The sequence below is a fragment of the Molossus molossus genome, unplaced genomic scaffold (genome assembly GCF_014108415.1).
Source record: "Molossus molossus isolate mMolMol1 unplaced genomic scaffold, mMolMol1.p scaffold_m16_p_7, whole genome shotgun sequence".
NCBI lineage: Eukaryota > Metazoa > Chordata > Mammalia > Chiroptera > Molossidae > Molossus > Molossus molossus.
In genome coordinates this window covers 70,749,714-70,893,892 of record NW_023425401.1, presented here as the reverse complement: position 1 = coordinate 70,893,892, position 144,179 = coordinate 70,749,714, and the positions used below count along the sequence as shown (strand labels likewise).

The window sequence follows — 144,179 nt, the reverse complement described above, 5'->3', positions numbered from 1 at the left end:
CTTCAAAGGAGAAATCGACAACAATACAATCATAGCAGGGGAATTCAAAACACAGTTGACAGCACTGGATAGATCCTCGAGGCAAAAAATTAGCAAGGAAACAAAGACTCTAAATGAAGCACTAGACCAAATGGATTTAATAGATATCTACAGAGAATTACACCCCAAAACTACAGAATACACATTCTTTTCAAGTGCACATGGGACATTCTCAAAGACAGACCACATGATAGGACATAAACTAAATCTCTACAAGTTCAAGATGATTGAAATCATATCAAGCATCTTCTCAGATCACAATGGCATGAAACTAGAAATCAATTGCAATAAGAACATGCAAAGACATTTCAACACATGGAGGCTAAATAGCATGTTATTAAACAATGAATGGGTCACCGAGGATATCAAGGAAGAAATCAAAAACTTCCAGGATACCAATGAAAATGAACACACAACAACAAAAAACATATGGGATGCAGCGAAAGCAGTTCTGAGAGGGAAGTTCATAGCACTACAGGCCTACCTCAAAAAACAAGAAAAATTTCTAACTGACAGTCTAACCTCACAACTTAAAGAATTAGAAAGCAAACAAAAAGGAAACCCCAGAACAAGTAGAAGGAAGGAAATAGTAAAGATCAGAGCAGAAATAAATGACATAGAGACCAAAAAAACAATTCAAAGGATCAATGAAACAAAGAGCTGGTTTTTTGAAAAAATAAACAAGATTGATGGACCCTTAGCTAGACTCACCAAGAAACAAACAGAGAGAACCCAAATACACAAAATCAGAAATGAAAGAGAAGTAACAACCAACACCACGGAAATACAAAAGATCGTTAACAACTACTATGAACAACTATATGGCAACAAATTCGACAATCTAAGTGAAATGGACAAATTTCTAGAAACACACAGACTCCCAAAACTGGACCTGGAAGAGATAGAAAACTTGAACAGACCAATAACAACTAAGGAAATTGAAGAGGTAATCAAGACTCTCCCAGCAAACAAAAGTCCAGGCCCAGATGGCTTCACGGGGGAGTTTTACCGAACATTCAAAAAAGAACTAACACCCATTCTCCTCAAACTATTTCAAAAAATTCAAGAAGAAGGAAGACTTCCAAACACGTTCTATGAGGCCAGCATAATTCTAATTCAAAAACCATAAAAAGACACTACGAAGAAAGAAAACTACAGGCCAATATCCCTGATGAACATAGACACCAAAATCCTGAACAAAACATTAGCAAATCGGATCCAGAAATACATCAAAATAATTATTCACCATGACCAAGTGGGATTCATTCCAGGGATGCAAGGCTGGTACAATATTCTCAAATCAATAAATGTGATACACCACATAAACAAAATGAAGAATAAAAACCACATGATCATATCAATAGATGCTGAAAAAGCCTTCGACAAAATCCAGCATCCATTTCTGATAAAAACGTTCAGCAGTGTGGGAATAGAGGGATCATATCTCGACATAATAAAGGCCATATATGAAAGACCTACAGCCAACATCATACTCAATGGACAGAAATTAAAACATTTCCATTAAGAACAGGAACAAGACAGGGATGTCCACTTTCGCCACTCTTTTTTAACATTGTACTGGAAGTCTTAGCCACAGCAATCAGACACGAAGAAAAAATAAAAGGGATCCAAATTGGAAAGGAGGAAGTGAAACTGTCATTATTTGCAGATGACATGATATTATACATGGAAAACCCTAATGACTCCATCAAAAATCTACTAGACTTAATAAACGAATTTGGCAAAGTAGCAGGATTCAAAATTAACGTCAAGAAATCGATGGCATTCTTGTACATCAATGATGAACTCACAGAAAGAGAAACCGAAAAAACAATCCCATTTACCATCGCGCCAAAAAAAATTACGATACCTAGGAATAAACTTAACCAAAGAAGTAAAGAACCTATTTGCAGAAAACTACAGGTCATTGAAAAAAGAAATAGAGGAAAATATAAAAAAGTGGAAGCACATACCCTGTTCATGAATTGGAAGAATTAACATCATTAAAATGTCCATACTACCCAAAGCAATCTATAGATTCAATGCAATCCCCATCAAAATACCAACGACATATTTCATAGAACTAGAACAAATACTTCAAAAGTTCATATGGAACCAAAAAAGACCCTGAATAGCCACAGTACTCTTGAAAAAGAAGAACAAAGTAGGTGGGATCACAATACCAGATATCAGGTTATACTACAAAGCGACTGTAACCAAAACAGCCTGGTACTGGCACAAGAACAGGCATATAGACCAGTGGAACAGAACTGAAAACCCAGAAATGGACCCAAGGGAATACGCTCAATTAATATTTGACAAAGGTGGCAAGAGCATACAGTGGAGTAAAGACAGCCTCTTTAATAAATGGTTTTGGGAAAATTGGACAGCTACATGCAAAAAAATGAAACTAGACCATCAACTTACACCATACACAAAAATAAACTCAAAATGGATAAAAGACTTAAATGTGACCCGTGAATCCATAAAAATTCTAGAAGAAAATGTAGGCAACAAAATTTCGGACATTATACGGAGCAGAATTTTCACTGATACATCACCTAAGGCAACAGAAACAAAGGAAAAAATTAACACATTGGACTACATCAAACTAAAAAGCTTCTGCACAGCAAAAGAAACAATCATCAAAATGGAAAGGCAACCCACTGTATGGGAGAACATCATTGCCAATGATGTATCAGATAAGGGGTTAATTTCCAATATATATATAGAGTGCTCATACAACTCAACAAAAGGAAGATAAAGAACCCAATTAAAAAATGGGCAGAGGACCTGTAATGATACTTCTCCAAACAGGACATACAAATGGCCAAGAGACATATGAAGAAATGTTCAACATCACTAATCATTAGAGAGATGCAAATTAAAACAACAATGAGGTATCACCTCACACCTGTCAAAATGGCCGCCATCAACAAATCATCAAACAACAAGTGTTGGCGAGGGTGTGGAGAAAAGGGGACTCTAATACACTGCTGGTGGGAATGCAGACTGGTGCAGCTGCTGTGGAAACAATATGGTGTTACCTCAAAAAATTAAACATTGAACTCCCATTTGACCCAGTGATCCCACTGCTGGGAATATACCCTAAGAAGCCTGAAACACCAATCAGGAAGAATATATGTACCCCCATGTTCATAGCAGCACTATTTACAATAGCTAAGATCTGGAAATAGCCCAAGTGTCCTTTAGTAGATGAATGGATAAAAAAGTTGTGGTACATATACACAATGGAGTACTATGCAGCGGTAAGAAAGAAAGATCTCTTATCCTTTGAGACGACATGGAGGGACCTGGAAAGTATTATCCTAAGAGAAAGAAGCCAAGCAGAAAAAGACAAATACCACATGATCTCACTTATATACTGAATATAATGAACATAACAGTCTGAGGAATACAGTAGACCCAGAAACATGGAAGTAGGGCACAGACTGACATCCCTCGGAAGAGAGTGTGGGGGTGGGGGATGGGAAGAGATAAACCACAGAATAATGCATGTGTGCATGATCAATGGACTTGGACAACTAACCAGGGACGGGGCGGGGCGGGGGTGGGGAGGGAGGTGCCAATGGGGTAAAAAAAGGTAAAATGTCTGTAACAAATAAATAAATAAAAAATTAAAGGAAAAAAAAAAAAAGAATCCAAATGAAACCCTTCACTTGGTGAACAAAATTACTGCAGTGATCATTCACCTCAATTCCTTATTAACCTCTAATGAACAATGATTTATACTATACTTTCTCTCAAGAAACTAATCACCAAAAATAATTTACAAAATATAATCTTAAATTTTATAAATGTAGTGAAATAAACAATTATTAGCCTTTTTGGCAAAGGAAAGCTTTTTTTAACTCAACTAACACTCATACTTTCTGAAAAGATCAATAATAGTGAAAGATTTGGCTCAGAAATCTACTTTTCCAGGCAACCTTCTCTCAATCATCTCTGCCTTGAGGTTTAATCAGGTGTTTTTTCTAAAACTAGATACCATTATATCTTGGGAAGCTTCTAGCTTAATGCTTACCATACTAATATTATCTGATTCCTTGTCAATCTTCATCAGACTGTAATGTCTCTGACCAAATTCTCATTTATCTTTGTGATTCAATAACTCTAACTGTGCTTGAACCATGTGTGTGCTCATAAGCACTGGTTTGATTATTGGATTAAATGAATGGACAAGGAGTTAGAAGAGAGCTCTCATTTTGGGACCTAGAATCGCAACATTTGCTAGTGGCTTATGGCATGGTTTCTTACTTCTGGCATAAATACCCAATAGACATATCCTTTCAAATTTATTTGTCTGAATATTAGGTTTATAACCTTGCTAATAACTGCTGGCATAATTTATTGGTAATGAAACCATTACCAATAAAATGAAATGATTACAATTGGTTCACAATACCTGTCTATGGATAAAAAAGACACAAAGAAATACAAAAAATTATATATAGACATCCATGTTTTTTTCAAATATACAAAGGTCAACAATAAAAACACTATAATGTTGTCAAAGTAACTTAAACTTCATAGAAGAAGTGTCTTACACTTTTATGGATAATTTATTAAGTTAAGTTATTAATAACCTGTGTTGAGTGAAAGAGGTTAAATGTCAGAAGATGTGTGTTTTATTCTCTCTCTCTCTCTCAAAAATCCAGTTTCTTTGACATTATTTTCTAAATATGTGCAAATACACACACACACACACAACTCATACATAGTGCACTAAAATAAGAAATTCAGTGCAAGTGGCTACCAATGTGTTTTGAAAATCTCTAACCATAGACACATGGGCCTTTAAAAACATATAAATGAAGAGGGCAAAATGGCTGCAGTCTAAGGAAGTTCAGTCCACTTGATCCAAGCACCAGACTGAACATGTGGCTAAACTTAAGAGCATTCAACCTGAAAAACCAGCTGAAAAAAATAGCTGATCTGAAATACTGCGAGTGAGGAGCACAGAGAGGGGACAGGAGAAGATCTGGAGTGGGTAAGCCAACAAGAACAGTTGTATAGTGTAGCTGGAAAGCCAGAGAGAAGGTGCAGCAGTATATCTCCTGCCCCCTAAGACTGTGGGAGTCTCAGTCCCATGCAGAGATCCCCAAGCCAGAGCAACAGAGAAGGGAAGGGCAACATAGGTATCATCAGACAGTGGAAATCAGTGGTGATTTTGTCCACCAGGGGGACTATCTCAGGCCAAAAAAAGTGAGTAGTTGGTTACAACATCAGCTGAGGTAGCTCACCCTCATCAGTGTCTATTGGAGGGGTCACCAGCAGAAATCCAGATTGGTGGAGGGTTATGAGTGGATTACTCAGCACTGAATCTGGGGAGCCTATTATCCTCTGAAAGAACTTTTTAGCAGAGAGCAGGATGGGGACCAGTCAGAGTGCCCTGGAGAAAAGGTGCAATCTTACCAAACTGAAGAAAGAGGAGGTGCCCATTCTCCGACCTGGGGAAAAACTTTGGGATAGAAATCTGCATCCATGCAGCTGTGTCTGTCAATACGGAGGATTCTGACATCTGGCCTGGTGGGAAACTGGGCAGAAGCTCTGCCCAGTGAAAGCCAGCCATGCTGAAAGATTAGAAAGCCAAATGGGGCTGGGTTTTTTGTTTGTTTGTTTGTTTTGTTGTTGTTGTTTTTATCCTTTCCTGCTTAGGGTGGTAACAAGGGAGTGTCAGTGACCCAGGCAGAGCTGAGCCATTGGAATGAGAGGAAAAACCTACCTAACCCTTCCACAAGCTACAGAAAACACTCCCAAAGCAAATCTGCTTAAATTATCCTGACTGAAACTAGATACCTCATAGAGCCAAGTTCTGTGGGGAAAAGAAAAAGAGCCCAAAACAAATACATTCAAAAAGTGAGTCCAGGAGAACCTATAGGGATGGAGTTGGCCAGGTCTGGATCAAAGGTGAGAATGTCAGTGAAAGAGTGTGAGTGGACATGAGTGTGGGATGAGCAACCACACAGGAGGCAGAAACTTGGGGCAGAGGGTTCTGGTACTATGGACAAGGGAACAGCCAGCTACCATTATGCACTGCTTGTCAGGCAACAGGGAGCATCTAGGGACCAGCAACCCAAGACTACTAGTGTACTTTGCACCATAGGACCAGTGGCCCGTGATGTTTCAGCAGGAGATGTCACAGTAGATGTCAAGGTCCCCCACAGCTGGAGCAGCAGCCAACTTGGGAGCAGAGACCCACCTCCAATAACAACAAGGAAAGGGAGCCCAGCACCATCCCCAGCAGCAGTAGCAGCCAGTTTGAGAGCCAAACACCAACCCCAACAGTAATAGCAGCAAGCTCAGGGGCTGAACATAATCCCTGACAGCAGGAGTGACTGGTTCAGGAATGGAGCCCCACTCCCAACAGCACCTGAGGCTCAGAAGCTGAGACATATCCCCAGCAGAAGCAGAGGCTCCGGAGTTGAGACCTACCCCCAGAAGTGGCTAATCAGGAGCAGAGCCAAAGCTCCAGCAAGACTCAGGGAACTGACACCTGCTTCTAACAACAGCAGCAGAGAATTGGGAGCTGAGACTCATCTCTTAGCAGCAACAGCAAAAGTGCAGACCAAGAGCAGAGACCTGCCTCTATCAGCATCAGCAGCATCAGCAGCAGCTGATCAGGAGCTGATTCCCAGCAGGCCACAGTGGTAACTGAGGACCCACAGACCACAACAGAGCACCAGTTGGACCCACACACACCAGCAGCACCACCATGACAGACCACCAGTTGTCAATCCTCAAGGACCCACAGCAGACAAGAGGCACCATGCACCAGAACAGTCTGGGAGGCATGGCATTCTTATCTCACACACACTGACCTGCCAACATCTCACAACACAACTCACCTGGCCTAGAACTATCAAACTGCTAAAATGGTGAGATAGAGAAACAACCCCCAAATGAAAGAGAAAAGGAAATCACCAGAAAAGGAACTGTATGAAATGGAAGCAATCAACTTGTCAGAAAAAGAATAAAGCAATGGTTTAAAGGGTGTTCAAACAACTTAGTGAGAACTATACGCAACTTAATGATAATTATAAAAAGCACAGTGGGAACTACACCAGAATAAATTTTTAAAAAAGAGGTAAAAGCCATGAATAAAAATCAAGTGGATATAAAGAATGACATAGCTGATATAAAAATATTCCTTGGAATCAATAGTAGATTAGAAAAAGCTGAAGACAGAATCAGAAAGTTAGAAGACAAGGTAGAAAAAAAAACAAAAAACACCCAAGTAGAGCAGCAATTGGGAAAAAATTAAAAAGCAGGAAAAGAGTTTAAGGGAGCTTTGGGACAATATGAAACATAACAACATTCATATCATAGGAACACCAGAAGGAGAAGAATTGGAGAAAGTATAGAGAAACTGTTTGAAGAAATAATGACAGAAAACTTCCCTAATCTGGTGAAAGAAAAAGTCACACAAGTCCAGGAGTCATAGAGAGTCCCAGGAAAGATGAACCCCAAAAGACCCACAGCTAGACACATCATAATTAAAATGGCAAATGTTAAAGACAAAGAAACAATAGTAAAGGAAGCAAGAGAGAGACAGAAAGTTACCTACAAGGGAGCTCCCATTAGACTGTCAGCTGATTTCTCAATAGAAAAACTGCAAACCACAAGAGAATGGCATGAAATACATAAAGTAAGAAAAAACAAAGGTCTGAATCCAAGACTATTTTATCCAGCAAAGCAATCATTCAAAATTGAAGAAGAAATAAAGAGATTCACAGACAGAAAAAGGCTAAAGGCGTTTACTACCACCAAATCAGCACTGCAAGAAATGCTAAAGGGACTGTTATAAGAAGAAGAAAAAATAGAGAGAGAGAAAGAGAACACAGGCATAAAATAAAAGTGGCAACAAGTAAGTACTTATCAACAATAACTTACAATGTAAATGGCTTAAATGCTCCAATCAAAACACACAGGGTATCTGACTGAATAAGAAAATATGACCCATATTTGTGCTGTCTACAAGACACCCACCTCACAAAAAAACTTCATATAGAATGAAAGTGAAGGGACAGAAAATTTTTTTCAGGCAAATGAAAATGGGAAAAAAAAAAAAAAAGCTGGTGTACCAATACTCATATCTAATAAGATAGATTTCAAAACGAGGGCCATAATAAGAGAAAAGAAGGTCACTACATAATATTACAAGGATTGATCCAACAAGAGGTTATAAACCTGGTAAACACATATGCAGCCAATATAGGAGCACCAAAATATATTAATAAACTGCTGGAGGACTTTAAGGGAGAGAATAAAAGTGATACAATCATAGTAGGGGACTTTAACACCCCACTGACACCACCAGACAGATTTTCTAGACAAAACATTGACAAAAAAACAGAGTCCCTAAATCATGCACTAGATCAGATAAATTTAATGGATTTTTACAGAACATTTCACCCCAAAGCTGCAGAATATACATTCTTCTCAAGTGCACATGGGACATACTCAAAGATAGACCACATTAGGACACAAACTAAGTCTCTACAAGGTCATGAGGATTGAAATCATATCAAGCATCTTCTCAGATCACAATGGCATGTGACTAGATATACATTACATGCCACTCAAAAATATTCAAACAAATGGAGGCTAAATAAAGAATGCATGGGTTACCAATGAGATCAAGGAAAAAAAGAAAAAAAAAAAACATCCTGGAAACTAATAAAAATGAGCACACAACAATATAAAATTTATGGGACACAGCAAAAGAAGACTTGAGAGGAAACTTCATAGCAATACAGGTTTACCTGAAAAAACAAGAAACATTTCTAATAAACTACCTAACCCTACAATGTAAAGATTTTTTTTTTTTTCTGTTAGTACTGGTATGATTTTATTTTTAACATTTAAATAATTAACTTATTTGGAATTTATTTGGATGTGCAGTGTGAGATATGGGTGCAACTTTTTTATTTATTTTGCTGGATAGTGACTCAGTTGTCCTAGTGCCATTTACTACATAGTCATTGTTTCACTACTTATTTGATGTGTCACTTTCATTGTATGCATAGTTTGTGTCTACCTGTACTTTCTGCGTTCGTCTCTTGTTTTGTCTGTCTGTCTGTCATGAGCTAGCACAGTGATGTTTATTTAGGGCTGACTACTGGGGCCACCTCCCTCTCTCAACTCTTTCTTTACAGGACTTTCTATCTAGTCTTGTTCGTTTGTTTTTTCTTGAAAGTATCATCCTAAGTGAAACAAGCCAAACAGAGAAAGACAAATTTCATATGATCTCACTTATTTGTGGAATATAATGAACATAACAGTTTGAGGAATGGGGTAGTCCCAGAGACGCGGAAGTGGGGTATAGACTGACAATCCCCTAAGGAGTGGGGAGGTGGGAGAGGGATGAACCACAGAACTTATACGCATGTATGCATGAACAGTGGACATGGACAACAATCTGGGGAAGGGGCAGGGAGGGGAGTAGGAGGAGGGAATCAGTGGGGGGGAAAAGGAGAATCATCTGTAACAAAAATTAATCAATAAAAAATAAATTAAAAAAAAAAAAAAAACAATGTAAAGATTTATAAAGAGAACAAAAAGAAAAACCAATAGTAGAAGGAAAGACACAATAAAGATGAGATTGGCCCGGGCCGTTTTGGCTCAGTGTTTGGAGCATCAGTGGACCAGACAGTCCTGGGTTCAGTTCCCGCTAGGGGCACGTACCAAAAATAAATGAATAAATAAAAATAAAGATGAGAGTGGAAATAAATAACAGAGACTACAAAAAAATAAATAAATAAATAAAACAATACAAAAGATCAATGAAACAAAGAGCTGGTTCTTTGAAAAGATAAAACAAGGTTGAGCAATCTTTAGCCAGACTTACCAGAAACAGAGAAGACACTAATAAATAAAATCAGAAAAGAACAAGGAGAAGTAACAACTGACACCACAGAAATACAAATGAGTGTAAGGAAATACTGTGAACAATTATGTGCCAACAAATTCTACAACCTAGGCAAAATGGACAAATTCTTAAAATCATGCAATCTTCCAAAACTCAACTGGAAAGAGTCAGTAAAGCAAAACAGACAAACAATTAAAGAAATAGAAGCAATAGTCAATAAACTCCCAGGAAACTAAAATACTGGTCTGGACAGCTTCACAGGGGACTTTTACCAAATATTCAAAGAAGAACTATTACTTATTCTCAAACTATTATAAAAATTTTCAAGAGGAAGGAAGACTTCTAAACTCTTTTTATGAGGCCACTATAATCTTAATCCCAAAACAAGATGAAGAAACTACAATTAAAGAAAATTATAGGACAATATTTCTGATGAACATACAGGCCAAAATCCTCAACAAAATCTTAACAAATCAAATCTAGCAATATATTTAAAAAATTACACATCACAACCAAGTAGAATTTAGCCCAGGGATAAAAGGCTGGTACAATAAGCATGAATCAATAAATGTGATACATCATATGAACAAAATGCAAGATAAAACTCATATAGTTATATCAATAGATGCTGAAAAAACATCTGACAAAATCCAGCACCCATTTCTGATAACAATGCTCAGCACAGTGCAAATAGAAGGCTCAAACATGAACATAATAAAGACCATATATGAAAAACCTACAGCCAACATCATACTCACTGGGAAAAAAACTAAAAGCATTTCCCTTAAAAACAGGAAAAATGCAGGGATGTACACTTTCATCACTCTTAATAAATATAGTACTGGAAGACTTACCCACAGCTATCAGACATGAAGAAAAAATAAAAGGCATCCAAACTAGAATGGTGAAACTGTCATTATTTGCAGATGACATGATATTGTACATAGAAAACCCTAAAGACTCCATCAAAAAACTACTATATTTAATGAATAAATTTGGCAAAGTAGCAGCATACAAAATTAACATCCAGAAATTATTGTCATTTTTATACACCATTAGTGAAAACACAGAAAGAGAAAATAAAAAAGCAATCCCACTAACCATTGGCAAAAAAGAAAATTAATATACCTAGGAATAAACTTAACCAAAGAAGGAAAGGACCTCTTTGCAGAAAACCATAGGACACTAAGAAAAGCAATAAAGGAAGATATAAAAAAGTGGACACATATGCATTGATCATGGATTGGAAGAATTATCATTATTAAAATGCTACCAAAGCAATCTATAGATTCAATGCAATCCCCATTAAAATACCAATGACATATTTCACAGAACCAGAACAAGTACTCCGAAAGTTTATATGGAAGCAAAAGAGACCCCAAATAGCCACAGCAATCTTGAAACAGAACAAAGTAGGAGGGATCACATTACCAGAGAGCAGGTTATACTACATAGCCATTGTAATCAAAACAGCCTGGTTCTGGCACCAGAACATGCATATAGATCAATAGGACAGAACAGAGAACCCAGAAACCAACCCAAGCTATTGTGCTCAACTGATATTTGACAAAGGTGGCAAGAGCATATAATGGAGTAAAGACAGTCTCTTTAATAAATGCTGTTAGGAAAATTAGACAACCACATGCAAACAAAAATAATGAAACTAGACCACCAACTTACACCATGCACAAGAATAAACTCAAAATAAATAAAAGACTTAAAAGCCCCTTGTGAAACCATAAAAATTCTAGAAGAAAATGTAGGCAGTAAAATCTCAGACATCACAGGTAGCAGACTTTTCACTAATACATCCCCGAGGGCAAGAGAAATAGAGAGAGAGAAAAAAAATGAATAGGATTACATAAAACTAAAAAGCTTCTGTACACAAACAGAAACAAGCATCTAAATTGAAAGAGAATGCACTGTATCGGAGAACATAATTGCCGATGATACATCAGATAAGGGCTTAATTTCCCAAATGTATAGAGTACTCATACAACTCAACAAAAGGAAGAAAAATGATCCAATTAAAAAATGTCAGAGGATCTAAGTAGACACCTCTCCAAACAGGACATATACATGGCCAAGAGACATATGAAAAAGTTCTCATTGTCACTAATCATCAGAGAGATGCAAATTGAAACATATACGAGGTATCACCTCATATCTGCCAGAATGGCTGCCATCAACAAATCATCAAATAACAAGAGCTGCCCTGGTCAGTTTGGTTCAGTGGTTAGAGATTCGACCTGCAGTCAGAGAGACCCAGGTTCAGTTCCCACTAATGGCATGTACTTCGGTTGCAGTTTGTCCCCGGCCCTGATTGTGTCATGCGGGTGGCAACCACTCTATGTGTCCCTTTCATGTAGATGTTTCTCTCTCTATGTCTCTTCTTCTCTCTCCCTACCACTCTATCTGAACAAAAAAAAAACAAAACAAAACAAAAAAAAAAAATGTCCCTGGGTGAGGATAAAAAAAAAAAAAAGTGTTGGCAAGGGTGTGGAGTAAAGGGGACTCTAGTACATTGCTGGTGGGAATGCAGACTGGTGCAGCCACTATGGAAAACAAAATGGAGTTTCCTCAGAAAATTAAAAATTGAACTGCCACTTGATCCAGTGATCCCACTTCTAGGAATATATCCTAAGAAGCCTGAAATACCAACCACAAAGTATATAAGCAACACTATGTTCATAGCAGCACTATTATACAATAGCTAAGATCTTGAAACAACCCTAGTGTCCATTTGTAGATAAGTGGATATAAAAGCCGTTGTACATATACACAATGGAATACTATGTAGCTTTAAAAAAGAAAGATCTCTTAACCTTTGAGATGACATGAAGAGACCTGAAAAGTATTATGCTTATTAAGAAATAAGCCAATTAGAGAAAGGCAAATATCACACAATCTCACATATTTGTAGAATATAATGAACGAAATAAGCTGATGAACAAAATAGTCCTATAGAGACAAAAAGGTAGGAAACAGACTGACAAAATCATAGGGAGTGAGTGAGGGAGGGCAACAAGAGATAAACCAGTAAACTTATGTGCATACATCCATAACCAATGGACACAGAAAACAATACTGTGAAGGTGGGTGGGGGAATGGGAGTGGGGAAGAGAGCATCGATGGGGAAGAAAAGGGGAGGCATCTATAACAAAAATAATTAGATAAATAAATAAATAAAATGACCTAAATTCAACTGTGGAGACCACATAACCCACACATTCAAGAAAAGTACACCATCTGCCCTGGCCGGTTTAGCTCAGCGGTTAGAGCGTCGACCTGCGGTCCTGAGAGACCCGGGTTCGGTTCCCGCTAAGGGCATGTACCTCGGTTGCAGTTTGTCTCCGGTTCTGGTCGGTCGTGCGGGTGGCAGCCACTCGATGTGTTCCTTTCACATCGATGTTTCTCTCTCTCTCTCTGTTCCTCTCTCTCCCTCCCACTCTACTACCTGAACAACAAAAAAAAAAAAAAAAGGGAAAATATCCTCGGGTGAGGATTAAAAAAAAAAGAAAAGAAAAGAAAAGTACACCATCAAAACCCACAAAAAGGCACCCATGAAGACCTGGAGGCAAAATAGCTTTACCTAATACACAGAAGCACACACACACAACATATGGAAAGAAATAAATTGTCCCCAAATAAAAAAAATAGGAGGTATCTATAGAAAAAAAGAGCTAAATGAAATGGAGTGAAGCAATTTATCAGATATAGAGTTTAAAATAATTGTTATAAAGGTGCTCAAACTAATTAGTGAAAACTACAATGAACTTAGTGGAAACTTTAGCAGCATAAAAACAGATATAGAAACAATGAATAAGAATCAATCAATAATGAAGAATTACATACCTAAAATAAAGAATACACTGAAAGAAATCAACAGTAGATTAGAAGAAGCTAAGAACTGAATCAGTTAATTAGAAAACAAGGTAGAAAAAAATAACTCAGAATAGTAAATAGAAAAAAATACTTAAATTCATGGAGAAAGTATAAGGGAACTATGGAAATATGAAACAGATCAATATCTGTATTATAGAGGTACCAGAAGCAAAAGAAAGCAAACAAGGGCTACAAAACCTGTTTGAAAAAAAGACAAAAAATAATGACAGAAAAGTTCCCTAACCTGATAAAAGAAAAAGTCACACAGATTTAGGAATCACAGTTAATTCCAATTAAATTGAACACAAAAAGAACCACAGCAAGACACATTATGATTACAATAGCAAACTTTAATGGCAAAAAAATAATTTTAAAGGCCACAAGTGAGAGACAGTCAGTTATGTACAAGAGAGCTCCCATTGGTCTGTCAACTAATTTTTCAACAGCAACACTACAGGCCAGAAGCAAATAACATGAAGCATTCAAAATAATTGAAAGCAAGAATCTGAAACTAAGACTACTCTATCTAGCAAAGCTACTGTTCAAATTGAAGATGAAATAAAAAGTTTCTCAGACCCTCCCCCCACAAAAAAAGGCTAAAGAAGTTTGTTACCACTGAACGAGCACTGCAAGAAATCCTACAAGGACTATTGTAAGAAGAAGAAAAAATAGAAAGAGAGAAATATAGGCATATAGGATAAAAATGGCAACAAATAAGTACCTATCAATAATAGCCTTAAATGTAAATGGAATAAATGCTGCAATAAAAAGACATAGGCTAGCTGAATATAGAGGAAAACATGACCTATATATATGCTTTGTACAGGAGATCTATCTCAACAAAAAGAGTTACATAGAATAAAAGTGAAGGAATGGAAGAAAATTTCTCCATGCAAATGAAGGGGGGGGGGGAGCTGGAGTAGTAGTACCTATATCTGACAAAATAAACTTTAAAATGAAGGCCATAACAAGAAACAGTAAAAGTCACTACCTAATACTAAGGGGATATATAAAACCTGAGGATATAATCCTGATAAATGTATACGTACCCAATATAGTAGTAAATAAAAAATAAATTAAAAAAAACTTTTGGAGGAGGAATTTAAGGGAGAGGGTGGCAAGCAATACAATCATAGTAGATGGCATTAACACCCCACTTATATCACTGGATAGATCTCCTGGACAAGAAAATCAACAAGGATACAACGCGGGGCCAGTGTGGCTCAGTGGTTGAGCATCAACCCATATGCCAAGAGGTTGCCGGTCAATTCCCAGTCAAGGCACATGCACAGGTTGTAGGCCCAATCCCCAATGAGGGGCATGCAGGAAGTGGCATGCAGGAGGTCTCTCATCGATCTCTCTAGCTCTCTCTCTCTTTCACTCCCTCTCTCTCTAAAACCAATAAAGAAAAAATAAATAAAAAATAAATAAAACAAGGAGACAGCAACCCTAAAATACACACTAGCTCAGATGGATTTAATTGACATTTACAGAACATTTCACCCAAAAGGTGGATAATATACATTCTACTCAAGTGCAAATGAGACATCTCAAAGAGAGACCACATGTAAGGACACAAAATAAGTCTCTAGTTAAAGAAGATTAAAATCCTATCACGCAACTTTTTTATCACAATGGCATGAAACTAAAAATCAACTACAATTAAAATACTCAAAAACATTCAAACAAGTGGAAGCTAAATACCATGTTATTAAAACAATTATTGGGTTACCTATAAGATCAAGAAAGAAATAAAAAAAACTTCCTGTAAACAAATGAAAATGAAGACACAACAACCCAAAACATTTGGGACATGACTAAAGCACTCCTGAGACAAAGGTTTATAGCATTACAGGCCTACATCAAGAAACAAAAAAAATCTCAAATAAAGTATCTAACCCTGCAAATAAAATAACAATAAAGGAAACAACAAAGGAAAAGGATGGAAATAATAAAAATCATAGTGGAAATAAATGACATCAAGACCAAACCAAACAAAACAAAAACAAAAGTTCAATGAAACCAAAAGCTGTTTTTTTGAAAAAGAAACAAGATTAATGAACATTTGGCCAGACTCATCAAGAAACAAAGAGAGAGAACGGGAACCCAAACAAATAAAATGAAAGAGGTGAAGTAACAACTGACATAACAGAAATAAAAAGGATCATAACAAAATACTATGAACAATTATATGCCAACAAATTGTATAACCTAGGTGAAATAGATAAATTCCTAGAAACACACAATCTTATAAAATTCAACCAGGAAAATTCAGAAAATCTGAATAGAACCATAACAACTAATGAAGTGGAAGCAGTACTCAATAAATTCCCAGCATACAACATCCTCATTCCAGATGGCTTCACAGGGGAGTTTTACAAAATATTCAAAGAAGAACTAACACCTATCCTCCTCAAACTATTATAAAAAATTCAAGAGGAAGAAAGACTTCCAAGTTCTTTTTTGAGGCCACATTATTCTAATTCCAAAAACAAATCAAGATCAAGATCAAGACATTACAAAGAAAGAAAATTATAGGCTAATACCCAGATAAACAGAGATGCTAAAATTCTCAACAAAATATTAGCAAGTTAAATGAAACACTGTATTAAATAGATCATGCACCATATAACTAAGTTGAATTTTTTTTCCTGGGATACAAGGCTGGTACAATACTCACAAATCAATAAATGTGGTACATCACATAAACAAATGGAAAGATAAAAATAGCATGATCACATCAATAGATGAAGAAAAAGCATTTGACAATATCCAGCACCCATGTTTGATTAAAACTCTCTATAAAGTGGGAATAGAGGGAACACGCCTCAAAATAATAAAGGCTGTCTATGAAAAACCTACAGCCAACATCATACTCAATGGACAAAAACTAAAAGCATTTCCACAAAAAATAGAAATAATACAGGGTTGAGCAATTTCACCACTCTTAATCAACATAGTACTGGAAGCCTTAGCTACAGCACTTAGACAAGAAGAAAAAATAAAAGTCATCCAAATTGGAAAGGAGAAAGTAAATTGTAATCATTCACAGATGACATAATATTTTACCTAGAAAAAATCTAAAGACTCCACCAAAAATCTACTAAATTTAATAAATCATTTTGGCAATGTAAAAGGATACAAAATTAACACCCATATAGTGAATGTACATTTATACACTAATAATGAAATATCAGAAAGAGAAACTAACAAAACAATCCCATTCACCATTGCAACAAAAACAAATTAATACACTTAAGAATAAACTTAACTTCCCAGCCAGTGTGGCTCAGAGGTTGAGCATCACCCTATGCAAGAAGAGGTCACCAGTTCAATTTCTGGTCAGGGCACATGCCCAAGTTGTGGGCCTGATCCCCAGTGAGAGGAATGCAGGAGGCAGCCAATCGATGTTCTTTTTCATTAGTGTTTCTATCTCTCTCCCTCGCCTTTCCTCTCTCTCTAACATCAATAAAGAAAAAAAAAAAAAAATTAATGTCCATACCACCCAAAACAACCTGTAGGTTCAATGCAAACCCTATTAAAATACCAATGATCTATTTTACAAATCTAGAACAAATATTCTAAAAATATATATGGAAGCAAAAAGACTCCAAATAATCACAGGAATCTTGAGAAAGAAAATCAGAGTTGCAGGGATCACAATACCGGATATCAGGTTATACTACAAAGCCATTGTAACCAAAACAGCCTGGTACTGGCATAAGAACAGGCATATAGATCAGTGTAACAGAACAGAGAACCCAGAAATCAACCCAAGTCATTATGCTCGATTAATATTTGACAAAAAAGACAAGAGCATACAATGGAAGAAAGTCTCTGCAATAAATGGTATTCAGAAAATTGGACAGGTACAAGCAAGAAAATATAATTAGACAATTTACACAATACAGAAAAATAAACTCAAAATGGAGTAAAAAAATATCTTAAATATAAGTCAAGAAACCATAAAACTCCTAGAGGAAAACAAAGCCAACAAAATATTAGACATCTCATGTAGCAGAATTTTCACTGTTACATCTCCTGAAGCAAGAGAAATAAAGGGAAAAAATAAACAAATGGGATTTCATCAAACTAAACAGCTTCTGCACACCAAAACAAACCAGCATCAAAATAAAAAGGAAACCCATTTATGGAAAAACATATTTGCAATGATACATTTAATAAGGGGTTAATTTTAAAAATATATAAAATATTCATACAACTCAATTTTATAATAAATTTATAATAATTTTATTAATAAATGGGCAGAGAACCTCAGTCGACACATCTCCAGAAAGGACATACAAATGGCCAGGAGACATGAAAAAATGCTCAAAGTCACTAATCATCAGAGATGCAAATTAAAATAACAATTTTATTTTATGTTACCACCTCACACCCACCAGAATGGTTGCCATCAATAAATCAACGAACAACAAATGCTGGTGAAGATATGAAGAAAAAGAAACCCTACTACACTGCTGGTGGTAATGCAGACTAGTACAGTCACTATGGAAAACAATATGGCATTTCCTCAAAAAATTAAAGATGGAAATGTCATTTGACCCAGGTATCCTACTTCTAGAAGTAAAATATAAGAATCTCAAAACACCAACCTGAAAGAATATATGCACCCCTATGTTCGTAGCAGCATTATTCACAATAGGTAAAATCTGGAAAGAGCCCAAGTTCCCATCAGTAAATCAACATTTAAAAAAAAAAAAAGCTGTAGTCACCCTGGCCAGTTTGGCTCAGCGGTTGGAGCGTTGGCCTGCGGCCATAGAGTCCCGGGTTCAGTTCCCGCTAGGGGCACATACCCAAAATAATAATAACAATAAAAAAAATAAAAAGCTGTGGTACATTTATATAATGAAATACTATAAAGCTGTATAAATGAAGGATCTATTACACTTTGAAAGAGCATGGATGAACCTGGAGGTGATTATGTTAAGTGAAATAAACTGATCAAGGAGTGTTAAATATCACATGATCTGACTTACTATAGATGAAATCTAATGAAGAAAATAAACTGATGAATAAAACAGAACCAGAGGGATGGAAACATGAAACAGACTGAAGAATCTCAAAGGCATGGAGGGTGGGAGGGGAGGGAGAATTAACCAAAGAATTTATATGAATATTTGCACTGCTCATAAATACAGACAATAGGGTGGTGAATGCTTGGGCTAGGAAAGAACTTGGTAGTGAGGGGCAATGGAGTTAAAAAATGGGGGACATCTGTAATACCCTCAACAAAACAGAAAAAAAGATTAAAACTAAATAAATAACTTAAATAAAATAAGAATAGAATACAAGCCTATCCCTTAAAACAGGACCACGATAGGGATGTCTGCTATAGCCACTGTTATTCAACACAGTATGGGAAGTCCTAGCCACGGTGATCAGACAAGAGATAAAAATAAAAGGCATCCAAATTGGAAAGGAGAAAATAAAACTGTCATTATCCGCAGATGACATGATCCTGTACATAAAAATCCCTAAACACTCCACCAAAAAAATATTAGATTTAGTAAATTAATTCAGCAATGTAGCATGATATGAAATTAACACAGAGAAATCATAGCATTTTTATACACCAATAATAAACTTTCAGAGAGAGAAACTAAAAAAAAAATTTTCATTTACCATTGCACAAAGAAAAATAGATACTTAGAAATAAACTTAGCCAAGACCTGTACTTGGAAAACTATAGGACACTGAGAAAGAGATTGAGGAAAATATAAACAAGTGCAAGAATATACCATGTTCATAGATTGGAAGAATTAACATCATTAAAATGTATACTCCCAAAGCAATCTATAGATTCAATGCAATCCCTATTAAAATACCAAAGGCATATTTCACAGATCTAGAACAAATACTCCAAAAGTTTGTATGGAACCAAAAAAAAAGACCTGAATAGTTGGTACTGGCACAGAACAGGCATTATATATATACACACACACACACACACACACACACACACACACACAGAACTGGAAATTGACCCAAGTATTTTACACAATTAATATTTGACTAAGGAGGAACAGCATGCAATGGAGGAAATACAGTCCTTCAGTAAATGGTGTTGGAAAAACAGCAGGTACATGCAGAAAAAAGAAGAAGGAGAAGGAGAAGAAGAAAGTAGACCATCAATTTATACCATACACAAGAATAAATTCAAAATGGACAAAAGCCTTAAATGTAAATCAAAGAACCATGAAAATCCTAGAGAAAAATGTAGGCAGCAAAATATCAGATATCTCACATAGCAGATTTTTCACTGATACATTACCGTGGGCAAGAGAAACAAAGGAAAAAAATAAACAACTGGGATACATCATACCTAAAAGTTTTTGCACAGCAAAAGAAACCAGCATCAAAATAAAAGGAAACCCTCTGTATGAGAGAACATATTTTCAATAATACATTTCATAAGGGGTTAATTTCCAAAATATATGTATTATTCATACAACTCAACAAAAAGAAGATAAACAATCCCACTGAAAAATGTGCAGAGGACTTGTATAGGTACTTCTCCAAAGAAGACACACAAATTGCCAAGAGACAAGTCACTAATCATCAGAAAGATACAATATACACTATAATGAGGTGTGACCTCACATATTCCCAAATGGCTACCACCAATTTTTCTACAAACAACAAGTGCTTGCAAGGATGTGGAGAAAAAGGATAATATGTGGCTGGTGGGAATGTACACTGATTAGCCACTACGGAAAACATTGTGAAGTTTTCTCAAAAATTTTAAAATGAGACTGCATTTTGACTCAGTGATCCCACTTCTAGAAATATATCCTATGAAGCTTGAAACACTAATCAGAAAAAGTATATACACCCCTATGTTCACAGCAGCCTTATTTACAATAGCCAAGATCTGGAAACAGCTCCCATGCCCATCAACAGATGAGTGGATAAGAAAGCTGTGGTGTACACAATGGAATACTATTCAGCTGTGAAAAAAAAGGATTTGTCACTCACTGAGACAGCATGAAAGGACCTGGAGATGATTATGCTAGGCAAAATAAGTCAATCAGAGAAAGACAAATATTACACTATCTCACTTATATATGTAATCTAATGAACAAAATAAATTAATGAATAAAATAGAACCAGAGGGATGGAAACATTGAACAGACTGACAAATTCAGAGGAAAGGGGGGTGGGGGAGCCGGAAGAGATTAACCAAAGAACTTATATGCATATATGCATTGCTTATCGACACAAGACTATAGGGTGGTGAAGGCCTGGGGTGTGGCAGAAACTGGGTGGATGGCAGCAATGGGGGAAAAAGGAGTAAAAATTCATAATACTCTCAACAATAAAGATAAAAAAAATATTTTAAAAAAGAGAAATATATGTATACACACACACACACACACACACACACACACGAGAAATATCTCGAGTAGTCCAGCAATTCATGGTAGTTACATTTAAAATGCATACTAGTGAAAAATTAAAATATTTCATTTTATTATTTTCACTATTGAGGAACTGATACACTCTTCACACTAAAATAAAAGTTCAAGTATAACTTGAGGCATTTCTTTTAAAAGTAGAAAGGTTCCGAAGCAGGCAACCAGTTAAAACTAAAAACTGGTTCAAAGGGGTTTTCGGCTATGGGGTATGCAGAAGAGGCAGGGAGACCTGCTGCACATTGCAGAGCCTCAGGTCAACTACCAAGCAGGTTCAAGGCATCCTCAGCTCAATTCCTACAAATGCTCCTCAATATTCAGAAATGTGCTCCCACATTTTGTTGTTCATGTACCTTTTGATTGTTTTTTAAATAAAAGATATGAATAAATAAATTATCAATATAAACAATAAATTGTGAATGGCAATGGAACAGCCCTGTTTTCCCCTGCTTTTACTGCTGCCTCCCTGTCTCAGGCCCACTCAGATGAGATACCTACTCTGACTGCTCACTCCCCAGCCTGGTTCCTTTGTCCCTGGGCTTCCACTTGTGATGGGTCACATCCATTTTCCTCACTATCTGCCCTTTCTCTTCTCCCTGCATGAAGTCTACAGGTTCTCCCCAGGTCTTAGAGCACAATGTATACCCTCAGCCTGCCACCAAGACCCAGCTTTCTTTCCTCTGCTTTCTTCTCTTAGACCCAAATTCTAGCCACACAAAAATCACTTGCTCTTCCAAGAACAGGACATTTGTTCCCTTTTCCATGGTTGTATTCAAGGATTGGTTTCACCTGCATAATCGTCAACTCTTCTTGTCAAAATCCTTCCACCAATTCTAAACCTCTTCACCTTTTCTCGAGATGTGATGGTTGCTGACAGCACCATGTAGCAGGCAGGAAAGAATAAATAATATTAGTAAGACTCAGACCAGAAGCATTTTGAGGAAATTCAGTTGGTCAGAACTTGGCAACTGTATCCCAGAGATTCTGGATTCTGGCTGGTGAGAAAGAAAGCTAGAAGTATGTGGAAGCCCAGGAGTCAGTGGATGATTCAGGGTAAGTTCTCTGGATGACTGTTGAAGGGTCTATACCGTCAAATGTGTGGTTAGGAGACTTGGTCATGGTGGATTAAGAGTGAAGACAGATGCTGAGCCTGCCTTTATCTCCCCACTCTTCATAACACCTCTTTTTAGACAGAATAAGGAAGGCAACAGACAAGCATCAATCCTGTCAGTGCAAACACACACACACACACACAGTAGTGTAGTGTGAGAGATAACTATGGTCTCCTTTTCAAATAGGATTTATTGATTACAATCCTGCCCAAGATAAAATGTATTTATTATCCCAAAACTAATGACAAATCTGATGAAGTCTGCATTTATTTCTCTGATAGTTTGGTAGTAGAGGGAAAGTACTGGAAACTAGGCCCTTCTTTTAAAACTGAGAACCCTCTCACAGACAAGACACAGCAGAAAGCTTTACTTTTTTTTTTTTTTTTATCCTCACGCAAGGATATTTTTTCCATTTTTTGTACAGATAGAGAGGGAGGGAGAGAGAGGAAGGGAAAGAGAGAGAGAGAGAAACATCGACGTGAAGGGACACATCAAGTGGCTGCCACCCGCACGACCAACCAGGGCCGGGGACAAACTGCAACCGAAGTACGTGCTCTTAGCGGGAACCGAACCCGGGTCTCTCCGGACCGCAGGCCAACACTCTAACCGCTGAGCCAAACCGGCCAGGGCTCAGCAGAAAGCTTTAAAACTGTTCTCCACATATCTGTGTCACTGTATTTCTGGTCAACTCCCTTCCCTTTGCCTGGACACATCACAGGGGATGCCCAATCTGTTAATGAGCTTAACAATCATGGTTACCAATACAGACTTTAGAATATAACAAATATAGGTGATTCTTCCACTTACTGCTCCTGTGACATTATGCAAATTCCTTAACTTCTCTAAGACTCATTTCCTTCATCTATAAAACAACAATAATCACCTTTCACAGACTTGTTGAGAGAATTAGCTTAGGTGATGTTTGTAAAGTTAGCTAGAACAGTGAACATAACAAGGGTTGCATAAATTATGCCTGCCATTATTATTTTACCTTAATAATACGGGATCACCTGGCTGGTTTGGTTCAATGGTTAGAGCATTGGCCCACGGACCAATAAGTCATGGGTTCAATTCTGGTCAAGGGCACGTACCTTGGTTGCGGCTCATCCTGGACCCTGGCCTGGTCTTGCAGGATGCAACCAGTCTATGTGAGCTGCAAAGATGTTTCTCTCTGTCTCTCTCTCTTGCCCTCCCTCCTTGCCACTCTAATGATAAATAGAAAGGTATCCTCAGGTGAAGAAGAAAAATAAATAAATAAATAAATAAACAAACAAACAAATAAATAAATAATATTGGATCTTTGTAGAGACCACTGACTCAGTATAAAGTGGCATCCCCAGGATCTCAAAGTGAGACTTATTCTGTTTCCTCTACTCCCTATAAGATCACCTGGCTTAATACCTATAGTGGCATAAATGGTGGCCCTCAAAAGGTATGTCCACATCCTAATCCATGAGAACTGTCAATGCTACCTTATTTGCAAAAAGGATGTGTACATATAAAATTAAGTCAAAGATCTTATAATAAGAAGATCATCCTGGATTATCCAGGTGGGCCCTAAATCCAATAAAAAGTGTCCTTAGACACACAGAAAAGAGATAAAGAGAGGAGGGCAATGTGATCATAGAGGCAGAGATTGGATTGATTCCAAAGAATGCCTGCAGCCACCAAAACTAGAAGAGGAAAGTAATTATTCCCAGAGCCTTTGGAGGGAGCCTAGCCCTGTAAGTGGTTCTCAACCTGTGGATTGGGACCTCTTTGGGGGTCCAATGACTCTTTCAGAGGGGTTGCCTAAGACATAGCATTAACTAAATTACAGTTATGAAGTAGCAACAGAAATAATTTTATGGTTGGGCGTCACCACAACATGAGGAACATTAAGAAGATTAGGAAACACTGTAAGACCTTGATTTTTTACTTCTGGTCTACAGAACTTTGAAAGAATAAATTTCTGATAAATCAATTTTAAAATATTATCTTGCATTTATTTTTAATTAATTATTTTTTAACTTTACTTTTATTATTGACACTATTACAGATGTCCCCATTATTCCTGCCTTTACCTGTCCCCACCAAGCCCCCACCCCCTTCCCTCTAGCCATCACCACACCCTTGCCTGTGTCTGTGGGTTATGCATATATACTGTTTGGCTAATGCTTTCACCTTCTTTCATCCAGTGTCCCCTCTGACTCCTATCTGTCTGTTCCATGTATCCATGCCTGTTTCTATTTTTTTTGTCAGTTTATTTTGTTCATTAGATTATACACAGAAGTGAAATCATATGGTATCTGTTTTTCTCTGACTGGCTTATTTCACTTACTATAAAAAAAAACTCATAGTCCATCTATGCTGTCACAAAAGGTAAGATTTCCTTCTTGTTATGGCTGCATAGTAAATAATTGTGTAAATGTGCCACAGCTTATTTGTCCACTCACCCCCTGATATGCCTATATATATGGACTGCTTCCAGATCTTGGCTATTGTAAATAATGCAGCTAAGAATTTCAGGCTGCATATATTCCTTCAAACTGGTGTTTAGGGATTGTTAAAGTTTATTCCCAGAAGTGAGATTTCTGGGTCAAAAGGCAGTTCCATTTTTAATTTTTCTAGGAAACTCTATACTGTTTTCCACAGTGCCTGAACTAGTCTGCATTCCCACCAATAATTCACCAAGGTTCCCATTTCTCCACATCCTTTCCAACACTTGTTGTTCATTGATTGGAGCTATTCTGGCAGGTGTGAGATGATATCTCATTGTGGTTTTAATCTACATCTCACTGATGACTAGAGATGTTGAGCATTTTTTCATATGTCTATTGGCAAACTGTTTGTCCTCACTAGAGAAGTGTCAAATATATGAGTCCTTTCTGTCAATCTCTCCTGTTATGTCCATCAAGATTTGCTTTACATATTTAGGTGCTCCTATGTTTGATGCACAAATGTTTAACAGTTATGCCCTCTTGAATTGCTCCTTTTATTATTATGTAGTGTCTTTCTTTGTCTCTTACTATAGCCTTTGTTTTAAAGTTTATTTTGTCAGATATAAATTTTGCTTTTTTCTATTTCTATTTAAATAAAATATCTTTTTCCACCCTTTTCTTTTAGTCTGTGTGTATCTTTTCTTCTGAGCTGGGTCTCTTGTAAACAGCACATATATGGGTCTTGTTTTCTTATCCATTCAGCCACCTTATGTCTTTTGATGGGAGCATTTAGGCCATTGACATTCAAATTGATTATTGATAGGTATGTATTGATTGTGTTGTTATTTTTTTTAACTCTATTCCTCTGTTGTTTCTCCTTCTCCTCTTTCTTATAGTAAGTCATTTAACATTTCTTATAATGCTGGCTTGGTGGTAACAAACTCCTTTAGCATTTTCTTGTCTGGGAAGTTCCTTATTTCTCTTTAAATTTTAAATGATAGCCTTGCTGGGTAAATCTTGGTCGTAGGTCCTTGTTTTTCATCACTTTGCATATTTGATGCCAATCCCTTGTGGCCTGAAATGTTTTTGTTGAGAAATCAGCTGACAATGTATGGGAGCACCCTTGTGGGTAATTAACTGCTTTTCTTTTGCTGCCTTTAAGACATTTTAATTATGATATGTCTTGGTGTAGGTCTCTTTGGGTTCATTTTGTTTGGGACACTGCACTTCCTGGAATTTCTGTCTTTTTTCCTTCACCAGGTTGGGAAAATTTCAATTCATTATTTCCCCAAATAGGTTCTCTATTGCTAGACTCCCTCTTCTCCTTCTGGTACGCCTATGATGTGGATGTTCCTGTGCCTCATGATGCACCAGAGGTCCCTTAAACTATCCTCACTGTTTTTAATGTTTTTTAAATTTTTTTTATTTTTGCTTCTGTGATTGGGTGTTTTGTTTTTGTTTTTGTTTTCTATCTTGTCTTCCAACTCACTGATTCAATTTTAAGCTTCATGCAAACTACATGTTATTCCTTCCATTGTATTCTTAGTATCAGAAGTGGTATTATTCATTTCCAACTGAATTTTTCATGGTATCTATGTCATTTTTCATGCTGTGATAGTTCTTACTAAATTACTTGAGCATCCTTATAACCACTACTTTGAACTCTGTATCTGACAAATTGCTTGCCTCCATTTCATTTTCCTGAAGAGTTCTCCTGTTCCTTTATTTAAGGCCTGTTTCTTTGTCTCTTCATTTTGGCTACCTCTTTGTGTTTGTTTCTATATATTAAATATATCTTCTATAACTCCCATTCTTTGTGAAGAGACCTTATGTAGTAGGTGTCCTGTGGGACTGAGTGGTGCAGTTTCCTTGATCTCCTGATCTGGGTGCTCTAGAAATGTCCCTTGTGTGGGTTATGTGGGCCATCCTGTTTTAATTGAGTCTACATTGCCATTGGACTGTTCATGCATGGGATCAATTCTCAGGTTGACTAACTCTGAGGATCAGTCTGAACCATGATGTGCAAACTGCTATGCAGGTATTGACTGAAAAATAAATAAAAAAAGAAAGACAATAAAAAGAGAAAGAAAAGCCCTGGCTGGTTTGGCTCAGCAGTTAGAGTATTGGCCTGCGGTTCAGAGAGACCCGGGTTTGGTTCTCGCTAAGGGCACATACCTCGGTTGCAGTTTCTCCCCAGCCCTGGTTGGGTCGTGCGAGTGGCAACCACTCGATGTGTCCCTTTCTCATTGATGAGTCTCTCTCTCTCTCTCTCTCTCTCTCTCTCTCTCTCTCTCTCTCCCTCCCTCCCTCCCTCCCTCCCTCCCTCCCTCCCACTCTATCTGAACAACAACAGCACAAAAAATTTTTTAAATGTCCTCGGGTGAAAAAAATAGAAGTTTGTCTTAGCAGGTTTCTCCCTTTGGATATGCTGTTTGTGAAGTGTATTGGATCCTGCTCTGATGCTGTCTGAAACTGGCCATTCAGTGTGTTGATTCTGGGCATCTAGAAAGGGACTCTGGAGTGTGCCAATGTAAGATGCTAGCATTATCTGGCCCTCTGCAGCCTGTTTGAGCTAAAAACAGGGGGACACACAGACAACAAACAAATAAGCAAATATATAGGGTAAAAGAAATGGCAGCATGAGAGAATCCCTTGGCCTCTCCCCTTGAAGTTTCAACAATCTGAACAGTTAGAGCTCAACATAGGATTCCCTGCTCAATGTACAGGCATGCCTGAGAGATCTGTACATTGAATCATCTAAAGGTGGGCAAGCAGGAACAAATAGAGAAGACTAAAGGGCTAAGACAAGCTACACAGCCTTGCAGCCAGGAGCTTACAGGAGGGTTCAGCTCAGAAAGGGGAATAAATTTGTTGTGGCTCCTTCCCCTTAGCGAGGATAAGCAGAGATTTGGTGGGCATTCTACAAAAGTGAGCAGTATGAGATGTTGCTGAGCCTAGCGACCTGGGCAAGGACATAGCACTAGGGTGCTGCCACAGTTGTTGGGCTGTTGGCATTTCACACAGAAAAACAAAGCCATGGAGCCCAGTTACTCCATAATCTCCTAGAACCTGCCTCCCTGTGGCTTTTGTGTTGGGGTGTAGAGCACATTATCTGCAAACCTGAGAACTTGTACTACAGAAACACTACTTTCCCTGAGTAAAGGGTGTACTCTGTGACTGATCACAGGTCATGGCACAGTGAGGACCCTACTGGGGGGCAAAAGAAGGTGGCAGAGTACCCTAAGTCCATGCAACCAAAATGCATCATGGTTACACTGACTTCATACAGAGATGTTACAATGGTCAGCAATGGAATTTTACAGAAACAGCTTAGCTGGTATGGTTCAGTTTATTAAATGTTGCACCATGGAATGAGAGGTCCTGGTTTAATTCATAGCCAGGGCACATACCTGGGTTGTGGGCTCAATCCCTGGTGGGGATGTGCAGGAGGCATCCAATTGATATAGCTCTCTCACATTGCTATTTCTGTCTCTCTTTACCTTTCTTTCTCTAAAAAAGAAAAATCGATATATATATATATATATATATATATATATATATATATATATTAAAAAATCTGTTTTGGCACTACCAACTGGAAAATAATAAAAACAACTTTTGTCTTAATCTGCTAGAGTGTGCTTTTTACACATAGATGCTTAAACAAAGAAAGTATCCATCAAATACCATGAATAACTAAGGTAGCAATACAATTCAGAAAGAAAATTTTAAAATTTCTTGCAAGTAAACTTAAACACATGGAAATATGTGATATAAATGATGGAGAATTCAAGATTACACTTCTAAAGATATTCAATGAGATGTGTGAAAATATAAACAGGCAATTTATTGAACTAAAAAAAATTAACAAATTAAATGAGTACATTACTAAAGAGATTAAAACATTAAGAAAAGAACCAAACAAAAATTCTAAAGATATCAATAAAAGAGATAAAAAATGAAATAGAGAGCATAGGAAATAGAATAACTCAGATGGATAAAATAATTAATGATATCAAAGATAGAAATCTAGAAATGATGCAGATAAAAGAAGAGAAAGATATGAGAATAAAAAGAAAAGCACTCTATGAGAACTATCTGACTCCAACAGAAAGAGCAATATAAGAATAATAGGAATACAAGAAGAAAGGAAGAGAAGAACAGAGAGCCTATTCAAACAAATAACTGATGAGAACTTCTCAAACCTGTGGAAGGAGCTAGATCCTTGAGTCCAGAAGCAAACAGAACACCTAAGTACCTTAATCCAAAGAGGTCTTCTCCAAGGCATATTGTATTAAAACCCAAAAATTATTGACAAAGAAAGAATTCTCAAGGCAGCCAGAAAAAAAGTGACTTATGAAGAAAAGCCAGTATCATTGGACTTATCAGCAGAAACTCTACAAACCAGATGAGAGTGGAAACAAATATCGAAACTACTGAAATAAATTACCAGCCAATAATAATATATCCAGGAAAATTATCCTTTATTTATTTTTTAATATTTATATGCGGATATGTTTTTATTAACTTTAGTGAAAAAGGAAGGAAGAAAGGGAAAGAGAAACATCCATTAAGAGAGAAACATTGACTGGTTGCCACCCATACATTCCCTGACTGGGGATTGAAACAACAATATAGGTACGTGCCCTGACCAGGAATCAAAACTGCTGCCGTTTGGTCTATAACATGATAGCCCAACCAATTAAGCCACCTAGCCAGTGCCAGCAAAGTGAACCTTGAATATGAAGGAAAAATAAAAACGTTTACAGGCATATACTAACTGAGGGAGTTTATCAGCAGAAGACCTCCATTGCAGGAAATACTCAAGGGGATTATTCTACCAGAAATAAAGAAGAAAAGGTCACAGTTAAGAGAGCAGCATAAGTAAATGTGGTACTCGCCTCCCCCCACAACCACATCAAAATTACAACTAAACTACAGAACCACCATCATTCAATATCACCTGAAATTGAGCTGACTGAAAGTCCTACAACTATGAAATTTTATAAATTGCCATATCAAGACTGGTAGACCCTGGCCGTTTTTGCTCAGTGGTTAGAGCGTCAACCTACAGTCTGGAGAGACCCGGGTTCGGTTCCCGCTAAGAGCATGTACCTTGGTTGCTGTTGTCCCTGGCCCTGGTTGGGTCGTGTGGGTGGCAGCCACTCTATGTGTCCTTTTCACGTAGATGTCTCTCTCTCTCTCTCTCTCCCTCCCTCCCACTCTATCTGAACAAAATATCAAAAAATATCCTCGGGTGAGGATTAAAAAAAAAAAGCTGGCAGGAAAAAAAAAACTGGCAGGAGGAGCAGAGGCTCAGATGGGCTGATCCCACACCCACAGTGGTGGATAAAAATCAGAAGAAATACCTTGGCTCTGAAGGTACTCCCTGAGGAGTGAGGGGTCCTGACTCACACCAGGCACCCCAGCTCAGTGTTCCAGTGCCAGGAAGACGTGTCCACATAACTTCTGGCTGTGAAAACTAGTGGTAATTGAGGCTGAGGGAAGCTGAAGCAGCTGGAGTCCCAGACAGTTCCTCTTAAAGGGCCGACACACAGACTTACTTGGACTCACTCTCTCCAGGCTCCAGCACGAGGGCAGGTAACTTGAAGGAACCAGAGACATATGGAGAATAACTGAGTTGTCTGGCATTGGGGTGAGACCAGGAGAGGCAGCTTTCTCCTGGATAAATGTACTGGCTAAGGTCAGGGTTCCTTTGGTGAGCTCTCCCCTGAATTGCTGGCAGACAGTTGCCATAGCTCAAACTCCATCAACCTGGCACACACTGTCTGCTCCACCCTGATAATTCCCTGAGGCCCTGCCCCACTCAACTTTCAAGTCCACCCAAGTTCCTTCATTGGCTTTACTCTAGGACTGGCCTGTTTTGAATCCTGGTTCAGATTTTCCTAAATTCTCTCAAATAAGCAGCACCTGGCTTCAGCAAGCCCCATACCACTCACTAAGTGGCCCCAGGCATAGCAGTAAAAGCAGCAAGCCTTCGTTCACAGTTTGGCTTTGCCTGGACACCCCTAAGACCAGGGCAAGAAACAGTCATCTGCACATTGCTTTGCTGCTTATGCCTGGTGGCCCAGGGTAGTACACAGGCAGTGGCTGACCTTGCCCCAGAGTCAGCACACCAAGTGGACTGCTTCAGACCACATCAAAGCACCACCACCCAACCACCTCCACAAGTGATACACTCAAGGAGTGGATTCAGTGGGTACCAGAGCCCTGCTAAAGTAAGTCTTGCTCTGTGTGGTGAGCCCCTGCATAGTGATACTCCAAGGTAGTCAGAAGTAAGCGGTCAGTGAGCACAGCTAGTCCTTGCAGCTGATCAGCTTGAGTGAATCCCTCCCATTCATGTGCCAAGAGCAATCAAGACTCAATTACAACAGAAGGGTATACAGTCCACATGAGGGGTGCTCAGCCAGGGTGATCAGGGAGGCTGTGTCACTGGACCCTACAGGACACCTACTACGAAGCCTAGGAGACATAGCAACTCTACCTAACACATAGAAACAAACACAGAGAGGCAGCCAAAATAAGAATGCTCAAGGAACTTACTTCATAAAAAAGGACCAGGCAAAAATGAAGAATGTACTAACTGAAATAAAGAATAATTTACAGGAAATCAATAGTAGAGTAGGTAAAGCCAAGAAGCAAACCATTGAAATTAAGGAAGCAAAAAAAAAACACCCAATCAGAACAGCAAAAAGAAAAAAAATCTAAAAAATGAGGAGCCTCTGAGACAACTTTAAGAATACTAACATTTGCATCATGAAGGTGCCAGAAGGACAAGGGAAAGTGCAAGAAATTAAAAACCTATTTGAAAAATTAATGACAGAAAACTCCTCTAATTTGGTGAAGGAAACAGATACACAAGTCTAGGAAGCACAGAGAGTCCCAAATAAGACGAAGCCAAAGAGACTCACAGCAAGATACATCATAATAAAAATGCAAAAGGTTAAAGACAAAGAGAGATCCTAAAAGCAGCTAGAGGAAAGCAGTTAGTTACCTACAAGGGAGCTCCCATAAGACTGTCAACCAATTTCTCAATAGAAACTTTTCAGGCCAGAGGGAGTAGCAAGAAATATTCAAAGTGATAAAAACCAAGGACCTATGACCAAGATTACTCTATCCTGCAAAGCTATCATTTAGAATTAATAGACATATAAAGAGTTTCTCAGATAAGTTAAACCTAAAGAAGTTCATCACCACCAAACCAGTATTATATGAAATGTTGAAGGGTGTTCTTGAAGAAGAGAAAGATAAAAAATATGAACAATAAATGGCAATAAATATGTATCAATGATTGAATCTACGAAAAAAATGAACACGCAAAACAGAAAGAGACTCATAGATACAGAGAACTTTTTGTTGGTGACTAGATGATGGGGGTTTGGGGATGGGGGAAAAGGTGAAGGTATTATAAAGTACAAATTTGTTATTAGACCGATGAACCTCAAAGAGAAGATGGGAGGGTGGGTGGAAAGAGATAAACCAAAGAATTTATATGGCTATATTTGCATAACCAATGGACAGGGACAATAGTGTGGGGGAGGCAGAATGGGGGATAGAGCAGGGAGGAGGGCTTCAATAAGAGAAAAAAAGGGGAGACATCTGTAATACATTCAACAATAATTATAAGTTTAAAAAAAACATGCGTGTTCTACAGGAGACATATCTAGGCTGCAAAGATAAAGATACATTCAAAGGGGCAGGGTGGAAAATGATTATGTAAGCAATTAGTATCCACAGAAAAGCAGATGTAGTCATACTTATATCTCACAAAATAGATCTCAAGGTAACAAAGATAACAAGGCACAAAAATGAACATTTTATAATGATAAAAAGGACATTACATCAAGTAAACATAACACTTCTCAATATATGCACCCAACCAGGAAGCACCAAAATATATAAAGCAACTAGTAACAGAGCTAAAAGGAAGAAACTGACAAAAACACAATCATAGTTAAAGACCTAAGTAATCCATTGTCAGCTTTAGACAGATCATCCAAACAGAAAATCAATAAAAAAAAAATTTAAAAAACAGAGTTAAATTACATGTTAGACCAAGTGGACATAATTAACATTTACAGTACCTTTCATCCAAGAACATCAGATTACACATTCTTCTCCAGTGCACATGGAACATTCTCAAAAGTATACCATATACTGGGTCCCAAAACTAGCCTCAACAAATTTAAGAAGACTGAAATCATAACAAGTATATTTTCTGACCACATGCTTTGAAATTAGAAATCAACTGCAAATAAGAAGTAAAGCAATCCACTAATATGTGATGATTAAATAACACATTACTAAAAATGACTGTGTTACAAAAGAAAAAATATCAAAAGGTAAACGGAGACAAATGAGATTGACAATACAACATATTAAAACTTTTGCTGAGTCAGTGTGGCTCAGTGATTGAGCGTCATCCCATGAACTGAGAGGTCCAGATTCCATTCCTGGTCAGGTCACATGCCTGGGTTACAGGCTTGATCTCCAGTAGGGGACATGCAGGAGGCAGCCGATTGGTGTTTCTCTCTCACATAGATGTATCTAACTCTTTCTCCCTTCCTCTCTCTAAAAAAAAAATCAATTAAAACATACATAAAAAAATATCAAAACTTCTGTAATGCAACAAAAGCAGTAATAACATGGAAGTATATATCACTACAGACTTATCTCAAGAAAGAAATCTCAAGTAAACAACCTAACATTATGTTTTTAAACAACTACAGAAAGAAGAACAAAGCAACCCAAAGTCAGCAGAATAAAGGAAATAATAAAAATTATAATAGAATTGAATAAAATAGAGAACAAAATACTATATAAAAAATAATAACGCAGTAAAAAGCTGGTTCTTTCAAAAGAGTAATAAATTTGACAAACCCCTGACTACACTCACTAAGGAGAAAAGAGAAAAGACTCATATAAATATAATTAGAAATGAAAGAGGTGAAGTTACCACAGGTGTCAGAGATATACAAAGGATACTAGAATAGAATGAAAAACTATATGCCAACAAATTCAATAACCTAGAAGAAATGGATAAGTTCCTAGAAATATATACCCTTCCTAGACTAAACCATGAAGAACTGAAAAATCTAAATAGACTGATCAACAGTGAGAAAATTGAAATAACTATCAAAAACCTATAAAAAAGCCCTGACCAGTTTGGCTCAGTGCTTGGAGTGTCAGCCTGTTGACCAGAGAGTCCCGGATTCAGTTCTCACTAGGGGCACATACCAAAAATAAAAATAAAATAAATAAATAAAAAACCTATTAAAAAAAAATAGAAGTCCAAGAACTGATAGCTTCACTAGTGAATTCTACCGAACATTCAAAGATTTGACACCTAACCTTTTCAAACTCTTCAGAAAAAAAGAACAAGAGGAAATACTTCCTAACACATTTTATGAGGGTAAAAAAACCTCGATACAAAAACCTGGCAAAGATTACATAAAAAAGAAAACTATAGACCAAGATCTCTGATGAATCCAGATGCAAAAATCTTAAACAAAATACCAGCAAGTCAAATACAAAAATACATTAAAAAAATAATACATCAAGATCAAGCGGAGTTCATTCCAGGTTGTATAAGGATGGTTAAACATGAAATCAATAAACAAAATAAACCACATTAACAAAAAAGAATAAAAATCATATAATCTTATCAATAGATGCAGAAAAAAATATATTTGATAATATACAACATATTTTTTAATTAAAACACTCAATAAAAAGGGTATAGAAGAAAAGTACATCAACATAAAAAAGGCCATATAGGACAAACCCTCAGCCAATATCATACTCAATGGTGAAAATGTAAAAGATATCCCTCAAAAATCAGGAACAAGACAGGGATGCCCACTCACACCACTCTTATTCAACATAGTTCTGGAAGTCCTAGCCAGAACAATCAGGCAAAAGAAAGAAAGAAATAGCATTCAAATTGTGAATGAAGAAATCAAAGTGTCACTCTTTGCAGATGACATGATTCTGTGCATAGAAAACCCTAAAGATTCCACACAAAAAAAAGTTTTAGAAACAATGAACTAATACAGTAAAGTTTCAGGATACAAAATCAATGTACAAAATCTACTGCTTTCCTATACATTAACAATGAAACTTCAGAAAAAGAAATTTAAAATGTTATTTTTCAATAGCACCAAAAGAATGAAACACTAGGAATAAACTTAACAAGGGAGGTGAAGAACCTATATATTGAAAACTGCAAAGCATTATTAAAAAAGATCGAAAAAGACACAATGAAATGGAAAGATATTCCATGTTCATGGATTGAAAGAATCAACATAGTTCAAATGGCCATATTGCCCAAAGCAATATACAAATTTAATTAAATCCCCATCAAAATTCCAATGTCATTTTTATTTTTTTATCCTCACCCGAGGATATTTTTCTATTTATCTTCAGATAGAGTGAGAGGGAGGAAGGGAGAGAGAGAAGGAGAGGGAGACATTGATGTGAAAGAGACACCTTGACTGGCTGCCTCCCTCACAACCCTGACCAGGGTTACCTAGAAGAAAACATAGGTACTAAACTAATGAACCTTGGTCACAGAGAATATTTTATGAATTTGACTCCGAAGACGAGGGAAATAAAAGCAAAAATAAATAAAAGGGACTAAATAAAACTAAAAAGACTGCACAGCAAAAGAAATGGAAAACAAAACAAAAAGCAAACCAACTAAATAGGAGATGATATTTGCAAACAACAGCTCCAACAATGGGTTAATATCCAAAATATCTAAAGAACTCATACAGCTCAACACCAAATAAACAAACAAGCTAATTAAAAATGGGCAGAGGACCTGAATAGACACTTCTCCCAAGAAGATATACAAATGGCCAACAAATACATGAATAGATGTTTAATTTCACTAGCAATTAGGGAAATGCAAATCAAAACTACAATGAAATATCATCTTCCAGCTGGTATAATGACTATTATCACCAAGACAGTTAATAACAACTGTTAGAGAGGTTGTAGAGAAAAAGTAACCCTCATTTACTGCTGGTGAAAATGTAAACTTGTACAACCACTATGAAAAAGAGTCTGGATGATCCTCAATAAATTAAGAATAGAGTTACCAAGGAAGAAGATGGCAGTGGGCAAGACTTGAGGGAGGGTGAGTGTGTGAGAGTGAGCCAGTGTGTGAGAAAGTATGACTGGACGTGAAGAGAGACAACCAAACACAAGCAGTGCAGAGATGTGGAGCAGAAGATTCCTGTGCTGTGGATGGGAGCAGCCGGCTACAGCAGTAAGTGACCCTGCAGGGCGCTTGTCCCTGTGCCTCTGGGAGGTCCCACCATTTTGGAAGATCTCGGGTCTTCCCTATGAGGAGGGAGTGGGAGCGGCTAAGGCCCAACAACCTGAGCTGACCAGCACACCTGGCACCAGTGGACCAGTGGACACTCTGTGTCAACACAGACCCATGCACAGTAGTGGAGATCCCAAGTGCTGGTCCCGGAAACCATGGACAACCAGGAGCCCAGCACCAGCCACCATAGTAGAAGCCTGATCAGAGTTCAGATATATCCCAGCAACAGAGTCTGGGGAGCAAATATCCATCCCCAGGTATCAGAAGCACAGACCAACACATGAGACCCATCCCCAAAATCCACAGCAAAAACTGAGCAGGAGTTGAGCCCAATGGGGCAGCAGCACTCCCAGCTGCCAGCAGTGGGCCCTTGGGCTCCACAGAGGCCTTCTCAGTCCAATAGCTCACAAGTGCAGTGGGAAGCCGAGCCCAAGAGAGACTGGTGTGATCCAGCTGCCCGCCCTCAGGAACTAAAGGTTGTAGGGGAACAAGAGAGGCCTGTGCCACCCAGCAGGGACTGTGCAATCCAGTTACCCCAGTGGGTCCTGGGGGATGTTGAAGCACCAGAGAGACCCCAGCAACACAGCACCCAAATAAATGTGCGACCAAGCAGGGACTGTGCCATCCAGTTACCCGTGAGACCTGCGGGGTGCTGAAGCACCAGAGAGGCCTGTGCCACCCAGCAGGGAATGCACAATCTAGTTACCCACAGGGTGTGTTGGGTGCTGAAGCACCAGAGAGGCCTGTGCAACCCAGCAGAAATGATGCCATCCAGTTTCCCAAGGGACCTGAGGGGTGCTGAAGGACCAGAGAGGACTGTGCAACCCATCAGGGACTGCGTGATCTAGTTATCCACAGGGACTCTGGGGTGCTGAAGCACAAGAGAGGCTGGCGTGACCCAGCAGGGACTGTGCCATCCAGGTCCTGTGGGACCTACAGGATGCTGAAGCACCAAAGACGCCTGTGAGACCCAGCAGCCCATAACATAGGCATAGAGCCGGGTCCTCAGAGAAACTGTGTGATCCAGTTATGCCCGGGAACTGCAGGGACTGGGGACACCAGAAAGGCCTGTGCGACCCAGCTGCACACAAGATAGGCTTAGAGGATGTGAAAAAAGAGGCTGAATGAATAGAAGACACTCAAATTATCTAACAGGAACAAACAGGAATTACAAATAAAATAAAGACAAATATTCAGAAAAAAAAAAAAAAGCAACAGAAAAGCAGCAGGACAGGACCATATAACCAGGAACACTGGTAGAATCTGCAGAGTCATGAGAGGGTAGCTGGCTTGGAGCCAACACTCAGCAGCAGTCTTACCTGTGAGCAGCACCCTTGGGGAATAAAGACCAAGCCCACTCCACAACCCAGAGAGCCAGTAAAGAGCACTAAAATAGCCACAGCCACTCACCTGGGGGCTACAGCAGATGGAGAGCAGACTGGGCTGTGGGGACACCCGGGATTCCAAGGGCACTCAGAGTGTTTGCTGAGTTGTAGCCTCAAAGGACGGTGACCAGTGTGCTACTTCCCAGAGCATTGGGGAAAAGAAGCAGCTGCTCACACCTCAGAGATTCCGTCTTTCCCAAGTGAGGAAAAGAAATAAAAATTGAGGCTCATTAACAACCAGCATCTATCCAATCCTCTGGAAATCCTCTTAGGCAGAACACCAGGGCTACATTCCAAGGCACTGAGTAAGTGAAACTACTAGCCACCAGGAAAATGCTAGAGGATAACTGAAACTTTCCTGGGCTTGCTCTACCCATGAAAGTAAGACTTGACAGTGATGTTTAACGTGGACCCACTGAGGTTCATCCAAACGCAGTAGAAACAACCACAAAGAGCAGAACAACAACACTCATGGGGAAAATTTGGCAGGCTCCAAAATCAACTGAGATAGCCAAAAAGGTGAAACAAAGAAAAAAGTCCCAAATGAAAGAACAAGAGAACTCTATTGAAGATAAGATCAATGAAATGCAGCTAAGCAAATTATCAGAGGTAGAGTTCAGAGCCATAACCTTGAGGAAGCTCAACAGCATGAGTAACGACATCAGCACCGTAAGTAAAGATACAGGAACACTGAAAACCAACTGGAAATGAAGAATGATATAGCTGAAATTAAGAACAAATTGGAAGGACTAGCAGCAGAGTAGAAGAACCTGAGGACCGGATCAGTGAATTAGAAGACAGGGTAGAAAAAAATCAACCAATCAGAAAACAAACAAACAAAAAAAATTATTAAAAAACAGGAAGACAGCCTAAGTGAACTGTGAGACAACTGGAAACGTAATGACATTTGCATCATAGTAGTCCGCGAAGACAAAGAAAATGGGCAAGTGTTGGAGAATATATTTGAAGAACTCATGACAGAAAAATTTCTTAATTTGGTGAAGGATAAAGGCATTCAAGTTCAAGAAGCCCAGAGAGCCCCAAGTAAGAAGAACCCAAACAGGTCCACACCAAGACACAAAGTAACTAAAATGCCAAAAATCAAAAACAAAGAGAGAATCCAAAAGGCAGCGAGAGATAAACAAAAAGTTACCTACAAAGAAAACCTCATAAGGTTCTCAGCTGACTTCTCAACAGAAACACTACAGGCCAGAGGGAGTGGCATGAAGTAATCAAGGTCATGAAAAACAAGAATCTGAATCCAAGACTACTCTATCCAGAAAGGCTATCATTCAAACTAGAAGGTCAAAAAAAGAGCTTTCCAGACCAAAAAAGGCTAAGGGAATATATTAACACCAAACTAGCATGGCAAGGTGTGCTAAAAGAACTTCTGTAATTAGTAGAAGAAATAGGAAGAAAAATAGAACCACACTAAGCAAAAATGGCAATAAATAAGTACATATCCATTATCACCTTAAATGTGAATGGTTTGAATGCTCTGATAGAAAGACACATGGTAGCTGACAGGATAAAAAAGAATTACTCATATATACTTTGTTTACAAGACATGCATCTCACAACAAATGACTCACATAGGTTGAAAGAGAAGGGATGAAAAAACATTTTTCAAGAAAATGAAAAGCAAAAAAAAGCTGGGGTAGCAATACTCATATCTGGTAAAGTAGATTTAAACATGAAGACCATAAGTACAGACAAAGAAGGTCACTACATAATATTGAAAGGATCTATCCAACAGGAAGATATAACCTTGGTAAACATAAATGCACCAAATATAGGAGCACCAGCATATATTAAAAATCTTCTGGAGGACTTCAAAGGAAAAATCGACAGCAATACAATCAGCAGGGGATCTCAACACCCTGCTGAAATCACTGGATAGATCTTTTAGATAAAAAATTAGCAAGGAAACACAGACTCTAAAAGAAGCACTACATCTAATGGATTTAATAAATATCTACAGAGAACTACACCCCAAAACTGCAGAATTCAAATTCTTCTAAAGTACACAGAGGACATTCTCAAAGAGAGCCCACATGTTAGGACACAAACTAAGTCTCTAAAAGTTCAAGAAAATTGATATAATATCAAGCACCTTCTCAGATCACAAGGACATGCAACAAGAAATCAACTGCAACAAGAACATGCAATGACATTTGAAAACATGGATGCCAAATAGCATGTTACTGAACAATGAATGGGTTACCATGAAGATCAATGAAAAAACTAAAAACTTCCTAGAAACCAATGAGAATGATCAAACAACAACAAAAAATCTATGGAATGCAGAGAAAAGCAGTTCTGAGAGGGAAGTTCATAGCACTACAGGTCTAACTCAAGAAGCAAAAAAAAATTTCTAATATAGTATCTAACCTCCCAACTTAAAAAAACTAGAAAGCAAATAAAAAGAAAACCCCAGAGCAAGTTGAAGGAAGGAAATAGTAAAGATAAAGCAGAAATAAAGGACATAGAGACCATAAAAATAAAATCAAAGGATCAATAAACAAAGAGCTGGTTCTTTGAAAAGATAAACAAGATTCATGGACCTTTAGCCAAACTCACCAAGATACCAAAAAGGGAGAACCCAAATACACAAAATCAGAAATGAAAGAGGAGAAATAAGAACTGATACAACAGAAATACAACAAATTGTTAACAAGTATTATGAAAAATTATACGGCAACAAATTTGATAATCTAAGTGAAATGGACCAATTTCTAGAAACACAGAATCTCTCAAAAGTGAACCGGAAAGAAATAGAAAACTTTAACAGACTAATAACAACTAAAGAAATTGAAGATGTAATCAAGACTCTCCCAGCAAACAAAAGCCCAGGCCTGCACAGGTGAATTTTATGGAACATTCAAAGAAGAACTAATTCTTCTCAAACTATTTCAAAAAATACAAAAATAAAGGTATCCTTCCAAACTGATTTTATGAGACCAGCATAATTCTAATTCCAAAACCAGAAAAAGACAGTACAAAAAAAGAAAACTACAGGCCAATATCCCTCATAAACATAGATGCCAAAATACTGAACAAAATACTAGCAAATCAAATCCAGCAACACATCTAAAAAATTATTCACCATGACCAAGTGGGATTTAACTCAGGGATGCAAGGATGGTAAAATATTGGCAAATCAATAAATGTGATACACCACATAAATAAAATGAAGAGGAAAAACCACATAATCATATCTATAGATGCTGAAAAAGCCTTCGACAAAATCCAGCATCCATTACTAAAAAAATGCTCAGCATGTGGAAATAGAGGGATCATATCTCGACACAATAAAGGCCATATATGAAAGACCTACAGCCAACATCATACTCAATGGGCAAAAACTAAAAGCATTTCCCTTAAGAACAGAAACAAGACAAGGATGCCCACTTTCACCACTCATATTTAACATAGTACTGGAAGTCTTAGCCACAGCAATCAGACAGGAAGAAAAAATAAAAGAGATACATATTGGAAAAAAGAAAGTAAAACTGTCATTATTTGCAGATGACATGATGCTATACATAGAAAATCCCAAAGACTGTATCAAAAATTTACTTGACTTAATAAATGAATTTGGCAAAGTAGCAGGACACAAAATTAACATCAAGAAATCGACAGAATTCTTATATACCAATGATGAACTCATAGAAAGAGAAACTAAGAAAACAATATCATTTACCATTGCAGCAAAAGAAAAAAAAAAAAAAAAGAGAGATACCTAGGAATAAACTTAACCAAAGAAATAAAGGACCTATTCGCAGAAAACTACAGGTCATTGAAAAAAGAAAGAAAGAAGAGAGGAAGATATAAAAAAGTGGAAGCATATACCTTGTTCATAGATGGGAAGAATTAACATCATTAAAATGTCCATACTACCCAAAGCAATTTATAGATTTAATGCAATCCCCATCAAAATAACAATGATATACTTCACAGAATTAGAACCAATATATCAGAAATTCATATGGAACCCAAAAAAAAACCCCAAATAGCCACAGTAATCTTGGAAAAAAAGAACAAGGTTGGAGGGATCACATTACCAGATTTCAGGTTATACTACAAAGCCACTCCAATCAAAACAGCCTGGTACTGGCACAAGAACAGTCATATAGATCAATGGAACAGAATAAAGAATCCAGAAATGAACCCAAGACAATATGCTCAATTAATATTTTATAAAGGGGCAATGAGCATACAGTGGAGTAAAGACAGCCTCTTTAATAAATTGTGTTGGGAAAATTGCACAGCTACATGCAAAAAAATAACACTAGATGATCAACTTACACCATACACAAGAAGAAATTCAAAATGGATAAAAGACTTAAATGTGACTCATGAATCCATAAAAATCCTAAAAGAAAATGTAAGCAACAAAATTTCAGACATCATATGCAGCAGAATTTTCACTGATACACCACCAAGAGAAACAAAAGAGAAAATGAACACATGGGACTACATCAAACTCAAAAGCTTCGGCACAGCAAAAGAAACAATCACCAAAATGGGAATGCAACCCACTATATGAGAGAGCATAATTCCAAATCATATATCAGATAAGGGGTTAATTTCCAAAATATATAGACTGCTCATACAATTCAACAAAAGGAAGACAAAGAACCCAATTAAAAAATGGGCAGAGGAACTAAATAGACATCTCTCCAAACAGGATATACAAATGGCTAAGAGACATATGAAGAAATGCTCAACATTACTAATCATCAGAAAGATGTGAATTAAAACAACAATGAGGTATCACCTCATACCTGTCAGAATGGCTGCCATCAACAAATCATCAAACAATAAGTGTTGGTGAGGATGTGGAGAAAAGGGGACTCTAGTATACTGCTGGTGGGAATGCAGACTGGTGCAACCACTATGGAAAACAATATGGTGTTACCTCAAAAAATTAAAAATTGAACTGTCATTTGACCCAGTGATCCCACTTCTAGGAATATACCCTAAGAAGTCTAAGACACTACTCAGAAAGAATATATGTACCCCCATGTGTGTAGCAGCACTATTTACAATAGCTAAGATCTTGAAACAGCCCAAATGTCCATCAGTAGACAAATGGATAACAAAGCAGTGGTATGCACTGGAGTACTATTTAGATGTAAAAAAGAAAGATCTCTTATCCTTTGAGTCGACATGGAGGGACTTGGAGAGTATTATCCTAAGCGAAACAAGCCAAGCAGAGAAAGACAAGTATCATATGATTTCACTTATTTGTGGAATATAATGAACATAACAGTCTAAGGAACTGGATAATCCCAGAGACATGGAAGTGGGGTACACATTGACAATCCCCAGAAAAGGGGGTGGAGGGGAGAAATAATCCACAGAACTTTTATGCATGTTTGCATGAACAATGACATGGACAACAAAGTTGGGGACAGGGCGGGGAGTGTGGGGATGGGGGTATCAGTAGGGAAGAAAGGAGAAACATCTGTAACAAAAATGAATAAATTAATTAATTAAATAAAAAATTAATAAATGAATAATTTATAAAAAGAAAAAAATGGGCAGAGGACCTGTAATGATACTTCTCCAAAGAGGGCATACAAATGGCCAAGAAACATTTGAAAAATGCTCAATGTCACTAATCATCAGAGAGATGCAAATTAAAATGACAACGAGGTACCACCTCACACCTGGCAGAATTAAAAATTAAACTGTCATTTGACCCAGTGATCCCACTGCTAGGAATATACCCTAAGAAGCCTGAAACACCAATCAGAAAGAATATATGTACGCCCATGTTTGTAGCAGCACTATTTACAATAACTAACATCTGGAAACAGCCCAAATGTCCATCAGTAAATGAATGGATAAAAAAAAAAACTGTGGTAAATATACCCAATGGAAAACTATGCAGCTATAAGAAAGAAAAATCTCTGATCCTTTGAGATGACATGGAGGGACCTGGAGAGTATTATGCTAAGCAAAATATTCCAACCAGAGAAAGACAAATATCACATGATCTCATTAATAGGTGGACTCTTATAAACAAAATAAACTGATAAATAAAATAAATCCAGATGCATGAAACATGGAAAAAACTGATTAATCTCAGAGGAAAGGGGAAGTAAGGCAGGAAGAGATTAACCAAAGATCTTATATGTATACATTCATTTCCCATGGACACAGACATTAGAATGGTGAAGAACTTGTGTGGAGCAGGAACTGGGTGTAGGGGGCAATGGGAGAAAAGGGGAGAGTCATCTGTAATACAACAATAAAAATTTTAAAAAGAATAGCAGAAAGTTATCACTATAAAAAAAACAACAAAAATTATTTGAAAATAGTAAACCAGAATTTTAAATTATATAAATATACGTGTATTTATACATCACATATATATATATATACACACACACACACACATATTTGTATATAGGTATATGTATGTATACATTTTACTTGATTGATACTAAAATAATAGAAAATGCCTGCAAAGTTCCTGTAAGAGATATCTCATCAAAAATTGTGCTAGCTTGCTATAAAAAAGTTGTTAGTGTAGATAGAAATTACCATTGACAATAAAACGCCCTGTGAAATTATGACTGAAAAACTTCATTGTGAATTGTTCTGCCCTTAGAGAGGTTTCAGGAAATACTGATCATCTCATCTTTTCAAGTAGACACCAGGTTTAAGTAAAATCCCCAAGCATGCCCCACCAAAGCCAAGAGTACTGATCTCATCAGTCATTTATAAAATGATGAACTATACAAGCAGAAAAACCAGTATGGGAATATATAAATGTTGTCTCCTTTAGAAAAGTCTCTGAAACCTTTGAAATTCTGAAATTTCTACTCTGTTGCTTCTTTCAGAAGGTCTAAAATGTTAGGCTTATCCTGAAGAAGAAAGTCACTCAGATATTGGTTAAGAGCATCACTTTGGAAAAGGTGATGGGGCATTCTTCATTCAGGTCTAACACTATTCATGGCAGGGTGGGAGAGCAGGGAGAAGACAGGTTCCATATCTATCTGTGTATTCTAAGGAAAGCCTCTCCAGTCCCCTTAATGAGAGGTTTCTTATTAAGGATATATAACTAGAATTTTAGAAATTTAAGATATCATCCAAATATAAAATGCATTCAGCCTTTAAATAGTTACTGAGTTCTGTTACTTAGCATTGTTCTTAGCATTCAGGATAATCAACTAACAAAGCAGATAGAAATTTCTGTCCTTGGTGGAGCTTGCCTCTTCCAACTTTCTACTTATCCCAATGATATGCATTTCATGGATGCATACATTGTGTATAATGCCATTCTAGAAGCAATAAAATACAGACCTTCTTGACTCTTAGGTTTTTTCTTTGGTCACTTATTCATTTAATGTTCAGAGAACTACCTGCAGTGGCAGATAACGGGACAACTGTCTTCAGGATACTAAGATAAATGTAGCACAGCCCTTAACATTGAGGAGCCAGGTCATCATCTAAGGTTGAAAGGCAAAACAGTAAGGACATACAATGATATCTATAATAAGGGAACTCAGTGGGAGTAGAATAATATCCTCCTATGAGGAAACTGAGTGCTGAGTGATGGTTTCTGTTAGGAGATTACATTTAAACTAGATCTTTAAAATTAATAAACTTATAGATGGGTAGGGGATTGAAAAGTAGAATACAAAATAAGGAAAACTATATAATTCTGAGCAAGCACACAGAGCATGTTTGGAAAAAATGAAAGAAAATAAAGAATTCATTTGGCTGTAGCAGAGGTCAATGGAGTATACTGGGGACATGTCTGGCCACAGCCACACAGGCCTGCCTGGCCAGCCTGGGGAGTTGGTTCTGTATTGTGTAGACCTTGGTGACTCCCAACAGTTTTGAACTCAGGAATGACATGCTCACATTCAAGATGACAAAGTCAATGTGCCCAAGAGGAGACAGAGACAAGAGGGCAGACAACTGTTTTTTCAAGTTCTGGCAATAACAACAACAAGAAGTAAGTAATTTAATTCAACAATAATTGAGTGACCAAATGCTACTTGCTGGGTGCTGAAAAGAAAGCAAAGACAAGTTCCAACTTTAAGTGTTAGAGAATGCTATCAGAAAAATAACAGATTCATTATCAAATAAATGTCCAAGGCCCACCATGAGAAGTAGGAAAAGAAAAAGAGTATTCTTAGAAGATCCAGAGACCTAAAAATACCATGCAAACTCTAATCCAGATTCTAAAGGGATTTAATTTCATAAAGAGTGTATCTATTATGTTCCAGGAACTGAACAAATAAACAGGTCCCTGCTTTAGTGTGTTTACACGCTAGAAGGGGAGACAGAAAAGATACATAAGCAAGAAAATACATAATAAATCAGGTGGTACTAAGAGGTGTGAAGAAAAAAGAAATCAGGTAGATGGAAGAGAGCACAGTGTAAATGGAGTATTAGGGAAAGCTTTTCCAAAGGTGTGATATTTCATTAGCCAAGGGGGCAAGCTTGTTGGTAGCTGGGAGATATTCCCCAGATCAAGAAAACAGCATATGAGATGACAGTGTGCCTGGCATGTTCTAATAAGAAGAAGGAGATTGAGGACTTAGAGTCAGTAAGCAGGGCAAGGAAAATAGTGAGGCAGGAGCTGGAGGCCCAGTTATTCAGAGCCTTATAGGCAAATGAGGAGTTTGGATTTCATTCTGACCAGGATGGAAACATTGAAGGAGTGTGGACAAAGACATAATAGGTATTGTGACTGTTGTATTTATACAGGATGCCAACACCTAAAATAATTCCTAGCGCATAGCAGATATTTAGTCAACATTTGTTTAATGAATAAATGATCTTTTGGGCTGTTGAATAGAGAATAAATTGCAGATGGGCAAGGAATGCAGGTAACTGGCTAGAAATCAAGTGTAAAATTATGGTGACTTTGTTGTGGTAGTGCTGCATGGAGTGGGTGATAGGAAGGGAGAACAATTTGCTGAAAGCTAGATTTGGGTGAGAGAGAAATCAGGGGACACAAAAGCATTTGGCCTGAGCAACTGGAATGACAGAGGTGGAGGATACTGGAAGAAAAGCCAGTTTGGAGAGTAAAAATTGGGGGATGGGTGCTTCCACATATGAACTTAAGATTATGTGGCATTCAAGGGAAGATGCTGGCAGTGGCATATTTAAGTCTGGTGTTCTGGGAATGAGTCAAGACAGGTGAAATTAACTTGGGATCATAAGCATGAAGGCAGTATTATATCAAAGGTGGAGATGTAGGTAAGAAGAGAAGGAATATGAAAGCTAAGCCCTGCAGAATTCCATTATCTAGAGGTTAAAATTCAGTAGAGATTAGTAAGTAGGGATAAAAATTCAGGGGCCATCAACAGAGTCTGAGGAAGATGATCCAGGGAGGTAGCAGGAACACCAGGAGAATCTGGTGTCCTAGAAACTAGAAGCTTGAAAAAGAGGGAGTGGTGTGCAATGTGAAATGCTGCTGAGGATAGAGATTGGCCCTGTGTTTGACAAGGCAGAGACCACTGGCGACCTTCATGAGAACAGTGGGGACAGGAACCTAAGTAGGGTGCTCTTAGAGAAGTAGAAGGAGAGATGAGGCAGGAGCACAAAAGGACCTTTAAAAATGAACTGATACTGTTCTGGTCTCAGGCTGCATGGTACACATTTTTCTTTTTCATATTTACATATATGTTTAACATATTGTTTGTCTACATCAAACATTACACGATAAAATAAGTCCACAGGCTGAGACAGAAAGTTGAGAAAGCCGACACAAACACCTTTTAAAATGTGTTTCATAAAAGGGAACAAAACATCAATGCTGTGGGGGGTGTAGGGTCAAGGGATATATAAAATATAATACATTACAGTGCATTTGTGTGCCAATATTTTCCCTCCTGTCGTCCCCTGTACACACAGCTACTATGCCTGATCGTGAATAGAGGCAACACTGAGGAGATGGAGGAGGAGAAAATGGCAGGCACAACTCTCTAAATTATTAAGGATTATTTTCATAAAAATAACGTGCTCATAAAAAGAGAGGCAAAAACTTGTTAATTAAGTAGTTTTAAGTTTTAATGGTAAAAGAAATTAGGATTAATTGTAAAAAAAGAGAAGTTTTTTGAATGATAAAAATCTATTGATGTATCCTGCAGTTTTACACCTGGTCAGTGTACTATAAGAAGAAAGATGATGAATGGGTGATGGGTTCTATTAGCTCTCAAGGTCTACTGTGCTTAAATCTAGTCTCCTCATAGATTTTTTTTAACCTTCTTAACCTGAATCTCTGAATTTCAATAATGTACAGGACTAAGACGTTTCTATTTTTCAAACTACTGTGACTTATACCCGGAAAGCAAAAGCAAGGAACATTTGTGCAAGTTAAATGGGTGTCAATTTAAGGGAAAAGTCATTAAATTACAATCCCTGGCCCAGGATGTGAATTTTGGTCTTTTCATTATTTTTCCTTTCACACACACAGTATTTCCCTGACATCTGTGCAATACAAATAGATCTAAAAAGTGTGAAAAGGAAAATATGTTCACTAAATATTTAAAAGGGACCCCAAATGAAGTTTACATGATAGCATCCCCGTCATGGGCAGAGATGTCTTCTTTTTCTATTTCTCCCCACCTCCTCCGCCCCCCTCCAAAATTAACTTTAAGTTCTATCCACTGAATTCTCTCCAAAATATTGCAATGCAGTAGATGTCTGATAATACCTGAGCAGCCTAGATGTACACTATATCTTTATTTTTTCAGTCCTCTGTGTGCATCAAGCTTTGGATCAATAAATCAGGAAAAGTGTGGTTTATTAATTAAAGTGAACAGCACACATCACTTGTTGTTATGGGAATCCAGATATTTTTTCCAGTGATCTGGGAGTCTAGTGGTCTTTGTGATATCTTGCCAATAAACAGTGACATCCTGCACCTACCACTTATTTCACTACAGTGACCATGTCACAGAACATAACAACGATTTACCAATATCCACACATAGTGGAAATAAAAAACTGCTTTACTACAGGAATTGGAACCTTGACTATCAAACTCTAAAGTTCTAAACAGTTCATATAGGAGTTGGGGATTGTGTGCTTATTGGAAAAGGAAATGCCAAAAACCTTTTCCTTCAAAACAATAAATCTTTTTTTACAAATAGGAAAAAAATGTATTATATTTGTTGAGAATAGCATTAACAGAAGACCCAAAGTGATTATTAGATAACCCAAGGGCTGCAACAGAAAGCCTTAAGTAGATCTACTATACTTTAGAGTCAAGTTAAATTATCACTAATATTTTTTGCCCTCTAATTAGCTTAATTGAATAAACTAACAAAAATAATCGCAGAATTATGGTGGCAGAAGTAACCTGGTTCAACTCCCTACTTTTAAAGGAGAAGTTAAACCTGAGATAAAAGACACTTGGAAAAAAGTCACACTGAATGTTTCACACTGTTTTCTCTAAAAGGCCATAGACATCAAACATGTCCAGGGCTGCATTACAGAAAGGCGTATGAGTACTGAACTTCCTATTTTTCTAATGGTCACCTGTCCTGTTTTCTAAAATGGAAAGAAAGAAGGTGGTGGAAGAGAAGCAGGGGTCACTCTGTCTATAAGTAACACCTGTTAGCACAGAAAAAAACTGTTGGAGTGAGGTATCCAGGAATGACAGCTGTTTCCGATGAAACTGCTTGGGTGCTTCAGAGCACTAGAAGGAGGAGGAGGGCAGAAGGGTGCTCAACCTTTCTGTTTAAGTACAGATTAGAAGATAGAGTGCTTGGGTAGAACAAGTTTCCTTCTAAGGCCACAGCAAGACAGAACAGAGCAGTTATCAGATCGATTTTGTTGGAATGAACATTACAAGTCATTCAAGTAAAAACCAAAGACCTAAACCTGCAGCATTTGAACTTGCTGCCTGCCTGCCTATTTTCTACTGTGGGTAGGGTGCAGCCTCTCTCAGAAGCAGTATAGTGGAAAGCCTGGATTTCCTCGGCATCTTAAATAACCTCCTTGGTTTGCTTAAACAAGATGATATTTTTATGACCTCAAATCCACTCAGTCAACATTCTTTTTTTTTTTTTTTTATCCTCACCAGAGGATATTTTTGCATTTATCTTCAGATAGATCAGGAAGGAAACAGAGGTGAAGAGAGAAAGAGAAACATCAATGTGACAGAGACACATCAACTGGTCGCCACCCACACAAACCCAATCGGAGCCTGGGACAAACTGCAACCGAGGTACCTGCCCTTAGCAAGAACCGAACACGGGACTCTCTGGTCCACAGGCCAAAGCTCTAACCACAACAGCTAGGGCTGTAGTTGATTTTTTTTTAATGACTTGTTTTAGTTGTTGGCTAATTTAATTTATGAGAAAAATGCAGATACTGGTATTTAAAAACTGTAGGTATAAAAATAAACCATCAATACTAGAATCATTACTGGTTTGCTTATATAGTTTGGCCTATAATCATTTGTTTTGATAAACTGGGTAACTTTTTTCACTCTTCTACCATTATCACACAATGCTGGAACTGGTGGGAACTACAGCTAGCTCAATTTACTCACTTTACAGATACAAAAGGGACTGAGGATGCTTGTCTTCCTATGATCAAATCTGCTCTTTTAGTATTTCCTATATTAATAGTCATATCTGATGCACGCTTCAGAGCAGGTAAAGCTTAAGGTGATGCTTTAAAACACCTATCTTTAAAAACCAGAGGTGTAAAGGGATCAAATGACATTATGCAAACAGATCACAGCAGCTGCAGTCCGTCTATAGTGATGCATTTACAGACTGTTCTGGCTCAGGATGTGATCACCCTACCAAGCCTAATGTACACAATCAAAACAAACTTAAGCAATTTTCCGTTGTGAAATAACTAACCCAGACAAAAACAGAACTGTCATTTCATAAAGCTGCCAACTGTACTAGACTAGGATTCCAGAATTAGTCAGAAGAAGCTTTATTAAATTAAACACTCTGAAGTCCTGTAGGTCTAAGAATTAAAAGTCCTACACGTTTCCAATGCCACATTCCAGAGGAGGTAGCAAACAGAAAGAAGGGGCACCAGGGAATTTTACCACTTCTGTTTCTCTACGAATCAGATACACACATCACACCAGGGTAGGCATGTGGACTCTAATCCCTTCTTAGAGAACAAAACACATTTTCAAAATGAATCCGTGTTCTAAAACAAATTACTGTAATAGCCAAAGCTGGAGTGAGTCTACTGATGAGAAATGCAGACATGGCTACCTGCTTTGTGCTGTCTTGGACAATGATACTGCTGGGGTCTTTAAAGGTTGGCCTTTTCCTGTAGGGCGTCTGCCCTCCTAAATCGCACTTACGTCGTAGGAAACGAAAAAAGATGCCTCCCTTAGTCTTTGAACTGTGCTTATCTTCTTATATCTATTCCGGCTGAAGACAGCCTTGTTATCTTTTCAAAGAGAAAAAATGAAAACAAGGGGAGAATTGCACCACCGCAGATCTCAAGAAAAGTAAGCACACACACAAAAATAATAGCTACAGCAGCAACGTCAAATATCTTCAGCAACTAGGTTAATCAACATATGCTATCTGGTTGTTGGCCCAATGCAGACTGGGGTAGGCTCTGCCTGGAACCACAGGAAGCCCTAAATCTCTGCAGCCTGAGTCACTGCCAGCTCCCGCTATGCGCTGCAATTCGGCAGGGAAGTTATGGTGTCCAGCCTCCGTATGCAAAACAGACAGACCACGCAACCACACTCCGCAAATGGGCCAAGTGGCCGGTACATCAAAGACGCAGAGCAATCACAAGGCACTGGATAAGGATGGGATAAAGGGGCCCCACTGTTTGAGTCCCCGGATTTTGCTGCATTGTCACAGAAAGGGATGTAAGGATAAAAGGACGCGCGCCTTCAGCCAAAAATGGACCGGATGCGTGTTCCCCAGAGATTTCTCTGAACCTGTGTGCAGGTCGCAATACCTTAGGTGCCATGACCGGCTGCTCCCACTAAAAGATAGCAGGGTCCGCTGAGCGGCGCAGCCCTCGGGAACTGGGAAGGGTTGGAGGAGCACCCACACCGCGCATCTCCGCACCTGCCACCACCCAAAGGAGCAAGGGCCGCATCTGCCATGTGCCCCCTGAGCAAGCATCCGCGAGCCCGTGTGGAGGCTATGGGCGCTCGCTCATTTAGCCTTGGGCATTGCCTGGGACACAATTAGCTAAAAAGGAGCCCAAGGCGAAACCCAGATCCAGAGTTTTGGTACACAAGGGTGGGTGTGGGCTGGGAAGGGGAATTACGTAGGTTTCTCCGCCCCCACACCGATACCTCTTCCTCACAAGGAGGGCAGCGGAGAAGGGGGAGACGCTGCGAAACCGCTTGGGATTTCTTTGTTTCTCTTTGTGCCTCACCACACTGGAGGGCCGGGTGTGTCTGTTGTACCCGAGCCCCAGGCTGACAACTGAACCTCCCAGGAGAAGCGAGAGGATGGGGAGGAGGTGGATCCCGGGTTCTGGGAAAGGAGAGGGCTGTCAGGGCCTCAAGAGCAGCGAGGAGGCCTCCCAGAGAAGGGCAGAGGAAGGGGCGGCAAAGCAGAGTTCCCGAAAGGCGACCGCTTACCTTGGCAGCCCCGGCCTGGGCACAGATCATGCTCCCGTCAGCGTGCAGATTACAGCCAGGGGGCACATGTGCCTTGCAGGGCTCGCCGGGCCTCGGAGACCTGCGGGAAGGATGGGGCACCTACTAGTTATCGCTGAGCTGCGGCTACCCAGGGCAAACGGCGGCTACCGCTACAGCGGAGGGGCGCACGCGGCTGGTTGAGTGTGTGCACGAGGGGAGTGGCGGCTGGGTCAGAGACGCACCGTATTAGGCTCCCACAGCGTCGCCTGATGCACTGTAATGCAGCACACTTCAACACTTCATCTCCCGCCCGCACACCCTCCCTCTCCGCCTGCTCTTCTGTGGGTACCAGATTCCCGAACCAACCACTAGCCGCGCTTGGTCTTTGGCGCAGCCACGCCCTACTGCCTCTGCGCGCGCCACCACCCCTCCCCCCTCCCGCCCCTGCCTTGTGTATGTATGTGTGTATATATTGTTACCACCGGCCTTATTCTTCCAACACTCAACATGAGTACTGGGCATATCCAGCATCAGCTTCGGCCCATAGGCTCTTTTGAGTACGTGTGTTGAGAAAATGTGTAGGACAGACAACCACCCCTCAGTTGGTACCCTATGACAGGTGTTATTGGCATCTGTTGTAGACACTTTACTCACCTAAATAATATACATTTATGAACATTCACAGACACATGTCCGCAAACACACAAACATTGCAATTACAAATACTAAGGATGAAACTCTCCCCAGAAAATCTATAGTTCAGCAAGTCTAGCTTTTAACCCAGGTTTTATACTAAACTGCAGTTAGTGTCAGAATGTTCTAACTGGAAGGAAGCAAAGACACATAGTAGTGTCAGGAGTGAATGCCTTATATTTAAGGACCAAGCTGTTGTAGCTGTGCTCATGGTGTCAAGTCTGACATAGTCTCTCTCAGCAGAACAAATTGTTGCCAGTGATACAAAATTATTATTTGAGGACACCTAATATCCTAAGCCTTAGGATAACTCAGAGGCCAAGGTGTCTACATTGGTCAGCTCAAGTTACCTAGAGAAACCAGGATTTCCTCTAATGAGGGGGAACCGATTTGAATTTGGAAGAGTGAGTATACCTAAAACAGAGGCTGAGTTTACATGAAAGAGCATAGAATTTTTCTACATAAAGTGATTCACTCATTCAACAATTTTTAATGTGCTAATTTCTGGGAATATACATTTGGTTTTTTTTGTTTGTTTGTTTGTTTTTTATTAATTTTTTCCCACATCTTTATTGTTGGATGTAAAATGTATTACAGATGTTCCACATTTTTCCCCCATTGACCCCCTCCTCCCCACTCCCGCCCCCTCCCACCTTTTCCCAAACTAATGTCCATGTCCATTGGTTATGCATATAAGTTCTTTGGTTTATTTCTTCCCACCCCCCACCCCCAACCCCTTTCCCTTTCAGGTTTGTCAGTCTAGCAATGAATTTGTGCTTCTTAATCCCTTCACCTTTTTCATCCATTCCCCCAACCCCCTTCCCAACTGGCAACCAACAAAATGTTCTCTGTATCTATGAGAATGTTCCTGTTCTTCCTGTTCATTTTGTTTGTAGATTCCATTGTTGATAGATATGTATTCATTGCCATTTTGTTTGTTCATACATTTTATCTTTTTCTTTAAAAAGACCCTTCATCATTTCATATAATAACGGTTTGGTAGTGATGAACTCCTTTAACTTTTTCTTGTCTGGGAAAGTTTTTATATGTCCCTCAATTCTAAATGACAGCTTTGCAGGATAGAGTAATTTTGGTTGTAGGTTCTTGGTTTTCATCACTCTGAATATTTCTTGCCACTCCCTTCTGGCCTGCAAAGTTTCTTTTGAGAAATCAGCTGACAGCCTAATGGGAACTCCCTTGTAGGTAACTAGCTGCCTTTCTCTCGCTGCTTTTAAGATTCTCTCTTTGTCTTGAACCTTTTGCATTTTGATGATGATGTGTCTTGGTGTGGGCCTCTTGGGGTTCATCTTATTTGGGACTCTCTGTGCTTCCTGGACTTGTATGTCTGTTTCCTTCACCAAGTTAGGAAAGTTTTCCGCCATTATTGTTTCAAACAGGTTTTCAATTTCTTGTTCTCTCTCTTCTCCTTCCGGCACCCCCAAGATGCGAATGTTGGCACGCTTGAAGTTCAACATGGCGGCGTAGGGAAACGCAGTATCGCGTTCTCCCACAACCACATCCAAGTTACAACAAAACTACAGAACAACCATCATCCAAAACCACCTGAAATCAAGCTGAATGGAAGTCCTACAACTACGGAATTAAAAAAAAAAAGCAGCTACATCCAGACCGGTAGGAGGGGCGGCGCGACGGGCTGGTCCCACACCCAAGTGTGGCGGATAAAAATCAGGAGGCTCCCACGGCTGGGAAGGTCCTTCCTGAGGACTGAGGGGTCCCTATCCCACACCAGGTGCCTCGCTCAGGTTTCCAGTGCCAGGAAGAGAAGTCCCCATAACTTCTGGCTGGAAAAAACAGCGGAAACTGAGGCTCAGGGAAGCTGACCTGGCTGGAGCCACAGGCAGCTCCCTAAAGGTCCCCGCAAGAACTTATCGGACTCTCTCCCTCTAAGCTTGGAGGGAAGGCAGCTCAAGGGGCACCAGAGAAATACAGGGAAGAACTGAGATGTTTGGCACTGGAGCGAGGGCTGGAGAGGGGGCTTCCTCGGGGACAAATGTGCGGTAAGAGGCCTTTGTTCCTCTGGTAAGCCCTTCCCTGGGGCTGCAGACAGAAGCCATATCTGGGACTCCAGCAACCTGGCTCACACTGGTAACCCCGCCCTGCTGACTCCCTGAGGCCCCGCCCTGCCCCACCCAACTTTCAAGCTCACCCAAGCTGTTGCTACTTGCTTAACCATAGGATTGGCCTGTCTTGGATCCTGCTTCAGGTTTTTCCTAAATTCTTTCAAACGAGCAGCATCTGGTCTCAGCGAGCCCCATACCTCTCATTAAGTAATACACTGAAACAAACACAGGGAGCAGCCAAAATGAGGAGACAAAGAAACAGGTCCCAAATGAAAGAGCAGAACAAAACCCCAAGAAAAGAACTAAGCGAAATGGAGATAAGCAACCTAACAGATGCTGAGTTCAAAATACTGCTTATAAGGATGCTCAATGAACTCAGTGAGGGCCTCAAGAGCATAAAAAAGGACCAGTCAGAAATGATCGCTGCACAGTTAGAAACGAAGGAGGCTTTAACTGAAATAAAGAATAATTTACATAGCTTCAATAATAGAGTACATAAATCCAAGGAGCAAACCATCGATTTGGAATATAAGGAAGCAAAAAACGCCCATTCAGAACAGCAAAAAGAAAAAAGAATCCAAAAAAATGAGGATAGTGTAAGGAGCCTCTGGGACAACTTCAAGCATGGGGATATACATTTGAAGAAGACAGAATCTATGACTTCATGGAGATCAGAGTTAAGAATACTAAAACCTCTAAACAAGTTAGCACTACATATTTGATGGATGAGGTGATAGATGAAAATTGAGAATCCATCATCTCACATTAAAAAGGCCACTAATTCAGATCCAGGTGAGGGAGTGAAGGTGGAGTCCAAGGGCAGACATTTTTTGGATTAATGGTGCTCAAGTTGAGTCTTAAAGGATCACTAGAAGTTAGCAGATAAAAGAAGTGAAGGAAGAGCATACAAGATTAATGTGGCAAAGTAAGAAGATAGGCAGAGAAGTATATTATGAATACCTCAGTCTCATTTGAGTAAATGACAAATGTGTGTGTAGCAGTGTCTTATTGTGGTTTTATTTTTTTAATTTTTTTTCTTTATTGATTTTAGAGAGAGAGGAAGGGAGAGGGGGAGAGCGCTAGAAATATTGATAAGAGAGAACATCGATTGGCCACCTCCTGCATGCCCCACACTGGGGATTTGGCCCACAACCTGGGCATGTGCCCTGACCAGAGACCTCTTGGTGCATGGGTTGATGCTTAACCACTGAGCCACACTAGCCAGGCTTATTGTGGTTTTAATTTGCATTTTCCTAATGACTAGTTAGGGTAAGCATCTTCTCATATATTTATTTTGTGTTTTTAATGGAGTATCTGGTGAAAGCTTTTGTTCATTTTTAAATGTATTGTTTCCTTTGCTACTGTTGAGTTTTGAGAGTTTTTTTTATGTTCCCAATACAAGTTCTTTGTCAGATGTGATTTCTAAATATTTCCTCTCTGTCTATGGCTTGTCACTTCATTTTCTTACTGGTTTCTTTCAGAGAGCAAAGTTTCTGAGGTTGATAGAGTTCAATTTTATCAACATTTTATTTTATGGATAACATGTTTAGTATTATATTTAAGAACTATTGATTAACTCAAGATTATAAAGAGTTTGGCTTTTTTTTAACAACTTGTATAGTTATCATCACTTAGATCTTTCATCCATTTGGAATTATTATAATTTTTTAGCTGTAAATTAGATTGTGGCATTTCTTTGTTTTTGCATATAAATGTTCAATCACTTTAGCTATATATTGAAAAGAGATTGGATTATCTTTGCAACTTTTAAGAAATAATTTGGTCATATAGGTATCTTTCTGGGTACTCTATTCTGGGCTGATGAAATGTTTGTCTATCCTTTTGCCAACACTATACTATCTTAATTATATATATGTATAGTAAATCTTAAAAATCAGGTAGAGTCCTTCATCTTTATTCTTCTATTTCAAAATTATTTTGTCTATTCTCACTTCTTTGCCTTTCCATATAATTTATTTTTTGTGTGATAGAAATAGTTTATTTAAATTACAAAAAAACATAATGACAATGTGTACTATTTCAAATATATTCATACATAATCAAATATAGCTGTAGTACATGTTTTCATTGATGTAGATTACCACAAATGCAAGGCAACATATGTAGATCTCTTGTCTTATTCTTTTGTCTATAATACTGTATTGTGTGGTCCAAGCTTTTGGTAGTCTGGCCAATGTGCAACATGCTCCCTTCAGATTAACCTTGTGGATGCTCTTGTTGTGTTGTCTGAACTGTAGTGCCCTGTATTTTGCTTCCGTCTGTAAATTCTGTTGCTTCTGGGGCATTTCCTTGTGGTGCAGAGGACCACAACACAGATGACAGCAATCTGAATGGTTCCAATCACAGCTGCAATTAAGATGTATTGAAATCATACAGGGCCGGGAACAACATACAGTACACTGTAGTCCTTTTTTCACAGTATTGTCCGGTATAACCAGCATCACACCTGCAAGATGGCTCCTGCATATTGATAGAATGTTCGCACTTCCCTTGTATGCAGAAACCATTGTAATGTATGTGGTGTTCTCTGGCACTTTATTCTAATTTGTTAGCATTCTCTGCATAATCTGTTCTTGCATAATGTCCATCTTCAGATTTAGTAGTTGTGGTTGTGTTATCTTTACATCAACCCAACGACATGACTTTAGTTTTCTGTTTCTGACATGATGCTTCTTAGATTTGACATGCATTATCATAAGATTGCCCATCAGAAGCACAGAGGGGATTAAAGTTGATTTGAGAATAGTCAATGTTGCACACGCACCAGACATCCTCGGCATCTTCATCACATTCTGCACCAAACTGGCAAACATCACAGATGGATATTTCCTTTTGACTGGTTTCTCTTGAGCCTTCATGGATCAGACTTGCTCCCTCTGAGCTCCAGCATTGGGGAGGCAGCTTGAAAGGCACCAGAGACATATGGGGAAGAACTGAATTGTTTGGCATCTCAAGCAAGAGGGGCAGCTTTCTCCTGGACAGACTTGCTGTAGGAGGGTGGTGTTCCTTTAGTAAGCCCTTCCCTGGGGCAGCAGACTGCCACCATATCTGGGACTCACCTTTCCATATAATTTAAATTCAGTTTATCAATATGTACAAAAAGTTTATGCTAGGGCTTTGATTGTAATTTTGCTGAGCTTGTAGATCAATTTCAGAATAACTGACATTTTAATAATCTTTCTATTTTTACAGTGTATCAATTCATAAATGTGTTATAAAAATTTTACTTTATGTTCAAATGTATCTGGGATTTACTCTAATCAGTTATGCACATGCAGCTTTGTGACACAAAAATTATTTTCATGAAGTAAGAAACTCAGAAATCCCTAGAAAGAGCAAACATGACATGCCATGCAGGACCACATGAAGAAGCACCTGGGTCAGTCAAGAGGCAGAAAGGGCAAAGGGAAAAGAACATGGACCAAAGCCTCTATTTTGTTCTCTACAGAAAGGAATGAGGGGAGCAGCACAGAGAAGTGAGAATAAATTTAGGATTAGATGATTTGAATAATTTCAGTGAGCTCTAGACCATACGGATGATGTAGAGTTGTTCTGTAATTAGCCCTTGGGTGACTAGAGGAGAAGAAATACTGGGTTGGTGTGTGAGAATTAGATAAAGCAAGTGATTGGGGATATAGCCTCAGGATTAATTGGTTTGTATATAAAAAGTGTGCTCAAAAGACAGTAGCTTGTTTGCTGTCTTTAGGAATTAGCTAGTCCTGAGTGGGACAATCTTTTTCTATACATCAAGTCCCTTAAGATGTCAAAACATTATCAAATACAGAAAATAAAAATAAAAAACATTATTAATATAAATAGTCACTGTCAGAATGGAGAAAAAGAAGGTTTATTTTTATAGATTTATTTATGTCTCTATCTTGTATCCTGTGATTTTTTTTATATATCTACTTAAGAAATTATCTTGTATCTTGTGACCTTGGTAAACTCATTTATTAGTTCTAGAAGCTTTTCTGTGGATTTCTTGGAATTTTCAATGTAGACATTTGTTGGATAACAGAGTTGTAGTGTTTCCTTTTCAACCTCTTCCTTTTGTTTTCTCTCTGCTGTATTGTCTTACTATATTTTTTATTTCTTATGTAAATTTTTATTTTCTTAATTAATTTATTAATTTATTTTTTGTTCAGCTTCAGTGTAAAGATTAATAATACTTAAATAGCCCTGGCCGGTTTGGCTCAGCGGTTAGAGCGTTGGCCTGCGATCCTGAGAGACCCGGGTTCGGTTACCGCTAAGGGCGCATACTTCTGTTGCAGTTTGTCCCCGGCCCTGGTTGGTTGTGTGGGTTGCAGCCACTCGATGTGTTCCTTTCACATCAATGTTTCTCTCTCTCTCTCTGTTCCTCTCTCTCCCTCCCACTCTACCCGAACAAAAAATGGAAAAATGTCCTCGGGTGAGGATAAAAAAAAAAGAAAAGAAAAAAGGAAAAAAATAATACTTAAATAGTATCTAAAGACTAGCAAATCACATCCAGAAATACATCAAAAAATTATTCACCAAGACCAAGTGGGATTTATCCCAGGGATGCAAGGCTGGTACAATATCCGCAAATCAATAAATGTGATACACCACATAAAGAAAATGAAGAATAAAAACCACATGATCATATCAATAGATGCTGAAAAAGCAATCAACAAAATCCAGCATCCACTTCTGATAAAAACGCTCAGCAATGTGGGAATAGAAGGATCATATCTAGACATAAAAAAGGCCATATATGAAAAACCTACAGCCAACATCATACTCAATGGGCAAAAACTAAAAGCATTTCCCTTAAGAACAGGAACAAGACAAGGATGCCCACGTTCACCACTCTTATTTAACATCGTACTGGAAGTCTCAGCCATAGCAATCAGACAGGAAGAAAAAATGAAAGGGATCCAAATTGGAAAGGAGGAAGTGAAATTGTCATTATTTGCAGATGACATGATACTGTACATAGAAAACCCCAAAGACTCCACCAAAAGTTTACTAGACTTAATAAATGAATTTGGCAAAGTAGCAGGATACAAAATTAACGTCAAGAAATCGATGGCATTCTTATACACCAATGATGAACTCACAGAAAGAGAAACTAAGAAAACAATCCCAGTTACCAGTGAGGTAAAAAAATTAAGATACTTAGGAATAAACTTAACCAAAGAAATAAAGGACCTATTCGCAGAAAGCTACAGGTTATTTAAAAAAGAAATAGAGGAAGATATAAAAAAGTGGAAGCACATACCTTGTTCATGGATTGGAAGAACTATCATCATTAAAATGCCCGTACTACCCAAAGCAATCTATAAATCCAATGCAATCCCCATCAAAATACCAATGACATACTTCACAGAACTAGAACAAACACTTCAAAAGTTCATATGGAACCAAAAAAACCCCCAAATAGCCACAGAAATCATGAAAAAGAAGAACAAAGTTGGAGGGATCACATTACCAGATTTCAGGTTATACTACAAAACCACTGTAATTCAAATAGCCTAGTACTGGCACAAGAACAGGCATATAGACAAGTGGAACAAAACAGGGAACCCAGAAATATATCCAAGACAATATGCTCAATTAATATTTGACAAAGGTGTCAAGAGCATACAGTGGAGTAAAGACGGCCTCTTTAATAAATGGTGTTGGGAAAATTGGACAGCTACATGCAAAAAAAAAAAAATGAAACTAGACCATAACTTACACCATACACAAGAAGAAACTCAAAATGGATAAAAGACTTAAATCTGACTCATGAATCCATAAAAATCCTAGAAGAAAATGTAGGCAACAAAATTTCAGACATTATACGCAGCAGAATTTTCACTGATACATCACCTAAGGCAACAGAAACAAAGGAGAAAATGAATGCATGGGACTACATCAAACTCAAAAGCTTCTGCACAGCAAAAGAAACAATCATCAAAATGGAAAGGCAACCCACTGTATCGGAGAGCATAATTGCCAATGACATATCAGATAAGGGGTTAATTTCCAACATATATAGAGTGCTCATAGAACTCAACAAAAGGAAGACAAAGAACCCAATTAAAAAATGGGCAGAGGAACTAAATAGAAACCTCTCCAAACAGGACATACAAATGGCTAAGAGACATATGAGGAATGCTCAACATCACTAATCATCAGAGAAATGCAAATTAAAACAATAATGAGGTATCACCTCACACTTGTCAGAAGGGCTGCCATCAACAAATCACCAAACAACAAGTGTTGGAAAGGGTGTAGAGAAAAGGGGACTCTAGTATACTGCTGGTGGGAATGCAGACTGGTGCAGCCACTATGGAGAACAGTATGGTGTTACCTCAAAAAATTAAAAATTCAATTTCCATCAGACCCAGTGATCCCACTTCTAGGAATACACCCTAAGAAGTCTGAAACACCAATCAGAAAGAATATATGTACCCCCATGTTTGTAGCAGTACTATTTACAATAGCTAAGATCTGGAAACAACCTAAATGCCCATCAGTAGACGAATAGATAAAAAGGCCCTGGTTCATATACACAATGGAGTACTATGCAGCTGTAAGAAATAAAGATCCCTTATCTTTTGAGAAGACATGGAAAGTGTCATCCTACGCAAAACAAGCCAAATAGAGATAGACAAGTATCATATGATCTCACTTATTTGTGGACTATAATGAACATAACAGTCTGAGGAATGGGGCGGTCCCAGAGATGTGGAAGTGGGGTACAGACTGACAATCCCCAGAAGAGGGGGTGGTGGGAGAGAGATAAACCACGGAACTTATATACATGTATGCATGAACAATGGACATGGACAGCAAAGCTGGGGAGAGGGCGAGGAGGGAGAGGGAGGGGTGAATCAGTGGGAGAAAAAGGAGAAACATCTGTAACAAAAATAAATTAATTAATTAATAAAAATAGTATATAAACTATGGTCAAGTTAAATATACAAGTACAATATGATATACGTGCTAAGATAATAGTGTACTGTCTGTGTGGCAGGAATGAGTATACTAATTATGACTGAGGAAGCTAGAGAGGCCTTCACTAATAGGGCTTTAAAAGAAGAATAAGAGTCTGTTGGATAACTAAAAGGGGAATACATCCTAAGAAGAAAGAATAACATATATGAAAAGGCAGAAAACTGAATGAGTAGAATATACTTTGGAAATAAAAAGTTCAACTTCACTGGAACAAAGAGAGAGGAGCATCAGGGATAATTGGAAACAAATATTTGGGACAGATTATGATCCAAATATGACTTGTTCCAGATTTTAGAAATAATTCTGTAACTAATAAAGAACCATAAAGATATTTAAAGCCAGGAAGTAAACATTGAGATTTGTCATTTAAATATATAGCAAAGCAAAATTTAGTGTGATTGAAAATTTACAATAGTTTTATATTATTAAGATAAATTGTTAACAGATATATCAGATTAGGAAAGCAGCTGGCTACTTTGACCTTACCCCCTTTTCATCAAAACATTTATTAAAAAGCATAAGACAAAGAAAATTGGCAGAGCATTATGAACTATGAATGTTTATCAACAATTTATCATACTCCAGAATAATTTGTTTTTCTAAACAAAGCCTAATTTAGGCTTTAAAACACAGCCAAACAGAAAAATAAAAAAAGGAAGAAAGAATGAAACAAATATTACTATGTTCTCTTTCTGCATATATGCAAAGCCTTCAATAGGAGAAGCAGTAGAGGATAGTAGTGAAGAGTATGAGCACAAGTCAATGACCTATGTTTAAACACATGGTTCTAAAATTTATTTGTTCTATGTTCTTAAAATTTTTTATTTTAACTCAATTTTCATTTTGGAACATTTATATATTAATATTATTTGCATTAAAGTTGTTGAGGTTTTTATTTGTGGAATATAATAAACATAACAGTCTGAGGAATGGGGTAGTCCCAGAGATGTAGAAGTGGTGTCCAGACTGAAAATCCCCAGAAGAGGTGCTAGTGGGGGAGAGATAAACCACAGAACTTATATGCATGAATGCATGAACAATGGATACGAACAACAAAGCTGGGAACAGGGCAGGGAGGGAATCTGTGGGGGGAAAAGGAGAAATATCTGTAACAAAAATTAATTAATAAAAAAAAAAGTTGTTGACTTCCGGTCAAGATGGCAGCGTAGGTAAACGCAGTATTGCGTCCTGCCACAACCACATCAAAGTTCCAACTAAACTACAGAACAACCATCATTCAAAACCGCCTGGAATCAAGCTGAATGTAAGTCCTACAACTACTGAATTGAAGCAGCAGCTACATCCAGACTGGTAGGAGGGGCGGCGGTGCGAGGGGCGGCGGCGGCGGCGCGACGGGCTGGTCCCACAACCAAGTGTGGTGAATAAAAATCAGGAGGCTCCTGCGGCTGGGAAGGTCCTTCCTGAGGACTGAGGGGTCCCTGTCCCACACCAGGTGCCCCACTCAGGGTTCCAGTGCCAGGAAGAGAAGTCCCCATAACTTCTGGCTGGAAAAACCAGCGGAAACTGAGGCTCAGGGAAGCTGACCTGGTTGGAGCCACAGGCAGCTCCCTAAAGGGTCTGCGCACGGACTTATCGGACTCTCTCCCTCTAAGCTCGGAGGGGAGGCAGCTCGAGGGACACCAGAGACATACAGGGTAGAACTGAGCTGTTTGGCTCTGGAGCGAGGGCTGGAGAGGGGGCTTCCTCGGGGACAAATGTGCTGTAAGAGGCCTTTGTTCCTTTGGTAAGCCCTTCCCTGGGGCTGCAGACAGAAGCCATATCTGGGACTCCAGCAACCTGGCTCACACTGGTAGCCCCGCCCTGCTGACTCCCTGAGGCCCCGCCCCACCCCACACAACTTTCAAGCCCACCCAAGCTGTTGCCACTTGCTTAACCATAGGATTGGCTGGTCTTGGACCCTGCTTCAGGTTTTTCCTAAATTCTTTCAAACGAACAGCATTGGGTCTCAGCGAGCCCCATACCTCTCATTAAGTAATACACAGAAACAAACACAGGGAGGCAGCCAAAATGAGAAGACAAAGAAACAGGTTCCAAATGAAAGAGCAGAACAAAACCCCAATAAAAGAACTAAGCCAAATGGAGATAATCAACCTAACAAATAACTGAGTTCAAAATACAGCTTATAAGGATGCTCAATGAACTTAGTGAGAACCTCAGTGAACTTAGAGAGGGCCTCAAGAGCATAATAAAGGACCAGTTAGAAATCATGGATACACAGTTAGAATTGAAGGAGGCATTAACTGAAATAAAGAATAATTTACACAGCTTCAATAATAGAGTATGTAAATCCAAGGAGCAAACCATAGATTTGGAATATAAGGAAGCAAAAAATGCCCAATCAGAAAAGAAAAAAGAATCCAAAAAAATGAGGATAGTGTAAGGAGCCTCTGGGTCAACTTCAAGTGTGCCAACATCTGCATTATGGGGGTGCCCGAAGGAGAAGAGAGAGAACAAGAAATCGAAAACCTGTTTGAAACAATAATGGCAGAAAACTTTCCTAACTTGGTGAAGGAAACAGACATACAAGTCCAGGAAGCACAGAGAGTCCCACACAAGATGAACCCCAAGAGGCCCACACCAAGACACATCATCATCAAAATGCAAAAGGTTCAAGACAAAGAGAGAATATTAAAAGCAGCAAGAGAAAGGCAGCTAGTTACCTACAAGGGAGTACCCATTAGGCTGTCAGCTGATTTCTCAAAAGAAACTTTGCAGGCCAGAAGGGAGTGGCAAGAAATATTCAGAGTGATGAAAACCAAGAACCTACAACCAAAATTACTCTATCCTGCAAAGCTGTCATTTAGAATTGATGGACATATAAAAACTTTCTCAGACAAGAAAAAGTTAAAGGAGTTCATCACTACCATACCGTTATTATATGAAATGATGAAGGGTCTTTTTGAAGAAAAAGATAAAATGTATGAACAAACAAAATTGCAATGAATACATATCTATCAACAATAGAATCTACAAATAAAATGAACAGGTAGAACAGAAACATTCTCATAGATATAGAGAATATTTTGTTGGTTGCCAGTTGGGAGGGGGGTTGGGGGAATGGGTGAAAAAGGTGAAGAGATTAAGAAGTACAAATTCATTGCTAGACTGACAAACCTCAAAGGGAAAGGGGTTGGGGGGGGGGGAAATAAACCAAATAACTTATATGCATAACCAATGGACACAGACAATAGTGTAGGAAAAGGGGGGAGTGGGGAGGAGGGGGTCAATGGGGGAAAAATGTGGAACATCTGTAATACATTTTACATCCAACAATAAAGATTTGGGGAAAAAAAGGTTGTTGAGGTTTAAGTGTGATAAATGTAAAGTTCATATAACTGTGTATAGTAGCATTTAATATTCTTTAGTTTATTCCATTCGTAAGGTTGTTTCTATAAATCTACCTGGAGATTCCAACATGTAATATGAGACTAAATATAAATGTGTTTGGATCCAAGTTAGATATTAAAAAAATTAAAGAGGTATTTCAGAGAAATGTTTAAAATCAACAGCTACTTGCAGAAAAATGAAACTAGACCATCAATTTACACCCTACACCAAAATAAACTCAAAATGGATAAAAGACTTAAATGTAACTCATAAATCCATAAAAATCCTAGAGGACACTGTGGGCAAAACAAAATCTCAGACATCATACGCAGCAGAATTTTTACTGACACATCACCTAAGGCAATAGAAACAAAGGAGAAAATGAACACATGGGACTACATCAAACTCAAAAGCTTCTGCACAGCGAAAGATACAATCATCAAAACGGAAAGGTTACCCACTGTATGGGAGAGCATAATTGCCAATAATATATCAGATAAGGGGTTAATTTCCAATACATATAGAGTGCTCATACAACTCCACAAAAGGAAGACAAAGAACCCAATTAAAAAATGGGCAGAGGAGCTGAATAGACACCTCTCCAAACAGGACATACAAATGGCTAAGAAACATATGAAGAAATGCTCATCATCACTAATCATCAGAGAGATGCAAATCAAAACAACAATGAGGTATCACCTCACACCTGTCAGAATGGCCGCCATCAACAAATCATCAAACAACAAGTGTTGGCGAGGGTGTGGAGAAAAGGGGACTCTAGTATACTGCTGTTGGGAATGCAGACTGGTGCAGCCACTATGGAAAACAATATGGTGTCACCTCAAAAAATTAAAAATTGATCTTCCATTTGACCCAGTGATCCCACTTCTAGGAATATACCCTAAGAAGCATAAAACACCAATAAGAAAGAATATATGTACCCCCATCTTTGTAGCAGCACTATTTACAATCACTAAGATCAGGAAACAACCCAAGTGCCCATCAGTAGACGAATGGATCAAAAAGCTGTGGTACATATACACAATGGAGTACTACACAGCGGTAAGAAAGAAAGATCTCTTATCCTTTGAGACTACATGGAGGGACCTGGAAAGTATCATCCTAAGTGAAACAAGCCAAACAGAGAAAGACAAATTTCATATGATCTCACTTATTTGTGGAATATAATGAACATAACAGTTTGAGGAATGGGGTAGTCCCAGAGACGCGGAAGCGGGGTACAGACTGACAATCCCCTAAGGAGTGGGGAGGTGGGGGAGGGATGAACCACAGAACTTATACGCATGTATGCATGAACACTGGACATTGACAACAATCTGGGGAAGGGGCAAGGAGGGGAGTGCGAGGGGGGAATCAGTGGGGGGAAAAAGGAGAATCATCTGTCACAAAAATTATTCAATAAAAAAAAATCAACTTATACAAAAGACAAGTGGGGCAAAGGACACTCAAAACGTTTGAAAGGTTTCTTAAAATTAACAAATACTGCAAAATTCATGACAAAATTTAAAATAGGTCTATGAATCAAGCAAGTATAAATTAAATTGAGAAACCATTTTCAATTTAAGTACCTCCAAAACACTACACATTAAATAAAATTTACTACTTAAGGTTCAGTGCATTTTGGCTGTTGAGAAGCAAATAATTCTAACTTATCTGAAGTGTAGGTTAAAGGAGCTTTAACCTTAAAACTGTATGTATTCCTTGGTAAAGGCAGGGGTGGTGCCTGGGGTGGAGAGACGAGACTTGAACCCAAAAGGATACAAAATAAAAATCAAATATATCATACAAGCAATAAGATCTCTAATCAAATGCAAAACATTTTAAATCTTTTTATTGAAATAGACCTATAAGAAAAAATAATGATAAAATAGCATTGTGTGATGATAAATTAGATTCATAAAGACAAGAAAAATGATGATTAAGTGGGAGATAATGATACATCATATTCTTTGTTCTATTTTATTAATTAAAAAGTTAGTTGATTAAAGCTTTTTGAAAATTATATTAAAATTTAAAACAAGGTTTCATCTATTTAAATGTAGAATTTAAAACAGAATTTTAATCATTAAAATAAAATTTCAGATCCAAGGTGGCAGTGGAGTAGGTAAATGTTACACTCACCTTCTCCCAGGACCAAAATAAAATTATAACTAAAATATAAATCATGCAACCTGAATAACCAGCTGAAGACTGGCTAAAGAGAAGTCTTATAACCAAGTATTTACAGAAGTAGTCACATCAAGAATAACAGGAAGGCGGCAATGTGAAAAAAGGCTGGCCCAGTTTCCACAGGCAGCAGCTGAGATTCTGGAGGGATATTTGAGCTACAAAAGATTCCTCTGAGAAGCATGGGGTTTCAACCCCAAAATGGGTTGAGCTCCAGCTCAGAACACCGGAGTCAGAAGAGATGCCCACATAACATCTGGCTATGAAAAGCAATAAGGATTCTGTCCACCAGGGAAAGACAAAATCAGCTAGAGACAAGGTGCCCTCTTATTTATTTATTTACTTATTTTTTTATTTCTTTATTTTATTTATGTATTTATTTACTTATGTATTTATTTCTTTTTATTACACATGTTTTACCTTTTTCGCTCTTTGACACTTTCCTCTCTATTCCCATTCTCCTCCTTCACAGTATTGTTGTCTATGTCCACTGACTATGCATATATGCATGCAAGTTCACAGGTTTATCTCTTCCCTCCTTCCTCCCCTTCATGTGAGGTTTGTCAGTCTGATCCCTACTTCCATGTCTCTGGGTCTATCTTGTTCATCAGTTTATTTTGTTTATTATATTCCACAAATAAGTGAGATCATGTGATATTTGTCTTTCTCTGGTTGACTTATTTCACTTAGCATAATATTCTCAGGTCCCTCCAAGTTGTCTCAAAGGATAAGAGATCTTATCACCTGCATAGTATGCCATTGTGTATATGTACCACTGTTTTTTTTATCTACTCACCTATTTATGGACACTTGGGTTGTTTCCAGATCTTAGCTATTGTAAATAGAGCTGCTATGAACATAAGGCTGCATATATTCTTTCTGATTGGTGTTTCAGGCTACTTAAGATATATTCCTAGAAGTGGGATCACTAGGTTAAATGGTAGTTTAATTTTTAATTTTTGAGGAAACACCATATTGTTTTTCATGGTGGCTGCACCAGTCTGCATTCCCACCAGCAGTGTACTAGAGTCCCCTTTTCTCCACACTCTTGCCAGCACTTGTTGTTTGATGATTTGTCAATGGCGGCCATTCTTTGTCTTCCTTTTCTTGAATTGTATAAGCACTCTATATATTTTGAAACTTAACCCCTTATCTGATGTACATTGGCAATTATGCTGTCCCATACAGTGGATTCCCTTTCCATTTTGATGGTTGATTCTTTTCTGTGCAAAAGCTTTTGAGTTTTATGTAGTCCATGCGTTCATTTTCTCCTTTGTTTCTTTTGCCTCAGGTGATGTATCAGTGAAAATTCTGCTGTGTATGACATCCGAAATTTTGATGCCTACATTTTCTTCTACAATTTTTATAGATTCACGGGTCACATTTAAGGCTTTTATCCATTTTGAGTTTATTTTTTGTGTATGGTGTAAATTGATTTTCTAGTTTCTTTTTTTTTTGCATGTAGCTGTCCAATTCTCCCAACACCATTTATTAAAGAAGCTGTCTTTACTCCACTGTATACTCTTGCCACCTTTGTCAAATATTAATTGAGCATATTCTCTTGAGTTCATTTCCAGGTTCTCTGTTCTGTTCCACTGGTCTATATGTCTGTTCTTGTGCCAGTACCAGGCTGTTTTGATTACAGTGGCTTTGTAGTATAACCTGATATCTGGTATTGTGATCCCACCTACTTTGTCCTTCTTTTTCAAAATTGCTGTGGCTATTCGGGGTCTTTTTTGGTTCCATATGAACTTTTGAAGTATTTTTTTTTGTTCTGTGAAATATGTCATTGGTATTTTGATGGGGATTGCATTGAATCTATAGATTGCTTTGGGTAGTATGGACATTTTAATGATGTTAATTCTTCCAATTCATGAAAAAGGTATGTGCTTACACTTTTTTATATCTTCCTCTATTTCTTTTTTCAATGTCCTGTTGTTTTCTGCAAATAGGTCTTTTACTTCTTTGGTTTAGCTTATTCCTAGGTATCTTAATTTCTTTGCCACAATGGCAAATGGGATTGTTTTTTCAGTATCTCTTTCTGTGAGTTCATTATTGGTGTATACAAATGCGGTCGATTTCTTGATGTTAATTTTGTGTCCTGCTACTTTGCCAAATGCATTTATTAAGTCTAGTAGGTTTTTGATGGAGTCTTTAGGGTTTTCTATGTATAATATCATGTCATCTGCAAATAATAACAGTTTCACTTCCTCCTTTCCAATTTGGATCCCTTTTATTTTTTCCCTCATGTCTCATTGCTGTGGCTAAGACTTCCAGTACTATGTTAAATAAGAGTGGCAAAAATGGGTATCCCTGTCTTGTTCCTGTTCTTAAGGGAAATGCTATTAGTTTTTGCCCATTGAGTACAATACAATGTTGTCTCTAGGTCTGGCATATCTGGCCTTTATTTTATTGAAATAAGATCCCTCTATTCCCACATTGCTGAGTGTTGTTTCAGAAATGGGTGCTGGATTTTGTTGAATGGTTTTTCAGCATCTATGGATATGATCATGTGGTTTTTATCTCTCATTTTGTTTATGGGGTGTATCAGATTTTTTGATGTGCGAATATTGTACCAGTCTTGCATCCCTGAGATGAATCTCACTTGGTCCTGGTGAATAATTTTATTGATGTATTGCTGGATATGATTTGCTAGTATTTTGATAAGGATTTTTGCATCTATCTTCATCAGGGATATTGGCCAGTAGTTCTTTTTTTGTAGTGTCCTCATCTGGTTTTGGAATTAGAATTATGCTGTCCTCATAAAACGAGTTTTGAAATCTTTCTTTCTTTGAATTTTTTGAAATAGCTAGAGGAGAATGGGTGTTAGTTCTTCTTTGAATGTTCCGTGAAATTTGCCATGAAGCTGTCTGAGCCTGAGTTTTTGTTTGCTGAGAGAGTCTTGATTACATCTTCAATTTTCTTCATTATTATTGGTCTGATCTCTTCCCAGTTTAGTTATGGGAGACTATGTGTTTCTAGAAATTTGTCTACTTCACTTAGATTCCCTAATTTGTTGCCATATAATTTTTCATAGTATTTGATAATGATCCTTTTTATTACTGTGGTGTCAGTTGTTACTTCTCTGTTTTTATTTCTGATTTTGTGTATTTGGGTTCTCTCTCTTTGTTTTTGGTGGGTCCAACACTCTTATTTATCTTTTTGAAAAACCAGCTCTATGTTTCATTGATCCTTTGAATTGTTTTTGTTGTTGTTGTTGTTTTTATCTCTGTGTTATTTATTTCTGCTCTAATTTTTACAATGTCCTTTCTTCTACTTGGTCTGGAGTTTTCTTTTTGTTTGCTTTCTAGTTCTTTAGGCTGTAAGGTTAGATAGTCGATTAGAAATTTTTCTTGTTTCTTGAGGTAAGCCTGTAGTGCTATGCACTTCTCTTTCAGAACTGCTATTGTTGCATCCCATATATTTTGTGTTGTTTTGTGTTTATTTTCATTGTTTTCTAGGAAGTTTTTAATTTCTTTCTTGATCTCCTTGGCAACCCATTAATTGTTTGATAACATGCTACTTAGCCTCCATGTTTTCAAATGGCTTTGCACATTCTTGTTACAATTGACTTCTAGTTTCATGCCATTGTGATCTGAGTAGTCGCTTGATATGATTTCAATCTTCTTGAACTTGTAGAAATTTTGTTTGTGTTCTAACATGTAGTCAATCTTTGAGAATGTCCCATGTGCACTTGAGAAAAATATTAATTCTGTTGTTTTGGGAGTATAATTCTCTGTGGCTGTTTATTAAATTAATTTGATCTAGTGCTTCATTTAGAATCTCTGTTTTCTTGTTAATTTTTTGTCTTGAGGATCCATCCAGTGATATCAGCAGGATGATGAAGTCCTCTGGTATGATTGTATTACTGATGATATCTTTTTTGAAGTGCTCCAGAAAAATTTTAATATATTTTGGTGCTCCTATATTGGGTGCCTATATGTTTACCAAGGGTATAACCACCTATTGGAGTGATCCTTTCAATATTATGCAGTGGCCTTCTGTCTCTAGTTATGGCCTTCATTTTGAAATCTAATTGATCAGATATGAGTATTGCTACCCCAGCCTTTTTTTTCTTTACATTTTCTTGGAAGATGTTTTGCCATTTTCTCACTTTCAACCTATTTGAGTCTTTTGTTGTGAGGTGGGTCTCTTATAAACAACATATATGTGAGTTATGCTTTCTTAGTCAATCAGCTACTTTGTGTCTTTTTATTGGAGCATTCAATCCATTTACATTAAAGGCAATTACTTATATGCACTTATATATTGCTATTTATATTTAGTGTGCTTATATTTTTCTGTCTATTTCTTCTACTAAATACAGCAGTCCTTTGAACATTTCTTGCAGTGCTGATTTGGTGCTAATATATTTTCTAAGCTTTTTTTTTTTTTTTTTTTTTTTTTTTTGTCTGTGAAGCTTTATTTGACCTTCTATTTTAAATGATTGCCATACTGGATAAAGTAGTCTTGGATTCGGATCCTTGTTTTTAATGACTTTATTTCATGCCATTCTCTTCTGGCCTATAGTGTTTCTGTTGAGAAGTCAGCTGAGAGCCTTATGGGGGTTCCTTTGTAGGTAACCTGTTGCTTATCTCTTGCTGCCTTTAGGATTTTCTCTTTGTCTTTAATGTTTGGCATTTTAATTATTATGAATCTTGGCGTGGACCTGTTTAAGTTCCCTGGGGCTCTCTGTGCTTCTTGAAGTTGAATGCCTTCTTCCTTTACCAAATTAGGAAAGTTTTCTGTCACAATTTTTTCAAATATATTCTCTAACCTTTGCTCATTTTCTTCTTCTTTGGGGACTCCTATGATGTGAATATTATTATGTTTCCAGTTGTCCCACAGTTCTCTTAAGCTGTGTTCTTGGTTTTGTTTTTTGTTTTTTTCATTTTCTGATTGGTTGATTTTTTTATACCTTGCCTTCTAATTCACTGATCCGGTCCTCAGCTTACTCTTTTCTGCTGTTTAGTCCTTTCAATGTGTTCTTTATTTCTGCTGTATCATTCTTCATTTCTTCTTGGTGATTTTTCTTTTCCAGTTGGTTGATTTTCAATATTTCTATATCTTTACTTGTGGTGCTGATGTCCTTACTCATGCTGTTGAGTTTCCTCATGATCATGGCTCTGAACTCTACCTCTGATAACTTGCCTAACTGCATTTTATTTATCTCATCTTCAGTAGAGATCTTTTGTTCTTTCATTTTGGATTTGTTTCTTTGTTTCACCATTTTGGCTAACTCATTGGGTTTTGGAGCCTCCCAAGTTTTTTCTGAGGGTGTTGATTTTCTGTTCTTTGTGGCTCCCTCTACTGGGTTTGGATGAGCATGGGTGGACCAACGTTAAACATCACTGTCAAGTATTACTTTCCTGGGTAGATTTGCAAGCCCAGGAAAGGTTCAGTGTTCCTCTAGCTTTTTGCCTGGAGGCTTTTACTCTCAGTTACTTGAAGAGCCTTGGGTTTTCAGTGGAATAAAAAACTCCCTCAGGTGTTCAGCGTAAGAGGATTTACCAAGGGTGTTGCAGATGCTGGTTGTTATTGAGTCTCAATTTGCATTTTTTGGCCCAGCTGTGTGGAGTTGGATCTCTGAGGGAGGGGCTGCTGCTTCTCCCTAGAGTTTGGCAAGGAGCAAGATGGCCACCATCCTGCATGGCTGCAACTCAGCTAAAACTCTGTGCACTCTCCAAATCCAGAGTGTTCCTACACAGTTCCAGTGCAGTCCACCCTTCCTCTCCTGGAGACCAAGGCGAATGGCTATAGCTAATTTAGTGCTGTATCAGGGTTCTCACACTGTGGAGCCAGCTTGGTATTTTAACCCAGAGGGTGCTGCTCACTGCTAAGACCACTGCTGTCTGTGAACTCCCAGACCCCCTCTCATGCTTCCACAGAGGTACCAGGCTTGATTCAATATTCCTGGTTTTATGGTCTTTTCAAGCTGCTTTTTTGTTGCTTTTTCCTGATGACTTGTCTTTATTTTAGTTGTAATTCCAGTTTGGTCCTGGGAGGTTGTCTGTGTAGCTTCTATTTACTCTGACACCATTTTGGAATCCAACATTACAATATTTGAAAAAAAGAATACTCTGGAAAAAGAAAAGAGAAGGTTGGATGAAGCAGAGGATCAAATCAACAAATTGAAAAACAAGATAGCAGAAAACACCAAATTAGAGCAGAAAATAGAAAACAACAATTCTTAAAGTGAGGGTAGTTTAAGGGACCTTTGGGACAACATAAAGCATTACAACATCTGCATCATGAAAGTACCAGAAGGAAAAGAGAGAGAGCAAAGAATAGTGACAAGAAAGTTCCCCAGAAGAAACTTTTGAAGAAAAAAAAAAAAGACACAGAAGTCCCAGAAGGACAGAGAGTCCCAAAAAAGATGAACCCAAAGAGGCCTACACCAAGACACATCATAAGTAAAACAGCAAAAGTTAAAAACAAACAGAAAACCTTAAAAGTCACAAGAGAAAGACAGTTAGTTACCTATAAGGGAACTCCTGTAAGACTATCAGCTGATTTCTCAAAAGAAACTTCTCAGACAAGTAGGGATTGGCATGAAATATTCAATGTGATGAAATGCAAAGACCTACAATAAAAACTAATTTACAAAGCAAGACTATTATTTAAAATTTTAAATATTTAAAATTAAAGTAGAAATAAAAAGTTTCCCAGACCAAAAATTAAAATAAAAATAAAAAATAAGCTATAGTTCACTAACAACAAATCAGTATTACAAAAAAAAAAGTTAAAAGGTCTTCTTGAGGAAGAAGAAAAATAAATAAATAAACAAACAGTGGAACAGAGTTATAAAAATAAAATGGCAATAAATACGTGCCTATCAATAATCACTTTAAATGGCAATAGCTTACATGATCTAATCAAAAAGCATGTGGTAGCTGAATCGATAAGATAACAAGTTCCATTATATATGCTATCTACAAGAGACTGACCTCAGAATGAAAGATTCACACATATGAAAATAAAGGAATGAAAAAGATATTTCATACAAATGGAAATTAAAAAATAGATGGGGTAGCAAAGCTTATATCTAACAAAATAGACTTTAAAACAAAGGCTATAGTATGAGACAAAGAAAGAAACTACATAATTATAAAAGGAGCAATGCAACAGGAGGATACAAACCTTGTAAATATTTAACATCCAAAAATAGAAAACCTAAATTTATAAAGCAAATCTTCATGAACATAAAGAAAAACTTGACAGAAATATAGTTACAGGAGGATATTTTGACACTCATTGACATCAATGAATAAATATTCCAGACAGAAAACCAACAAGGAAACAGAGGTTGTAAAATACACACTTGACTTTGGCCAGTGTTGTTCAGTGCTTAAAGAGTAGATCCATGTACTGAAGGGTCATGGGTTTTATTCAAGGTCAAGAGCAAGTACCTGGGTTACAGTTTTGATCCCCAGACCTGGTTGGCGGCCATGTAGAGGCAACCAATTGATGTGTCTCCCTCACATTGATATTTCCACTCTTTCTCTCTCTGTCCCCCTCCTTATCTTCCTTCTACTCTACTTTCTCTAAAAACTAATAAAAAAATATTCTCAGGTGAGGATTCACACACACACATACACACACACTAGATCAGGTAGATTGAATTTATATTATTAGAGCATTTCACCTCAAAGTAGAAGAATATACGTGACCTATATGGTATGATACTGGAAATTAATAACAATAAATAAATAAATAAACAAACAAACAATAAAACCCACAAACATATAGAGGCCAAATAACATTTCCTATAAAATAAATGGGTTAAAAATTAGATCAAAGAAGAAATAAAAACATATCTTAAAACAAATGAAAGTAAAAACACAACAACCCCAAGTCTATGGGACTCTGGAAAAGTAGTCCTAAGAGAAAAATTTTCAAATAAACAATCTAACTTTACAGATTAAGGAGCTATAAAAAGAATGACAATATTCAAAGTAGGTAGAAAAAAATATATTAAAGATCAGAGCTGAAATAAATGAAATAGAGTAAAAAAAAAAATACAAAACATCAGTTAAACCAAGACATGGAGCTATTAAAAAATAAACAAGATTGACAAACCTTTAATGAGACTCACCAAGAAGAAAAGAGAGGACACAAAAAATAAAGTAAAATCAGAAATAAAAGAGGAGAATTAACAACTGACACTGAAGAAATACAAGGGAGTGTAAGAAAATATTTTGAGCAACTATATGCCAACAAATTGGACAATCTGGATGAAATGGATAAATTCCTAGAAACATAAAATCTTCAAAAACTGAATCAGGAAGAATAAGACAATCTGAAGAGACTGGTTACAACTAATGCATTTCAAGCAATGATTAAAAAATAATAATAATAACTCCCAACAAACAAAAGTCCTTGATTGAATGGCTTCCCAGGTGAATTTTACCAAACATTCAAAGAAGATATAATACTTATCCTTTGAAAATTATGAAAAAAAGTTAAAAAGAAGGTTAGATTCCCAAGCTGATTATACAATCAGCATTATTCTAATTCCAAAAGCAGATAAAGACACTACAAAGAAAGAAAGTTAAAGGCCAGTATTTCTGATGACCATGCATACTGAAATGTACAACAAAATATTAGCAAACAAGATCCAGCAATACACTAAAAAAAAAAAAAAAAAAAAAAAAAAAGATACACTATGATCAAGTGCAATTTATTACAATTTATTCAAGGAAGCAAGGTTGTTACAATATCTGAAATCAATAAACGTGATGCACCAAATAAATAAAATGAAGGATAAAAATCACATGATCATATCAATAGATGCAAAAAAAATCATTTGATGAAATTTATCACTAATCTATGATGAAAACCCTCAGCAAAGTGGAATCAGAGGGGACATACCTCAAAGTAATAAAGGAATTTATGACAAAGCCACAAAAAGCATCATACTCAATGGGCAAAAACTAAACATGTTTTTCTTAAGATTGAAAACTAGACAGTAATGTCCACTTTCACTGCACTTATTTATCATAGTACTGGAAGTCTTAGCCACAGCTATCAAATGAGAAGAAGAAATAAAAGGTATCTAAACTGTCACATTTGCAGATGACATAATACTATATAGAGAAACCTGAAGACTTCACTGAAAGACTACTAGAACTAATCAATTATTTTAGTCAAGTAACAATATACAAAATAACTGGCCAAAATCAGTTGCATTTTTATACAGCAATATTGAATTGTCAGAAAAAGTAACAAACAATTCTATTTACATTTGTATCAAAAATAAAATAACTACAAATTATTTTAACCACTGATGTAAAAGATATGTACTCAGAAAATGATAAGACACTAAAGAAATAAAAAATAATAAAAAAAAACTGGAAGCATATACTGTGTTCAAGGCTAGAAAGAATTAACATCATTAAAATGGCCATACTACTCAAAACAATCTATAGATTTAATGCAATTCCTATTAAAATACCAATGACATATTTCACAGATCCAGAATAATTATTCCAAAATTATATATATATATATATATATATATATATATATATATGACCCTGAATAGTCCCAACAATCTTAAGAAAGAAGAATAAAGTTGAAAAAAAACATGCTACTTAATATCAACCTATACTACAGGCCATAGTAATTGAAACAGCATGGTACTGGCATAAAAACAGATGTATAGATCAATGGAAAAGGAAACTCTGGAAAGCCTTGAGCAAGAAGCTCCTCTCCTATAACAAAGGGGAGAGAGTGTGAGGCCTGGGATGTGCAAAGGAATCAAACAAATTTCTCATTTCCATCTCTCAGGGTCCGACTTTATTACTATTACAAACCTAAATTTGACATAGGTGACTTATCAAGGATGTGCATTCAGTCTCCATTGCAGCATTCTCTTACGATAAGATCCCCAGCCTGATTTTCAGCAGTGTCCTCCCTGCAGCAGAAATATTTAAGGACTGTAAGTGGTAGTTTGTTAAAGAATTCCAAAGCAGTAAACAAAATCCAGCCAGGATGTCATTTCTGTGCATCTACAAAAAAAATTATAACTTTGTTTTGTTTCAAATACCATGCTTCCAAAAAGGCATCCTTTTCCACTGACCAGATCTTCCCCAAAATGTTACCTAGAAAAGTGAGCTGGGACCTTCCTAAATTGTTATTCTTGATAGTTTAATGATTGGCTCAAACTCTAATTTTACACTCTAAGGAGCTCAAAACCTGCTCAAGAGTTTTTCAAATTTCTAATGTGTTTATATTTTCAAAGTCTTCTCTGCCCATGGCCAACTGGTTCCACGTTTTTTAGTATCACTGTTTTAACATAGATATAATGCTCTTCTTCACCTATCTAAAAAAGTAGTGGTGGGGGGAGGAAAAGCAAAAGCTACTTACAAAAGTATTTCTAGATGTTTGGTTGTTTGAGTTGTGGGCACAGGACGTGACATTCCAGAATTTACATTTTAACAAATTCTTATTACAATTATTTTTAAGTTTTTTAATTAAAAAATTTTAATGTTGACATAATTACAAGTGCCCCCTTTTTTTACACCTTTTCTCACCTCTACTCACCTACACCTTACCTTCCCTTGGCCTTTATCAAACTACTGTCTGTGTGCATGGCATATGCCTACATATTTTTTTTATTATTAATTAATTTTTGTTACAGATGTTTCTCCTTTTTCCCCCACTGATTCCCCTCACCCCTCCCTCCTGCCCTGTCCCCAGTTTCTTCTCCATGACCACTGTTCATGCATACATGCATATAAGTTCTGTGGTTTATCTCTCCCCTAACACCCCCTCTTCTGGGGATTGTCAGTCTGTACCCCACCTCCACATCCCTGGGACTACCCCATTCCTCAGACGGTTATGTGCATTATATTCCACATAAGTGAGATTATATGAAACTTGTCTTTCTCTGTTTGGCTTGTTTCACTTAGGATGATACTTTCCAGGTCTCTCCATGTAGTCTCAAAGGATAAGAGATCTTTGTTTCTTACAGCTGCCTAGTACTCCATTGTGTATATGCACCACAACTTTCTTATCCATTTGTCTACTGATGGACACCTGGGCTGTTTCCAGATCTTAGCTATTGTAAATAGTGCTGCTACAAATATGGGGGTACATATATTCTTTCTGATGGTGTTTCAGGCTTCTTAGGGTATATTCCCAGAACTGGAATCACTGGGTCAAATGGAAGTTCAATTTTTAATTTTTTAGGGTAACACCATATTGTTTTCCATAGTGGCTGCACCAGTCTGCATTCCCACAAGCAGTGTACTACAGTCCCCTTTTCTCCACACCCTCGCCAACACTTGTTGTTTGATGATTTGTTGATGGCGGCCATTCTGACAGGTATGAGGTGATACCTCATTGTTGTTTTAATTTGCATCTCTCTGATGATTAGTGATGATAAGCATTTCTTCATATGTCTCTTAGCCATTTGTATGTCCTGTTTGGAGCAGTGTCTATTTAGTTCTTCTGCCCATTTTTTAATTGGGTTCTCTGTCTTGCTTTTGTTGAGTTGTATGAGCACTCTATATATATTGGAAATTAACCCCTTATCTGATATATCATTGGCAATTATGCTCTCCCATACAGTGGGTAACCTTTCCGTTTTGATGATTGTATCTTTCACTGTGCAGAAGCTTTTGAGTCAGATGTAGTCCCATGTGTTCATTTTCTCCATTGCTTCTATTGCATCAGGTGATGTGTCAGTGAAAATTCTGCTGTGTATGATGTCTGAAATTTTGTTGCCTATAGTTTCTTCTAGAATATTTATGGATTCATGAGTCACATTTAAGTATTTTATCCATTTTGAGATTATTCACGTGTAGGGTGTAAGTTGATGGTGTAGTTTCACTTTTCTGAATGTAGCTGCCCAATTTTCCCAGCACCATTTATTAAAGAGGCTGCCCTTACTCCACTGTATGCTCTTGCTACCTTTGTCAAATATTAATGGAGCATATTGCCTTCGGTCCACTTCTGGGATCTCTGTTCTGTTCCGCTGGTCTATGTGCCTGTTCTTGTGCCAGTATCAGGTTCTTTTGTTTACAGTGGCTTTGTGGTATAACCTGAAATCTGGTACTGTGATCCCTCCAACATTGTTCTTCCTTTTCAAGATTGCTGTGGTTATTCGAGGTCTTTTTTGGTTCCATATGAACTTTTGAAGTACTTGTTCTAATTCTGTGAAGTATGCCATTGGTATTTTGATGGGGATTGCATTGAATCTATAGATTGCTTTGAGTAATATGGACATTTTAATGATGTTAATTCTCCCAATCTATAAGCAGGGTATGTGCTTCCACTTTTTTATATCTTCCTCTATTTCTTTTTTCAATGACCTGTAGTTTTCTGTGAATAGGTCCTTTATTTCTTGGGTTAAGTTTATTCCTAGGTATCTTAATTTTTTTGCTGCAATGGTAAATGGGATTGTTTTCTTAGTTTCTCTTTCTATGAGTACATCATTGGTGTATAGAAATGCCATCGATTTCTTGACATTAATGTTTTATCCTGCCTCTTTGCTAAATTCATTTATTGAGTCTAGTAAACTTTTGATGGAATCATTGGGGTTTTCTATGTATAGTATTATGTCATCTGCAAATAATGACAGTTTCACTTCCTCCTTTCCAATTTTGATTTCTTTTATTTTTTTCTTCCTGTCTGATTGCTGTGGCTAAGACTTCAAGTACTATGTTAAATAAGAGTGGCAAAAGTGGGCATCTTTGCCTTGTTCCTGTTCTTAAGGGAAATGCGTTTACTTTTTACCCATTGAGTATGATGTTGCCTGTAGGTCTTTCATATATGGCCTTTATTATATCTAGATATGATCCCTCTATTCCCTGGAAGACTTCCAAACTTGATTGCTGAACATTTTATCAGAAATGGATGCTGGATTTTATCAAAGGCTTTTTGGCATCTATTGATATGATCATCTGGTTTTTATTCTTCATTTTATTTATGTGGTGTATCACATTTATTGATTTGCCGATGCTGTACCAGCCTTGCATCCCTGGGATAAATCCCACTTGGTCATGGTGGATAATTTCTTTTGCCGTGTTGCTGGATCTGAATTGCTAGTATTTTGTTCAGGATTTTGGCATCTATGTTCATCAGGGATATTGGCCTGTAGTTTTCTTTCTTTCTAGTATCTTTCTCTGGTTTGGAATTAGAATTATGCTGGCTTCATAAAACGAGTTGGGAAGACTTCCTTCTTCTTCAATTTTTTGAAATAGTTTGAGGAGAATGGTTGTTACTTCTCCTTTGAATGTTCAGTAAAACTCCCCTGTAAAGCCATCCAGGCCTGGGCTTTTGTTTGCTGGGAGAGTCTTGATTACATCTTCAATTTCTTCTGTTGTTATTGGTCTGTTCAAATTTTCTATCTCTTCCTGGTCCAGTTTTGGGAGACTATGAGTTTCCAGATATTTGTCCATTTCACTTAAGTTGTCAAATTTGTTGCCATATAATTATTCCTAGTAGTTGTTAACAACCTTTTGTATTTCTGTGGTGTCAGTTGTTACCTCTCCTCTTTCATTTTTGATTTTGTGTATTTGGGTTCTCTCTCTTTGTTTCTTCGTGGGTCTAGCTAAGGGTCCATCAATCTTGTTTATCTTTTCAAAAAACCAGCTCTTTGTTTCATTGATCCTTTGAATTGCTTTTTATTTTTTATTTTTATTTTTTTGGTCTCTATGTCATTTATTTCTGCTCTGATCTTTACTATTTCCTTCCTTGTACTTGCTCTGGGGTTTTCTTTTTGTTTGATCTCTAATTCTTTAAGTTGTGAGGTTATATAGTCTATTAGAGATTTTTCTTGTTTTTTGAGGTAGGCCTGTAGTGCTATGAACTTCCCTCTCAGAACTGCTTTCGCTGCATCCCATAGATTTTGTGTTGTTGTGTCTTCATTTTCATTGGTTTTCAGGAAGTTTTTGATTTCTTCCTTGATCTCCTCCGTGACCCATTCATTGTTTAATCACATGCTATTTAGCTTCCATGTGTTCAAATGTCTTTGTATGTTCTTCTTGCAATTGATTTCTGATTTCATGCCATTGTGATCTGAGAAGATGCCTGATATTGTTTCAGTCTTCTTGAACTTGTAGAGACTTAGTTTGTGCCCTGACATGTGATCTGTCTTTGAGGTTGTCCCATGTGGACTTGAAAAGAATGTGAATTCTTTAGTTTTGGGGTGTAGTTCTCTGTAGATATCTATTAAATCCATTTGGTCTAGTGCTTTATTTAGAGTCTCTGTTTCCTTGCTATTTTTTTGTTTAGAGGGTCTATCCATTGATGTCCGCAGAGTGTTGAAGTTCCCTGCTATGATTATATTGCTATAGATTTCTCCTTTGAAGTCCTCCAGAAGATTTTTAATATATTTTGGTGCTCCTATATTGGGTGCATATATGTTTATCAAGGTTATATCTTCCTGTTGGATAGATCCTTTCAATATTATGTAGTGGCCTTCTTTGTCTCTAGTTATGGCCTTCATTTTAAAATCTATTTTATCAGATATGATCATTGCTACCCCATCTTTTTTTTTCTTTCCGTTTGCTTGGAACATTTTTTTCCATCCCTTGACTTTCCATCTATGTGAGTCTTTTGTTGTGAGGTGGGTCTCTTGTAAACAACATATAGATGAGTCATGCTTTTTTTATCCAATCAGCTACTCTGTGCCTTTTTATGGGAGCACCTACATTTAAAGTGTTTATTTATATGTACTTATTTATTGCCATTTTTGTTTAGTTTGGTTATATTTTTCTTCCTATTTCTTCTACTAATTACAGCAGTCCTTTTAATATTTCTTGTCATGCTGGTTTTGTGCTAATGTATTCCCTTAGCGTGTGTGTGTGTGTGTGTGTGTGTGTGTGTGTGTTTTGGTCTGGGAAGCTCTTTATTTGACCTATTTTGAATGATAGCCTTGCTGGGTAGAGTAGTCTTGGATTCAGATCCTTGTTTTTCATGACCTTGATTACTTCATGCCATTCCCTTCTGGCCTGTAGTGTTTCTTGAGACAAGTCAACTGAGAGCCTTATAGGATTTCCTTTGTAGGTAACCTATTATTTATCTCTTGCTGCTTTTAGGATTCTCTCTTTGTCTTGAATTTTTGGCAGTTTGATTACTATGTGTCTTGGTGTGGGCCTGATTGGGTTGTTCTTACTTGGGGCTCTCTGTGCTTCTTGAACTTGAATGCCTTTTTATTCACCAAATTAGGGAAGTTTTCTGTCACTATTTCTTTGAGTATATTCTCTAACCCTTACTCATTTTCTTCTTCTTCGGGGACTCCTATGAAGCGAATATTATTATGTTTCCAGTTGTCCCACATATCTCTTAAGCTGTCTTCCTGCTTTTTAATTGTTTTCTTCTTTTGGTTTTCTGATTGGTTGATTTTTTCTACCCTGTCTTCTAATACACTAATCCAGTCCTCAGCTTCCTCTACTCTGTTTTTAGACATTCCAATGTGTTTTTCATTTCTGATACGTTATTCTTGATTTCTTCTTGGTGGTTTTTAATTTCCAACTGGTTGATTTTCAACATTTCTATGTCTTTACTCATGGTGCTCATGTCCTTACCCTTGCTGTTGAGCTTCCTCAAGATCATGGCTCTGAATTCTAGTTCTGTTAACTTGCTTAACTTCACCTCATTTATCTTATTTTCCATAGAGGTCTCTTGTTTTTTCATTTAGCTTTTGTTTCTGTTTTTCACCATTTTGGCTATCACAGTGGGCTTTGGAGTCTGCCAAATTTTCCCTGTGGGTGTTGGTGTCTGCTGTTTGTGGCTCCCTTTCCTGGGTTTGGATGAGGCTGGGAGGATCCACTTTAAACACCACTGTCAAGTCTTAGCTGCCTACATATTCTTTAGCTAATCCCTTCACCTTCTTTATCCAGTCAACACCATACACCTCCCTTCGGGCACTGGCCAGTTTGTTGCATGTATCTATGCTTCCAGTCTCTCTCTCTCTTTTTTTTTTTTTTTGTCAGTTTATTTTGCTCATTAGATTCTATATATTGATTAGATTATATAGTTGTTGTTTTTTTTTCATTTCTGACTGGCCTATTTGGCTTATCTTAATATTCTCCAGGTGCATCTATGCTGTTGCAAATGGTAAAAGTCCTTTCTTTTTTATAGCCACATAGTATTCTATTGTGTAAATATACCATAGCTTTCTTTGTTGTTAATTCTCAACTGAACATATTTTTCACTAATTTTTGGATAGAGTGAAAGAGGGGGAGGGAGAGGGGAGAGAGAGAGAGAAAGAGAGAGAGAGGGTGAAATATCAATCACATTGCTTTGTTGCCCCCCACACAAACCCACTTCGGCCTAGAATTGAACCTGCAAACTAGGTATGTGCACTTGACCAGAAATCGAACCTGCAATCCTTCAGTCTGCAAGCTGATGCTTCAATTCCTGATCTGAATTGGCCAAGGCAATGTACCATAACTTTTTTATCCAATTATCTGTTGATGAGCATGGAGAATGTTTCCAGATTTTGGCTGTTGTAAATAATGCTGCATACATTCTTTCTGATTGGTATTTTGGGGTTGGTAGGATATATTCCCAGAAGTGGGATTACTGGATCAAAAGGCAGTTCCATTTTTATTATTTTGAGAAAGTTTTATACTGTTTTTCACAGTGGATGCTCCAGTTTGCATTCTCACCAACAGTGCAAAAGGATTCCTGGATTTTTTTGTTTTTGTTTTTTTGTTGTTGTTGTTACTCCTCATCCGAAGATATTTATCCATTATTTTTTTAGAGTGAAAGAAAGGTAGATGGAGAAATTGAGAGACACAGAAACATCAATAAGAGAGAAACATCAATTGGTTGCCTCCCACATGACACCAACCAGGGCCAGGGATCACACCTGAAATCCAAGTACATGCACTTGATCAGGAATTGAACCCAAGACCCTTTGGTCCTCAAGCCAATGCTCTAACTACTGAGCTAAATTGGACAAGTAAGGGTTCTCCTTTCTCCACATCATCACCAGCATTTGTTGTTTGTTTATTTTTTGATATTAGCCATTTTCACAAGTGTGAGGTGATAACTTATTGTAGTTTTTATTTGAATTTCTCAGATGATTAATGACAGTGAGAAATTTTTTATATGTCTATTGGCCATTTGTATGTCCTCTTTGAAGAAGTGCCATTTTTAATTGGATTGTTTGTCTTAATGTTGTTGAGTTTTATAACTCCTTTATATATTTTGGAAATTAACGTCTTATCAGATATATCCTTGGAGAATATGTTCTCCCATACAGTGGGTTCATTTTACATTTTTTTGGTGGTGTTTCTGCTATGCAGAAGATTTTTAGTTTGATGTAGTTCCATTTGTTTATCTATACCTGACTTTTCCTTGCCCTCAAAGATATATTGTCAAAAAATGCTGCAAGAGATGTCTGAGATTTTACTACCTCTAATTCAATCTAGGATTTTAATGGTCTTGCAATTTATATTTATGTCTTTTATCCATTTTGAGTTTTTTCTTATGGATGGTGTAATTTGGTGTTCTAGTTTTATTTTTTGTATGTAGCTGTCCAATTTTCCCAACACCATTTATTGAAGAGACTGTCTTTTCTCCATTGTATGTTCTTGCCTCCTTTGTCAACTATTATTTGTACATAATGTCTTTGGTTGATTTCTGGGTTCTCTCTTGTGTTCCATTAATCTATATGCCTGTTTTTGTGCCTGTACCAGGCTGTTATTATGGTTTTGTAGTACAATTTAATATCTGGTATTGTGTTTTCTCCCACTTTGTTCTTCTTTCTCAAGATTACTATGGCTATGTGGGGTCTTTTTTGGTTTCATATAAACTTTTGGATTATTTGTTGTAGATCTGTAAAAGATGCCATTAGTAGATCTGTAAAAGATGCCATTAGTAGCTTAGTAGGGATTGCATTGAGTCTGTAGATCACTTTGGGTAGTATGGGCATTTTTATGATGTTGATTCTTTCAATTCATGAACATGGTATACACTTTTTTATATATTTCTTTTTTTCAATGTCCTGAAGAATAATGACAGTTGTAATTCCTCATTTCCAATGTGAACGTCTTATATTTATTCATCTTCTCTAATCACTATGGCTGGAATGTCCAATACTATGTTGAATAAGAGAGATAAAAGCAGACATCCTTATCTTGTTCCTGTTCTTATGGGAAACACTTTTAGTTTTTGCTTATTGAGTACGATATTTTCTGTATGTTTTTTAGATATGGCTTTTATTATGTTGAGATATGACCCTTCTATTTCCACTTTGCTGAGGGTTTTTATCATAAACCCATGCTGGATTTTATCAAATGTTTTTCTGTAACTATTAATATGATTATGTCATTTTTATCCTTTATTTTGTTTATGTGATGTATCATATTTATTGATTTACAGATATGTTACCAACCTTGCATTTCCTAGAATAAATCCCACTTGATCATGGTGTATATTCTTTTAACATATTGCTGTTTCCAAAATGCTACTGTTTATTGAGGATTTTAGCATCTGTGTTCATCAGGTATTTTGGCCTATATATTTTTTTTTCTTTGTAGTGTCTCTTTCTGGTTTGGGTATTAGGATAATGTTAGCCTCAGAAAAAGAGCTTTGAAGTCTCCCATCCTCATCAACATTTTAGAATCATTTGAGGAGTATAGGTGTTAGTTTTTTGTGTTTTGTTTTGTTTTGTTGAATGTTTGGTATAATTTTCCTGTGAATTCATTAGATCTAGGATTGATTTTACTGGAAGTTGTTTTTTTTTTTTTTTTTTTTTTTTTAGTAATTCAATTTTATTGTCTGTTGCTGGTCTATTCAGGCATTCTGCTTCTTCATAATTTAGTTTTGGAAGACTGTATTTTTCCAGAAATTTGTCCACTTTACCCTGGTTGTCTATTTTATTGGCGTATAGTTGTTCATAATATTTTCTTACAATCTTTTACATATCAATTGTTATGTAAACAATAGATCTATTGTTACCTCTCCTCTCTCATTTTTTATTATTTTTATTTAGGTTCTCTCTCTTTCTTGATGACTCTGGTTAAAATGTTATCAATTTGGTTTATCCTTTTAAAAGATCAGCTTTTGGATTCATGGATCTTTTGTGTTTTTTGTTTGTTTGTTTGCTTTCTATGTCATTTATTTTTGTTCTGATATTTATTATTTCCTTTCTCCTACTTATTCTTGGATTTTCCTGTTGTTCTTTTCCCAATTCTTTTAGGTATATGATTAGATAGTTTACTAGAGATTTTTTTTTGCTTGTTGAGGTTGTCTTGTAATACTACAAACTTCTCTCTCAGGACTACTTTCAATGTATCCCATAGATTTGGGGTAAATGTATGTTCATTTCAATTGATTGAAGGTTAATTTTGTATTTCTGCCTTGATCTGTGGTAATCCTTTAATTGTTTAATAAAGTTCTATTCAGCTTACATTGTGTTTCAAAATATTTTATGTTTCTTTTGGTCATGGTTGATTTTATGTTTCATTGTGGTGAGAGAAGAAACTTTATATGATTTCAGTCTTTTTTATTGAGACTTCTTTTGTGTCCTCCATGTCATTTATCTTTGTAACTTTTCCATGTGTAATTAAGAAGAATGCATATTCTGCTTCTTTGAGATAAAATATTCAATTAAATCCATCTGGTCTAGTGTGTCATTTAAAGTCACTGTTAACCTTAGAAAAAAATTTTTCATGCAAATGGAAATTTTAAAAAGCTGAGGTAGCAATACTCTATATTTTAAGATAGACTTTATAGTGAAGGACATAATAAAAGACAAAGAAGGTCACTATATAATATTAAAAGGATCAATCAAACAAGAGGATAAACATATATGCAGCAAGTAAAGGAGCAACAAAATATGTTTTAAAACTTCTGCAGGACTTCAAGGGAGAGAATGACAGCAATACAATTATAGTGGGGGACTTTAGTAACCCAATGATACCACTGGATAGATCTTCTAAACAAAAAATAACAAGTAGACAGAGACCCTAAAGACACATTAAGGAAGCTGGATTTAATTGATATTTATAGAACATTACAACCCACATCTACAGGATGTGCACTCTTCTCAAGTGCACACAGGACAGTCTCAAAGATAAATCACATGATAGACCACAAACTAAATCTCTACAAGTTCAAGATTGAAATTATATCAAGCATCTTCTCTGATCACAATGGTATGAAACTAGAAATCAATTACAATAAAAAAATTCAAAAATATTTAAACACATAGAGGCTAAATAGCATGTTATTAAACAATGAAGAAGTTACCAATGAGATCAAGAAAAAAAATCAACAACTTTCTGGAAACTAATTAAAAAGAAACATAGAACAACACAAAATCTATGGGACATAGCAAAAGCAGTCCTGAGAAGAATACAGGCATACTTCAAGAAAAAAAATTTAGGAAGAGAAAAAATGGCGGCAGAGTGAATGGAAGTTACACAGATCATCTCCCAGGACGAAACTGGAATTACAACCAAAATAAAGACAAATCGTCAGGAAGGGGCAACTGAAAGGCAGCTTGGAGGACCACATAACCAGGGACATTGACTCAATCCTGGTAGGCTTGCGAGTACGCGAGAGGGGGCCAGGAGCCCACGATCCACTGCGGCCTGGGCTGGGACGTGATATGGCCTCGGCTGGGACCAGCAGACACGGCTCAGACCTGCGGACCCTGTTGGGACATGCTGGGGCCTGGGTCCAGCGGCCTCGGCTGAAAGTTGCACCGTCAGCTGGGTCCTGGGGCCTCTGCTGGATGCTACACCCTCGGCTGTGTCCTGTGGCCTCGGCTGAGACCACCAGCAGCCTCAGCTAGAACCTGCGACAACCTCAGCTGGGTCCTGCGACCTTGGCTGGCTGCAGCACCCTCAGCTGGGACCACCAGCCTTGACTGGAAACTATGCCCTCAGCTGGGTCCTGTGGCCTTGGGTGGGACCAGCAGCTGCCTCGGCTGGGTCCTGCAACCTCCGCTGGGTGCTACGTCCTTGACTGGGAGCTGCTGCAGCCTCTGCCGCCCTTAGCTGGGAGCAGCACCCTCAGGTTAAATTCCCAGGTGGATCCACAGCGCAGAGCCTGAACAGAGGCTAAATTGGCAGGAGCCACTCACCTTGGCCGCTAGCAGTGGGAGGGCAGACAGGACTGGAACTGAGTGGGGACACTTGGGATTTGGAGGGTGCTCAGAACTTTTGCGGAGTGCACCCAGGCCAGACTGTGGTCATCCCAGGGCCAAGGGGAGAGGCGGCGGCCCCTCCCTCAAAGATTCAACCACACCTGGTGGTCACTGAAATGCTAATTGAGGTCCATTAACAACCAGCATCTGCCCCACCCTCTGGAAATCCTTTTACACTGAGTGCATGAGGGAATTTTGCAGTCAACTCAGAAATGAAGGTTCTTTAGGTGACCACGATTAATAGCCTCCAGGCAAAAAAGCTAGAGGATAACTACCATTCCCTGGGCTAGCAACTCTAACAAGGAAAGTTAAGACTTGACAGTGGTGTTTAAAGTGGATCCTCCCTGCCTCATCCAAACCCAGGAGAAGGAGCCACAAACAGCAGAACACCAACACACACAGAGAAAATTTGGAAGACTCCAAAGCCCACTGTGATAGCCAAAATGTAAAATAGAGAAACAAAAGCCAAATGAAAGAACAAGAGACCTCTACCGAAGATGAGATAAATGTGGTGCAGTTAAGCAAGGTAACAGAAGTAGAATTTAGAGCCATGATCTTGAGGAAGCTCAACAGCATGTGCAAGGACAGGAGCACCATTAGTAAAGACATAGAAATGATGAAAATAAACAAGTTGGAAATTAAAAACCACCAAGAAGAAATCAAGAATGACATATCAGAAATACAAACACATTGGAAAGTCTAAATAACAGAGCAGAGGAAGCTGAGGACCGAATTAGTAAATTATAAGATAGGGTAGAAAAAATCAACCAAAAGCAGAAAACCAAAAGGAAAAAAAATTAAAAAACAGGAAAACAGCTAAAGAGAAATGTGGGACAACAGGAAACGCAATAACAGTAGCATCATAGGAGTCCCCAAAGAAGAAAATAAGCAAGGAATGGAGAATATATTCAAAGAAATAATGACATAAAACTTCCCTAATTTGTTGAAGGAAGAAAGCATTCAACTTCAAGAAGCACAGAAGGCCCCAAGTAAGAAGAACGCAAACAGCCCCACACCAAGACACATAGTAATAAAAGTGCCAAAAATTAAAGACAAAGAGAGAATCCTAAAAGCAGCAAGAGATAAGCAACAGGTTACATACAAAGGAAACACCATAAGGTTCTCACCTGACTTCTCACAAGAACCACTACAGCCCTGGCCGGTTTGGCTCAGCGGTTAGAGCATAGGCCTGCGGTCCGGAAAGACCCGAGTTTGGTTCCCGCTAAGGGCATGTACCTCGGCTGCAGTTTGTCCCTGGCCCTGGTTGGTTGTGCGGATGGCGACCACTCGATGTGTCCCTTTCTCATCGATGTTTCTTTCTCTCTCTGTTCCTCTCTCTCCCTCCCACTCTATCTGAACAAAGAATGGAAAAAAGTCCTCGGGTGAGGATGATAAAAAGAAAGAAAAGAAAAAAGAAACACTACAGACCAGAAGGGAATGGCATGAGCTAATCAAGGTCATGAAAAACAAGAATGTGAATCCAAGACTAATCTACCCAGCAAAGCTATCATTCAAAATAGAAGGTCAAATAAAGAGCTTCCCAGACAAAAAAAAAAAAAAAAAGGCTACGGGAATATATTAGCACCAAACCAACACTGCAAGAAATGTTAAAAGGACTGCTGTAAATAGCAGGAAAAATAGAAAGAAAAATATAACCACACTAAACAAAAATGGCAATAAATAAGTACCTATCAATAATCACCTTAAATGTAAATAAATTGAATGTTCCCATAAAAAGACACAGAGTAGCTGATTGGATAATAAAGCATGATTCGGGAGTAGAAAAATGGCGACGGAGTGAATGGAGCTACACACACTGTCTCCCAGAACCAAACTGGAATTACAACTATAACACAGACAAATCGACGGGAAAAACCAACAGAAAAGCAGCTTGCGAGGACCATACAACGAGGGACACTGAATCGATCCTGGTAGGCTTGCGAAGGCGCAAGACGGGGCTGGGAGCCCACGGTCAGCAGCTTGGCAGGGACCTTAGCTGGGAACAGCGCCCTCGGGTTACACTCCCAGGCAGCTCCACAGCGCAGAGCCGGGACAGAGGCTGAAACAGCCACAGCCACTCACCTTGGGCTCCGGCAGAGGGAGGGCGGACTGGACTGGAACTGTGTCAAAACACTCGGGGTTTGGAGGGCGCTCAAAGCATTGGCTGAGTGCAGCCACTCAGGACAGTGGCCGCATTGCTCCTTCCCAGCGCTCTGAGGAGAGGCAGCAGCCCCTCCCTCGGAGATTCAATCCCACCCTGTGGGCCATTGAAGTGCTAATTGAGGCTCACTAAGGACCAGCATCTGCCCCACCCTCCTGAAAGCCCCTTGGCTGAGCACCAGAGGGAGTTTTTCAATCAACTGACAACCCAAAACTCATCAAGTAACCTAGACTGCTAGCCTCCAGGCAAAAAGCTAGAGGATAACAGTACCTTTCCTGGGCTGGCAACTTTAACCAGGAAAGTAAGACTTGACAGTGGTGTTCAACGTGGGTGCTTCCTCGCTCATCTAAACACAGGAGAGAGAGCCACAAACAGCAGAACACCAAAACCCACAGGGAGAACTTGACAGGCTCCAAAGCCCACAGTGATAGCCAAAATGGTGAAACACAGAAACAGAAGCCAAATGAAAGAGCAAGAGACCTCCACCGAAGATGAGATCAATGTGGAGCAATTAGGCATGTTAACAGAGCTAAAATTCAGAGCCATGATCTTGAGGAAGATGAACAGCATGAGTAAGGACACAGAGACACTGAAAATAAGCCAATTGGAAATTAAAAACCAACAAGAAGAGATAAAAAAAATGACATATCAGAAATGAAAAACACATTGGAAGGTTTAAAAAGCAGAGTAGAGAAAGCTGAGGACCAGATCAGTGACTTAAAAGACAGGGTAGAAAAAAATCAACCAATCAGAAAAACAAAAGGAAAAAACTATTAAAAAACAGGAAGACAGCTTAAGAGAACTATGGGAAAACTGGAAACGGAATAATATTCGCATCATAGGAGTCCCCGAAGAAGAAGTAAATGAGCAAGGGATAGAGAATATATTCAAAAAAATAATGACATAAAACTTCCCTAATTTGTTGAAGGAAGAAAGCATTCAACTTCAAGAAGCACAGAAGGCCCCAAGTAAGAAGAACGCAAACAGCCCCACACCAAGACACATAGTAATAAAAGTGCCAAAAATTAAAGACAAAGAGAGAATCCTAAAAGCAGCAAGAGATAAGCAACAGGTTACATACAAAGGAAACACCGTAAGGCTCTCACCTGACTTCTCACAAGAACCACTACAGCCCTGGCCGGTTTGGCTCAGCGGTTAGAGCATAGGCCTGCGGTCCGGAAAGACCCGAGTTTGGTTCCCGCTAAGGGCATGTACCTCGGCTGCAGTTTGTCCCTGGCCCTGGTTGGTTGTGCGGATGGCGACCACTCGATGTGTCCCTTTCTCATCGATGTTTCTTTCTCTCTCTGTTTCTCTCTCTCTCCCACTCTATCTGAACAAAGAATGGAAAAAAGTCCTCGGGTGAGGATGATAAAAAAAAAAGAAAAGAAAAAAGAAACACTACAGACCAGAAGGGAATGGCATGAGCTAATCAAGGTCATGAAAAACAAAAATCTGAATCCAAGACTAAACTACCCAGCAAGGCTATCATTCAAAATAGAAGATCAAATAAAGAGCTTCACAGGACAAAAAAAAGGCTAAGGGAATACATTAGCACCAAACCAGCATGACAAGAAATGTTAAAAGGACTGCTGTAATTAGCAGTAGAAATGGGAAGAAAAATAGAATCACACTAAACAAAATTGGCAATAAATAAGTACATATCAATAATCACCTTAAATGTAAATGGATTGAATGCTCCCATAAAAAGACACAGAGTAGCTGATTAGATAAGAAAGCATGACTCATCTATATGTTGTTTACAAGAGACCGACCTCTCAACAAAAGACTCACATAGGTTGAAAATGAAGGGATGGAAAAAATTTTTCCAAGCAAATAGAAAGCAAAAAAAAGCTGGGGTAGCAATTCTCATATCTGATAAAATAGATTTCAAAATGAAGACCATAACTAGAGACAAAGAAGGCCACTATATAATATTGAATGTATCTATCGAACAGGAAGATATAACCATGATAAACATATATGCACCCAATATAGGAGCACCAAAATATATTTTAAATCTTCTGGAGGACTTCCAAGGAGAAATCGACAACAACACAATCATAGCAGGGGAATTCAACACCCCATTGACAGCACTGGATAGATCCTCTAGGCAAAAAATTAGCAAGGAAACAGAGACTCTAAAGGAAGCACTAGACCAAATGGATTTAATAGATATCTACAGAGAATTATACCCCAAAACTACAGAATACACATTCTTCTCAAGTGCACATGGGACATTCTCAAAGATAGACCACATGATAGGACACAAACTAAATCTCTACAAGTTCAAGAAGATTGAAATCATATCAAGCATCTTCTCAGATCACAATGGCATGAAACTAGAAATCAATTGCAACAAGAACATGCTAAGACATTTCAACACATGGAGGCTAAATAGCATGTTATTAAACAATGAACGGGTCACTGAGGAGATCAAGGAAGAAATTAAAAACTTCCTAAAAACCAATGAAAATGAAAGCAGCGAAAGCAGTTCTGAGAGGAAAGTTCATAGCACTACAGGCCTATCTCAAAAAACAAGAAAAATTTCTAATTGACGGTCTAACCTCACAACTTAAAGAATTAGAAAGCAAACAAAAACAAAACCCCAGAGCAATTAGAAAGAAGGAAATAGTAAAGATCAGAGCAGAAATAAATGACATAGAGACCAAAAAAACAATTCAAAGAATCAATGAAACAAAGAGCTGGTTATTCGAAAAGATAAACAAGATTGATGGACCCTGAGCTAGACTCACCAAGAAACAAAGAGGGAAAACCCAAATACACAAAATCAGAAATAAAAGTGGAGAAGTAACAACCAACACCACGGAAATACAAAAGATCATTAACAACTACTATGAACAACTACATGGCAACAAATTCGACAATCTAAGCGAAATGGACAAATTTCTAGAAACACACAGTCTCCCAAAACTACTCCAGGAAGAGATAGAAAACTTGAACAGACCAATAACAACTAAGGAAATTGAAGAGGTAATCAAAACTCTCCCAGCAAACAAAAGACCAGGCCCAGATAGCTTCACGGGGGAGTTTTACCGAACATTCAAAAAAAACTAACACCCATTCTCCTCAAACTATTTCAAAAAATTCAAGAAGAAGGAAGACTTCCAAACACGTTCTATGAAGCCAGCATAATTCTAATTCCAAAACCAGAAAAAGACACTACAAAGAAAGAAAACTACAGGCCAATATCCCTGATGAACATAGACGCCAAAATCCTGAACAAAATATTAGCAAATCGGATCCAGAAATACATCAAAAAAATTATTCTCCATGACCAACTGGGATTCATTCCAGGGATGCAAGGCTGGTACAATATTCGCAAATCAATAAACGTGATACACCACATAAACAAAATGAAGAATAAAACCCACATGATCATATCAATAGACGCTGAAAAAGCATTCGACATAATCCAGCATCCATTTCTGATAAAAACGCTCAGCAATGTAGGAATAGAGGGATCATATCTCGACATAATAAAGGCCATATATGAAAGACCTACAGCCAACATCATACTCAATGGACAGAAACTAAAAACATTTCCATTAAGAACAGGAACAAGACAGGGATGTCCACTTTCGCCACTCTTATTTAACATTGTACTGGAAGTCGTGGCCACAGCAATCAGACATTAAGAAAAAATAAAAGGGATCCAAATTGGAAAGGAGGAAGTGGAACTGTCATGATTTGCAGATGACATGATATTGTACATAGAAAACCCTAAAGACTCCATCAAAAATCCACTAGACTTAATAAATGAATTTGGCAAAGTAGTAGGATATAAAATTAACGTCAAGAAATCGATGGCATTCTTGTACACCAATGATGAACTCACAGAAAGAAAAACTAAAAAAACAATCCCATTTACCATCGCGCCAAAAAAATTACGATACCTAGGAATAAACTTAACCAAAGAAGTAAAGGACCTATTTGCAGAAAACTACAGGTCATTTAAAAAAGAAATAGAGGAAGATATAAAAAAGTGGAAGCACATATCCTGTTCATGGATTGGAAGAATTAACATCATTAAAATGTCCATACTACTCAAAGCAATCTATAGATTCAATGCAATCCCCATCAAAATACCAACAACATATTTCATAGAACTAGAACAAATTCTTCAAAAGTTTATATGGAACCAAAAAAGACCCCGAATAGCCACAGCAATCTTGAAAAAGAAGAACAAAGTAGGTGGGATCACAATACCAGATATCAGGTTATACTACAAAGTGACTGTAACCAAAAAAGCCTGCTACTGGCACAAGAACAGGCATATAGACCAGTGGAACAGAACTGAAAACCCAGAAATGGACCCAAGGCAATACACTCAATTAATATTTGACAAAGGTGGCAGGAGCATACAGTGAAGTAAAGACAGCCTCTTTAATAAATGGTGTTGGGAAAATTGGACAGCTAAATGCAAAAAAAATGAAACTAGACCATCAACTTACACCATCCACAAAAATAAACTCAAAATGGATAAAAGACTTAAATGTGACCCGTGAATCCATAAAAATTCTAGAAGAAAATGTAGGCAACAAAATTTCGGACATCATACAGAGCAGAATTTTCACTGATACATCACCTAAGGCAACAGAAATAAAGGAGAAAATGAACACATGGGACTACATCAAACTAAAAAGCTTCTGCACAGCAAAGGAAACAATCATCAAAATGGAAAGGCAACCCACTTTATGGGAGAACATCATTGCCAATGATATATTAGATAAGGGGTTAATTTCCAACATATATAGAGTGCTCATACAACTCCACAAAAGGAAGACAAAGAACCCAATTAAAAAATGGGCAGAGGAGCTGAATAGACACCTCTCCAAACAGGACATACAAATGGCCAAAAGACATATGAAGAAATGCTCCACATCACTAATCATCAGAGAGATGCAAATTAAAACAACAATGAGGTATCACCTCACACCTGTCAGAATGGCCGCCATCAACAAATCATCAAACAACAAATTTTGGCGAGGGTGTGGAGAAAAGGGGACTCTAATACACTGCTGGTGGGAATGCAGACTGGTGCAGCCGCTATGGAAAACAATATGGTGCTACCTCAAAAAATTAAACATTGAACTCCCATTTGACCCAGTGATCCCACTGCTGGGAATATACCCTAAGAAGCCTGAAACACCAATCAGGAAGAATATATGTACCCCCATGTTCATAGCAGCACTATTTACAATAGCTAAGATCTGGAAACAGCCCAAGTTTCCACCAGTAGATGAATGGATAAAAAAGCTGTGGTACATATACACAATGGAGTACTATGCAGCGGTAAGAAAGAAAGATCTCTTATCCTTTGAGACGACATGGAGGGACCTGGAAAGTATTATCCTCAGTGAAAGAAGCCAAGCAGAAAAAGACAAATACCACATGATCTCACTTATATACGGAATATAATGAACATACAGTCTGAGGAATACAGTAGACCCAGACACATGGAAGTAGGGCACAGACTGATTCCATCAGAAGAGGAGATGGGGGGGGTGGGAGGGTGGAAAGAGATAAACCACAGAACTTATATGCATGTATGCATGACCAATGGACATGGACAACTAAGCTGGGGACGGGGTGGAGGTGGGGTGGGGTGGGGGGTGCCAATGGGGTAAAAAGTTAAAACATCTGTAACAAAAAAATAAATAAAAATTTATAAAAGAAAAAAAAAAAAAAAAGCATGACTTATCTATGTGTTGTTTACAAGAGACCCACCTCACAACAAAAGACTCACACAGGTTGAATGTGAAGGCATAGAAAAAAATGTTCCAAGCAATCTAAAAGGAAGAAAAAGCTGGGGGACCAATACTCATATCTGATAAAATAGATTTCAAAATGAATGCCATAACTAGAGACAAAGAAGGCCACTAAATAATATTGAAAAAAAATTATCCTACAGGAAGATAAAACCTTGATAAACATATATGCACCCAATGTAGGAGCAACAAAATATATTTCAAATTTTCTGGAGGACTTCAAAGAAGAAATTGATAGCAATACAATCGTAGCAGGGGACTTCAAAACATCACTGGATAGATCCTCTAGACAAAAAATTAGCAAGGAAACAGAGATTCTAAAGGAAGCACTACACCAAATGGATTTAATAGATATCTACAGAGAATTACACCACAAATCTATAGAATTCACATTCTTCTCAAGTGCACATGGGACATTCTCAAAGATAGACCACATGTTAGGGCACATACTAAGTCTCTGCAAGTTCAAGAAGATTGAAATATCAGGCATCTTCTCAGATCACAATGACATGAAACTAGAAATCAATTGCAAGAAGAACATACAAAGATATTTGAACACATGGAAGCTAAATAGCATGTTATTAAACAATGAATGGGTTACCGAGGAGATCAAGAAAGAAATTAAAAACTTCCTTGAAACCAATGAAAAAAAAGACACAGCAACACAAAATCTATGGGATGCAGTGAAAGCAGTTCTGAGATGGAAGTTCATAGCACTACAGGCCTACCTCGAAAACAAGAAAAATGGCAATAGCATACAGTGGTGTAAAGACAGCCTCTTTAATAAATGGTGTTGAAAAAACTGGACAGCTACATGCAGGAAAATGAAATAGACTGCCAACTTACACCATACACAAGAATAAACTCAAAATGCATAAAAGACTTAAATGTGACTCATGAATCCATAAAAATTCTAGAAGAAACTGTAGGCAACAAAGTTTCAGATATCACACACAGCAGAATTTTCACTGATACATCCCCTAAGGCAATAGAAACAAAGGAGAAAATGAAGGGATAGAAAAAAATGTTCCAAGCAATCTAATAGGACTACATCAAGCTCAAAAGCTTCTGCACAGTGAAAGATACAATCATCAAACAGGAAAGGCTACCCACTGTATGGGAGAACATCATTGCCAATGATATATCAGTTAAGGGGTTAATTTCTTACATGTAGAGTGCTTATACAGCTCAACAAAAGCAAGACAGAGAACCCAATTAAAAAATGGGCAGAGGAACTAAATAGACACCTCTCTAAACAGGACATACAAATGGCTAAGAGACATATGAAAAAATGCTCAACATCACTAATCATCAGAGAGATGCAAATTAAAACAACAATGGGGTATCACCTCACACCTCTCAGAAGGGCCACCATCAACAAATCATCAAACAACAAGTGTTGGCAGGGGTGTGGAGAAAAGAGGACTCTAGTACACTCCTGGTGGAAATGCAGACTGGTGCAGCCACTATGGAAAACAATATGGTGTTACGTCAAAAAATTAAAAATTGTACTTCCATTTGACCCAGTGATCCCACTTCTAGAAATATATTCTAAGAAGCCTGAAACACCAATCAGAAAGAATATATGTACCACCATGTTTGTAGCAGTACTATTTATAATAGCTAAGATCTGGAAACAGCCCGAGTGTCCGTCAGTAGACAAATGGATAAAAATCTGTGGTACATATACACAATGGAGTACTAGGCAGCTGTAAGAAAGAAAGATCTCTTATCCTTTGAGACTACATGGAGGGACCTGGGAAGTATCATCCTAAGTGAAACAAGCCAAACAGAGAAAGACAAATATCATATGATCTCACTTATTTGTGGAATATAATGAACATAACAGTGTGAGGAATGGGGTAGTCCCAGAGACATGGAAGTAGGGTACAGACTGAATATCCTCAGAAGAGGGGGTGGGGGGGAGAGATAAACCACAGAACTTATATGCATGTATGCATGAACAATGGATATGGTCAACAAAACTACAGACAGGGCAGGGAGGGAGGGGGAGGGGGGAATCAGTGGGGGGGGAAGGAGAAACATCTGTAACATATATTAATTAATAAAAAAAAAATTTAAAAAGTTCAAACACACCAACTACCCATCCAACTAAAATATTTAGAAAAAGAAAGAAAGAAACTTCAGAATTCATAGAAGGAAAGAAATAATAAACACCAGAATGGAAATAAATTACATAGAGATTAAAAAAAAAAAAAAAAGCAAAAGGTCATCGAAACCAAGAGCTATTTTTTTGAAAAGATAAACAAGATTGGTCAACCATTTAGCCAGATTCACTGAGAAACAAAGAGAGAAGACCCAAATTAATAAAATCAGAAACTCAAAAGGTGAAGTAACAACTGACACCACAGAAATACAAAGGATTATAACAAAATATTATGAACAATAATATGCTTGCAAACTTGACAACCTAGGTGAAATGAATAAATTTTGAGAATCATACAGTCTACAAAAACTCAACTGGGATGAATCAAAAACCTGAACAAACCAATAACAATTATGGAAATAGAAGCAGTAATCAATAAACTCCCAGTGAACAAAAGCCCAGGTCTTGATGGCTTTACAGGAAATTTTTTCCAAACAGTCAAAGAAGAACTAACATGTATCCTCTTCAAAGTATTCTAAAATTTTCAAGAGGAAGAAAGATTTCCAAGTTCTTTTTATGATACCAGCATAATCTTAATCTCAAAATCATATAAGGACACCACAAAGAAAGAAAATTGCAGGGCAGTATTCCTGATGAATATAGACACCAATATCCTCAACAAAAATCTTAGCAAATCAAATCCAGCAATATATTAAAAAAATTATACACTATGACCAAGTTGAATTCATCCCAGAGATTGAAGTCTGGTACAATATTTTCAAATCAATAAATGTGATATACCATATAAAGAAAATAAAAGATGAAAATTATATGATCATATCAATAGGTGCTAAAAAAAAAAGAAAACTTTTGAAAAAATCCAGCACCTGTTTTTTGTTAAAAACACTCAGCAAAGTCAGAATAGAAGGATCATACCTCAACATAATAAAGGACATATAGAAGAAACCTACTGCGAACATTATATTCAATGGGCACAAACTAAAAGCATTTTCCTGAAGAACAGGAACAAGACAGGCATATTTACTTTTGCCAGTTTTATTCAACAAAGTACTGGAAGTTTTAGCCACAGAAACTGGAAAAAAATAAAAATAAAAAGCATTCAAACTGGGAATGAGGAAGTTAAACTGTCATTATTCACAGATGACAAGATAGTGTATATAGAAAGCCCTGAAGATAACCAAAAACATAATAGATTTAATAATAAGTAGCAGGATACAAAGTCAACATCCAGAAATAGTTGACATTTTTATACACCAATAATGAATACACAAAAAGAGAAACTAAAAAAGCAATCCCATTTACCATTGCAACAAAATGTTTAAGATACCTAGGAATAAATGTAACCAAGGAGGTGAAAGACCTGTTCTTAGAAAACTACAGTAACTTGAAAACATAAATACAGAAACATATAAAATCTGCACGTAGTCTGGCTAGTGTGGCTTGCTGATTGAGGATTGACCCATGCACCAAGAGGTTGCCAGTTCAATTCCTAATCAGGGCACATGCCCGATCCCCAGTGGGGGGCATGCAGGAGGTGGCCAATCAATGTTCTCTCTCATTATTGTTTTATCTCTCTCTCTCTCTCTCTCTCTCTCTCTCTCTCTCTCTCTCTCTCCTCTCCCTTCCTCTCTCTCTAAAATTAATAAAAAAATATTTTTATAAAAATCTTCAACTATATGCCTGCCTGTTGTGGCTCAGTAGATTGAACATCATCCCATAGACTGAGAGATGCAGGTTTGATTTCTGACCAGAGCACCTGCCCAAGTTGTTGGCTTGCTCTCCAGTAGGGGTCATTCAGGAAGCAGCTATCAATGTTCTTTCTCTCTCTCCCTATATATTTCTCTAAATAATCAATAAAGACATTTTTTTAAAAGTGGAAGCACATACTATGTTCATGGATTGAAAAAATCAACACCATAAACATGTCCATACTACCAATCTATAGATTCAATGCAATCCCTAATAAAATACCAAGGTATAGTTTACAGATGTAGAGAAAATACTCCAAAAATTTATATGGAACCAAAAAGACCCCAAATAGCCAAAGCAATCTGGAAAAAGAAGAACAAACTTGGATGGATCACAACTCTGGACCCTATAGTACAGGTTATACTACAAACTCATTGTAACCAAAAAAACCTGGTAGTGGCAGAAAAACAGGCATATAAATCAATAAAAGAGAACAGAGAACCCAGAAATTGACCCAAGACATTAGCTCAATTAATATTTGACAAAGGTGGCAAGAGCATACAATGGAGTAAAGACCGTCTCTTCAAGAAATGGTGCTAGCAAAATTGGACAGCTACATGCAAAAAAAAAAAGTGAAACTAGTCCACCAACTTACATCATGCACAATAATAAACTAAAAATGGATAAAAGACTTAAATGTGACTCATAAAATCATAAAAATTTTAGAAGAAAATGTAAGCAGCAAAATCTCAGACATCTCATATAGTAGAATTTTCTCCGCTATGTCGCTTAGGACAAAAGAAACAAAGAAAAAATTAATAAGCGAGACCACATCAAACTAAAAATCTTCTGCAGAGCAAAAGAAACCAGCATCAAAATAAAAAGGAAACTCACTGTATGGGAGAACACATTTACCAATGTTACATCAGATAAGGAGTTAATTTCCAAAATATATAAAGTACTCATACAACTCAACAAAAAGAAAAGGAAAAATCCAATTTAAAAAATGGGCAGAAGACCTAAATAGACATTTCTCCAAACAGGATATAGAAATGGCCAAGAAACTTGTGAAAAAAATGCCAAACATCACTAATCATCAGAGAAATACACCTATTAGTAGTATCACCTCACACCTGCCAGAACAGCTGTTATCAACAAATCATCAAACAACAAGTACTGATGATGATGTGGAGGAAAGGGGACTCTAGTACACTGCTGGTGGGAATGCAGACTGGTGCAGCCACTATGGAAAACAATACAATATTTCCTCAAAAAAATAAGAAATGAAGCTGCCATTTGACCCAGTGATCCCACTTCTCAGAATATTTCTTAAGAAGCCTAAAACACCAATCAGAAAGAATGTGCATACCCCTATATTTATAGCAGCACTATTTATAATAGCTGAGATCTGGAAACAGCCCAAGTGTTCATCAGTAGATGAATGAATAAAAAAGTTGTGGTACATTTGCACAATGGAATACTACTCAGCTGGAAGAAAGAAAGATCTTTTACCATTTGAGAGGACATGGAAAGACCTGGAGAATATTATGCTAAGCCAAATAAGCCAATTAGAGAATGGAAAATATCACATGATCTCACATATTTGTAGATTATAATGTACAAAATAAACTGTTGAACAAATTGGATCCAGAGACATAAAAGTAGAAAACTGACTGACAAACCTCAGAGGGAAGGGGGGTTGGGGACAGGAAGATATAAACTTATATTCATATATGCACAACCAATGGACAGAGAAAACAGTAAAGAAAAAGCAGGGGTTGAGGGTGAGATCAGGGTGGGTAGTGTCAAAGAGGGAAAAAAAAAAGAACATCTGTAATAAAAAAAATACTAATGAATCAAGTATTAAAAAATTAAGTTGCTGTTTTTTTCTTGATATTTTGTCTGGAAGATCTATTCATTGATGGCAGTGAGGTGTTGAAATTTCCTACTATGACTGTATTGCTATCAATCTCTCCATAAAAGACCAATTTGTTTTTTACATATTTAGGTGCTCTTATGTTGGATGCATATATGTTTTTAAGAGTTATATCCTTTTATAATAATGTAGTAACCTTCTTTGTCTCTTATTATGGCTTTTGTTTTGAAATCTCTTTGGTCAGATATAAGGATTCCTACCCATGCTTATTTTTTTTTTTTCCCATTTGCATGGAATATTTTTTCTATCCCTTCACTTTCAGCCCATGTATATCAATTTTTCTGAGGTTGGTCTCAAGTAGACAGTACATATATGGGTCATTTTTTGATTTTTTGATTGGAGCACTTAATACATTTACATTTAAGGTTATTATAGTTAGATATGAATTTATTGCCATTTGTTAATGCTGTGTTCCTCTCTATTTCTTCATCTTAAAGCAGTTTCTTTAGTATTTCTTGCAATGCTAGTTTGGTGGTAATGAACTCCTTTAGTCTTCTTTTGTCTACAATGCTCTTTATTTCACCTTCTTCTTTTTTTTTTTTAATCCTCATCTGAGGACATTTTTGCATTTATTGTCAAATATAGTGGGAGGGAGAGAGGGAGAAAGAGAGAGAGGAAAACACCAATGTGAGAGAAACACATCAACTGGTTGCCACGCACACGACCCCAAGCAGGGCCTGGGATGAACTGCAACTGAGGCACATGCCCTTAACAAGAACTCTCTGGTCCTCAGGCTGATGCTCTAAACACTGAGACTAACCAGCCAGGGCTCACCTTCAATTTTAAATGATAGCTTTGCTGAATAGAGCAGTCTTGATTGAAGGTTCTTACTTTTTATTACTTCGAATATTTTATCACAGTCCCTTCTGGCCGAAAGTGTTTCTGTTGAGAGATCAGCTGACAGCCTTCTGGGTCCTCCCTTATAGGTAACTGATTATTTCTCTCTTGCTGCTTTTAAGTTTCTCTCTTTGTATTTAATCTTGGCTACCTTAATTTTAATATGTCTTGTGTGTGTCTGTTTGTGTTTATCTTGTTTGGGACTCTTTTAGTTTCCTGGACTTGTAAGTTTGTTTCTTCACCAGGCTAGGGAAATTTTCTGTCATTTTGTCAAACAGGTTCTCTGTCTCTTGTTCATTCTCTTCTTCTGGTACTCCTGTGATGTGGATGTTGTTATGTTTCATATTATCCCAAAGTTCCCTTAAACTATCATCATGCTGTTTACTTATTTACTTTATTTTTTTGTTAATCCTTACCCAAGAATATTTTTCCATTGATTTTTAGATAGAGTGGGAGGGAGGAAGAAGGAAAGAGAGAAAGAGAGATAAAGAGGAAGAGAGAGAAACAGAAAAAGAGGGGGAGAGAGAGAGAGAGAGACATTGATTGATTGCCTCTGGCATGACCCCCACTAGGGCCAGGTATCAAATCTGCGACCCTTCAGTCTAAGGGCTGATGCTCTAACCACTGAGTGATACCGGCCAGAGCTCCTCCTCCTTTTTTTTTATCCTCACCCGAAGACATTTTTCCATTTTTTGTTCAGATAGAGTAGGAGGGAAAGAGAGGAAGAGAGAGAGAGAGAAACATTGACATAAAGAGACACATCGAGTGGCTGCCACCCATATGACCAACCAGGGCCAGGGACAAACTGCAACCAAGGTACGCGCCCTTAGCAGTAACTGATCCAAGGTCTCTCTGGACCACAGGCTGACGCTCTAACTGTTGAGCTAAACTGGCCAGGGCTCCTCCTCCTTTTTAATTAGTCTTTTTGCTCTTCTGATTGAATTTTTTTTTTCTGTTTTGTCTTCTAATTCATTGATTCAATCCCCTACCTTGTCCAGTCGACTGGCCATTCTTCCCATCATATTCTGTATTTTAGATATGGCATTCTTCATTTCTACCTAATTATTTTTTATGGTTTCCATATCCTTCTTTATGATGTTGTTGCTCTAAGTTCCTTGAGCATCCTTATAACCATTACTTTGAATTCTCTCTGATAAATTGCTTGCTTCTATTTCATTAAGTTCTTTTCTGAAGTTTCCTCCTGTTTTTCATTTGGGACCAGTTTCTTTGTCTCCCCATTTTGTCTGTCTCTTTGTTTGTTTCTGTGTTTTAGACAGGACTGCTATGGCTCCTACTCTCTGTGGTTGGCCTTCTGTTGTAGGTGTCCTGTAGCTCCCAGGGGTGCAGTCTCCTTGATCCCCGAAGCTGGGTGCTCTATGAATTTTTCTTATGTGGGTTGTTTGGACCCTGCTTTTGTATTTGGGTCTAGATTGCTGATGGCTTTTTTTTGTGGTTGAGATCCACCCTCAGGCTAGTTGACTATGAGGCCCAATCCCAACCATGGTGTGCAATTTGCTGTTCAGGTACAGTCTCAAGGTGTATTTATGGGCTTAGTGGCACAATCATTAACCCTTCAAGCCGGGTGTTTATAGACTTAAACCTTTGTCACCATGTATAAGATGCTGTGTAGGGGATGCCCACCTAAAGCAGGGTTGTTACCAGCAGGATCTGGGGCCTATTGGGATCCATCTTTGGGTATTCCATTTATTTGTCTAGTTGGGTTGAGCTCTGGTGTGGTTGTAATGGTTCTGTGTCCTTTTGGATTACTTTGGGTGGGTTTCAGATGCAGGTCAATTTCAGATGTATGTAACAACCTTGGACTGCCTGTGTATAGTTAGACCACTCTGTTCATTGTTTGTGTCTGCATCTCCTAGACATGTGTGTTCATAAGAGGGACCAATCTGTGTAAGTGGATCAACTTATTTTAGCGTAGGTGTGGGGATAGATCTGTGTTGGTCTGAGGCTCCCTGAGGTCTGTCTCCACCTATTAGGTTCTCTGTCTCCCCACTGAGGTTGCCTGGTCTTCCTTCAGTGCCTTCTGAAGAGACTAGGGTGAACTCATGTCAGCCTAGCTAGTGCTGTTGGGCCCCCTGCTTAGAAATTACAAAGTCAGATACTCAATGAGGAAAAATTAGTCTTTGATTCAAAGCCAAACTCCTCAGTTTCTACTAAAGACTTCAACTCTAGTTCCCCCTAAGGTGTCCTGCTGCAAGTTTATGTTGAGTACAGCCTACAGTCTTCTATGCAGGAGCAATTTCAGCTTCCCTCATCTCAGTGCGATTGATGAAGAATCTCAGATTAAGAATGTTTCTGGCCCAGCCTGCAAAGGGGGGCTAATCACTTCTTGGTCCCAGATAATAGCCTCTAGAGATCTCACTATTAGACTGTCCTGCTCTTAGCCACTCTCCTTTTCATAACAGAACTATGCCCAGTGGGGTTCTCTGGGACTTCACAGAACTGAGCCAAACAGTCTCCTATTGAAGGTAGTGTTCCCAGCCTTCAGGAGGAGAAGGTCTCTACCTCTCCTTCCTGGAACTGGCTGGCCAAACTCACAGGTAGCTCAGATCAGCCTTCCCACAATACAGTCACAAAGCCCATTGCTCATTTTTTTCTCTATCTCTCTGATAGAAGACCTTCTGGGGGATGCAGTGCCAAAATACCAGCTCTGGACAGAACCGGTATCCTCAAGTTACAGGTCCAGGCAGGAGGGGTTACAAAATCAGCTCTGCACAGGACTAAGATCTCTCTATGTGGCTGGTCTCAGCAAAGAGTGGGCCAAGTTTCTCAGCTCTGCTTGTGCTCTCAACTCTCCACAATGTGGGCCAAAAATCCCTGTTCTGCTCCTCCTTGCTGTGCTGCTAACCCCTCAAGATGGAGCAGTCCACGAGGCTCCACAGGTGAGGGAGGAGTTTTAAACCTGCACCTGAGGTGGGAGAATTCTTTCCTTTTCCAAAAAAAAACCAAACAATTTAGTCACTCACTGGGGCTCTGCACAATGCTTCTCATAAAAGTAGAGGGTCTCTCCGGGTTTGGTTCCCACTAAGGGCATGTACCTTGGTTGCAGTTTGTCCCCGGCCCTGGTTGGTCGTGTGGGTGGCAGCCACTAGATGTGTCCCTTCATGTCGATGTTTCTCTCTCTCTCTCTCTTCCTCTCTCTCCCTCCCGCTCTATCTGAACAAAAAATGGAAAAATGTCCTCGGGTGAGGATAAAATAAAATAATAATAAAAAAAAAAAAGTAGAGGGTCTCTCAAAGTTACTGCTGGGCGCAGCCCACTGGCTCCTCTTTTGGACCTGACCACAGCACAGCCTATCCAGTAGTCAGGCAGGCAGGCAGGCTGGGGCTGCTGACAACAGGAGTGATCTTTCACTGTTTCCCTCTGCCAGATGCTATGAAAGCTCTTTTCCCAGTCTTTGCTAGTCCAGGTTTGGGATCCCTGCATGTAGTGACACCAAACACTCCCAAGGGCAGGGAACTTTGCAGTTGATATTGTTGGGCCTTTCAGCCAAACACCTGCTTCAGAAGGGCACCCTGTTTCCACAACTCTCCTCTTATTAGTCTCTACTTTATTTCTTAGATATATGTCCAATTGAGCTGGGCCCTGAGCTGGGCCCCTTGACTAAGGTGACTAAGTGACTCCATTTTTTTATTGGCAATGGACCTTCTTCGGTTTTTTTTCAATAATAGGTTGATTACCCCTGGAAGTAAAGGAACTTTGCCTAAGGTTATGGTTTACCTACATAACAAGATGTATCTTGCAATTTCTGAGTATCAGGAACTGAAAATCATGAGCCCAATGCCTAATGCTTATCTTGGCTTTTGTAACAACCTCTATTGCACCCACTATTGTACCGGTTCCCTGAGGGGGAGCCAAAAAGAGAATGTGGCTTCTGTCTTGAAAAATGGACAAGCAAAAACAATCAGGGTTGTTGATTTGGGGAGACTATGCCCACCCGCAGCCCGCTGGTAAATAAAGTGCTACTTTACAATTCAGCTGTTCATCTTTGATTACATCGCTGACATGTTACAACACAATCAGCTACACTTCTCTTGTTTTTTTCAAGTTTATTGCACAGTATTTTAACTGTAAATTCAGTCTCTGGCTGAAAGCAAGGGCATGAGCCTACAGTTACTCTGCAGCCATCTTTTGGTCTCTATTGTTAAAATTATTTTTGGTCATCTGCCACTAGAGCTTTGCCCCTTCTCATTGACTCTTCTTTTATTTTTTTTGTTCCTCACTTTCTCACACCCAGATTGCCTTGGAAACCAAAATAGTTATTCTCCTCACTTTTATGGATAGTAATTCAGCTCTTTCCTAACTTCTCTCAAATTTCCTATACAAATCTTTTAGCCCAGCAGAAAAGGGCTGCTTTTTTACTCAAGTCTTCTTTGTTACCAACTATACAGATTATAAATAATAAAACTTATTTTTCTCTTTTATTTGTATAATTCTATAACTTATTGTTATAAACCATTAGTTCCAGAGGTGTAACCCCTAAGTGCACACTGCCAAGCTTTTGCAAATGTATATGAATACTCCTAAATTTAAGTTTTATCCCAGCACAAAAACTCCACTCAAGTTTTCCATACTTTATCATCTTCTATAGTCTTGCCAACCAGTTTCTTATTTTTCTCATTATTCCCAGTAAGGGTGGCTTACATGTATTTAGATATATTTTGATCTCTTTGTCTCAGTTTTCCTCCTTTAAAAGTAGGAATAATAATGATGTATTCTTCATATGTTTATTTATTGCCAGAAAGTATAAAGTAAAGTAGCTTAAGGTTACTGAATGTCAATACCTGTTGGTTCGGGGCTATTTTGAAAACCCTACTGAAAGATTGAAATAACATTCACTACAGACTACTTCCTCTTATTCAATATTTTTCTTCTATATGATTTTACTTTATACTCAACTTAATACTTCTCTAGCTACAGACTATTAAAGTAGATGGAATTCCATGTTTTCTACACACACACACACACACAATGTGTAAAAAGAGAAGACTATGTAGACTGAAACGGAGATTTGGGAGAAGATCCATGTGACATCTTTTCTCACCATGCCTCAATACCATCTATATTTTACAGCTTTCTCTGAATATAAGGCCTGTCTGTGACAATGTTGATTTTATGTATTCTAAATAGCACATTCTGTCTCTCAAGAAATGTTGAGAGAATATACTGCCAACGCCATTACTGGGGAGTCACACTTCTTTTTTTCTTTGGCTCTCAGAAGTGACTTACACTCAACAACAGTCAAATTAATAAAACAAGCAATGTGTCACAAATAGTACTCTTATAATTAGAAATGTGAACATTAATTTTTTTCCTAAAAAGCATTATTTTCTAAAAACTGGGAAAAATATCTTGACAAGCCTTCTTGGTCCACTACATTTCCTCATTTAACCAAAATTTTATAGTTTGAGCATAAATACATAATATAAATAATGAGGTGAACTACGCAAATGCTTCTGTCACCCATATGATAGAATGATTCATAATATTTAAAGGAATTACAAATCAATGAGAAAATGAGTAATCCATTAAAGAAAAAAGAACAATCTAGTTTAAAAATACCTGTGGTACATGTGCACAATGGAATACTACAAAGCTATAAGAAAGAATGTTCTCTTATCCTTTGAGATGGCATGGAAGGACCTGGAGAGTATTATGCTAAGCGAAACAAGCCAAGCAGAGAAAGACAAATTATCACATGATTTCACTTATTTGTGGAATATATTGAACTAAACAAACTGCTGAACAAAATTAACCCAGAGACATAGAGGTGGGTGGGGTACAGACTGACAAGCTTCAGAAGAGGGTGGTTTGTGGGGGAAGAAATAAACCACAGAACTTACATGCATGTATGCATGACCATTGAACATAGACAACAAAATTGGGGATAGGGTGAGGGGGTAAGGGGAGGAGGTTGTCAATGGGGGAAAAATAAGAAACAACTGTAACAAAAACTAATTAATAAATAAAATATTTTTTAAAATACATTTTAATCTTAGCTATTTGGTAAGTATATAGATTTATCTTATTAAAGTTTTAATTTTCACTTATCTTATGACTAATGAAGTTGAAAACATTTTTATAGGTTTTTTAGCCATTTGATATCATCTTTTGTGAAGTATGTTTAATTTTATTGCCCACTTTTCTGTTGAATTCATGTATTTTTTATTGATTTTTAGCAGTTTTTTATCCATCTGGAAAACAAACCCTTTATATTTACATTTTTGTCAGGGTGAGTTCCTTCTGAAGGTTCTGAGAGAGTAGTATCTATTCCATGCCTCTCTCCTAACTTCTGGTGGCTTCAGGTGTCCTTTGCCATTCCTCTACTTACAGTCACAGTTCAATATTGAATCCCTTGTGTCACTGTTTCTTCACATAATTGTCTCCTCTGTGTCTCTGTTTCTTTTTTTACTATCTCCCATAATGACTCTGTCACGGGACTCATGGCCCACCCTAATCAAAGATCATCCCATCCTGAGGGCCTCAATTTACAGGTTCCAAGTGGCATAAATTTGGAGAAACACTGTTTAACCCACTATACTCTTTTAACTGTATTTTTCCCTCATGTTTGGTAATTTTTACATTTTTTTCAAAGAACTCATTTTCTTCTCACCTGTACCCCCACATCATGAAAATATTCATTTTTCTATTTTATATTCTATAGAGGCTACACATTTAGATATACTATCTATCCATGAAGAGTGGATAATTGTGCATGGTATAAGCAAAAGGTAAAATTTTACTTTATTCTAAGTAGATGTCTAACTGATTGAAGAGCATTTTATACAGACTTTGTTTTTCCTACTGCTCTTCAGGTGTTTCATGTTATAAATTAATTACCTATAGATGTGCTGATTTGTTTCTGGATGCCTATGTAAAATTTGTTACTGGTTTATCCTTAGATCATTTCCACACTACCTTAATTAATGTAAGTCCTGATATACAATAATAAAAGCTTTTCATTTTAAATATTGTCATGACTATATATAGTGGTTTCATTTTCATGTAAATTTCAGAATTCTCTTAATATGCCCTTCTCAAAGGGGTTGAATTTTTACAGGGATTACATTGATGCTTGCATTGACTTTAAGGTACATAAAAATATTATCATATTAAATGTACATATTTCTTTTGTAAGTCTTTATTTCCCTAATTGTATTTTAGATTCTGTGGACTTTTACATATCTTGATATGTTAATTCTTATGCATCAGATGTTTTTTTATATTATTTTATTATTATTTTCTATTTTATCAATTAATTTTTGTTATAATGTTTCTTCTTTTTCCCCCATTGACACCCTCCTCCCAGTATCACTGACTCCTTCCCCCTTGCATTGTTGTCTATGTTATTTGATTACACATACATGCATATAAATTCTTCAGTTTATCTCTTCCATGCCACCCAGCCTGTCCCTCTTCTGAGATTTGTCAGTCTATACCCTACTTTGATGTCTCTGGGTCTATTTTGTTCATTATATTCCACAAATAAGTGAGATCATGTGATATTTGTTTTTCTCTGATTGGATATTTTGCTTAGCATAATACTCTCCAGGTCATCCATATCATCTCAAAGGATAAGAGATCTTTCTTATATCTGCATAGTATTCCATTGTGTATATGTACCACAGCTTTTTTATATACTCATCTATTGATGAATACTTGGGCTGTTCCCAGATCTTAACATGTATAAATAGTGCTGCTATGCACATAGGGGTACATACATTCTTTCCGATTGATGTTTCAGGTTTCTTAGAATATATTCCTAGAAGTGGGCTCACTGGGTCAAATGGCAGTTCATTTTTTAATTTTTTGATGAAACACCATATTGTTTTCGATAGTGGCTGCACCAGTCTGCATTTCTACCAGCGGTGTACTCTACACCATGGCCAGCACTTGCTGTTTGATGATTTGTTGATGGCGACCACTCTGGAAGGTGTGAGTTGATACCTCATAGTCATTCTAATTTGCACCTCAGTGATATTAGTTACTGAGCATTTTTTTGTATGTGTCTTGGCCATTTGTATGTCCTGTTTGCAGAGGTGTCTATTTAGGTTCTTAGCCCATATTTTAATTGGATTATTTGGACTCCCTTTCTTGGGTTGTATGAGTATTCCACATATTTTGGAAATTAACCCATCATCTGATTTATCATTGGCAATTATGGGGGATGGTGCTAGGCTTCAGGCTCTCTAAGGCTTCTGCGACCGGCACCTTGGGAGCTCTACTACTGTGCACATGTTTGTATTGACACAGAGTGTCCACTGGTCCAATGGTGCCAGGTGCGCTGGTGGGTGCAGGTTGCTGGGCCCTAGCCGCTCCGACTGCCTCCTCCTAGGGAAGACCCGGGATCTTCCAAAATAGTGGGATCTCCCCAAGGCACAGGGAGAAGTGCCCTGAAGGGCCGCTTACTGAGGTAGATGGCTGCTCCTGTCCACAGCACTGGTACCTTCTGCTCCACGGCTCTGCACTGCTGGGTTTTGGTCATCCACCTTTACATCCACTCACCCTCTCTCACACACTCCCTCACTCTCTCACACACTCACCCTCCCTCCAGTCCTACCTGCTGCCATCTATCTCTTCCTATTTGTTCTACTAGTTACAGCAGTCCTTTTAACCTTTTTTGCAGTTCTAGTTTGGTGCTAATATATTCCCTTGGCCCTTTTTTTGTCTGGGAAGTTTTTTATTTCACCTTCTAGTTTCAATGATAGCTTTGCTGGATAGAGTCATCTTGGATTCAGATTTTTGCTTTCCATTACCTTAATTACATCGTGTCATTCCCTTTTGGTTGTAGTGTTTCTGTTGTGAAGTCAGTGATATCCTTATAGGTGTTCCTTTGTAAGCAACCTGTTGCTTATCTCTTGCTACCTATAGGATTCTTTCTTTGTCTTTAATTTTTGACATTTTAAGTATTATGTGTCTTGTTGTCGGCTTGTTTGGGTTCTTATTACTTGAGGTTCTCTGTGCTTCTTATACTTGTATGCCCTTTTTCTTTACCAAGTTAGAAAAGTTTTCTGTCACTATTTCTTCAAATATATTCTCTAACATTTGCTCATTTTATTCTTCTTCTGGAGCTCCTATAATGCTGATGTTGTTATGTTTTATATAGTCCCACAGTTTATTAAGTTGTCTCCCTAGGTTTTAATTTTTTTCTTTTTTTGTTTCTCTGATTTGGTGATTTTTTCTACTCTGCTTTCTAATTCACTGATTTGATTATCAGCCTCCTCTATTCTGGTGGTTATACCTTCTAATGCATTCTTCATTTCTGCTATGTCATTCTTCATTTCCAATTTGTTGGTTTTTAGTGCTTCTATATCTTTATTAATGCTGTTGAGCTTCCTCATGATTATTACTCTGAACTCACCCTCTGCTATTTTGCTCTATTTTCTTTCATTTATTTATCTTCTGTTGAATTATCTTGTATTTTATTTGGAATTTGTTTCCTTTGTTTGTTTGTTTCTTTTTTTTTGTACATGGCCCTAGCAAGAACCAAATCTGGGACTCTCTGGTCCGCAGGCCAGTGCTCCAACACTGCTGAGCCAAACTGGCCAGAGCTCTTTGTTTAACTATTTTGGCTGTCTCGGTGGATTTAGAGCCTGCCAAATTTTCCCTGTGGTTTTTGGTATTTTATTGGGTGTGGCTCACTTTACTGGGTTTGGATGAGTGTGGGAGGACCTATGTCAAACACCAATGTCAAATTTTACTTTCTTGGGTATATTTGCAAGTCTAGGAAAGGTTCAGTTATCTTCTAGCTTTTTGCCTGGAGGCTGTTAGTCTCAGTTACTCGAGCTTTTGGTTGTAGCCCCCAACTGAATGAATAAATCCCTCAGATGTTCAGGTAAGAGGATTTTAAGCAAGTAGAGCAAATGCTTTCTGGCCATTCGTTAGCCTCAATGTGCATTTCTCTGGCCTGGTTGGGTGGTGTTAAATTCCTGAGGGAGCAGTTGTTGCTTCTACCTAGTGCTCCTGGGCTTTTTTAGTAAGATGGCTACTTTCCTATATGGGAGTGATTCATCACAAAACTCCCAGTGCCCTCCAAATCCTGAGTCTCTTCACACAGTTCCAGTCCAGTCTGCCCTTCCTTTGCCAGAGCCCTAGGTAAGTGGCTGTAACTAATTTAGTCCTCTGTCCCTGCCCTCTCTGCTGTCAAACAAGTTTGAGATTTTAATCCTGAGGGAGCTGCTCACAGCTAAGACAAATGCTGTTCATGTGTTCTCAATCCACCCCCTTGTGCCCCTGCTCAATTTAGTGGTCCTTTTTCTGTCCCTGGTTATATGGGTCTTCTCCAGCTGCTTTCCTGTTGTTTCTTCCTGACAATTTGTTTTTATTTTAGTTGTAATTCCAGTTTGGTCTTGGGAGATGGTCTGTGTAGCTTCCATTCATTCTTCCTCCATTTTGGAATCTCTCCAAAAGACACATCCTTGACATTGAAGTGCATATTGTCTTCACAAAAAGCTTCACTCAAAGCTGCATGGTGCATTTTAGTAGAATTTTTACTTTAGTTGTAACATTGACTGGAGCAAACACCAGTCTCCACTCAGCCCACAGGACAGTACCAACACTACGAATTTGTGGATATTCTGGAGGGAAGAGGCAGAGGCTTGTCCTAATATTTATTTGTATTGATTTTAGAGAGAGAGAGGAAGAAAGAGGGTGAGAGATAAATAGAAACATCAATTAGAGAGAACATTGATTAGTTGCCTCCTACATGGCCTCCACCGAGAATCAGACTCACTTCCTGAGTATGTGCCCTGACTGGGAATCAAACTGGCAACCTCTTCATGCATGGGTCGACACTCAACTGCTGAGCCACACTGGCCAGGCTCATTGGTATTTTTATACACCAATAAAAAACACATAGAAAGAGAATCTTAAAAATTAATCTCATTTACCATTGCAACAACAAAAAATTATAGCTAGAATAGGGAAGATGGTGGCAGGCAGGACTGGAGGCAGGGTGAGTCTGTGAGAGAGTGAGTGAGTGTGTGAGAGAGAGTGAGTGGATGTAAAGTGAATGATCAAAGCCCAGCAGTGCAAAGCCGTGGAGAAGAAGGTACCTGTGGTGTGGACAGAGCAGCCGTCTACCTCAATAAGGAGCCCTGTGCCTTGGGAAGGTCCCACCATTTTGGAAGATCCTGGGTCTTCCCTATGAAGAGGCAGTGGGAGTGGCTAGGGCCCAGCAACCTGCGCCCACCAGCGCATCTGGCACCATCAGACCAGTGGACACTCTGTGTCAATACAAACATGTGCACAGTAGTAGAGCTCCCAAGGTGCCAGTCACAGAAGCCTCAGACAGCCTGAAGCCCAGTACCATCCCCCATAGTAGCAGCTCTATCAGAGTTGAGATATGCCCCAGCAACAGAGGCTGGCGAGCAGACATCCATCCCCAGGCAACAGAAGCACAGACCAGCAGCTGAGACTCATCCCCAAAATCTACAACAAAAGTTGATCAGGACTTGAGCCCCATGGAGCATCAGCATTCCCCAGCTGCCAGCAGCAGGACCTGGGGCTCCACAGAGGTGATCCAGTAGCTCACAAGTGCAGTGGGAAGCTGGAGCCCAAGAGAGACTGGTGCATACCAGCTGCCTGCCCACTGGACCTGAAGGGTGCAGGGGCACCTGAGAGGCTTGTGTGACCCAGCAGGGACTGTGATATCCAATTACCCACAGGACCTGCAAGGTGCTAAAGCACCAGAGTAGCATGTGCAAACCAACAGGGACTGCATGATCTAATTAGTAATGAGGCCTGTGGGGTGCTGAGGCACCAGAGAGGCCTGTGTGAACAGTGCCATCCAGTTACAGGAAAGAACTGTGGGGTGCTGAAGCACCAGAGAGGCCTATGTGATCCAGCAGAAACTGTGCCATCCAATTACCCCCAGGACATGTGGGGTGTTGAAGCACCAGAGAGGCTTGTGCAACCCAGCAGCCCATAACAGAGGTATAGAACCGGGTCCACAAAGGGACTATGGGATCTAGTTACCCATGGGACCTGCAGGGTACTTGGGCACCAGGAAGACCTGTGTGACCCAGCTGCACACAAGATCAACATAGAGGATGTCAAAAACAGAGGTGGAGTGAATAGGATCTATGAAGATCAACTCCCGAGACCAAACGGGAATTACAACTAAAATAAAGACAAATCCTCAGAAAAAAACAACAGAAAAGCAGCAGGACAGGACCATATAACCAGGGACACTGGTAGGATCTGCAGAAGTGCCAGAGGGATGTGGGCTGGGAGCCCATGGACAGCAGCAGTCTTAGCTGAGAGCAATGCCCTTGGGGAATAAAGACCAAGCCCACTCCACAGTAAAGAGAACCAAAACACAGTGGTAAAATAGCCACAGCCACTCACCTGGAGGCTACAGCAAAGGAAGGGCAGACAGGGCTGGAACTCTGTGGGAACACCTGGAATTTGGAGGGCACTCAGAGTTTTTGCTGAGTTGCAGCCACAAAGGCCAGTGGCCAGTGTGCTCCTTCCCCAAGCTGTAGGAAAATGTAGCAACCACCCCCGTCGGAGATTCAGTCTTTCCCAGGTGAGGCAAAGAAATGCAAATTTAGGCTTATTAATAACCAGCATTTATCCCACACTCTGGAAATCCTCTTATGCAGAACACCAAGGCTACATTCCAAGGAACTGAGTAACTAAGACTATGATACAACAGAAAAGAGCTAGAGGATAAATAAACCTTTCCTGGGCTTGCAAATCTACCCAGGATATTAAGACTTAACAGTGGTGTTTACAGGGGCCCACCCAAACTTATCCAAACCCAGCACAGGGAGCCCACAGAGAGTAGAACATCAACACCCACAGGAAAAATTTGGCAGGCTCCAAAACCCGCTGAGATAGCCAAAATGGTGAAACAAAGAAACAAATCTCAAATGAAAGAACAAGAGAACTATATCAAGGATGAGATCAATGAAATGCAGCTAAACAAATTATCAGAGGTAGAGTTCAGAGCCATGATCTTCAGGAAGCTCAACAGTATGAGTAAGGACATCAGCACCAAAAGTAAAGATATAGAAACATTAAAAAACAACCAAGTGGAAATGTGGAATGACATAACAGAAATTAAGAACACATTGGAAGGAATAAACAGAAGAGTAGAAGAAGCTGAGGACTATATCAGTGAATTAGAAGAAAGGGTAGAAAAAATTATCAATCAGAAAACATAAAGAAAACAACAATTATAAAACTGGAAAACTGGAAGACAGCTTAAGAGAACTGTGAGACAACGGGGAATGTAATAACATTTGCATCATAGTAGTCCCCGAAGACAAAGAAAATGGACAAGTGTTAGAGAATATATTTGAAGAAATAGTGATAGAAAACTTTCCTAACTTGGAGAAGAAATAAGGTATTCAAGTTCAAAAAACAGAGAGAGCCCCAAGTAAGAAGAACCAAAACAGGCCCACATCAAGACACAGAGTAAATAAAATGCCAAAAATTTAAGACAAAGAGAGAATTCTAAATGCAGCAAGAGATAAGCAACAGGTAACCTACGAAGGAGACCCCATAAGGCTTTCAGTTGACTTCCCAACAGAAACACTACAGGACAGAAGGGAATGGCATGAGGTAATCAAGGTCATGGAAAACAAGGATCTGAATCCAAGACTACTCTATCCAGCAAGAATAGCATTCAAATAGGTCAAATAAAAAGCTTTCCACACAAAAAGAGGCTAAGGGAATACATTAGCACATATCACCACTGCAAGAAATGTTAAAAGGACTGCAATTATTAGTAGAAGAAATAGAAAAAAAAAATAGATCCACACGAAAACAAAATGGCAATAAATAAGTACATATCAATTATCATCTTAAATATGCATGGTTTGAATGCTTTCATAAAGCTGACTGAATAAGAAAGCATGAATCACGTATATGTTGTTTACAAGAAACCCACCTCACAACAAAAGATTCACATAGGTTGAAAGTGAAGAAATGAAAAAAAAATATTTCAAGCAAACAAAAAGCAAAATAAAAGATGGGGTAGCAATATTCATATCGGATAAAGTAGATTTCAAAATGAAGGCCATAACTAGAAACAAAAAAGGCCACCATCTAATATTGAAAGGATCTATCCAACAGGAAGATGTAACCTTGGTAAACATATATACACCAATTTAGGAGCACCAACATATTTTTTAAAATTTTGGAGGACTTCAAAGAAGAAATCAACAGTAATACAATCATAGCAGGAGTCTTCAATACCTAGCTGACATCACTGGATAGATATTCTAGACAAAAAATTAACAAGGAAACAGAGACTCTAATTAAAGCATTAGATCAAATGGGTTTAATAGCTATCTACAGAGAATTACACTCCAAAACTACAGAATTCACATTTTTCTCAAGTACACATGGAACATTCTCAAAGATAGACAACATGTTAAGGCACAAACTAAGTCTCTATAATTTCAAGAAGATTCAAATCATATCAAGCATCTTCTCATATCAAAATGGCATGAAACTAGAAATCAATTGCAACAAGAACATGCAAAGACATTTAAAAACATGAAGGCTACATAGCATGTTATTGAACAATGAATGTGTTCCATGGAGATCAAGGAAGAAATTAAAAACCTTCTGGACACCAATGAAAATGAACACACAACAACACAAAACCTATGGGATGCAGCAAAAGCAGTTCTGATAGGAAAGTTCATAGCACTACAGGCCTACCTCAAGAAGCAAGAAAAATTTCTAACAGTCTATCTAACCTCTCAACTTAAAGAACTAGAAAGCAAACAAAGACAAACATCAGAGCAAGTAAAAGAAAGAAAATAGTAAAGATCAGAGCAGAAATAAATGACATGGACACCAAAAAACAATTTAAACTATCAATAAAAGAAAGAGCTGGTTTTTCGAAAAGATAAACAAGACTGATGGACCCTTAGCTAGACTCACCAAAAAACAAAGAGAGAGAAACCAAATACACAAAATGAAAAATGAAAGAGAAGAAGGAAAACTGATACCATAGAAATACAAAGGATTATTAACAAATATTATAAACAATTACACAGCAACAAATTTGACAATATAAGTGAAATGGACCAATTTCTAGAAACGCATCGTTTCCCAAAACTGAACCGGGAAGTAGTAAACATGAACAGACCAATAATACCAAAGAAAATTGAAGATGTAATCAAGACTCTTCTAGTAAACAAAAGCCCAGGTAGAGATGGCTTCATGTGACAGTTTTATCGAGCATTCAAAGAAGAACTAGCACCATTCTCCTTAAACTATTCTAAAAAATTCAAAAAGAAGAAAGACTTCCAATCTCATTTTATGAGGACAGCATACATCTAATTCCAAAACCAAAAAAAAAAAAAGCACTAGAAAGAAGGAAAGCTACAGGCCAATATTTCTGATGAACATAGATGTCAAAATCTTTAACAAAATACTAGCAAATTGGATCCAGCAATCATCAAAAAATTTATTTACCATGACCAAGTGGGATTTATCCCAGGGATGCAAGGCTGCTATAATATTTGCAAATTAATTAATGTGATATACCACGTAAAAAAAAAAAAAGATAAAATTTATATGATCATATCAATAGATGCGGACAAAGCATTTGACAAAATTTAGCACCCATATCTGATAAAAACACTCAGCAATGTAGGAGTACAGTGACCATATCTCGACATACAAATGACAATATATGAAAAACCTACAGCCAACATCATACTCAATGAACAAATACTAAAAGCATTTTCCTTAAGAACAGGAACAAGACACGGATGCCCACATTCACCACTCTTATTTAACATAGTACAGTGATACCTCGGTTCTCGAACATAATTCGTTCCAGGAGGACGGTCGAGAACCGAATTGTTCGAGAACCGAAGCAATAAAACCCAATAGGAAAGCGTGACTCCACAAAGCGTGACTCTCTCTCTGCACTCACACTGATGACGCGAGCAAGGCGCGCTGGGCTGAATGAACGCCATTCGGCTCAACTCGGCTCATCTCGGAAGTTCGAGTTCCAAATATTTGTTCGGATTCCGAGACAAAAGTTTCTCGAATCTCCTGGTCGAATACCGATTTGGTCGAAAACCGAGGCGTTCGAGAACCGAGGTATCACTGTACTGAAAGATTTACCCACAGCAATCAGATATGAAGAAAAAATAAAAGGGATCCACATTAAAAAGAAGAAAGTAAAACTGTGATTATTCACAGACAACATAATATTATATATAGAAAACCCTAAAGATTAAATAAAAAATCTACTAGAATTAATAAATAAATTTGGCAAAGGAGCAGGATACAAAATTAATGTCAAGAAATTGATGGCATTCTTATACACCAATGAAGAACTCACAGAAAGAGAAACTAAAAGCACAATCTCATTTACCATCGCAGCAAGAAAATTAAGATACCTAGGAATAAACTTAACCAAAGAAGTAAAGGATCTATTTGCAGAAAACTACAGGACATTGAAAAAAGAAATAAAGGAAGATATAAAAAAGGGAAAGTACATACCCTTTTCATGGATTGGAAGAATCAATATCATTAAAATATTCATACTACTCAAAGCAATCTATAGATGCAATGCAATCTCCATAAAAATACCAATGACATACTTCACAGAGCTAGGACAAAAACTTCAAAAGCTCATATGAAACCAAAAAAGATCCCAAATAGCCACAAACATCTTGAAAAAGAAGGACAAAGTAGGTGGGATCACAATACCAGATATCAGGTTATACTACAAAGCTACTGTAATCAAAACAGCCTGGTACTGTCACATGAACAGGCACATAGATCAATGAAATAAAACAGAAAACTCAGAAATTGACCCAAAACATTATGCTCGATTAATATTTGACAAAGATGACAAGAGCATACAATGGAGTAAAGACAGTCTCTTTAATAAATGGTGTTGAGATAATTGGACAGCTACATGCAAGAAAAAATAAATAAAAAACTAGACCATCAACTTACACCATACACAAGAATAAAGTCAAATAGATATGAGTTAAATGTTACCCTTTAATCCATAAAATCCCAGAAAAAAATGTAGGCCAAAATATTTCAGACATCATACGCAGCAGAATTTTCACTGATACATCACCTAAGTCAACAGAAACAAAGAAAAAAATGGACACATGGGACTACATAAAAGTCAAAAGCTTATGCACAGCAAAAGAAACAACCACCAAAATGGAAAGGCAACCTACTGTATGGGAGAGCATACTGTAATTGCCAATGATATATCAGATAAGGGGTTTATTTCCAAAATATATAGAGTTCTCATAAAACTTAACCAAAGGAAGACCAAAAACCCAAATAAAAAATGGGCAGAGGAGCTAAATAAACACCTCTCTAAACAGGACATACAAATGGCCATGAGACATATGAAGAAATGGTCATCATCACTAATCATCAGAGAGATGCAAATTAAAACAACAAAGAGGTATTACCTCACAACTGTCAGAATGGCCACCATAAACAAAGCATCAAACAACAATTGTTGGTGAGGTTGTGGAGAAAAGAGTATTATAGGACACTGTTGGTGGGATTGAAGACTGGTGTAGCCACTATGGAAAACACTATGTTGTTTCCTCAAAAATGTAAAAATTGAATTGCCATTTGACCCAGTGATTCCACTTCTAGTAATATACCTTAAGAAGCCTGAATCACAAATCAGAAAGAATATATGTACTCTCATGTTTGCAGCAGCACTATTTACAATCGCTAAGATCTGGAAACAGCCCAAATTTCCATCAGTAGATGAATGGATACCAAAGCTGTGGTACATATACACAATGGAATACTATGCAGCTATGAGAAAGATCTCTTGTCCTTTGAGATGACATGGGTCCTGAAGATTATTATACTAAGCAAAACAAGTCAAGCAGAGAAAGATAAATATCACATGATCTCGCTTATTTGTGGAATATAATGAACTAAACAAACTGATGAACAAAATTGACCCGGAGACTGACGAACCTCAGAGGAGGGAGATAAACCACAGAATTTATATGCATGTATGCATGACCAATGAACATAGACAACAAAGCTGCGTATGCAGCAGGGCAATAGGAGGAGGGTGTCAATGCGGGAGAAAGAAGAAATATCTGTAACAAAAACAAATTAATAAAAAGAAAAGATTGTTTCTGTCTTTAATATTTGCCATTTTAATTATGGTGTGTCTAACTGTGTGTCTTTTTGCATTCATCTTTCTTGAGTCTCTCTGTGCTTCCTGTACTTCTGTGACTTTTTTCTTCACCAAATTAGGAAAATTTTCTGTCATTTCCTCAAACAGATTCTCTATTTCTTTCTCCAATTTTTTCTTCTGGTACCCCTATGATGCAAATGTTGTTACATTTAATATTGTCCCAAAACTTCCTTAAACTCTCCTACTTTCAATGATTTTTTTTTCCCAATTGCTGCTTTGTTTGTTTGTTTGTTTGTTTGTTCGTTTCTTTGTTTTACCTTGTCTTCTAACTCGCTGATTCAGTCTTCAGCTTCTTCTATTCTACTGTTGAGGCCTTCTGTGGTATTTTATATCAGCTATGTCATTATTTTCTCTTGATTTTTATTCATAGCTTCTACCTCTTTTTTTTTTTGCTGATGTAGTTCCCACTGAGCTCTTTATAATTCTCATTAAGTTGCTTGTAGTCCTCACTAAATAGTTTGAGCACCCTTATAATCATTGCTTTGAATTCTTTATTTTACAAATTGCTTTCTTCCATTTTCTGTAATTCCTTTTCTGGTGATTCCTCCTTTTCTTTTATTTGGGTGGTGTTTCTTTGTCTCACCATTTTAGTGGTCTGGTAGTTCCAGGCCTCGTGAGAGATGTTGTGATGTGTAGGCAGGTCAGTGTTTCTCAAATAAGTCTGTTGTGCCTCCCAGACTCTTTTGGTGTGTGGCACCTCTTGCCTGTTGTGAGTCCTCGAGGATTGACAACTGGCATCTGGTATTGGTCTGTCATCATAGTCATTGCTGATGTGCCTGGGTGCACTTCTGGGGTGTGTGGGTTCTTCTGATGTGCTTCTAGGGTGCATGGGTACAGCTGGTCTACTTCTGGCATAAGCTGCTGCCTGGTGAGACTCAGATCCCAATCAATCGCTGCTGATATTGCTGGGGGCATGTGTCAGCTCCCTATTTGCACTGCTACTGCTGCTGCTATTGCCAGGGGTTGCTCACAGCTCCCAATCCTCTGTTGCTGTTGGGGGCTGAGAACAATCAGCTCCTGGACTGTCCTGCTGCTGGGGGTAAAGAGCCACTTCAAATGTTGCAGTTTTCAGGGACAGATGTTGGCTGCCTCAACCTTGCTACTGCTTGGCCTGGGGCACTGCATTTGACAGCCTTTGCTGATCCGGCTGGGGATGGGTCTCAGCTACCAATCTGTGCTGCTGCTGCCTGGGGATGGATATTTGCTCCCCAGCTTCTGCTGCTGGGAGTGTGTCTTGGCTCTTGAGCCTCAGCTGCTATTGGGATTGGGACTCTACTCCCACCTAGTCACTGCTGCTCTGGGGGAAGGTGCTGGGCTCCCAAGCAGGTTTTACTGCTGCTGGGGGTAATACTAGGCTCTGATCAAGCTGCTGCTATAGGAGATGGTGCTTGGCTTCTGCTGGTTGCTACTTTCCTGAGTAGGTGCTTTGACAGGATTGCTACTGTGTACTGGTCTGCATTGACATAGCGGGGTCCACTGGTCTGATTGTGCAAGGTTCACTTGTAGACTCCAGTCACTGGGCCCCAGCCACTCCCCACTGCCTCCTCCCAGAGAAGCCTAGCGGATCTTCCAAAATGGCAGAACCTTTAGGCCCTGCAGGAAGCTGTGCAGGGAGTAGTGCCCTGATAAGCTGCTTACCACTGTAGCCAGCTGCTCCCTGTCTATAGCAGAGTCACCCTTTGCCCCATTTTTCTGCACTTCTAAAAGTTGTTCATCCACATTCATATTCACTCACACTCTCTCGCACACTTGCTCACACTTTCACACACTCACACCCTCACTCCAGTCCTGCCTGCCACCATCTTTTGGGTAGGTTCAGTATTTGTGGTTTTTAATCTCACCATTTTTTACACCCAACCCCTCAATCCCTCTCCCTTCTTGCAATCATTATTCTATTCTCTATACCTATGAATCTGTTTCTATTTCATTTGTTCATTTATGTTCATCTTTAGATTTTACATGTAAGTAAAATTGTATGGTATTTGTCTTTCTCTGACTGACTTATTTCACCTAACATAATACATTCTAGGTTGTCCATTCTGTCACAAATGGCAATACTTTTTTTTTTATAGATTAATATTCTATTGTATATATGTATGACAACTATCTTTAAAAGTGATTTTATAGAAGGAGAAAGAGAGAAAGAGAGAGAGAGAGAGAGAGAGAGAGAGAGAGAGAGAGAGAGAGAGATAGCAATGTTCAGGTGAGATAAATACATCTATTTGCTGCCTTCAATATACTCTTTGATTGGAGACTGAACCCAAAACCTTCTGGTGCATAGGACGACACACCAGCTGAGGCACTTGGGTTGCTTCCTTTGATATTTTGCAATAAATAAAGAGGTGCATATATTCCTTCAAATTAGTGTTTTGGCTTCCTTTGGATATATACATAAAAGTGGAATCACTGGGTCATAAGGCAGTTCCATTTGTAAATTTTTGAGAAAACGCCATACTGTTTTCCACTGTAGCTGCACTAATCTGCATTCCCACTAAGAGTGCTGAAGATTTCCTTTACCCTACATCCTGACCAGTACTTGTTTGTTGATTTATTTATGATGGCCATTCTGACAAGTGTGAAGAAAAATCTCATTGTGTATTTAATTTTTATTTCTCTGATGATTAGTGATATTGACCATCTTTTCATAAATCTATTGATCATCTGTATGTTCTCTTTGTCCTCTGCTCATTTTTAATTGGATTTGGAGGTCTTTTGGTGTTAAATTTTATGGATAATTTATAAATTTTGGATATTAATCCCTTAGTGGATAAATCATTGGAAAATGAACATCTTCTCCATTAAATAGGTGGTCTTTTTATTTTGTTTATGATTTTCTTTGCTATGCAAAAGTTTCTTAGTTTGATATATTTCCATTTGTTTATATTTTTTCTTTCCCTTGTTCAAGTAGATATATCAGAAAAAATATTGCTAAGAGAAATGTCAGAGATTTTACTGCCTATGTTTTCTTCTAAGAGTTTTATAGTTTCAAGTGTTACATGTAAATCTTTAATACATTATGAGTTTATTCTTGTATATGGTGTAAGAAGGTGGTCTAGTTTTATTTTTTGCATGCATCTGTTTATTATTTTTAGTACCATTTTTTAAGTAGACTGTCTTTACCCTATTGTATGTTCTTGTATCCTATGACATAGATTAATTGACCATATAAAAATGAGTTTATTGTGGGCTCTCTATTTTGTTTCAATGATCTATGTGTCTATTTTATGTCAGAATAATATTGTTTTGGTTACTATAGCCCTGTAGTATTGTCTGATAACAGGAAGCATGATGCCTTCAACTTTGTTCTTTTTTCTCAAGATTGCTGTGGCTGTTTTTTGTTTTGTTTTATTATTTGTTTTTGTAGTTCCATACACATTTTTTGATTATTTGTTCTAGTGCAAAAAAACACCTTTGGTATTTTGATAAGAATTTTACTGAATCTTTTAATTGCCTTGGATAGCACAGACATTTTAGTGGTGTTAATTCTTTCTACCCATAAGCACAGAACATGCTTCCACTTATTTTTATCTTCTTCAGTGTCTTATAATTTTCCAAGCACAAGTCTTTTAGCTTCTTGATTAAATTTATTTATAATATTTTATTTTTAATGCAACTTTAAATGAAATTATTTTTAGCTGTTGTTTTTGATAGTTTATAATTAGTGTATAAAATTGCTACCTGTTCTGAATATTAACATTGTTTTTTAATAATTTACTAAATTTATTTATTAGTTCTAGTATTTTGTTTTTTGGTGAAATACTTAGGGTTTTTCCTATATAGTATCATGCTTTTGCAAATAATGTCCATTTTCCTTCTTTTTTTCAATTTGGATGCCTTATATATTTTTTTATTTAATTAATTAATTTATTTTTGTTAAACATGTTTCTCCATCTTCTCCCACTGATTATCGCCCTCCCCGCCCTCTACCCAGCTTGGTTGTCTATGTCCGTTGTTAATGCATACATGCATATAAGTTCTGTGATGTATCTCTCCCCCCCGCACTGCCTCTTCTGGGGATAGACAGTCAGTACCCCACTTCCATGTCTCTGAAACTACCCCATTACTCAGCCTGTTATGTTCATTATATTCTACAAATAAGTGAGATCATGTGATACTTGTCTTTCTCTGATGGACCTGGTTTGCTTAGGATGACACTTTCCAGGTCGCTCCATGTTGTCTCAAAGGATAAGAGATCTTTCTTTCTTACAGCTGCATGATACTTCATTGTGTATACGTACCACAACTTTTTTATCCATTTGTCTACTGATGGGCATTTGGGCTGTTTCCAGATGTTATCTATTGTAAATAGTGCTGCTAAAAATATGGTGGAACATATATTCTTTCTGATTGGTGTTTCAGGCTTCTTAAGGTATATTCCTAGAAGTGGGATCGCTGGGTCAAATGGAAGTTTAATTTTTAATTTTTTGAGGTAACACCATATTGTTTTCCAGAGTAGCTAAACCAGTCTGCATTCACACCAGCAGTGTACTAGAGTCTCCTTTTCTCCACACCCTCACCAACACTGGTTGTTTCATGACTTGTTAATGGCAGCCCTTCAGACAGGTGTGAGGTGACACCTCATTGTTTTCTAATTTGAATCTCTCTGATGATTAGTGATGTTGAGCATTTCTTCATATGTCTCTTAGCCATTTGTATGTCCTGTTTGGAGAGGTGTCTATTTTGTTCCTCTGCCCATTTTGTTATTGGGTTCTTTGTCTTCCTTTGGTTGAGTTGTATCAGCACTCTATATATGTTGGATATTAACCCCTTATCTGATATATCGTTGGCAATGATGCTCTCAAATACAGTGGGTAGCCTTTCCATTTTCACAATGGTATCTTGCTGTGCGAAGCTTTTGAGTTTGATGTAGTAGTCCCATGTGTACATTTTCTCCTTTGTTTAGGTTGCCTTCGGTGATGTGTCAGTGAAATTTTGCTGTGTATGATGTCTGAAATTTTGTTGCCTACAGGTTCTTCTAAAATTTTTATGGATTCTTGAGTCACATTTAAGTCTTTAATCCATTTTGAATTTATTCTTGTATATGGTGTAAGTTGATGGTCTAGTTTCATTTTTTTTGCATGCAGCTGTGCTATTTTCCCAACATCATTTATTAAAGAGGCTGTCTTTACTCCACTGTATACTCTTGCCACCTTTGTCAAATATTAATTGAGCATATTGCCTTGGGTCCATTTATGGGTTCTCTGTTCTGTTCCACTGGTCTATATGCCTGTTCCTGTGCCAGGACCAGGTTGTTTTGATTACAGTGGCTATGTAGTATAACCTGAAATCTGGTAATGTGATCCCTCCTACTCTGTTCTTCTTTTTCAAGATTGCGGTGGCTATTTGAGGTCTTTTTAGGTTCCATGTGAACTTTTGAAGCATTTGTTCTAGTTCTGTGAAGTATGTCGTTGGTATTTTTATGGGAATTGCACTACATCTATAGATTGCTTTAGGTAGTATGGACATTTTAATGATGATAATGTTTCCAATCCATGAACAAGGAATATCCTTTCATTTTTTTATATCTTCCTCTATTTCTTTTTTCAATGACTTGTTATTTTCTGCAAATAGGTCTTTTATTTCTTTGGTTAAGTTTATTCCTAGGTATCTTAATTTTTTTTGCCGCAATGGTAAATGGGATTGTTTTCTTAGTTTCTCTTTCTGTGAGTTCATCATTGGTGTATAGGAATGCTATTAATTTCTTGACGTTAATTTTGTATCCTGCTACTTTGTCAAAATCATTTATTAAGTCTAATAAATTTTTGATAGAGTCTTTGGGATTTTCTACATATAGTATCATGTCATCTGCAAATAATGACAGTTTCACTTTCTCCTTTGTCATTTGGATCCCTTTTATTTTTTTCTTCCTATCTTTTTGCTGTGGTTAAGACTTCCAATCCTATGTTAAATAAGAGTGGTGAAAGTGGGCATCCCTTTCTTGTTCCTATTCTTAAGGGAAATGCTTTTATTTTTGCCCATTGAGTATGATGTTGGCTGTAGGTCTTTCATATATGGCTTTTATTATGTCTAGATATTCTCTCTCTATTCCCACACTGCTGCTCATTTTTATCAGAAATGGATACTGGATTTTGTCAAAGTTTTTTTTGGCATCTATTGATATGATCATGTGGTTTTTATTCTTCATTTTATTTACATGGTGTATCACATTTATTGATTTGCCAATATTGTACCAGCCTTGCATCCCTGGGATGAATCCCACTTGGTCATGGTCATAATTTTTTTGATGTGTCGCTGGATCCGATTTTCTATTATTTTGTTCAGGATTTTGGTATGTTCATCAGGGATATTGGATTGTAGTTGTTTTTTTTTTTTTCATTGTAATGTCTTTTTCTGGTTTTGGAATTAGAATTATGCTGGCCTCTTAAAACGAGTTTGGAAATCTTCCTTCATCTTGAATTTTTGAAATCGTTTGAGGAGAATGGGTGTTAGTTTTTTTGTTGTTGTTGTTGTTTTAATGTTAGGTAAAACTCCCCTGTGAAGCCATCCGAGCCTGGGCTTTTGTTTGCTGAAAGAGTCTTGATTACATTTTCAATTTCCTTAGGTGTTATTGGTCCTTAAAAGTTTTCTATCTCTTACCGGTCCAGTTTTGGGAGACTATGTGTTTCAAGAAATTTGTCCATTTTGCTTAGATTGTCAAATTTGTTTCCATATAATTTTTCACTGTAGTTGTTAATGATCTTTTGTATTTCTGTGGTATCAGTTGTTACTTCTCCTTCACTTTTGATTTTGTGTATTTGTGTTCTCTCTCTTTGTTTCTTGGTGAGTCTAGCTAAGGGTCCATCAATCTTGTTTATCTTTTCGAAAAACCAGCTCTTTGTTTCATTGATCCTTTGAATTGTTTTTTTTTTGTTTGTTTGTTTTTTTGGGTTTTTTTTGTTGTTGTTGTTGTTCACTGTCATTTATTTCTGCTCTGATCTTTACTATTTCCTTCCTTCTACTTGCTCTGGGGATTTCTTTTTGTTTGCTTTCTAGTTCTTTACGTTGTGAGGTTAGGTAGTCTATTAGAGATTTTTCTTGCTTCTTGACATAGGCGTATAGTGCTACGAACTTCCCTCTCAGGACTGATTTTGCTGTATCCCATAGGTTTTGTGTTGTTGTGTGTTCATTTTTATTGGATTCCAGGAAGTTTTTAATTTTTTCCTTGATCTCCCTGGTAACCCATTTGTTGTTTAATAACATGCTATTTAACTTCCTTGTGTCCAAATGTCTTTGCATGTTCTTCTTGGAATTGATTTCTAGTTTAATTCCATTGTGATCTGAGAAAATGCTTGATGTGATTTCAATCTTCTTGAACTTGTAGAGACTTAGTTTGTGTCCTAACATGTGGTCTATCTTTGAGAATGTCCCATTTGCACTTGAGAAATGTGAATTCTGTAGTTTTGTGGTGTGATTCTCTGTAGATATCTATGAAATCCATTTGGTCTAGTGCTTTATTTAGAGTCTCTGTTTCCTTGCTAATTTTTTGTCTAGAGGATCTATCCAGTTATGTCAGTGGGGTGTTTAAGTCCCCTGCTATGATTGTATTGCTATTGATTTCTCTTTTGAAGTCTGCCTGAAGATTTTTAATATATTTTGGTGTTCCTATATTGGGTGCATATAATTTTATCAAGGTTATATCTTCCTGTTGGATAGATCCTTTCAATATTATGTAGTGGCCTTCTTTGTCTCTAGTTATGGCCTTCATTTTAAAATCTAATTTATCAGATATGAGTATTGCTACCCCAGCTTTTTTTTTCTTTCCGTTTGCTTGGAAGATTTTTTTCCATCCCTTCATTTTCAAACTATGTGAGTCTTTTGTTGTGAGGTGGGTCTCTTGTAAACAACATATAGGTGAGTCATGCTTTCTTATCCAATCAGCTACTCTGTCTTTTTATGGGAGCATTCAATCCATTTACATTTAAGGTGATTATTGGTATGTGTTTATTTATTGCCATTTTTGTTTAGTGTGGTTATATTTTTTTTCCTATTATTCCTGCTAATTACAGCAGTTGTTTTAACATTTCTTGCAGTGCCGTTTTGGTGCTAATATATTCCCTTAGCCTTTTTTTGTCTGGGAAGCTCTTTATTTGACCTTCTTTTTTTTTTTTTTTTTTTGAATCCTCTCCCAAGGACATTTTTCCATTTTTGTTCATATAGATGTGAGGGGGAGGGGGAGCATTGATGTGAAAGGGACACATCGAGTGGCTGCCACCTGCACAACCAGCCAGGGCCGGGGACAAACTGCAACCGAGGTATGTACCCTTAGCAGGAACTGAACCCGGGTCTCTCTGGACCGCAGGCCAACGCTCCAACCGCTGAAGCAAACCAGCCAGGGCTGACCTTCTATTTTAAATGTTAGCCTTCCTGGGTAGAGTAGTCTTTCATTGAGATCCTTGTTTTTCATGACCTTGATTATGTCATGCCATTCCCTTCTGGCCTGTAGTGTTTCTTTTGAGAAGTCAGCTGAGAGCCTTATGGGGTTTCCTTTTTAGGTAACCTGTTGCTTATTTCTTGCTGCTTTCAGGATTCTCTCTTTTTCTTTAAATTTTGGCATTTTGATTACTATGTGTCTTGGTGTGGGCCTGTTTGGGTTCTTCTTACTTGGGGCTCTCTGTGCTTCTTGAACTTAAATGCCTTCTTTCTTCACCGAATAAGAAAAGTTTTCTTCAAATGTATTATCTATCCCTTGCTCATTTTCTTCTTCTTTGGGGACTCGTATGATGCGAATGTTACTATGTTTTCAGGTGTTCCACAGTTCTCCTAAGCTGTCTTCCTATTTTTTAATTGTTTTTTCCTTTTGGTTTTCTGAGTAGTTTATTTTTTTTTACCCTATCTTCTAATTCACTGATCTAGTCCTCACCTTCCTCTACGCTGCTATTTAGACCTTCCAATGTGTTTTTATTTCTAATATGTCTTTCTTCAATTTTTCTTGGTGGTTTTTATTTCCAACTGGTTGGTTTTCAACATTTCTTTGTTTTTACTTATGGTGCTCATGTCCTTACACATCCTGTTGAGCATCCTCAAGATTATGGTTCTGAATTCTAGTTCTGTTAACTTCCTTAACTGCACCTCATTTATCTCATCTTCGGTAGAGGTCTTTTGTTCTTTCATTTGGCTTTTGTTTTTGTGTTTCACCATTTTGGTTATCACAGTGGGCTCTGGAGCCTGCCACATTTTCCTTTGGTTGTTAGTATTCTGCTGTTTTTGGCTCACTGACCTTTCTGATAGTCTCATTGTATCTCACCTGTTTATTTCAACAGCTTCCTAGTTATTGTTCCTGATTTGAGCATGTCTTTCACATAACTGCTAGTTATTTATTTGAAACATAAGTGAGAATAAGCAAGGCTTCTTCTTAAAACATCTTTGTCTTCCTCTGTAACACATAAACTCATTGTTTACAGTTCAGCAGGATGCCCCTTCAGGAATCTCCCTGAATCCCACATCTGTTAGTCATTCCTTCTGTATATTTCTGTATTATTCAAGGCATACGGCTATTATAGCCAGAATGTGTCCTGAGTAAAAATATTGAAATAAAAGTGATAAGGAGAATTATCGTAAATATTCAGAAGAGTGTGAAATGTCTAAAATTTATTTAATGTAGGAAACAGGTAAAATAAATAAAAAAAGGTTTAATTATAAAAATAAAATAATAAAATTTAATTCTAAAATTAAAAGATCACTGGCTGAGCCCAGCTGGTGTGGCTCAGTGGTTGAGAATTTACCCCATGCACCAAGAGGTCACTCGTTTGATTCCCAGTCAGGCCACATACCCAGATTGTGGGCCAAATCCCCAGTGGGGTGCATACAGGAAGTGGCCAATCAATGTTCTCTCTTATCGATGTTTTATCTCTCTCTCCCTCTTCCTTCCTCTCTCTCTAAAATTGATAAAGAAAAAAAATTGTTTAAAATATTACTAGCTGAGAAGAGGAAAGACTTCTGAAAAATAAAAAATAAAAAACAGGATGAAAATGATGGTTTGAAGCAATAGAGAAAGTAATGAACACTGCAAAAATAAAAAGACAGTATTTGAGGATAAACTGAATATTTGGGTGCTACAAAAATAAAGAGAGAAGATTATGGGATAGATACAGTTTTTCTACCAATTATGTATAATATATGACTAGTAGTAATTTCTTTAAAAACTATAAAGTTGAAAAAGATGTATTAGTTAAATATATATATACAAAAAATATTTTCTGAGCTGGATAAAAAGCTACATATGTATATTTAAAATTATTTTCTTATAATACAAAGCTAGTAAAAATAAATCTGCATTTATACAAATCTTGTCAAAAATGCCTCAATTGCAAAGAAAAAATCATATTTATATAATAGGCTGGTCATAAACTTATTTACAACTGTGAATGCAAAAACAGACTAAAACAATGATTAAGGCAAATTAGGGAAAAGTCTGTGTTCTACAATCATATAGTATTTCATCTTTGGATGAAAAAAAGTCACCTGCTAACCTGAAAAGCTTAGGAAAGGCCTGCATAACAGTCTTATAAACTCAAAGATCTAAAGTAACTAAAAAGTGAAAGTCAGCAGTTTGAGGTGCACACGCATGCAAATAACAATCTCAGATGGCAAATATAGATAAATTGGGTTTATTTAAGGAAAATGGGGTGGGGGGTGTGGATATCCAAAGGGAAGAGCTACAATGCACTGAGCCAAAGGTATTGAGTTGATGATGGCAACATCTGAGAGTTGGAGTTTTATCCTTATATGCATCCACTGGCAGGAAGCTTTTGTCAATCAGTGGGTTCTAGTGTCTTGGTTGTTGGGTTTAGGCAGGGGGTTGGGTCTAAAGGAATGTAGATGTGTTATTGGGTGTTTCTTTGGTTTCTGGCGTCTGGTTGCATTTCTTGTCTGGCCAGTTCTCCTGTGGTGGGAAGTTTGGTCTTTGTTCTGGGTTGGGGAGGCTTGCAAAATGGCCATTAGGAATTATACTGTCTGTATAAGTCCTAACATTTTCCTCCTCTTTCTGTTTATTAGTAATTACTCTTATGAAATTGGTGTGGAGGTCTCTTTCTTTTGTAGCTGCTTCCTGCTGGTTTATGGGTATAGAGCTGTTCCTAATATATGTTAGTATGTTGAGAAATAAGGGTATAGATTAGTTCTACAGGCCATGGTCAGGGCTATATTTTTGTTCCTAATCATTTGTATATAGTTTTGGAGAAAGAAAAGGAGGGCACAAATGGGCTTCCAAAGTGAGATCAATGTTGTGTAAACAATTAATCAAGTATTTAATAAGAAGTATGCCTATGAAAACAAGAAAAAAAACAAAGGTTAATAATCACAATAAATTTTAAACCAGTTTCTGAGTCTGTAAAATGGTCCGTCTAAAAGGTTTAAAGTTTCTTTTTCTGGAATGAAAGCAAGTAGTGACAGTTGGACAGCATCTGATGCTTAGGTAAGTTCTGTATGGTTGACATTGTATTATTAGTTTTTAATTATTCCAACACAAAGGTTGGGGGAAAAAATTAAACATTCGATTGGAGGGTTGAAGACAATTTAAAAAATTTAGGAACAAAACTTTAAACTTTGAAGACAATCAACCATGCTAGAGTCCAATATTCACAATTGGTTATTCTGATTTTCATTGAAACACAATTTCACTTTCTAAAATCACCCTCATTTTTGTTAAAGAGACTGCATTAGGTCCAGTATTAATTTGGCCTGATTATTTGCATAAACATAACAAGAATAATCAATTGGTAGGCTTTCTCAAATTTGGCTGGACTGTCAGTTAATTATAAGGAATCTTTAGATTGAGCTCTTAGGAGCAGTCAGCAGTCAGCCCCTCAGGACAGAGAAGCCAAAGTCACAATTGCCATCAAGCTGTGCCTGAAATACCTGCAGATTTGGGTCATGTCCTCAAGTCCTTGAGGTTCCCAATGTGTTCAGGTTTCTTTTCTGTCATCTTTCAAGAAAGCAACTTTCATTCCTTACCTGAAAAGATTGCCATGAACCACTGTTCAAGCAAGGTACCAAGCCATTCCTGCAAGTGGCTCCTGATTGGCTTTAATCACTCTTGAGTCAATCCCAATTTCTTAAGGCTTTTAGGTAACAACCAGAGTTCAGGCATGTCTCTTTTGATCATGACATTCCAGTCAAAGACTCAGTTAACAAAACCATAATTGAAACCTGTTCTGTTTTAAAGAGAATATATTATTGTAGTATGCAAATAAATATATTACCATGAAGATAATACTCATTGAGAGTTGCCAAGTTTTGGAGGGCTTAAGTAGGGAGAAAAATATAAATGCTTCAATATTGCTGAGGATATAAATTGAAAATACAAATTTATTCAATTGTTTTTGGGAAATAAAAACAAGCTTCCTTACACCTGGAAAGCAAAAAGATTTTCCCATAAATCTAGTTGTTTCTTAAAGTTTTATATTTCAAAAAGTTAACCTGCTTAGAAATCTAATGTAGAGTAAGTCAAAGTCCTTTTTATGAACCTTTCCAAAGATGTAACATATTTGTAAATATATTAGAATAAAACAATGACTGCCTATACATGATGAAATTTAAAATGACATGATAATAGAATTGATTATAATACAACTGATAAAGAACTTTGCATTTCTGTAAGATATAACACTCCAAGATAACTTCTTGGCAAATAATAGTTATTATGAAATGCCATAAAAGAACAATATAAAGATCACATTTTAGATTCAATATACAATTTCAATATATAAAGAACAAATAATATATGTAAGATTTTAAATGCTGTACATTGCTTTCTGGATCTGTGTGCATTGAGCATTAAAATAATTCATAAATGTCCTAATGTGTGGATCACAAACACCTGGAGTACCATTGCTGGTTGCCCCCACAGAGAACCATCACTTTTGGCTTTTCAAGTGTCACTGACTGGACATCTGCTACCTGTGAGAGTTTCCTGTTTAAACTTAGCTTTGAATCTTTGTGTCTTCCCAGAGCAGACTGAAATATCCATTTTAATAAAATACAAATGGTGCATATTATTACTCATTTTTATTTGGCAAAGCTTTCCATGTCATTTCAAGTGTACTAAACAGGCCTGATTAGTTTTAAAATTTTATAAGGAGAATAAATTCTTGAGGTATTCCAGGGCCCATAGGAAAAACTCAAAGTTATTTCTTGGTTAAAAGAGTCTGTTAATATTTAAACTTTGGGAAGGTTGTCAAACATTTTACCAAAAATCATGGCATAAACTCTTTGTAAATCTAGATAAAACAAATACATATGTTATGGTAATAACCCTAAAAGACATCAAACTTAAACTGGATTTAGTATCAAATATTTTGTCTAGACCACAGGATCCTGTACAACCTATATAAGTATTTAATCTCTTTAGGCCAATAATATATCATTATTTACTAATGCCATCAGAAACAGAGAACACACCACATATAAGGCCCAGAGAAATGTGTATCGCATTAAGACCATATTCATAATCTGAATTACTAATTTTTATACAAATGCAAGATTTTTCTCATTTGCTTTTGATGACTTTTAAGAAGGCTGGAAAAGGAATAGACAGTTCTAATTACCGAACAGGAATACCTATTAAGACGTTCACTGGAAATGTCAAGAGCTATGAATGAGCAGTGGAAATTAAGGAATTCGGCAATAGGAAAGAGTCTGGGTATGGCTGCTTCAGCTCCTTAGAAATGACAGAGAAAAGATTAGGCCGTGCTACTTTGGCTCACTGAAAAGTCAGAAACCCTAGTGGAATAAGATGTGACATGACAAGAGTAGGGTTGCAAAACTGATGTAATAAATGCTCCAGATGTGAGTAACTTGTGGACATGTTTACCCCATGTCTTGAAGATGGCCTGAGTAATGACCAGGACATTAGCCAGGTGCCCTGTGAATGGATTTACACCACTCAGACAAGGGATTCAACTCCATGCTGGTCAGGCAAGCAGAAAAGAAGGGGTCCCTTTTAATTTCAGAGGTGATCTGGTAGGTCCTGACTCATAGGACCCTGTCACCCAGGTGTTGTCTGGGGATGGTCATGTGGGTGGGTGACTTTATGTCCAGAGGGCAGGTTTATCTTCCATCTCAGCATTGCTTGAGGAAGGACTTCAAAACTGGCAGGTAAATTTTCCACATAGTTATGAGGGCAAGATAAAGTATAATAAAAGCAATTATAGGTCCACCAGAGAAAAATTAGATAAAGGTAGGGGACTGAAGCTTGATTTGAGCTTTTCTAGAGACTTCAAACTGTTACAACCTTCTATGGTTTGAACAAACTTTTTATTCAGGAATAATCATCACTAGAACAATTCAATTTCAATCCTTGTCCTGTAAAAAATATGTTATTTATATACATTATGCCTTTATTATCAAAATTATATAATTTCTTTCTAACTTAATTTGAACTTTTAGAAACTTCAATTCTCAATGATAACCAAGTAAACAACCAGCACACATTTAAACACATTCTCACTTTCAAAAAACACACCTTCAACCAAATACAAGACATTGCCTCAATAGCTTCAAATCCACTTTACAGACTTTCTGCAATAAACAGCCAAAAGCAGACAAACTTAAGACTTGTCTAGTGACCAATATTTCAGTATTTCATGTTATTTCAAAACCTCTACATATTTAATAACTTTTATCAAAATTCACTAATTTAGAAAAGAATGGTTGAAATAAATGAAATTGATCTGCTCCTCTTTGATAAGAATCACCTTTCAGAAATTTGCATTTAAAAAAATAGGAATTTGCATTTCAAAGGACCTGGGACTTTGGTTTCATAAAGCCAATTATCTCTAGGCCTCTTAAGATGAATAGGGGCAGTTTTAAAAAGGTAAAATGTTTTGGTGGGCTTTAAACTGTTTCTGGAGCTGCACCTCTGGCCTTTTGAAAACTTCATTTGTAAAACAAGGACAGTTATTTTCAATACTTCAGGAACTAGGTTGCCAGCCAAATATTAGCACAAACTGGCAATTCTGTTATCTATTTTTAAAATGTTCCTTTCTATTTGGGTACATTTTGCTAGTTTACAAGCAAAATATAGCTTAGGATTGTCTAAAAGTCATAAAGGTTTGGATATATGGGACCTCCATCCATTTCCCTTGGGAATGATAAAACAGGTCTAGTTGCAAGATAGCATTAAAATTAACAGTGCCATTAACTGGCCAAACTTTTCAATTGCCCACTTTATATTGGGGCAAGGCAGTTACAAAAAATTATCCTTTTTCTTGAGGGACTCAAGGTCAAATTTCTCACAGTTGGTGAATATATTCCCCAAAAAGCGGACTCTCAAAGCACTGTGGACATATTCCCCATGTATGGAAAGACACATAATTAGCAAACAGAGTTAGAGACATCTCTGCTAGTCTCTGGGCTGTTTGAGGCAATGCTGAATGGGGTAGGTACCCTGTTAAGCCATCCCTGAGGCTTTCATGAAAGTTAATAATGAAGAAAAGATGGTTATTATACATTTAATCAGTCTCAAGATTAGTTTCCTCTTTGGAGGTAGAAGAATGGGATGGTGCTGAGTAACCAGGAAGTGCAGGCTTATTGAGGGAAATACCTGCCCAGCTGCCTCCAAGTAGAGCGCAGCAGCTGGTTTGTACAGACTAAGGGTTTTTAAAATTAGGGCTGGGGTGGGTGGTTGCCCCACCAAGAAGTCGCAGTCATCCTTGATTGGTCAGGGCTGGGGTCTTTCCGAGAGTTGTTCTTCTCAATGAGTGGCTATTTAGGTTTGGGTGAGGGTTTCAGGATACTGTTCCACCTGGCCATAGCAATAAGCTTTGGTTTCCTGAAATAAGGGGCTTGGGGGAAGGTTAAACAATAAGAGGCTGGGGGTAGTAATACGGAAGTTAAAGTTAACATTTCCCTACTCTTAGTTAATATAAGTTGGAAGGTTAAAAAAAGATTGTGTTGATTGAAATTTTGGGTTGACCCCTAGGGAGGGCCTCTCAGGCAAGAGTGTTCTTCTGTAGATACTTCCTGCTGTCCTCCCTATGGGTTGCTCCTCCTGGGGGGTCACCCTGGGGTAGAGGGGTGTAAGTTTGGAGTAGTAGTTGGTGGTTTGGTAATCCATGTTTGCAAACATTTTAGGAAACAGGAAAAAAGCAAGTGCAGGAGGCAGATAATTATCAATGGGCTGATGAACAGGGCAATTATGTTAAAAAGGGGATTAGACCACCATTGGCTTAGAGGTGAAGGTTCCTCACATCTGTGGTTATGGAGCCTTTCCTGTAATTTTCGGAGAGAGTTAATATTTTTCTCTATTATACCTGATTTGTTGATATAGTAGCAGCATCTTTAGAGATGTGTTTGAGATTAATTGAGATGGGGGAATGGTGTGTCACTACAGAAGACTGACTAGTGTCTCAAACTTGGGGGTTAACAATAGAGGGGGGTATGGGAAAGGAAGTGGAGGGATCAAAGGAATCGGGGGTGTGGCTGTCCAGCAAGCAGAATATTTTAATACTTTGAGATAGGGTTGTAGGTATCTTTGGAGGGAAAAGTTGGAGGGTAGTATGGAATTTGCTTAAGATGTCCCATCCCAGAAGGGGGTCAGACATTGAGGCATAACTAGAAATGTATGTGTAAATGAGGTTCCATCTAAGATACAATTTATAGGAGGGGTAATAAGGGGGCAGGAGCACCAACCTGAGACTCCCCACTACAAAGGTTTCAGAAGAGCTGAGAGGATCATTAAATTCTGGGAGGGTGGAGAAGGTGGCCCCAGTGTCTATGAGAAAGAAGATTTCCTTACCTGCTATGCAAAGGTTTACCTTGGGTTCACTGTTCGTGATGTGTACTGAGGCCAGTGTCCCAGGGCTTCCTCAGTCCTCTGCCACCAGTCCCACAAAGTCTGATACTGACCGGAATGGGGCATTGTTGGAAAAGGTTGACCCAAATGCCTTTGGCACTTGGGGCATTCAATTCCCCAGTGGCTCTCGCAGTGACAGTGTGGACAAGGCCTCAGTGTGCGGTGAGGGTTTGAGCACTGTGTCGCCCAGTGGCCCATTTGTTTGCATTTGAAGCAGGGACCAAGAGAACTTGACTGAGGAGGTTGTCTCCTAGAGCCTTGACCCTTTGGACCAATGTTCCCTTGAAGGGCTCTTGCCAGCATAAGGTAGTTCTCCTGTTGTCTTTTCTGTTGCTCTTCCCTCTCTGTTTCCTCCCAGTTGTTAAAAACCTTAAAGGTAATATGTAAGAGTTCTCTCTGAGGTGTCTTTCGGGTCCGTCCTCAAGTTTTTGAGTTTGCGTCTAATGTCAGGGTCAGATTAGGAAATGAAATGGGAGTGGAGGAGGGTGGTCCCCATTAGGGTGGTGGGGTCCATACAAGTGTATCTACAGAAGGCCTGGGAGAGTCATTCTAGGAATTCTCCTGGATTTTCTTGGGGCCTCTGAATGATTTCTTTGGTTTTGTCATAATTGATGGCCTTATTGGCAAGTTTTTCTAAGGCCTGAAGAAGGTAGTCTATAAAATGGTCATGTTCCCTATAATTAGCATGGCCAATCTAATAATTCCAATTCAGGTCATTGGGGGGAACTGCCCCCCCACCCCCAGTGAAAGGTTATTGTCCTGGGCATGTGCCTCATCTGCTACTTGCTGAGCAGTTGTCCATACCTAATCCTTATTGTGTGCAGAGAGGGAGGAAATAAGAATGATAGAAAGATCATGCCAGGTAAGATTATACGATTGAGTGAGGTATCAGAACTCCTTGATGTAGGTGTAGAGATCAGAGGAGAAGGAGCCAAGACGGCATTCAATTTGGAATAAGTCAGAGAGGGTGAAGGGGATGACTATGTGGACTATCCCCTCAGTTCCCGCAACCTCACAGAGTGTATAGAGGCCCAGACGGGGAGGCTTATGTGGATGGAGAAAAGGTAGGGATGTGGGGTAAAGCTCGCCTGGTGGAAGAGAAAAAGTATTCAGATAAGGCAGAGGTGGAGTGGTTGGTGTGGAGAGAGACAAGGGTGTATCTGGGGAAGGAGGAGGAGGAGGAGGAGGAGGAGGAGGAGGAGGAGTGTGGGCCAAGTGGTCTTGAGGGTAAAAAGAATTAGTCGAAGGCAGCGGGCTTGGGGATCAGGCTAGAAGGATTTGGTATGTGGAGCAGGTGGAGCAAAGGGAAGGGTGTGAGTGGAGACAGAAGAAAGCTGAAGCCTTGCCTATCTGGTGGCAGAAATTATCTAAGTCTCAGAATATTGAAGTCAAAAGTGCCATTTTCTGGCCATTGGGAGTTGTTGTCAAGTTTATATTAGGGCCAAACCAAATTGGAGAGGAATATGAGTTTGCGGACCCTCAAATCAGAGAGACCAAGGTTGTTTAGATTTTTCAGTAGACAGCCAATGGAGATTGAGTGAGGCATTTTGATTGAGACAACCTATTTTGTAGAAAGGCAATGACAGGAGAGAGTGGCCCAGTCTCCAATTAAGACCTCAGGGATTCCAAAATGGCGGAGTAAATGGAAGTTACACAAACAGTATCCCAGGATCAAACTGGAATTAAAACTAAAATGCAGACAAATCAACAAAAAAAAGCAACAGAAAAGCAGCTTGCGAGGACCATATAACCAGGGACACTGACTCGATCCTGGTAGGATTGCAACTGCACAAGATGGGGGCTGGGAGCCCACGGTCGACAGCTCGGCAGCAGCCTTAGCTGTGAGCAGTGCCCTCGAGTTAAATGCCCATGCAGCTCCACAGCACAAAGCTGGGATAGAGGCTAAAATAGCCACAGCCACTCACCTTGGGCTCTGGGAGAGGGAGGGCAGACTGAACTAAAACCGTGGGGACACTCAAGATTTGGAGGGCGCTCAGAGCTTTTGCTGAGTTGCAGCCATGCAGGATGGTGACCATATTGCTCCTTCCCAGGGATCTGGGGAGAGGCAGAAGCCCCTCCCTCAGAGATTCAACCCCACCCTGTGGACCATTGAAATGCAAATTGAGGCTTCCTAACAACAAGCATCTGACCCACCCTCGGGAAATCCTATTATGCTGAGCACCTGAGGGAGTTTTTCAATCAACTAACAAGACAAAACTTTTCAAGTAACCTGGACTGCTAGCCTCCAGGCAAAAAGCTAGAGGATAACAATACCATTCTTGGGCTAGCAACTCTAACCAGAAGAGTAAGACTTGACAGTGGTATTTAACGTAGGTCCTCCCACGCTCATCTAAACCGAGAAGAGGGAGTCATAAACAGCAGAACACCAATACCCACAGGAAAAACTAGGCAGGCTCCAAAGCACACTGTGATAGCCAAAATGGTGAAACACAGAAACAAAAGCCAAATGAAAGAAGAAGAGACTTCCACCAAAGATGAGATCAATGTGGAGCAGTTAGCAGAGTTAACAGAGCTAGAATTCAGAGCTATGATGGTGAACAACAGCATGAGTAAGGACACAAAGATGCTGAAAATAAACCAAGTGAAAATTAAAAACCACCAAGAAGAGATCAAGAATAACATATAGAAATAAAGAACACATTGGAAGGTCTAAAGAGCAGAGTAGAGGAAGCTGAGGACCAGATCAGTGAATTAGAAGATAGGGTAGAAAAAAATCAACCAATCAGAAAAACAAAAGGAAAAATAATTAAAAAACAGGAAGACAGCTTAAGAGAACTGTGGAACAACTGGAAACTAATAAGATTCACATCATAGGAGTCCCCAAAGAAGAAGAAAATAAGCAAGGGTTAGAGAATATATTCAAAGAAACAGGGACAGAAAATTTCCCTAATATGGTGAAAAAAAGAAGGCATTCAAGTTCAAGAAGCACAGAGAGCCCCAAGTAAGAAGAACCCAAGACACATAGTAATTAAAATGCCAAAAATTAAAGACAAAGAAAGAATCCTAAAACAGCAAGAGATAAGCAACAGGTTACCTACAAAGGAAACCACATAAGGTTCTCATCTGACTTCTCATAAAAAACACTACAGGCCAGAAAAGAATGGCATAAAGTAATCAAGGTGATAAAAAACAAGGATCTGAATCGAACACTACTCTACCCAGCAAGGCTATCATTCAAAATACAAAGACAAATAAAGAGCTTTCCAGACAAAAAAAAAAAGGCCAAGGAAATACATTAGCACAAAAAAAGGACTGCAAAAAATGTTAAAGAACATCAGTAATTAGTAGAAGAAAGAAGAAGTAAAATATAGCCTAACTAAACAAAATGGCAAAAAATAAGTACATATCAATAATCACCTTAAATGTAAATGGACTAAATGCACCAATAAAAAGACACAGAGTAGCTGATTGGATAAGAAAGCATGTCGCATCTATATGTTATTTACAAGAAACTCAACTCACAGCAAAAGACTCACATAGGTTGAAAGTGAAGACATGAAAAAAAAAAAATGCCAAGAAAATGGAAAGCAAAAAAAAAAAAACTGGGGTAGCAGTACTCATATCTGATAAATTAGATTTCAAAATGAAGACCATAACTAGACACAAAGAAGGCCACTACATAATATTGAAAGCATCCATCCAACAGGAATATATAACCTTGATTAACATATATCAAGCAACAATATAGGAGCACCAAAATATATTTAAAATCTTTTGGAGGACGTCAAAAAAGAAATCAACAGTAATGCAATCATAGCAGGGGACTTCAGCACCCCACTGACACCACTGGATAGATCCTCTAGACAAAAAATTAGCAAGAAAACAGAGACTCTAAATGAAGCAATAGACCAAATGGATTTATTAGATATCTACAGAGAATTACACCCCAAAACTACAGAATTCACATTCTTCTCAAGTACACATGGAACATTCTCAAAGATAGACCACATGATAGGACACAAACTAAATCTCTACAAGTTCAAGAAGATTGAAATCATATCAAGCATCTTCTCAGATCACAATGGCATGAAACTAGAAATCAATTGCAACAAGAACATGCTAAGACATTTCAACACATGGAGGCTAAATAGCATGTTATTAAACAATGAATGGGTTACCGAGGAGATCAAGGAAGAAATTAAAAACTTCCTGGAAACCAAAGAAAATGAACACAAAACAACACAAAATTTATGGGATGCAGCAAAAGCAGTTCTGACAGGGAAGTTCATAACACTACAGGGTTACCTCAAAAAAACAAGAAAAATTTCTAATTGACTGTCTAACCTCACAACTTAAAGAATTAGAAAGCAAACAAAAAGGAAACCCCAGAGCAAGTAGAAGGAAGAAAATAGTAAAGATCAGAGCAGAAATAAATGACATAGAGACAAAAAAAAAAAAAAAAAAAAAAAAAAAACAATTAAAAACATCAATAAAACAAAGAGCTGGTTTTTCAAAAAGATAAAAAAGATTGATGGACCCATAGCTAGACTCACCAAGAAACAAAGAGAGAGAACCCAAATGCACAAAATCAGAAATGAAAGAGGAGAAGTAACAACTGACACCACAGAAATACAAAAGGTTGTTAACAGCTACTATGAACAATTATATGGCAACAAATTTGACAATGTAAGCAAAATGAACAAATTTCTAGAAACACACAGTCTCCCAAAACTGGACCAGGAAGAGATAACAAACTTGAACAAACCAATAACAACAGAAGAAATTGAAGATGTAATCAAGACTCTCCCAGAAAACAAAGTCCCACACCCAGATGGCTTCATGGGGGAGTTTTACCGAACATTCAAAAAAGAACTAATGAGGCTGTGACCAAGGAAGAACTTCGAGGTGAATGGACCGTTCCAGCTCCTGAGTTACAGCACTCAATCTGAGGTTTCAGGTGTGTCTGAAGGCCAGCAAGTTCCCTCACTGCCATCCAGAGTTTCACTGTTGAAGATCACTCAGCCTGTCCCCAGGACTTGTGAACTCAGGCCACCGAAAGGGTTATAGAGAAGCAATTCGATCACACAACCCAGGAAATATTGGCTTCCCAGTTATTCTATTAATAGAAGATGTATGACATTGAATCACGAAATTATTGGGGGGACAGTGGAGAAAAAAATGGCGGCGGGGTGAACGGAAGCTACAAAGACCATCTCCCAGAACCAAACTGGAATTAGAACTATAACACAGACAAATCGACGGAAAAAGCAACAGAAAAGCAGCTTGGAGGACCATATAACGAGGGACACTGACTCCATCCTGGTAGGCTTGCGAAGGCGCAAGCGGGGGGCTGGGAGCCCACAGTCGGCAGCTCCGCAGCAGCCTTAGCTGAGAGCAGAGCCCTCGGGTTACACTCCCAGGGAGCTCCACAGCGCAGAGCCGGGACAGAGGCTGAGACACCACAGCCACTCACCTTGGGCTCCGGCAGAGGGAGGGCAGACTGGACTGGAGCTGTGTTGTGAAACTCGGGAACTGGAGGGCCCTCAGAGCTTTGGCTGAGTAGAGCCACTCAGGACGGTGGCCACATGCTCCTTCCCAGGGCTCTGAGAGAGGCAGCAGCCCCTCCCTCGGAGATCCAACCCCACCCTGTGGGCCATTGAAGTGCTAATTGAGGCTCACTAACAACCAGCATCTGCCCCACCCTCAGGAAATACCCTTGGGCTAAGCACCTGAGGGAGCTTTTCAATCAACTGACAACCCAAAACTCATCAAGTAACCTAGACTGCTAGCCTCCAGGCAAAAAGTTAGAGGATAACAGTACCTTTCCTGGGCTGGCAACTTTAACCAGGAAAGTAAGACTAGACAGTGGTGTTCAACCTGGGTCCTCCCTCGCTCATCTAAATACAGGAGAGGGAGCCACAAAGAGCAGAACACCAACACCCACAGGGAAAACTTGACAGGCTCCAAAGCCCACAGTGATAGCCAAAATGGTGAAACACAGAAACAGAAGCCAAATAAAACAGCAAGAGACCTCCACCGAAGATGAGATCAATGTGGAGCAATTAGGCATGTTAACAGAGCTAGAATTCAGAGCCATGATCTTGAGGAAGCTGAACAGCATGAGTAAGGACATAGAGACACTGAAAATAAACCAATTGGAAATTAAAATCCAACAAGAAGAGAAAAAAAATGAT

The 144,179-nt window shown here is 38.0% G+C and overlaps 1 pseudogene; it reads right to left on the bottom strand.

The window, feature by feature from the left end:
• Positions 1-57,077: 57,077 nt before the first annotated feature.
• LOC118619651 lies at positions 57,078-122,147 on the bottom strand (annotated as a pseudogene).
• Positions 122,148-144,179: the final 22,032 nt, after the last annotated feature.